Source organism: Paroedura picta, chromosome 10 (genome assembly GCF_049243985.1).
Source record: "Paroedura picta isolate Pp20150507F chromosome 10, Ppicta_v3.0, whole genome shotgun sequence".
In the NCBI taxonomy this organism is placed as follows: Eukaryota; Metazoa; Chordata; class Lepidosauria; order Squamata; family Gekkonidae; genus Paroedura; species Paroedura picta.
Window position 1 is genome coordinate 1,580,377 of NC_135378.1, and position 121,896 is coordinate 1,702,272.

The 121,896-nt window shown below is 49.4% G+C and overlaps 2 protein-coding genes across 5 annotated transcripts; both read left to right on the top strand.

Annotated features, from left to right (window-relative positions):
* Positions 1-35,913: 35,913 nt before the first annotated feature.
* FOXJ2 (forkhead box J2) lies at positions 35,914-87,061 on the top strand. 2 transcript variants are annotated; one of them, XM_077301936.1, is made up of 11 exons: positions 35,914-36,569; positions 56,839-57,194; positions 61,172-61,246; positions 61,829-61,897; positions 63,277-63,417; positions 64,479-64,683; positions 78,791-79,111; positions 79,698-79,799; positions 80,184-80,384; positions 82,071-82,169; positions 84,892-87,061. In XM_077301936.1, the coding sequence occupies exons 2-11, from the start codon at positions 56,862-56,864 to the stop codon at positions 84,969-84,971; spliced, it is 1,626 nt and encodes a 541-aa protein (XP_077158051.1). In that variant the 5' UTR covers positions 35,914-36,569; positions 56,839-56,861; the 3' UTR covers positions 84,972-87,061. The 2 variants fall into 2 exon arrangements, with proteins under 2 accessions (XP_077158051.1, XP_077158050.1); XM_077301935.1 differs by having other exon boundaries at positions 35,917-36,485.
* A 7,225-nt stretch (positions 87,062-94,286) lies between these two features.
* NECAP1 (NECAP endocytosis associated 1) lies at positions 94,287-119,892 on the top strand. Of its 3 annotated transcripts, none has more exons than XM_077300765.1 (8): positions 94,287-94,540; positions 96,518-96,618; positions 98,255-98,359; positions 99,981-100,062; positions 110,327-110,435; positions 110,588-110,774; positions 117,363-117,468; positions 118,284-119,892. In XM_077300765.1, the coding sequence occupies exons 1-8, from the start codon at positions 94,437-94,439 to the stop codon at positions 118,330-118,332; spliced, it is 843 nt and encodes a 280-aa protein (XP_077156880.1). In that variant the 5' UTR covers positions 94,287-94,436; the 3' UTR covers positions 118,333-119,892. The 3 variants fall into 3 exon arrangements, with proteins under 3 accessions (XP_077156880.1, XP_077156881.1, XP_077156882.1); XM_077300766.1 differs by having other exon boundaries at positions 118,287-119,892; XM_077300767.1 differs by lacking the exon at positions 94,287-94,540 and adding an exon at positions 94,810-94,913.
* The last annotated feature ends 2,004 nt before the right edge of the window (positions 119,893-121,896 follow it).

A 121,896-nucleotide genomic window follows, 5' to 3' on the forward strand; every position in this document is an offset into this window, starting at 1 on the left:
GAGGGTCGCTATAAGAGACAATGTTTTTGTGGGAATGGCAAAATTGATACAAGAGAGCATATATTGTTCCACTGCCCTGCTTATGTAGACATTCATAGCAACTTGATTAAACCACTCCTTAAAAAGCTGTCAGAACATCATGATCAAGCAAAGAGGCTGCTAAGTGATGAGTCCCCCCAGGTGACAACTCAGCTGGCTAAGTTTTGTGCTGTCGCCATAAAAATCCAATGCTTTAAAGTAGCATAATTTTAAGTTCTATTTTATGATCTGTTTTAAATTGTATTACCTTAAATGACCATATTCTTTTAGTCTTTCATGTATTGACTTCATATAACTTGGTCTGAGCGACTGTGATGAAGTTTGATTGATTGAACTTGGTTTGTTGGGCCACAAAGGGTGAAAAGTATGGATCTTGCTTGCCATTGGCACCCCCTCAATACCCAGCTGAGAATGCAGGAAAGGAGATGGTCCTTCGCACAGCAGGTGGAGCACAATGGCAGTTGCGGGAATGAGTAGCATAACAGGACCTCCAAGGCAGGGACAGGGTCCGGGTCAACTTGCAGCACTGGAAGGAGGCTGAGTACATCAGTGTGGCTTGATGCAGAAGTCGTATCCATGCAGGAAAATGGACTGGATTAGCATGCAGGGTGACAGGATCTGTAGTGTTGGGTGATCTAGGCTATCCCATTTGTGAGGTGATGGCCTCACTTGGAGCCCTGTGTTCAGTTTTGGGCACCCCAGTTGAAGAGGGATGTTGACAAACTGGAACGTGTCCAGAGGAGGGCAACAAAGATGGTGAGGGGTTTGGAGACCAAGACGTAGAAGGAAAGGTTGGGGAAGCTTGGTCTGTTTAGCCTAGAGAGGGGATGACTGAGAGGGGATCTGATAACCATCTTCAAGTATTTAAAAGGGTGCCATATGGAGGATGGAGCAGAATTGTTCTCTCTTGCCCCAGAGGGCAGACAGATCCAGTGGGATGAAATTAATTCACAAGAATTGTGTCTAAACATTCAGAAGAAGTTCCTGTCAGATAGAGTGGTTTCTCAGTGGAACAGGCTTCCTTGGGAGGTGGTGGGTTCTTTATCTTTGGAAATTTTAAAATAGAGGTTGAATAGCCATATGAATGAGTGTCTGTGAAGGTTCAAGGAGGTGGCAGGTTACAGTGGATGAGCAAGAGGGTTGTGAGTGTCCTGCCCAGTGCAGGGTGTGAGACTAGATGACCCAGGAGGTCCCTTCCAACTTTAATGTAGCGTTTAGGAGTGCGGACTCTAATCTGACAAGCCGGTTCAATTCTGCACTCTCCCACATGCATCCAGCTGGGTGACCTTGGGCTGATAAAGCTGTTCTGACCGAGCAGTAATCTCAAGGCTCTCTCAGCCTCACCCACCTCACAGGGTTTCTGTTATGGGGAGAGGAAAGGGAAGGCGACTGTAAGCCGCTTTGCATCTGCTTCGGGTAGAGAAAAGCAGCATCTAAGAACCAGCTCTTCTCCTTCTCCTTCTCCTTCTCCTTCTCCTTCTCCTCCTCCTCCTCCTCCTCCTCTTCCTCCTCCTCCTCCTCCTCCTCCTCCTCCTCCTCCTCCTCCTCCTCCTCCTCCTTCTTCTATGATTCTAAATTTTGTATCCAATTAGACAGGGGAGTTTTGAATATCTCAATGCTGCATCCTTACTTACTTTTGCATCCACAACGGGAAGCAGTATTACATCACAGTTATCCCAGGGGTGGGAGTGGGAGTGGGCTTCAGTGCATTATATACCATGTCCATGGGAAACGGCCCTCAGTTCTATCTCTACAAATGTCCTGGCTGTCTTCGTTCCTTAATAAAAAAAACTTTCTTCTATAGAAGTTTGGCTTACTGGGAAATTGAGCACTCTGACAGTTTGACAGAACTCAGTCTTTCTGTGGATTAACACCTGGTCTCACAATGTAGCCGGAGTCAACCACAAAGCCTATCACCAGCCCTATAATGGCCGTTGCCACCATGGAGTGCGAGAGGGAGGACACCTCTTGAGAAGCACCCAAGGAATGGCGCAAGTAGGAGACAATCTCAGGCTTGACAAAGTCTGGCACCGCAAAGGCCCTGAGGACCCCATCGTGGAGCAGAGCACAGACCTTGCGGTATGTAACAGAGAATAAGGGGCAGTGGCCCATGACTTGCTACAATGAAGAACTTCATGGCTGGTTGTTCAGAGGAGACTGCGGTCAAGTGGATGTAGAAACTGGAACAGCCCGAGACATAGCTGCCATGCAAGGTAAATTGGATACGGCTACTGACCTCTTGGCAGCTCTGATCATGAAGAAGGGCTAAAAGGTCCAGAAAGTGGCTTGTCGTTTTCTCAAGGAGATAGGAAAAACATTCCCTGATAAATGGGGTGACAACAAGTGTACAACTCGGGTACAACTCGGAGGTGATGAACTGGAGGTTCCAGAGATGGTGCCAAAGACTCCAGCATGCAAACCTAGGTCATCTACAGCACCAGTGGTACCAAGACATCTACAGCACCAGTGGTACCAAGACATCTACAGCACCAGTGGTACCAAGACATCTACAGCGCCAGTGGTACCAAGACATCCACAGCGCCAGTGGTACCAAGACATCCACAGTGCCAGTGGTATCACACAACGGGACAAGGAGTGTCCACCCATCCTGCCACCGGAATCAGGGCTGCAGAGAGGAACCTGAAAACTCCAGGCTAAGTTTGATAGGTCTGTGGACAAGTTGGACTACTTCCTAATACAGGTGCATAGATTTATGTTGGATTGCAGCCACTGGTTTGCTGACAGTGCTGTAAGGGTAAGGCATGTTGACAAATTCCTGGAAGGCGAGGCTGCAGAATGTTCACAGTGCAAGTAGATTCATCGGACGTGGCCATGGGGGTGGTAACTTTGCAGAAAGGGGACGACGGCCACCTGCACCCCCTAGCCTACACCTCTAAAGGGTTTTCAGAGCCAGAGAAGAATTGGGCTATTTGGGAAAAAGAGGCAGCGGCAGTAAAGCTAGCACTGGCAAACTGGCGGCATTAGTTGGAGGGCTCTGCTCTCCCCTTTGAAGTGTGGACCAATCATAAGAACCTGCAGACTTTGAAGCAACCCCACACACTCTCAGCAAAACAAATGTGTTGGTCTGAGTCTTTCTCTCACTTCAACTTGACCCTAAAGCATTTTCCTGGCAAAATGAATTTTCTGGCTCATGCACTGTCGCGCCTCCCCCAATACGAGTGCAAGAAAGAGCCATTGGTGGACACTGTATTCAGCCCCACCCTATTAGGGCTGGTGGCGGTGACACACAGCCAAGGGGCGGGTGGAGTGCCCTACCCCGGAGGGTGGGTCCAGAAGGACATCACACAGGACCCTGAGTTTGCCCGCCTCCGGTCAGAGCTCCAGGTGAAGAAGGGGCTGTTTTGCAAGGGGGACAAATTGTACGTGCCCGCTGCTGCCTGCAAAGTCATTTTGCTTTGCCATGATTCAAAAGTGGCAGGGCACTTTAAAGACTATGCATTTGATGTGCAGGCATTACTGGTGGCCTAACCTATGTAAGGAGGTAGAGGAATAAGTACAAGGGTGTCCTGTGTGCCTAACCTCAAAGCCAGCTGGGGGAAAGAAAAAGCATTTGTTGCAACTGTTGCCCACTCCCTCTGCTCCGTGGAAGGAAATCACCATGGACTTTATAATGTATCTACCACCGAGTCACGGGAAGACTGAAACCTGGGTGGTAGTGGACACTTTTCCCAAGCAAGCTCACTTCATCCCATGTGCGGGGTTGCCATCAGCACCCAAATGTGAATGAGACCTTGGGGTACCTTGGAGGACTTGTGGATTGTAAACTGAACATGAGCAGGCAGTGTGATGCAGCGGTAAAAAAGGCGAATGCCATTTGGGGCTGTATCAACAGGGGCATCACATCAAAATCACAAGATGTCATAGTCCCATTGTATACGGCACTGGTCAGACCACACCTGGAGTACTGTGTGCAGTTCTGGAGGCCTCCCTTCAAGAAGGACGTCGATAAAATTGAAAGGGTACAGAGGAGAGCGACACCATCTGTGTAACACCATATTGGTTTAATGTGTGTTGTTTTAAGGGTCTCTGTGTAACTCTGTTTATGTAACCCTGAGCTGCCTGTTTCAAGCTGTAATTTAGACTAGTAATTGCTGTCCTGCTCTGTGTTATCGGGAAGGGAGGAACTGTCTAACACCCAAGGCCGCGACAGCCTGGCTATTGTCTGGAGGGTAGCCCAGGATGGCACCTGTGGGAGGGAGGCTTTTGGTCTCTGGGAACTGGGCAACTTTGGGTGGGAAAGAACTGGTAAAATGTTTGCTGTCTGTGTATTGACCAGGTGACCAAGATGGTGCTGGTTGCCCTGCTGGACGACCTCTGTCGCCAGCTGGATAGAGGCTGGTCAGCCGTGCTGGTCCTCTTAGACCTGTCGGCGGCCTTTGACATCGTGGATCATGAGATATTGGTCCACCACCTCGCCGGCACGGGGATAGGGGGCACAGCCTTGCGCTGGATACGCTCCTTTCTCCAGAATCAGACCCAGAGGGTTGCAGTGGGAGATGAGTAGTGGGCACACTTGGTAGCAGTGACCATGTGATTCTGGAATTTACAATTGTGGGAAAGAGAAAACCTTTACGTACTCAGACGTACAGATTGCACTTCAGGAAAGCCGATTTTAACAGACTTAAAGGTATGTTGGGTAGAGTCCCATGGTCAGAAAAACTTTAAAAGATGGTAGGCAGCATAGGTTTGTCTTAAAACATCCCTGTCTGTTTTGCTGCGTAGGCTTCATTATGGAGAATCAGAACATCTGCCTGTGGGTGCAACTGTCCACAGCAAATGAATTTCATTCTGATTCCCCCTGATGAAGCCTACATAGCTAAATACATAGGAACTTTGTAAAATAAACCTATTAGTGATCATCTGGTATTTTTTCCTTTTTGTTTTTTTGACATATTGCTCCCCCCCCCCTTTATCTTCTCTTTCTGGAACAGAGGTACTCTGTTTAGTAATGCTTTGGAAACATCACTGTGGATTGCAAGGATCATTCAGTGCTCAATTCACTCCAAAAGACTTCTTCTTTCTAAATCTGTTTGTGTAAAAACTTCTTGGAGGTTTTTATTGAAATGACCATTCATTATTATTACTTATGTCATTCTGTCAAGTGGGCAAAAAACAGTCTTGCTTGCAGTAGCCTTATTTAAAAAAACACCTTTGGGGCAGAGGAGGGGGGCGAGGGAATGTGGAAGGAAGGGGCAGTATTGGGGGGAAGAGACACAGGGTCTGTGGGAGGGATAGACTACCTTTCCTATGGGAGGGGGAGAGATGGAGGAGGAGGGGGGATGGCCACACGGAAAGGGACATGCCAAAAGAAAAAGAAAAAGAAAAAGAAAGAGGTACCACAAAAAAGAAAAAGAAAAAAGAATGGAAGCAGTTCTGCACTGAACAGCCACAAAATAAATCTTATTAGACCCCACTTCAAAAACTGAAAAATGAATTCTTGGGGATTCCTTTCCTGTGGGGCAGTGAGGGGGCAATTTGGATCTGGATTTGAAAAGGTAAATTTCAGCGTGGGAATTAAAAACTTGACCCTTTAAAAATGCAAATCCGAATGATATCCCTTTTTCGGAAACAGTCTGGCTGGTCTTAGGTTGTCCCCTTGGCAAGCTGCAAAGAAGAAGATAAACTGCAAGCCATCCAGCTGAAAATATCACTATAATGAGCCATGTGTGTCAGGAATCAGGCAGAGGCTAGCGAGCAGAGTCTGTGATAAAGGAGCTTCCAAGGTCCAGGCAGAGTAAGGATCCAGAAGAAAAGCTTTATTGAACAGAGCTCCTACAGCAGCCAACGTGGGCCAAGACTCATTAAACAATCGTCTTGGCAGAGACAAATACACTGAACCTTGGGGTGTACTTATAGGGGGGACCAAACATGGGAGGGGGGGGGTGAGGGCTTGAAATACCAGGAAAGGTCCATTTGCAAAAAGTAACAAGGATTCCCATCTGAGCCAGATGGCCCAGAATTTGATCATAACTAACCGTCTGTTGAGACTCCAACGAGACAAGCAAGGTCACTAAAAGCAGAATAGATAAGGACACCCCGCTGAGGGCAGCTTTGGTATGCAAGTGTGGACAAGAACCAACTCAAGGATTTATGGATTTATGGCGCCCGGCCTGAAGGAGTCTGGGAGAATGCAGTTGGAGGAGGGGGCATGAATTGGGGTTCATGACAAAGTGCCCCTCTGCTGCCAAACAGAAGGCTAAGAGCAAGCCCAGGAGTCCTCATGTCAACAATATGTGAAATGAGGAATGTGGCTCCTCTGGCAGCTGCCAGGAGAGAAAAATACTAAAACTCACTGTAGACACAAAACCATAGCGCTTCCGGCCATTCTGGCAATTAGTTGAAAGGGCTGCAGCGGACCAAATATCGGCATTCCTGGAGGAAACTTCAGTCCTTGACCGATTTCAGTCAGGTTTCCAGCCTGGCCATTGGGTGGAAATGGTGCTAGTCGCCCTGATGGATGACCTTTGTCGCCAGCTAGACTGAGGTCGGTCAGCGCTGCTGATACTATTAGATCTGTTAGCGGCGTTTGACACAAGCTCCTAGCTCACCACCTTGCCGATGCCGGGATACAGGGGACAGCTCTCAAATGGCTGATCACCTTGCTCTGGGGTCACGGACAGAGGGTTGAAATAGGGGAGAGAGTGTCCAACCGTCATCAGCTCACATGTGGAGTCCCACAGGGAGCAGTCCTCTCTCTTATTTTATTTAACATCTTCATGTGCCCTCTTGCTCAGCTGGTACGGAGATTTGAGCTGGGTTGCCACCAATATGCAGATAACACCCAGCTCTTCCTCCCGATGGATGACTGCCCCGATTCCCCCTGGAAACCTTAGCCAGATGCCTGGAAGAAGTGATGAAATGGCTCGAGCAGAGTTGTCTGAAGGTCAACCAAAGATGGAGGTCCTGTGTCTGGGTAGGAAGGGACCAAGTGAGGGAGCATGCCTACCCAACCTGGACGGAGTGCATCTGTCAGAAAACTGGGGGTGATACTCGATGCCTCTCTTTCCATGGAGGCGCAGGTCACAAGAGTAGCGCAGCAGGCCTTCTGCCACCTACACCAAGCCAAGCTACTAGTGCCCTACTTGGTACCAGGACACCTGGCCACAGTGATCCATGCGACAGTCAGCTCTAGATTGGACTTGTACAACTCGCTCTACGCAGGCCTACCCGTATCCTTGATCTGGAAACTGCAATTGGTGCAGAACGCCGCAACTAGGATTCTCACCAATACACCGTGGAGATCCCACATCCGGCCTATACTTAAACAACTCAACTGGCTCCCAATTGAATTCCGGATCAGGCTTAAGGTTCTGGTTCTTACCTTCAAGGCCATACGTGGTCTGGGCCCCATGTACCTGAGAGACCGTCTCTCTGCCTATACTCCCAAAAGAGCATTACGCTCTGCCACTGACAACTGGCTGGTGATCCCTGGCCCCAAACAAGCACATCGGTCCTCAACGAGGGCCAGAGCTTTTTCTGTCCTGGCCCCCACCTGGTGGAACGAGCTCCCTGAAGAGATCAGGGCCCTACAAAAGGGAGCTTCTCCACCAGGCATTTGCCTGAGACCGACAACAGGTCCCCCCTCAGACAATCCTCTCCATGGCCGGAACCAGTCTGTCCTCTCTAAGGGCCTTAGCTAAGTTCCTGTTCCTGTTATATTGTTGTTTAAGATCACTGAAATTGTGTTATTTAGATTATTGTTCTTGTTGTATTGGTTTATGTTTTATATTAATTCATTCCATGTATCCCCCTATGTTGTCTATAAACCACCCCGAGCCATATGGAAGGGCAGTAAGTAAGTAAATAAATAAATAAATCACAGGGCAGTGTGCCATCACTTCTGGGTGTTCCCCAGAAGTGACGTGACCTCATGAGCTTGATGCCGCCTCACCCTCACCGACTTCCGCTGCTTCCAGCAGAGTGGCCTTCCACAGCTGGCAAATTCAGGGTAGGTGATGCACCGTGTGAGGCCCTCCTGTTGTGGTTTTACCTACCCAAATCCCCAAGGTTTGTTTTCCTCCAGTTAAAATGCTTAATTGTCTTTGCTATTTTTGGCAGGTCTTTATACAAGGCCTTGCATGTCTCCCCCACCCCCAGTTTTCTCCAGGCAAATCAGCCCTTTTCTGAGCTGCAAGGAGAACTGTGAGCGAATCTGGCCGTCTGAAAGCAATTCTGTTGACATGGAGGTGATCCCAGTGAAGGTGGAGACACCTGACAGAATGACCTAAGTCATAAATAATTACGAATTGCCATTACAGTAAAACCCTCTGAGAAGTTTTTATACAAACAGACTCAGAAGGGAGAGGTCTTTTGGAGTGAATTGACCTCTGAATGATCCTTCCAACCCACAGTGATGTTTCCAAAGCATTACTAAACAGAACCTCTGTTCCAGAAAGGGAAGATAAAGGGGGGAAAGCAATATATCACAAAACAAAAAGGAAAACATGCCAGGTGATCAGCAATAAATTGATTTTTACAAAGTTCCTCTACTTGTTTTGCTGTGTAGGCTTTCCCAGGGGAAATCAGAATGAAATTCATTTGCTGGGGGCAGAAATCCTTCCCTAGGTAGAGTTTTTGTAGGATCCAAGCTACTGTTGTGTCTCCCCAAACACAGCTCCATGGGGTATGCCAAGTCAAGCTGGATTTTGGGCAACATGCCTGACTCTGAGCTTTCCAACTTTTCTCAGCAGATCCCAGGACCTTGGGGGAGGGGCATAATAATCAATAATGGTCAAGTAAAGTATGTCTAGCAGCAGCTGCCACTCTTGCCTTTGGAGATCAGCTGTGGTGGCTTCTCTCCCCACTCCCACCACCTCAGGGGGCTCGCTATCCTGTGTGCCCCCCGCAGCAGCATGCAGGCCGGCCGGCAGCCCTTCCTCCAGATCCCAAAGAGAAAGCACCTGCTTCATTCACCTTGTTTTCCATTCCCAACACTTTATCAGGCCTCCTTCAAAGTCAAAGATAACTTTAAAAACCCAAAACAAACAAGTCTTTTAACCAAAACCCGGATAAGAGAAACTACCAGATCCGGGAGGAGAAATATTGCCCAATCTCGAGGGAAAACCTTGAGTAAAAGATGTCTATCAGCAAGGGCAAATAGAGAGAGGGAGGGGAAGGCTGGCTCTGGGCCAGTCCCTGCCAAAAGCTCCAATCCGTGGTAGAAGAACAAGCTAAAAACGGGGGGATTGGCCTCTGCCCCTCACACTCCAATCTCTTGGAGGACACGGGATCCTCTCAGGGCATGTGAGAAGGGCCACCAAGTCATAACCGATGGTTGGTGACCACCTCATGGGCTCTTGGAGAGGGGTTGCCATTGCCTGCCTCTGCGTTGCAACTCTGGCCGACCTGGCATCCTCCCAGCCAAATGCAGACCAGGGTGACTTTGCTTAGCTTCTGAGATCTGATGAGATCAGGCTCGCCAGGTAAGCTAATGCACTGGCCAGGCCCAGCAGACAGGGCATGGGAATCCTTAACTCTGGCTCTGCCTCCTGCTGGTGATCCTTGTAGTGAACAGCTTAGTCAAACGTGGTGCTCCTGCTGTCAAGCGCTAAAAGAACTCACAACAAAACTTCTATAATAAGAAAGCTTTAAGGGAAGTTTACTCTAGTCACTATAACTCAGGAAGTCAAATCTACCCCACAATAGAATTGCAAGCACTTTTCAATACAATTCTCCTGCCCAAAACTTGAATGTTCCCAAGGGGGGGGGTACCCCCTTCCCCAGGTGCCACCCCAGGCATCCTGCCAGAGGTGCTACAATTCGCACGTCCTTGGACTGGCCGGCGCCTATTGACAAGATACAATGTTGCTGTTTAAAAATGCAGAGCAAGCGGGCAGGGATCAAAGCACAAACAATTCAGAGCAGGCACTACAAAGCATGATAACATGGGAACAGAGAATAGGATTGGGTTACATGGAAAGCCAGGAAAAAGAATAGTGAAATACAGACAAGATGGGGTAACCCCTGTTCATGGACAATTCATGGCAGAGAGCAGGCACTGATCCTGACATTTGTCCAACCCCAAAACAACTTCCCCTCACCCGTTGTCCCTGGGCCTAGGGCACATAGGGAATTCCTGGTGGAACGCTTCCAGGAGTCTGGGGGCCTTGACATCAGAAGCCCCCACCCACTCCTTATCCCCCATAGGGAAATCTTTCCATTCAATCAGATAGTGCAGTTTGCCTTTATGCCAACGAGAGTCCAGAATCTTGTCGACCTCATAGTGGGTGTCCTTGTTGATGAATACAGGCACAGGCGCAGACAAGGGAGGGTGCCAGACATCCGGAGGCGGGCACATTTCAGCAAGCTGGAATGAAAAACGGGGTGTACATTTCTATAAGTCTTAGGCAAGGCAAGTTCCACCATTACTGCATTTATCAGTCTGGTTACCCAGAAAGGGCCCACAAACTTGGCCCCTAATTTGCGGGAGGGTTGCTGGCACCGCAGGTTTTTCGTGGATAAATAAGCCAGGTCCCCCACAGCCCAGGATGGGTTTGCCATCCGTTTCTTGTCAGCCTGAGCCTTGTAGGCCTGCTTGGCTTCCTCCAAGCACTTCACAATCTCTGGCCAGGCTTTGGAGATTTCACCAGCCCACTTCTGCACATCGGGGGCTTTGGGGGAAGAGCTAAGAGGTCTGCCCATAGACGGCTTTGAAAGGGGATACACCAGTTGAAGCATGCACCCCGTTGTTATAGGCAAACTCAGTCAACGGGAGTAGGGACACCCAGTCATTTTGTTGATGGTTGATAAAGCAGCGGAGGTACTGTTCAAGTATCTGGTTCACCCTTTCAGTTTGCCCATTTGTTTCAGGATGGTAACCAGAGGTGAGAGCTTGCTCTACTCCCAGCAGTCTCAAGAGCTCCCACCAGAACTTGGCAACGAAATGTGGGCCCCGATCCGTGAGCAGTCTACTAGGGATTCCATGTAGCCGATATACGTGGTTGATAAACAGGGAGGCCAGCTTCACAGCCGAGGGCATCCCCACACACGGGACGAAATGGGCTTGATTGGAAAAAGTGTCTACTACCACCCAAATCACACTTTTGCCGTGGCTAAGGGGCAAATCCGTGATAAAGTCCATGGTGACATCTGACCAGGGCCGAGAGGGGGTGGGCAGTGGCTGCAACAATCCATTCTTCTTACCCCCCATTGGCTTAGAAGTCAGGCAGACGGGGCACCCCTGAATGTAAGTCTCTACATCCCTCCGCAGAGAGGGCTACCAGTAATGCCGCAGAGCTAGGTGGAGCGTCTTTACGAAACCAAAATGACCAGCGGGCTTCGAGTCATGGCACAATTTCCAAACCTCTTTTCTGGCGCTCAAGGGAACGTACAAGCGGTTGTCTTTTAGCAACATGCCCCCCTTCTCTTCAAGAGAGGGGCGTAGCGTCAGAAATTCAGTGTCAGCTAGGACGTCCTTCTGGACCCAACTCCCTGTGAATTATTCGCCCCCCTTTGCTTTGCTGCGAGTCATGACCATCAGCCCGAGTTGGGAGGGCGTGAAAACCGTGTCCACCAATGGATCCGTCCTACTGTCATACTGGGGGAGGCACGACAGCGCGTTGGCCAAAAAATTCATTTTCCCTGGCAGATGTTTGAGAGTAAAGTTGAACCAGGAGAAAAACTCCGCTCACCGCATTTGCTTGGCGGAAAGCGAGTGGGGCTGCTTGAGTGCTTGCAAATTCTTATGGTCCATCCAGACAACGAAAGGAAGAGCTGCCCCTTCTAACCAATGTCTCCAGGTGGCCAGTGCCAGTTTGACAGCAACAGCCTCTTTTTCCCAAATCGCCCAGTTTTGTTCTGGGCCAGAGAATTTCATAGACAAATAAGCGATTGGGTGCAGCTTGCCATCCCCCCCCTCTTGGAGAATCACCGCCCCCATTGCTACATCCGAGGAATCTACTTGCACCGTGAATTGCTTCGAGGGGTCCGTGTGCACGAGCACTGGCTCTGAAGTAAACAGAGCTTTCAAGCTGTCAAATGCTGTTTGGCATGCCGGCGTCCACCTTAGGGGCGCGCCCGGCCGCGCTGCAGCTTTGCCACCCTCCTTGGTTTTTAACAGGTCGGTCAGGGGCAGGGCGACCTTAGCAAAATTGGGGATGAAGGTTCTGTAGAAATTGGGGAACCCTAAGAAACTCTGGAGCTGTTTGCGTGTCTTGGGGGGTTCCCACGCCAACAAGTCTCTGACCTTACCAGGGTCCATTTCAATCCCCCTGCCCGACACCCTGAACCCCAGGAATTCCACAGCATCCTGGTGGAATTCATACTTGGACAGTTTGGCAAACAACTGGTGCTTTCGAAGTCTTTGAAGCACCTCCCGTACCAACGACACGTGTTCAGTCAGTTTGTCTGAATACACCAAAATATCATCAATGTACACAAGGACCCCCCTGTACAATAAATCGCGCATAATTTCATTAATCATATTCATGAACACGCCCGGAGCTCCGGCGAGGCCGAACGGCATGCGTTTTATTCAAACTGTCCCAGGGGCGTGTTAATAGCAGTCAAATACTCGTGTCCCTTCTTTATGCGCACCCTATAATAGGCTTCACGTAAGTCCAGTTTGGTAAAAAACCTTGCCTTCCCCAAATGCCCTAGCAGGTCTTTGATCAAAGGCAATGGGTAGGCATTTACAGGTGGAGACTGCATTCAGCCCCCGATAGTCCGTGCAGAGACGCAACGAGCCGTCCTTTTTCACAAAAAGAACGGGCGCTGCCAAAGGGGAGCTAGCCGGCCGGATGAATCCGTGAGCCAAATTCTTGTCTAAAAAGGTCCGCAGCTCCTGCATCTCCCTTGGGCTCATGGAGTACAGTTTGGCCTTTGGGAGTGGCTCCCCAGGCTTGAGTTCAATTGCACAATCTGTTTTGCGGTGGGGGGGGGGCAGTTGATCACATTCAGTCTCTGCGAAAACGTCCTGAAATTCCCGATACTCGTGTGGTAAGCCATCACCCTCCGCCTCTACTACCGCCGCCGTGAAGGGTGGGGCGCAGCTTTCTGGCTCTGGAGGCTCGGCTCGCTGGTGCGACTCGCACCCAGGGTCTAGGAATTGGACCGAGCCCTTCTTCCATTTTACGGTGGGGTCGTGCTTGCACAGCCAGTCAAGACCCAGCACACACGGAAACGCAGAGTTGGGGGCTACCACTCCAGAGCTTCACACAGTACAAGTGGGGTCTGACCAATGTGGTATACAGTGGGACTATGACATCTTGCAATTTTGATGTGATATCTCTGTCGAGAAAGCCCCAAACTGCATTTGCCTTGTTTATCGCAGCACACTGTCTGCTCATATTTATCTTACAGTCCACAAGTACCCCGAGATCACAGGCACGCTCTCTGCTACCCAAAGGTATATCTCATAGAATCATCTGTAACAGCGGGAGCGTTAAATAATATTTTGCTAAGGGCTAAGTCGGCGGAGAGTGGGCATGGCAGAGGCAAGGCCCAATCAGGATGGGCTTCACGTGTCCCAATTGGGCTCTGCGTCAGTCAGGTCACGCCCACTCAGGACTTTGGCCCAATCATTTTCTTCTGTCGTATTTTGGGTCTTCCAAATATGATTAATCTTGCCACCCTTTGTAATGAGCTGGGTATTGGTCTGTTGTCATCTAGAGCAGCAGTCCCCAACCTTCTTCTGGTCGAGAACCGCCTCTGGGGGTGGGGGAGAGCCGGTGGCCCGGGTGCTGCACACGTGTGGCAGCTATGTGTAAACGTGCATGCACAGTTGCCACACATGTGTGTTTTCCCCACCAGGTGGCGCTAACGCGTATGCACAGAATTGCTGTGCATGCACGTTTTCGCCAGCAGGGGGCACAAACGCGCGCGTGCGGCAGCTCCGCACATGCATGTTTGCATTGCTGGCATGCCGGCGGCCGCGCCTGCCGCTTCTCCCCCTCTCTCAGCGAGCAACTAGCCGGGCCGCAAGCGAAGCAGCCGCTTTGCTCGCGGCCTAGCAAGCTTCTCGCTGCAGGGGGGAGGTAGGCGCGACCGCTGGCAGCCCGGTACTGTGGCCTTCACGGCCCGGTACCAGGCTGTGGACCGGAGGTTGAGGACCCCCAATCTAGAGCAGCTATCCCCAACCCCTGGTCTGGAGACCGGTACCAGTCCGTGGATCAGTCAATACCGGTCCATGGTTCCTCCTCATCTTCCTCACCAGCTGCTGCCTCAGGGGCTGCCCTGCCACTCTGCCGCCAGCTCACCTTTGGTGCTCTCCAGCGACAACCAAGGCTGGGACTCCCCCTCAGCGTGGCACTGTGCAGCTGCTGCTGGCAGCGCCCCCCAGTGAGCTGCGGGAAGTCAAGGTTGCACTGGCAGGAAAGCAAGTGGAGCTGGAGCTCAGGCAGCAGCGACGTCCCTCGGCAAAAGACTACCCCCCTCCCCGGGCCTCAGTAAAATGTATTTATTTATTTATTTATTTATTTATTTATTTATTTATCAATCATACTTCTATACCGCCCTCCCCGGAGGCTCAGGGCGGTTTACATTATAACAGAGAACCATACATAAAACAGTCTGTAGAATTGTCAAGCGTTGACCGGTCCCTGGTGATAAAAAGGTTGGGGACCTCTGAAATTGCATTATCGCTCCACCCCTAATAGTCTCTTGTATGATCTGCTAAGCGACCCCTTTGTTTCTAAATGGTACCTGCAGATCCAACATAATATTCACACTCTGGGTATCAACTTGAAGCCTCTGGCTAATTATGAGGAGTCTCAAATATTCAATATTATTAGACAGAGAAACTGTGATGTTGAGAGACAGACCATCAAAGTGGAAATCAATCGGACTTGTTCCCCCCGCTTTTTCAGCCTCACTTCCAATACAGGTCAGGGAGTTACTTATATGCAAACCCATAAAGTCATATTAACCCACTCCATCGTTGTGCTTTTATGCTTGCTAGATTAAACATCTTCACCTCAGCTGTTCTAGCGGGCAGATATAGCAATGTACCAATTGGGAATAGATTTTGTAAATAGATAATTTTTATTTGTATATAGGTATAGGCGTTTACAAAATATAAGATACAAATTTATAAACAGTAAAATAGAATAAAAGAACCGTATAAAAATATAAAATGTAAGACCAAAGAACTGAAGCAGCATCCATGACTACAGAAGTGCAAGAGTGTTAAGAGCCTGCCTTAACAGTGTTGGCCCTTGTTTTCCTCGCAGCCAAAGCAAACGGAGCGGTTTTATATGTGACATCATCAGCACGGTCAGAGAGAAGATAGATTGTCTTTTCAGCAACAGAGGGAAGGTTATGGCTTATCACATTCTATCCCTAGACAACGACTTATTGTTTCTATCATGGTGGACCTTTCTGGCCCTATGGACAGAATCATTAGACATTTGTTAGCTGATAGGTCCCCAGAGATAATAGCCGAATTCTTGGCTACTGTGATACAAAAGGACAGTCGGCTAGGCAAGAATCAGTTCTAGATCAGGGGCATCTACAGTTGGTGGAAATTACTGATTGCTGGGCATTCTGGAGGAATCCATTGTTGGTTGATGTTTATTTTATTTCACTTATTTGTTTTATTTAGACTATGTAATTTTTATCAATTAATTTTGAATTACCCCTATCTTCATGATGTTTTTATATGCCATTAAAGGTTTTTTTGAAATTTGACTACTGAACTCACTCTATGCGGTCTACGCTTGACCCTAATTCAGAAACTGCAACTGGTACATAATGCTGCATAATGGGTCCGAACCAGCTGAATTCCAGATTAAGTTTTGGTCCTAACCTCTAAGTCGACTCGTAGTCTGGGCCCAGCATATCTCACATGGCTGATGGTACCCCCTAAAGAGCACTCCACTCTATCAATTCTAACAGGCTGGTGATCCCTGGCTCTTAATATGCCTCAGAGGATGATGTCAGGTAATATTTGTCATATGATCAGTGTCATCCAGAAAGCATAACTTACCCAAGAGCATTCAGCTCTCCTTCTGTTTGATGCACCTTGACCTGGATAGCCCAATCTGGCCAGATCTTGGAAGCGAAGCAGGAATGCCAGGGCTGTGATGCAGAGGTAGGTCCTGGCCACCCACCGCCGAATGTCTCTTGCCTGGAAAACTCCATTGGGGTGGCCTGTGGGAATCATTCAGCGTACTGAACCAAAGTGGAGCCATTTTTGAGGGCTGAGTGACCAAAGAAGGATGTGCAGAGTATGGAAAAATACTGCCACGTTGACAGGAACAGAGCTATGTGTCCTAAAGTCCAGAAGACTGGAAAACTACTCCATATAGGAAGGGAAGTGCATGTTGAATGTATGTATTTAGGATTATGTATGGTATATATTAACCTTGTAGTAGAGATAAGCATACTCACAGAGTACAGGGGGATTAAGACTGTAACAATAAAGACGGGGTAGGAGAGGGGGAAAGAGAAAAAGAGAGAGAGAGCGCGCTCAATTCCCAGACGGGGAAACTCTGCTCGGACTCCCCTCAGCTCCTACCTAGATGAAAAGGCACACCGACTTTGAATCTTCTTTCAGGGGTTACCAATTGTTGGCTGGTTCCGACAAGTGGTGCCCCGTGTGAGGCTCGTCGCGACACGTCGTCGGATATTTCAACGCTCACCTCGCCCGGCAAGGGTTTCAGGCGCCATTCATCTTCGGATCCCGGTGAGCGTTCCCCGGTGTTTGCCTTCCGCTGCTTAGTGCTTTTTTCTCTCCACTATGGGCAGCTCCCTTTCCAGTCCGCAGAAGCGCTTTTTGAAAGACCTTCAATATATTCTTAAAGAGAACAGGCTGGAGGTCCCTGAGGAAGATTTGACGTCCCTCATTTTGGCAATAGCCACGCATTGTCCTTGGTTTCCTGAAGATGGCACAGGGGAAATAGGGCCCTGGGACAAGGTTGGGACCACTCTCCATAGAAATCCGCATGTTTCTCTGCCAGTTTTGAACGCGTGGTGCAAGGTTCGTGTGGCCTACGGCACTTTAACGCCGCCTAACATCAGCCTGACCACGCTTATGCCTCAGAGCCTGCCTGTTCCTGCTCTCGCTCTCCCGGCACCAGCCCTTCCGCAGCTTGCCGCACCTTTGCCGCCGTCATCTGCTCCGCCTGCCTCCCAGGCTCCGCTGCCGCCTGCACCCCCTTTTGCCCAAGGCCAGCCGCCGCCATCCCGGAAATCGGCTATCTTGGCAGCGACCTCTTGGTCTGCAGAGCCCGCCACTTTTCCAATTTTTGTTCCGCCTTTTGGTCCCCCTACCCATGTGCCCTTCGAGTTCCAGCTCATGAAGGAACCGAAGACGGCTGTGTCCACGTACGGCATTAGTTCTCCCTATGCTCAAGGATTAATGGACAATGTTTTTTCTCTTTGCCTCATTCCCGAAGACCTTAAGTTGCTGGCGCGCACTCTCCTCCCTCCCTCAGCTCTGGTCATTTTTGACAATGAATGGGAGCATGAGTGCCGCGAGCGGGTTCCTGTGTTCGTCCAGCAATATAATGCCCAGTTGCCCCCTGGAAGTGCTCGAGCGGATGAGGCCATCAGGCTAGACGGCTTGTTGGGGCGAAGCACCCAGGCAGCAATAACAACGCAGGTTGTCTTGCACAGCCCGATTCAAGAGGCCTCCGTGGCTGCTGCGCGAGCCGCCTTTCTTCGCACTCCCGACCCTACCGGGAAGCTGCAGAAATGGGGAGCGGTCCGCCAGGGTCCAGCGGAACCTTACGCTGAATTTATACATCGTCTCATGACCGCCGTTCAGCGACAAGTCACAAGTCCTGAAGCTCAGGAGCTGGTAGTCCGCCAGCTGGCTTTTCAGAATGCCAACGACGAATGTCAGGCAGCCCTCCGTCCCATTACCAACCTACCAGGGACTGATATTCATGCTATGCTGCAGGCCTGTCAATCGCAGGCCGCATACTCCTGCGGAGCGACATTTTCGTGCAGAGGAACCTCTGGCTCAACCACTGGTGGCCTACCGACGCCTCCCCAACCTGGAGTGGAAAGGATCTGTCCCGCTGACAACGTGGGGTCGGGGATACGCTGCAGTCGCCGTAGAAAGCACTCTGTTGTGGGTGCCAAGCCGCTGCGTTCGCCCATGGAAACCAGGAAAATGAGCTTTTGTATTTTTCTGTTCTGTTACATGCTTCTTTTTGTTGATTGTAATCTCTTTGTATGTTATGCTCACTATATGTTCGAGCAACATGGTAATGATTCTATCTTGTTGTATGAATCTCCTTTATCGGGGGAGAAAGGCAGGGTTTGTCCCTGGCTTATTGGCCTCGCCACAGTTGGTGATGGGATCCCTTAATGAGATGGGAAACAAACCGACTGTATTTTGGCCCCCTGAACAAGCTTGAAATTAGTTAGAAACAGGTTTTCGAATTAGATAGATGCGTGTGACCATGTATACTAAAGGATTGGGTTTTTGGTGTGGGGTAAATAATGTTATATATAACAAACACAATAGAGAAATTTAAAACTCTTACCCAGAAACAATATTTGGAAATTAAGGATCTTGATAAGAAAAACAAGGAATTCCAGGGTGAACTTTATAAAGTAAAAACACATTTGCAAAATGTCCTGGATTTCCAAAGCCACACAGATCATAAATTGAAAAGAAAATACAGCAGACCCAGTAACCCAGCTTCACCTCTTGTCTTTAAAGAAGAGGAAATATTCTCAGTTCCCCCATCACAGAGTCAGGAAGGAAATCTTGCCTCTGAACCTGTACAGAGCTCCAAAATCCAAGTTGACAACAATGGTTTTAATAGGGAAGAATTTGTTGCAAGGGCAACATTCCTTTTCAATTTTCTCTTAGCTTCCCTCCTCCCAGTAAATGTTGCAAGCAAAGATTCAATGATATACACAGGGAAAATAATGGTTCAACATGTGTGCTTCCATTTTTACTTTTAAATTTTCAAGTTTTAAATTTGGCTGCAATTGGTAGAGCCTCCAGCTATAGTTGCAGTCACACTGAAACAGCCACTATTTTGCAATCTTAAAACAGACTCTGTCTAACTGCCTTCCTAGGCACTAAGCCCCATGACTCATGCTTTGCTCTCCCCCATCCCAGCAACTAATCCACATAACAAAGGACTGAAAGTATTCCTTCTTCCCAAATCAGGAAGGGAAGAAGTTTTGTTTCTTTGAAGACTGACCCCTACCTCAGAGAGAATCTAAGGGGGGGGGGTAGAGTACAGTAAAATAGTTCTGTTCTAAAATATGTTTTATTTTAGTTTTTATTTTAAGACAATTTTGGCTGCTTTTAGTATTTGAAATATTTTCTCTTTGAGAAAAAGCATTCCCTCCATAGCTTTTCCCTCTGACATTTTTACTTCCTATTTCAAATTTTAATTGGCAGTTAACACTTTTTGTTCTTTTTTCATAAGACTATTTTGTTTAAAAATCTGTTTTTGCAATTTTGTTTTTGTTTTGAATATGTTTAGAAAGCTTCATACAGATCTTTCATTTGGGTACTCAGGCTTCCACAAAGCCTGACTCCTCTGGAAAGGCACTCTGTGTATGTACAGAGGAACAGTCTTTCCTCCTTAAAAACACAATTCTTTTGACACACTATTGTGTAATAGGACTCACATGCAGATTGGAAAGGACTGTCAATGCCACTGGACTGATTATTCGGGAATTACAAGGGGAAATTGAAGAATTATATCAAATGATGATGCAGCACCGTTTTGCCTTGGACTTTTTGCTTGCACGCCAGGGTGGATATTGTGAAATTGTAGGTCAGGCGGCATGTAAAGTGACTTTTCATAATAGTAGAGATAATGAGTACAGGTGGTGGGACTGGATCATTGGGTGGCTACCTTCAATAACCTGGCTGCGACAAGTGGTGGTGGGAATACTATGGGTGATTTGTGTATTAATAACAGGATGTTGTTGCTTACAATGTATTCCGTCTTTGATGACACAGTGCGCTGATTGGTTTCATGCAAACAAATCGGCCAAAGCCGTTTCTGGACACCATTTCACGGCGCCTGTATATCAGGCGGTGCCCACTAGAGATATGATTGGCTGTCAATTAAAAGAAAAGTGGGTATGTGGGAATCACTCAGCGTACTGAACCAAAGTGGAGCCATTTTTGAGAGCTGAGTGACCAAAGAAGGATGTGCAGAGTATGGAAAAATACTGCCACGTTGACAGGAACAGAGCTATGTGTCCTAAAGTCCAGAAGACTGGAAAACTACTCCATATAGGAAGGGAAGTGCATGTTGAATGTATGTATTTAGGATTATGTATGGTATATATTAACCTTGTAGTAGAGATAAGCATACTCACAGAGTACAGGGGGATTAAGACTGTAACAATAAAGACGGGGTAGGAGAGGGGGAAAGAGAAAGAGAGAGAGAGCGCGCGCTCAATTCCCAGACGGGGAAACTCTGCTCGGACTCCCCTCAGCTCCTACCTAGATGAAAAGGCACACCGACTTTGAATCTTCTTTCAGGGGTTACCAATTGTTGGCTGGTTCCGACAGTGGCCATAAGCCGCCGCCACTGAGTTAGATGCTGATACGTTCAACGGGGAAACCTTCAGGGTTGCCTAAGGATTTTGGCCTCAGCATTTTCCAGGGAGTCAGCACATTGCATTGTGCATCAGTGGCTCAATGGGTGTTCCTCCCAACATTTTCTAATTGGGTGCACGAAAGAGCGGGTAGGCGCCCAATTAGCTATCCTGTTTGCTCTGAAGACTGAGAGCCTTTTGCAGGGGCAGTCAAGGTGCAGGGTCTCTCCCTGGTTGGAAGGCTGACTGAGCATCTCATCAGCTGAACTTATTTGCAGGTGTTGCTATTTATGCTTTAAATCCTGAAACCTTCAACAGGTTATGGAAGAAATCTATAGATATAAGTAAGGATCAGGCTATACTGTCAGTTTTCCAACATCTGAGATAGAATCATAGAACCCTAGAGTTTGAAGGGGCCATAGAGACCATCTAGTTCAACCCTGCCCCCCTGCTGAATGCAGGATCAGCATAGTCGCCCCAGAATCGGTGCATTTGGATGCCTTCATGCAGGTCCTGCAGAGGAGATTCAAAGATCCCCCTCCAGGAGGAGTGGACCAAGGCAGAGCTGCAGCGTCTGAAGCATGGTTCCAGGCCCATGGTGCACATGGAATTCCACTGCCTCATGAGCAAGGTGTGTGACTGGACCGGAGCCACTAAGGAGTGCCTGAATCCTGAAGTCCTCCTGTGGACCCTGATGCAAGACAACCCGAAGACCCTGATGAGCAGGCAGGTGAGGTCAAAAACCATGCTCAACACGTGAAGCTAGCCAATCAGCGCCAAGGGTGGAGCCATCAGGGACCTGTCCTGGCGGTCTGTTGAAAGCCCAAGAATGCCTGGCAAGGGTGGTGGGGCACTCAGAATAAGAGCGGAGGTGACAGCAGGGGCTCTGCCTGCCTGGGCTGCAGAGCCCCAGGGCTAACTCCAAGGCTACAATTGCCTGCTTCACTGCTGCATCATACTGTCTGCTCATATTTAGCTTGCCCTGTTTGCCTATCATTCCAAAGTCTTATTTAGGTGTCCATAGACTCTTTGCTTTATAAGTGCTGTCAAGAGTTGTATGTGTTGTGTGCTGCCATCCGTGTCTGGGCTAAGCACTGCCAAGTGGTGACTCCATGCACAAATGACCTCCAGTACATCCTGTCACTGATGGCCTTGCCGGGTCAGTGGGCCATAAAACGTCGTGTCACATGCCAGAAATACAAACTGATAAACTCGTCACCTCTCAAAATCTAAGCAGGGTTAGCCCTGGCTCCTCAAGGAAGCCCCAGCCCAGGTTGTGAGGCAACACGAGGCGCCTGGGCTGCCTGTGGCCCATGGGCTTCTGCTGCCCTCCATGGCTCCACTGAGGCAAGAGAGTCTCAAGGAAGCCTTTGCGGGGAGTGAGTCAGGCTCCCACTTACGACTGGGGGAGAGGAAAGAAAACAGCATTTGGCTACTCTAACGCGTAGACAATTATGTTCTTTATAACACTTATCAGGCTGGGCTCAAAGACCACATCCATCATTGAGGGAAATCTGGCCAACTTTTAGGCAAATCTGCTTTAAATGGCACCGTTGCAGGTGGGCAGGTGCATAAAACATGAATGGCCGGACGATGCTGAAGCCGAAGCCGTGCTCTTCGTTAGACTGCCCCAGTGCTTTGCCCTGGAAGTCTTTGCGCTCGGATGTCAACTTGGGCCTAGGCAAGAAAACTTATCTTTGAAAGAAACTGTTCTCATCAAGCAAGTGTTTCACTATACTCAGACTCATTGAAACGCCATGAAATAAAAGTATTCCTATTATACATATAGCCTTTCCCATGACATCATCTAAAGCCTTTATGCAGAAGAGAAAAGGGGTAGAAAAATCAAACGTTTTGAATTCCAGAGGTCTTTGAACCATATTGTGGAAACCTAAGGACCCCTCCCTGGCTCTGTAGGAGAGGCAAGAGGCGGGACGGGTGGGGGGTGGCAGTAAAACAGTATTAAGCTTGGTTCCTACCCAAAGGTTGTGTGTAGACTCTACCCCGAGTACTCCTGGGCCTATAGTATAGTTTGCAGCATGTGGCTACAAGGGGCCTACAGCATAGTTTCCCCCTGTGGTGGCTGTTGTAATAGTTTTAGGTTCACCCCATTAGTACTTTCCCAGAGGGAAGGAAAGAGGAATTGTATTACTGTAGTATTACAACACCCACCACAGGGGGAAATTATGCTGTAGGCCCCTTGTCAGTCTAGAAATTCTTGCACTTCTCTACTGGATTTATTTGGTCCCGGTGAACTGGCAACTGATCTGGAGGAAAATGTTCTGTCCTTTTAATGGGGGCTTAAGGGGACGTTGAAGAAGAAGAAGAAGAGTTGGTTCTTATATGCCGCTTTTCCCTACCCAAAGGAGGCTCAAAGCGGCTTACAGTTGCCTTTCCTCTCCCCACAACAGAGACCCTGTGAGGTGGGTGAGGCTGAGAGAGCCCTGATATTAGTGAAGAAGAAGAAGAGCTGGTTCTTATATGCCACTTTTCCCTACCCAAAGGAGGCTCAAAGCGGCTTACAGTTGCCTTCCCATTCCTCTCCCCACAACAGACACCCTGTGGGGTGGGTGAGGCTGAGAGAGCCCTGATATTAGTGAAGAAGAAGAAGAGCTGGTTCTTATATGCCACTTTTCCCTACCCAAAGGAGGCTCAAAGCGGCTTACAGTTGCCTTCCCATTCCTCTCCCCACAACAGACACCCTGTGGGGTGGGTGAGGCTGAGAGAGCCCTGATATTAGTGAAGAAGAAGAAGAGCTGGTTCTTATATGCCACTTTTCCCTACCCAAAGGAGGCTCAAAGCGGCTTACAGTTGCCTTCCCATTCCTCTCCCCACAACAGACACCCTGTGGGGTGGGTGAGGCTGAGAGAGCCCTGATATTAGTGAAGAAGAAGAAGAGCTGGTTCTTATATGCCACTTTTCCCTACCCAAAGGAGGCTCAAAGCGGCTTACAGTCGCCTTCCCATTCCTCTCCCCACAACAGACACCCTGTGGGGTAGGTGAGGCTGAGAGAGCCCTGATATTCCTGCCTGGTCAGAACAGTTTTATCAGTGCCGTGGCGAGCCCAAGGTCACCCAGCTGGTTGCATGTGGGGGAGCGCAGAATCGAACCTGGCATGCCAGATTACAAGTCCGCACTCCTAACCACTACACCAAACTGGCTCTCTGCCTCCCTGCCGTGGCTCTCTGCCTCCCTGCTGTGGAAGCCAGTGTCTACCAGTTAAGCCTCTCCTAAGACGGCAGGGTGGTTGGGAACTCCAGGGAAGGCTGAGGGCTGGAGAAAGCAGGATGTGCAAAGCAAAAAGAATGTATTCAGCTTTGCCCTGAAATCTACCCAGCAACTGGCTGCAGAGTATGAGCTCCCCCTCCAGTGTTCAAAGGGAAATGGCTTATTATTGTATAAAGAAAAGCGGAGAGAAGATTTTAGCCATCACTACAGTGGACACCATAACAGAGCCTGTTTTGAGGAGATGGACGACTTCGACCTAAGCCAAGCCAGGAGCCCTGGGCCAGCTGTGGGGAACAGCCGTGGTTCCTAGAGACTAGACCAGTGGCTGGCGATGAAAGGAAGAGCTCTGCCTTAGGGCATTGCTGCTGCCTCCAAAGGGCCTGGGTAGAGCAAGGCATGCTGACATTTGAGAAGCAATGGCCAATCACTGTGGCCCACAGCCTTCTGCAACTGGGCAGTGTTTGAAACACGAGTGTTTGAAACATGTGAGGAGCAAACGTAAAGTGGAGGAGGCAATAGGCCCACTGTTGGGTGCGGATGGACAAACTCTAACGGAAGATGCAGAGAAAGCAGAAAGGCTTAGTGCCTATTTTACATCTGTTTTTTCCCACAGGTCAAAGTGTTTAGGCACATCTAGAGATGGCCATAGCCAAAGGATAGTGTCTGGGTGGCAGGTTAACATGGATAGAGAGGTGGTCGAGAGGCATTTAGCTGCACTGGATGAGTTCAAATCCCCTGGTCCGGATAACTACAGACCAGTCCGGGAAACTACAGACCAGTGAGTCTGACCTCTGTTGTGGGGAAGATAATGGAGCAGATATTAAAGGGAGCGATCTGCAAACATCTGGAGGACAATTTGGTGATCCAAGGAAGTCAGCATGGATTTGTCTCCAACAGGTCCTGTCAGACCAACCTGGTTTCCTTTTTTGACCAAGTAACAGGTTTGCTGGATCGGGGAAATTCGGTTGATGTCATTTACTTGGATTTTAGTAAAGCTTTTGACAAGGTTCCCCATGATGTTCTGATGGATAAGTTGAAGGACTGCAATCTGGATTTTCAGATAGTTAGGTGGATAGGGAATTGGTTAGAGAACCGCACTCAAAGAGTTGTTGTCAATGGTGTTTCATCAGACTGGAGGGAGGTGAGTAGCGGGGTACTTCAGGGCTCGGTGCTCGGCCCGGTACTTTTTAACATATTTATTAATGATCTAGATGAGGGGGTGGAGGGACTACTCATCAAGTTTGCAGATGACACCAAATTGGGAGGACTGGCAAATACTCCGGAAGATAGAGATAGAGTTCAACGAGATCTGAACACAATGGAAAAATGGGCAAATGAGAACAAGATGCAATTTAATAAAGATAAGTGTAAAGTTCTGCATCTGGGTCAGAAAAATGAAAAGCATGCCTACTGGATGGGGGATACGCTTCTAGGTAGCACTGTGTGTGAACGAGACCTTGGGGTACTTGTGGATTGTAAACTAAACATGAGCAGGCAGTGTGATGCAGCAGTAAAAAAGGCAAATGCCATTTTGGGCTGTATCAACAGAGGCATCACATCAAAATCACAAGATGTCATAGTCCCATTGTATACGGCACTGGTCAGACCACCCCTGGAGTACTGTGTGCAGTTCTGGAGGCCTCACTTCAAGAAGGACGTCGATAAAATTGAAAGGGTACAGAGGAGAGCGACGAAGATGATCTGGGGCCAAGGGACCAAGCCCTATGAAGATAGGTTGAGGGACTTGGGAATGTTCAGCCTGGAGAAAACGAGGTTGAGAGGGGACATGATAGCCCTTTTTAAGTATTTGAAAGGTTGTCACTTGGAGGAGGGCAGGATGCTGTTTCTGCTGGCTGCAGAGGAGAGGACACGCAGTAATGGGTTTAAACTACAAGTACAACGATATAGGCTAGATATCAGGAAAAAGTTTTTCACAGTCAGAGTAGTACAGCAGTGGAATAGGCTGCCTAAGGAGGTGGTGAGCGCCCCCTCACTGGAAGTCTTCAAGCAAAGGTTGGATACACACTTTTCTTGGATGCTTTAGGATGCTTAGGGCTAATCCTGCGTTGAGCAGGGGGTTGGATTAGATGGCCTGTATGGCCCCTTCCAACTCTATGATTCTATGATTCTAAGTCTGCCAGAACTGGGAACTATTCCACTGCTGAACTACTCTGACTGTGAAAGAATATCTAGCCTATATCATTGTACTTGTAGTTTAAACCCATTTCTGCACATCCTTTCCTCTGCAGCCCGTGGGGGGCGGGGGGCTTTCCACTAGCCCGGTTTGTGAGCCAAAGGGAGCCACAGCCACTCTCTCATGCCCTCCTGCCTGCCGCCCCTTTCAAAGCCCCTTTCTAAAATGGGCTTTGATACTAGTATATAATAAATAATGTCAGTTCTGGTAACACAGGAAGAAAGGAAGAAGTCTGGCAACATCACTTCCTATGTTGTGGGAGTGGTCTGGTGATGTCACATCTGGTGGGAGTGTCTGCATGATGTCACTTCCAGTGACATGTGACTTCTGGGGGTATGGCCAGCTGACATCATTTCTGGAGATCCTCCAAGCCTGAAGAATATTTCAGGAGGTCCTCCACCCTCAAAAGTTTGAAAAACACTGTTCTAGGTGCTAAGTTTTGATGATAAGGAGTTACATTCTTTACAATCACAGATTGTGGGGAAATGACTGGCATGAAGGGGACAGGTTGGGTTGCATAATTGCATCCGTGTGTGGTCAGTTTCAGCAATGAAGTGTTCTATGTAACCATTAGTATAATGGTCCAATAAACTACTGAAGATTTTTCCTCTCTTGGGGAGAATTGCCACAGGACAGGACAGTGGACAATGGTAGATGCAAAGTCAGGATGCTTGCGCAGTCCCTAATTCTGGGAGACTTTGGGAGGAATGTTAGGAGACTGCTGGATCTTGAAAGAAAAAGGAAGTTGATGGTAGAGGGTATGATGTATTTTAGAGTGCAGCTGAAACAGAAGGTGAGTGTTTGAGAGAATCTGACAAAGGCCAAGTGGAATCAGGGCAGCTGGAATGGCAGGACAGCTGGATTTGTGTGTTAAAGTGAGGATTTTCCTGCCTTTGCACCCTGACAAGCTGCTAACTGCTTCAGAAAGATTTCCTGTGGTAGTGGGTTGGCTAGGCAGTGGCAGATGTGCTATTTCTAAAGACAGATCAGGGGAAAGAACCCAGGGGGAGACAGGGAGAGGGTAGTACAAGAGGTGGCATGGAAGGAAGAATGGACTGTGGAGCCAGAGGGAAGCTTAATAGGTATTCTGGCTCACTTCCCTGATGCCCTCAAGTGGGAGAAGCTGGAATGGCTAGTGAGTTAGTCAGTCCAGGGCAGAGAGAGGATCTCGTCAGTTATACAGCAGTTGGAGGTGTGTTTTCAGAAGAAACCAGGGAAAACAGATTTGTGTTACCTTGAGTGTGATCTGTCAACCAGTTCCTAATCCACCTAATAGGATCCATGCTACATTTTAACAACTTGTCAACAAGAATATCGTGTGAAACTTTGCTTTACTGAAATTGAGACAAAATATATGCACAGAACGATCGTCTCAGACAACGGGGCCTAGTTCACTTCTGCATTATTCCGGGCATATTTGGAACAGCACCTGATATGCCAGGTAACATCGGCACCTTTCCATCCCTCGACAAATGCGCAGGCCGAGATCACACACGGGGACTGGCAGACACGCCTCACGCAATTCGTGGCCCGCCAGCATACCACACCATCCTCAGCAACCGGGAAGAACCTGGCAGAACTGCTGATGGGCCAGAGACTCCGAACCCTCCTGGATCGCCTACACCCCGATCACGACGAGACCCGGACAAGGAGCCCCAAGAGCCCCACCGCGCTGCGTCTTTGCACCAAACGACCCGGTCTACGCCCGGAATTATAGCGATGGGCCCAACTGGATTCCGGCAACCGTCACACACGCAACAGGACCGGTGTCCTACGGGATCCAGGGCGAGGACGGCCGGACCTTACAGCGACACGTGGACCAGGACAGCCCTTTTCCAGCCTGGCCATGACGCCATAGAACACTACGACAAAATCATTAGCTTGATCAAACCTCTGCTTATCAACAATAAACCTTTAAAGCCATTATCCTACCCTAATAACGGCTGGTCTGCCAAGAATGTAAAACCTTCAGGAAAAAGCTAGTCAAATGTATGAGGCTGACCCGTCATAGTAGAGAGGATGACAGGATGTTAGAGCTCAACAGATTAAGATCCCATTATAAGAGTCTCCTCAAAAGCAAGAAAGCTGACTGTGCTAAACAGATGTGGAACAAACTAAATCTGGCAGTAAAGGAGAAAAATGAGTCTCAATTCTGGAACCTTGTCTCTTTCGGGCTGGCAAAATCACCCCAACAGGTTGAAGCCCAAATATCTGGAAACACTTGGTTCACATATTTTTCAAAAAACATTTGGAGCCTGGCCACGTTCTCCACCATCCACAGAATCAAATACCCAGGCTATTTCCATTGATTCTCTAAATTTACCAGCTTGGCCCCCAGTCACAGAGGCTGAAGGCAGAGGCCTTATTACATCCCTAGCCTCCAATAAATCACCTGTAGACCTGATTCCACCCGATTTATTCATAGAATCATAGAGTTAGAAGGGGCCAGTTGTCAGAGCTCAGACAACTGAGAGCACGTGGAGAGAGCTACTGGGGAGAGTTGCTGCTGACCAGGTGAGGCTATTGTGCTGCCTGGGTGAGGTGATTGCTGGGTGACTGCTGGGAGGATTAAAAAGGGCTGCTCCTCACCAGAGGCGGGAGCTGAAGGGCGAGAGACAAAGGGCTCGGCCTGGGGTTCTTGGCCGAGCAATTAGAATCAGCAGATTATATTTCCCTAGTACTTCCACTGCCTAGTCATTCCAATGGACCTCCAGGACACTCATCCCATCATCTGCAGTGAGTGTGACATGATTGCCTTCCTCCCAGAAGACCAGATGGACTACAGCTGCCCCAAGTGTAAGCTGGTAAGACTTTCGGAGGAAAAGATTAGGGGATTAGAAAGCAGAATTATTACTCTGACCCAAAGTAAGGGAGGGGAGGAGTTCATAGACCAGAGCCCTGCAACTCGGAATAAAGACAATACAACTAGTCCTGAAGAGGATAAGGAGATTGACCACAATAGGGAGCCTCTGCAGACAGTTCGGAAAAAGACTCAACGGCGAAGAGCGAGACAGTTCTCGGGGCCTTTGGAGCTCCAGAATAGCTTTCAGGCCCTTGCAGAGGAGGTGCAAGGGTCAACAAGGGAAGAGGTCCCAAAACAAACTCTAAGACAAAGGGAAGAGGCCATGGGGACAGAAGGAAATGGAGTTGAGAAGAAAAGAAAAAGGAGAGTACTGGTAATTGGAGACTCCCTACTAGGAGGAATGGATCGCCATGTGGCTGGGCCCGACCCCCTAACCCGAGAGGTGTGTTGCTTGCCAGGGGCGAAAATTAAAGATGTTTCAGAAAGGCTGCCCAAACTCCTCAAATCTACGGATCGCTACTCATTTGTGATGGTCCATGTGGGAACGAATGACATGTCCCTGAATACCATCGCTCCTATTAAAAAAGACTATCAAGATCTGGGGAGGAATCTCAAGCAAATAGGGGCACAAGTGGTATTCTCTTCAATCTTGCCTGTCAAGGGAAGAGGAATGCGTCGGGAGAGGAAGATAATGGAGGTGAATCACTACCTGCGTAGTTGGTGCTGGCAGGAGAGATTTGGTTTCTGGGACCATGGGATAGGCTTTCTTGAGGAAGGCCTACTAGCACCTGATGGACTGCACTTATCGAAACTGGGGAAGAATGTGTTTGGCAGGAACCTGGGGAGATTCATCAGGAGAGCTTTAAACTAAAGCCACTAGGGGAAGGAGACGATCAACATAGGGAGTGTATGGAAGGAAAACGATCGGAGGCAGCCCAACCGGCAAGGCCAGCTCATAGGGAACCAAAAGTAAAAGGATTCAGATGTCTTTATACTAACGCCCGAAGCATGGGCAATAAAAAGGAAGAGCTGGAACTTCTCATGCTGATGGAAAGGTATGATCTAGTAGGCATCACAGAAACTTGGTGGAATGATTCTCATGACTGGAATGTAATGGTGGATGGATATGAACTGTTCAGAAAAAACAGAATAGATCGAAGAGGTGGAGGAGTGGCACTGTATGTGAGGAAAGGGCTTACCTGTCAGGAAATTCTAGTGAAGGAGAGCATATCTACAGTGGAAAGCATCTGGGTGAAAATAAGCGAGGGGAAAACAAACAGTGTGGTGGTTGGTGTTTGCTACCGACCGCCTGACCAATGAGAGGATGTGGATGCTGCACTTTGTGAGCAGCTTGAGAAAATATCCAAGTGGCAGGACCTTGTCATCATGGGTGACTTCAATTTCCCAGATGTGTGCTGGGAAACAAACTCTGCAAAACGTCCTCAGTCATGTAACTTTCTGACCTGCCTGGCTGACAATTTCATTTATCAAATGGTAGATGAACCCACAAGAGGTTCAGCCATACTGGACTTAATACTGACCAACAGGCAAGAGTTGGTGGATGAGGTGAAGGAGGTGGGGACCCTAGGGGGAAGTGACCATGTCCTCATAGAATTCCTTTTGAGATGGGGAGCCAAGGAAGCTTGTAGACAGACGCGGATGTTGGATTTTCGTAGGGCAAACTTTAATAAATTCAGAGACATGATGAGTGTCATACCATGGACGAGAATGCTGGAAGGGAAGGGAGCATGTGAAGGGTGGGCGCTACTCAAACAGGAGCTATTGCATGCTCAATCAATGACTATCCCAGAAAGACGAAAACACTGCAGGAGCTCTAAGAAGCCTATTTGGATGAACAGAGAACTTCAAGAGGAACTAAGAAAGAAAAGGAAAATGTTCAGGAAATGGAGGGAAGGACAGAGCTCTAAAGAAGAATACCTACAGGTTACTAGGCACTGTAGATCAATCATAAGAAAGGCCAAAGCTGAAGGTGAGCTAAGATTGGCCAGGGAAGCCCATTGTAACAAGATTTTTCAGCTATGTGAGGAGCAAACATAAAGTGGAGGAGGCAATAGGCCCACTGTTGGGTGCGGATGGACAAACTCTAACGGAAGATGCAGAGAAAGCAGAAAGGCTTAGTGCCTATTTTACATCTGTTTTTTCCCACAGGTCAAAGGACTGCAATCTGGATTTTCAGATAGTCAGGTGGATAGGGAATTGGTTAGAGAACCGCACTCAAAGAGTTGTTGTCAATGGTGTTTCATCAGACTGGAGTGAGGTGAGTAGCGGGGTACCTCAGGGCTCGGTGCTCGGCCTGGTACTTTTTAACATATTTATTAATGATCTAGATGAGGGGGTGGAGGGACTACTCATCAAGTTTGCAGATGACACCAAATTGGGAGGACTGGCAAATACTCCGGAAGATAGAGACAGAGTTCAACGAGATCTGAACACAATGGAAAAATGGGCAAATGAGAACAAGATGCAATTTAATAAAGATAAGTGTAAAGTTCTGCATCTGGGTCAGAAAAATGAAAAGCATGCCTAGTGGATGGGGGATACGCTTCTAGGTAGCACTGTGTGTGAACGAGACCTTGGGGTACTTGTGGACTGTAAACTAAACATGAGCAGGCAGTGTGATGCAGCGGTAAAAAAGGCAAATGCCATTTTGGGCTGTAACAACAGGGGCATCACATCAGAATCACAAGATGTCATAGTCCCATTGTATACGGCACTGGTCAGACCACCCCTGGAGTACTGTGTGCAGCTCTGGAGGCCTCACTTCAAGAAGGACGTCGATAAAATTGAAAGGGTACAGAGGAGAGCGACGAAGATGATCTGGGGCCAAGGGACCAAGCCCTATGAAGATAGGTTGAGGGACTTGGGAATGTTCAGCCTGGAGAAAAGGAGGTTGAGAGGGGACATGATAGTCCTCTTTAAGTATTTGAAAGGTTGTCACTTGGAGCAGTGGTCCCCAACCTGCGGGCCGCGGCCCGAAGGCCATGGCGCCGGGCCGCAGCTCCCTCTCCCCGCCCCACCCGCAGTAAAAAACTTCCCAGGCCGCACGCTTGCGGCCCGGGAAGCTACTTACTGCGGGAGGGTGGGAAGCGGGAATCAGGGCCGGGCTGCGCCCGCGCGGCCCGATCCGGGGGCGTGGCTTCCGGGCGCGGCCCGATCCGCGGCTCGCAGGCGCGGCCAGAAGCGTGGGCGTGGGCGTGGCCCGCGCGGGATGCGGTCCTCGCGGGCGCGGCCCGATGCCCTGCTTAGGGCTAGTCGTGCGTTGAGCAGGGGGTTGGACTAGATGGCCTGTATGGCCCCTTCCAACTCTATGATTCTATGATTTTATGATTCATACAGGCCATCTAGTCCAACCCCCTGCTCAACGCAGGATCAGCCCGAAGCATCCTAAAGCATCCAAGAAAAGTATGTATCCAACCTTTGCTTGAAGACTGCCAGTGAGGGGGAGCTCACCACCTCCTTAGGCAGCCTATTCCACTGCTGAACTACTCTGACTGTGAAAATGTTTTTCCTGATATCTAGCCTATGTCGTTGTACTTGAAGTTTAAATCCATTACTGCGTGTCCTCTGCTCTGCAGCCAACAGAAACAGCATCCTGCCCTCCTCCAAGTCATTTGAACTCATCCAGTGCAGCTAAATGCCTCTTGACAACCTCTCTGTCCATGTCAACCTGCCAGACACTATCTCTTGGCTACTGCCACCTCTAGATGTGCCTAAACCCTTTGACCTATGGGAAAAAACAGATGTAAAACAGGCGCTGAGCCTTTCTGCTTTCTCTGCATCCTCCGTTAGAGTTTGTCCATCCGCACCCAACAGTGGGCCTATTGCCTCCTTTACGTTTGCTCCTCACATAACTGAATTTTTTTTCTTGTTACCGTGGGCTTCCCTGGCCAATCTTAGCTCAGTCTCAGCTTTGGCCTTTCTGATGATTGATCTACAGCAGGGGTAATCAACCTGTGGTCCTCCAGATGTTCATGGACTACAATTTCCATCAGCCCCTGCCAGCAAATGCTGCCTGTCATAATTTCACTTTCTTTTCCTTGCAGCAGTGCTACGGTGTCCGTATTCTTTTTCTTGCTTGAAATATAACTGAAGCAGCCTTTTTTGTTATGTTTAGCATTTGCTACTAGCCTAAACTCATATTGAGCTGTAGCTTTTCTAACACTCCCCCTACAATGATTGGTTATTTGTTTATACTCATCCTTGGCAATAAGGCCTTCCTTCCATTCCTAAATTACTCTTTTTATTCCTCAATTTTTTTGACAACTGCTTATGGAGCCACCTTGGCTTCCTTAGGCTCCTTCCATCTCTTCTTCTCAAGGGAATTGTTTGTGATTGAGCCTTCAGGATTTCATTTTAAGAAGCTCCCAGCCCTCTTGGACTCCCATCTCTTTAAGTCTTTCTGACCACGGGACTCAACGCAAGATACCAAGGTCACCATGGAGGGCTCGCCACACATGGAGGGCTCGCCAAGCGCGGCCCACTTGTTTCTGTAGCATGGAACAGTAATTCCAGGAGTCCAGAGGTTAAAACTTACTGATTCCATAGAACCCTTCTCAGCCCATGTTGATTCTGTCCTTCTGAATACTAGAAAGCCCTCCACAAGGGCTTCGTATACCCAAAAGTGCGTGAGAATCGGCCCCCAATTCATGATTGTAAAATTAGTCTTCCTTATTAGGTAGCATTGGAGCAACCATGTGCCCACTCTGGTGTGAACTGTAGATGGGTCCTGCAGTTGTGCAGTCTATACTTCTTTAGAGGTCACCCCACCTCCTGCTCCTTCAGAACGCTTTGAGGCCTCCCGGGTGGACTACACAGGGCCACGAAGATGGCAAACAGGGTTGCAATGGCCTGCCCCTCTTGTTCAGCGAGTTGTCCTGTGTAGGCGTGTCTCTCTTCCTTCCCAGCAGTGACCTCTGTCTTATGAATAAAACGCTACTGTTCTTGAAACGTGTGTCTTTCTTATCCAGCTCACAGCCGTGGCTTTTGGAGAACTGAGGGAGAGGAGGGTGCACCGAAGCTAGTTAGAAAGCTTCTGGGGGCCGGCCTGTGCGCCTGTGCTGTGCCCCTGCCTGCTGGACGGGCAACATTGACCGGCCAGGGGAACCCTGTTTCTACGGCGCCCGGCCTGCCATACGGAGAGGCCGACCCGAAGTGTATCTGCCGATGGGGACCCCCCCCCGTCCCCTGCTATTGAGTCCTTTGGGAGCAACTGGGGGGGGGGCTGCAGGCAAACACTGCCAACTTTTACAATTCCCTGTAAGGGATTGGGGGGCTTCCCGTGTCTGTGGCTGCTCAGGGCCCCCAGAGGGCCAGTTTGGCTGGGCCGGTGGATCGAATAAAATACAGTCGTTTAAACGAAAGCGCAACAAGAGGAGACTTTTTAACATATTTATTAATGATCTAGATGAGGGGGTGGAGGGACTACTCATCAAGTTTGCAGATGACACCAAATTGGGAGGACTGGCAAATACTCTGGAAGATAGAGACAGAGTTCAACGAGATCTGAACACAATGGAAAAATGGGCAAATGAGAACAAGATGCAATTTAATAAAGATAAGTGTAAAGTTCTGCATCTGGGTCAGAAAAACAAAAAGCATGCCTACTGGATGGGGGATACGCTTCTAGGTAACACTGTGTGTGAACGAGACCTTGGGGTACTTGTGGATTGTAAACTAAACATGAGCAGGCAGTGTGATGCAGCGGTAAAAAAGGCAAATGCCATTTTGGGCTGTATCAACAGAGGCATCACATCAAAATCACAAGATGTCATAGTCCCATTGTATACGGCACTGGTCAGACCACACCTGGAGTACTGTGTGCAGTTCTGGAGGCCTCACTTCAAGAAGGACATCGATAAAATTGAAAGGGTACAGAGGAGAGCGACGAAGATGATCTGGGGCCAAGGGACCAAGCCCTATGAAGATAGGTTGAGGGACTTGGGAATGTTCAGCCTGGAGAAAAGGAGGTTGAGAGGGGACATGATAGCCCTCTTTAAGTATTTGAAAGGCTGTCACTTGGAGGAGGGCAGGATGCCGTTGGCTGCTGAGGAAAGGACGCGCAGTAATGAGTTTAAACTACAAGTTCAACGATATAGGCTAAATATCAATAAAAAAAATTTCACAGTTAAGAGTAGTTCAGCAGTGGAATAGGCTGCCTAAGGAGGTGGTGAGCTCCGCCTCACTGGCAGTCTTCAAGCAAAGGTTGGATACACACTTTTCTTGGATGCTTTAGGATGCTTAGGGCTGATCCTGTGTTGAGCAGGGGGTTGGACTAGATGGCCTGTATGGCCCCTTCCAACTCTATGATTCTATGATTCTATGATTCCCACGCCCGAAATCCTGAAATGGCCCTAAACATTCTCCCGCCAAGGGGTCTCTCCCTCCCGGGGGTGCCGCTCTCTGACGGGAGCCGGGCAGGGAGAGCCAGGCGGGCAGGGAGGCCCCAAGCCCCGGCGCTCAAAGTCCCCGCCACGCCCCGCCCCGCCCCCGGCCCCGCAGGCTCCCGGTGGCGGCGGCGGAGCACCATGCCCGGTCCGGGGGGGCCATTGGGAGGGGCTTTCCCTGCCGGCGGGGGTGGGCTGGATGGCCACGGAGGGCCCCTCCAGCGGGCTGCTTCGGCGGGGCCCGGCGCTCTCTCGCTCCAGCGCCCGCGCCGCCCCCTTGGAGCGGCCTCCGCGGCAGGGCCGGACCGGAGGGAGGGCGGGGAGGGCGGGCCGCCCTCGGCCCCGGAAGGCTCCCGGCGCCCACACGTTCCCGGCCCGGCCGCCACACGGGGCTGGGCGCGGCCCCTGCGCTCCCCGCCGCCTCTTAAGGTGGGCCGCCGCCTTGCGCGGGCCGGGACCCCGCGGGGACTCCGACGGGCAGGCCGCTCTGCGGGCCAAGGAGACACCCGCCCGCCTGCCCGTCTGCCTGCCTGCCTGCCTGCCTGCCCGGGCTGCGTCGGGGCGCGGAGGGCCTGGGCCTGGGCCTGGGCCTGGGCCTGGCGAGGCCGGAGCCGCCTTAAGGCGGGGGCGGTGCGCGGGAGAGGCGGAGCGGAGGCCGGGGAGGAGCCGCGGCCTGCCGTGGAGCCGCAGCCCAGAGCGCCCGCAGGAGCAGCAGGCCCGCCGCGCCTCCCCGCCGCCCGCCCGCCCGCCCGCCCCGGACCCCCGCCGCGCCCCCCGACCGCCCGCCCGCCCGCCTCCCTCCCTCCGTCCGTCCCTCCGGGCAGGCGCAGGCCCGGCGCTCGGCCCCTCTTGGCAGCCGCCCGGGCACGGAGCAGGCAGGCAGGCAGGCAGGCAGGCCCCGACTAGGCCGCCCTCGCTCCCCCTCTCCCCCCCGTGCCCCTGGGCGAGTGTCCGGCCGGCCGGGTGTGCCTGCCTGCCTGCCTGCGTGGGGCGTGGGGCGTGGGGCGGGCGGTCAAGGGCACGGGCGGCCGCTAGGCCCGGCTTGGGGGGCGGAAGGCCGCGCCGGGCGATGGGCTAAGAGGGAAGGAGGGAAGGAGGCAGCGCTGCGCCCGGCCTCCTTGGCACCTGCGCCCGGCCCGAGGCTCCGGCTTCCCCGGCGGGGAGGGAGGGCGGGCGCGCCGCAGAGGCCTCGCGGGGCCGAGCACAGACGGACGGACGGACGCGGCAGAGAGCGGCGCGCAGGCCCCGGGCGCCCCGTCGGACCATGGGCCCCGCGCGCGGCGGGTGACGGACGGAGGAGCCAGCGGCCCGCAGAGGCGGCGGGAGAGCGCGCGTGAGTAGGGCGGGCGGCGGGGGCGGGGGGGGCCCTGGCGCACCCCCCCCCTGCACCGAAGAAGCCCTTCCCCCTTTTTAAAAGGTGTGTGTGTGTGTGTGTGTGTGTGCGCGTGGGGGGGGGTCCGGCTCTTCCCTCCCTCCTCCCTCGGAGGCTTCCCGGTGCGTCGGGTCCGGCGTCCGTCGAGGCCCCGCGGGTGGGCCCGAGGCTGGCCAGGGCGGGCGGGCGGGCGGGCGGGGGGGCTGGCGCGGGGCGGAGACTTCAGCGGGCGCACAGGGCCCCCCCCGCCCCCCCCCCCCCCCCGTGCAGGGTCGCCGATCCAGTTCCAGGGCGGGGCGTCAACCTCCAAGGCCCCGATCCGAGGAACCCGCCAGCTGCCCCGGCCCGGCCGGGCCCCAGCAGGCCTGGCCCCGACCCCGCCGGACGGAGCTCCCGCCAGCCAGGCCTTGGGGAGGGGGGGAGGGAGGGAGGGAGGGGGGGGGGGCGGAGGGCAGCTGCCGGGTAGGAAGGCTTCCCCTGCTTTTTGGGTTTATGGTGGAGGAGGCGGCGGCGATTTTGGTGTGGGGTTTACGTCTGGCACCCAGCGGCACAAGATGGCCATCTTGCACGGGAGTGGTGGGTCCACAAAAACAAGACCCGTGAACATGACTGTTGCCCTCCGGAAGGGTCCGGGGTTGTGTGCAGCGCTGCGCGGGGAGGCAGACCCAGCTGGCTCTTAGCTGCCGCCGCCGCCGCTCAGGGAGAGAGGTGCAGAATACACGGAGGACAGCAGAAGGTGCGCGAGTGCCCACACAGTGCCCACAGAGCCCAGTTCACTGTGGGGTTGGGAGGTCTTCCGTGTAGGAGAACCACACGTAGGCCAGGGGGGTTGAAGCCAAAGGGGAAGAAGGCTGTGTTACGTTGCTGTCTTCGGCGCATGAGCTGCTTGTGAGGGAAACTTGGCTCTCTGCTGATGTCTGTAAGTTAATACAGGAACTGCGCTGAGGGGCAGATACAGAAAAATTGTGTGTTAAAGTTTAAGGTGAAAGGCCCAGTTGAAGAGATTAAGCGTTAGTCCTTCATTTGGGCTCTGGTTGTGGCCAGTTGTGTTTCTCGCTCTACTTGACATCAGTTTTAATAGACCTTTGTCCATTTTAATTGGCCGTCTTTTTGGCCTGGTTCTTTATCCTCTTACTGAGGCTCTGAACACAAGAAGCCTGCGCATTGCGCCTTTCCTTTCCCGTAGACGGCCGTGTCAGCCTTGTGCTGGTGCAACGCTCATGCCGTGGACTCCGCAATTGTTACTGTGGTCTAATGCCAGCTAAAACAACCCCCAGCTCAGTTGGGGATCAGTCTTGCATCCTGAGATGTGGGGAAAAGGAGCCTGGCCTTGCTGAAGATTGTGCAGGCCTGGGCTCACCTCTTTCCTCCTTCAAGCTCCACGTTAGGCCCAAGAGCATCGGACTCCACCACTTGAGGGCTCTCAGGCATTGGTAGAGAGTGCCGTACTCTGTATAGTGGCCGGAAGTGCTTGCAGATTGTCACATGCACAAATGTTCAGTGTGATTGTCCCCTGCCTGCCCACCCACCCAGAAGATTCTTTCATCTAGGCCCAAGAGATGCTGCTGAGGATGCAGGTGGGTAAGAGGTGCTTTGTTCCATCTGGCCCTTTATTTGAAGGACTCCGCAAAGATGTCACTAAATGCTAAATGCTAAATGCTTGTGTGGCTGTAATATGTAAAGAAGTGGATAAATGGTTACTTCTTTTCATTTCAGAGATTCTGTTTTCCTCAGTTTTGAGACTCTACTAGTATTTTCCTTACAACAGTTGTGGCTGTTCCTCAGACTTGTAAAGCTGGCTGGTTGGTGCAGCGTATTTCATCTCATTCCATCTTGTAATAAAACACACACATACACACACACGCTGCTGACATTTAGACAGGACCCTGCTTATACTTGCTCTAGTTGAACCATCTGGTATTTCTGTAGCAGGGGTGGGCAGCTTTGCTTGGTCCAGGTTCTGAAAAAACGTGCCACATTTACCTGGGAGGATGCTGGTGTTCTGACAAATAAAACAGCGGGATGAGTGCCATACTTGGCCCGAGATGCTTGAGGCAAGCATCTCCCCTTGGGCTCCCGAGTCCGGTATTAGAATGGATCCGGGATGCTGGTGATGGACTCCTGTTAGACCAGCTCCAATCTTGACGGGAACTTAGATTGGATGGAGGACTGGAAAAGTTGAGGAATGAGTTATTGTTATTACTGTCATGGAGTTTGTGGTTTTGAGGATAGGGGGGATTATATTTTACAATGTTTTATGATTGTATTGTGTTTTTATGGAATATCTTGTTGTGAACCGCCACAAGCTTGCTTGCTGGGAGCGGCAGTATATGTTGGGAACTGGTGAGCCAGTTTGGTGTAGTGGTTAGGAATGTGGACTTCTAATCTGGCATGCCGGGTTTTATTCCCCATTCCCCCACATGCAGCCAGCTGGGTGACCTTGGGCTTGCCCCAGTACTGAGAAACTGTTCTGACCGAGCAACAATATCAGGGCTCTCTCAGCCTTACCTACCTCACAGGTTGTCTGTTGTGGGGAGAGGAAAGGGAAGGCGACTGTAAGCTGCTTTGAGACTTCTTCTGGTAGAGAAAAGCAGCATATAAGAACCAACTCTTCTTCTTCAGTAGTCTCAGGGCTCTCTCAGCCTTACCTACCTCACAGGGTGTCTGTTGTGGGGAGAGGAAAGGGAAGGCGACTCTAAGCCGCTTTGAGATGCCTTTGGGTAGAGAAAAGCAGCCTATGAGAACCAACTCTTCTCCTTCTCCTCCTCCTCCTTCTAAATAAATAAGGATAAAGATCTCAGAGATTCGCCTGCTGGGCACAGAAGCTCCATCGGTTGTCCTGCCTGGTTGGCTCCATAGGGTTCTCAGGACCTCTGCTGCTGGGGTGGAGATCTGGGTCTAGTGTGTTGCTCTTGTTTGTGTGTGTGTGGGGGGGGGAGGGTTGCATACCTCTGCCCTGAAGTTATCTTGTCATCATGGGTGACTTCAATTTCCCAGATGTGTGCTGGGAAACAAACTTTGCAAAGCGTCCTCAGTCATGCAACTTTCTGACCTGCCTGGCTGACAATTTCATTTATCAAATGGTAGATGAACTCACAAGAGGTTCAGCCATACTGGACTTAATACTAACCAACAGGCAAGAGTTGGTGGATGAGGTGAAGGAGGTGGGGACCCTAGGGGAGGTGACCATGTCCTCATAGAATTCCTTTTGAGATGGGGAGCCAAGGAAGCTTGTAGACAGACGCGGATGTTGGATTTTCGTAGGGCAAACTTTAATAAATTCAGAGACATGATGAGTGTCATACCATGGACGAGAATGCTGGAAGGGAAGGGAGCATGTGAAGGGTGGGCGCTACTCAAACAGGAGCTATTGCATGCTCAATCAATGACTATCCCAGAAAGACGAAAACACTGCAGGAGCTCTAAGAAGCCTATTTGGATGAACAGAGAACTTCAAGAGGAACTAAAAAAGAAAAGGGAAATGTTCAGGAAATGGAGGGAAGGACAGAGTTCTAAAGAAGAGTACCTACAGGTTACTAGGCACTGTAGATCAATCATCAGAAAGGCCAAAGCTGAGAGTGATCTAAGATTGGCCAGGGAAGCTCACTGTAACAAGAAAAGATTTTTCAGTTATATGAGGAGCAAACGTAAAGTAAAGGAGGGAATAGGCCCACAGTTGTGTGCAGATGGACAAACTCTAACGGAGGATGCAAAGAAAGCAGAAATGTTCAGCGCCTATTTTACATCTGTTTTTTCCCACAGGTCAAAGGGTTTAGGCACATCTAGAGATGGCAGTAGCTAAGAGATAGTGTCTGGGTGGCAGGTTGACATGGACAGAGAGGTTGTTGAGAGGCATTTAGCTGCACTGGATGAGTTCAAATCCCCTGGGCCGGATGAAATGCACCCGAGAGTGCTCAAAGAACTTTCCAGAGAACTTGCACAACCCTTGTCTGATTTAGAATCATAGAATCATAGAGTTGGAAGGGGCCATACAGGCCATCTAGTCCAACCCCCTGCTCAACGCAGGATTAGCCCTAAGAATCCTAAAGCATCCAAGAAAAGTGTGTATCCAACCTTTGCTTGAAGACTTCCAGTGAGGGGGCGCTCACCACCTCCTTAGTTAGCCTATTCCACTGCTGAACTACTCTGACTGTGAAAAACTTTTTCCTGATATCTAGCCTACATCGTTGTACTTGAAGTTTAAACCCATTACTGCGTGTCCTCTCCTCTGCAGCCAGCAGAAACAGCATCCTGCCCTCCTCCAAGTGACAACCTTTCAAATACTTAAAGAGGGCTATCATGTCCCCTCTCAACCTCCTTTTCTCCAGGCTGAACATTCCCAAGTCCCTCAACCTATCTTCATAGGGCTTGGTCCCTTGGCCCCAGATCATCTTCGTCGCTCTCCTCTGTACCCTTTCAATTTTATCGATGTCCTTCTTGAAGTGAGGCCTCCAGAACTGCACACAGTACTCCAGGTGTGGTCTGACCAGTGCCGTATACAATGGGACTATGACATCTTGTGATTTTGATGTGATGCCTCTATTGATACAGCCCAAAATGTTATTTGCCTTTTTTACCGCTGCATCACACTGCCTGCTCATGTTTAGTTTACAATCCACAAGTACCCCAAGGTCTCGTTCACACACAGTGCTACCTAGAAGCGTATCCCCCATCCAGTAGGCATGCTTTTCATTTTTCTGACCCAGATGCAGAACTTTACACTTATCTTTATTAAATTGCATCTTGTTCTCATTTGCCCATTTTTCCATTGTGTTCAGATCTCGTTGAACTCTGTCTCTATCTTCCGGAGTATTTGCCAGTCCTCCCAATTTGGTGTCATCTGCAAACTTGATGAGTAGTCCCTCCACCCCCTCATCTAGATCATTAATAAATATGTTAAAAAGTACCGGTCCGAGCACCGAACCCTGAGGTACCCCGCTACTCACCTCTCTCCAGTCTGATGAAACACCATTGACAACAACTCTTTGAGTGCGGTTCTCTAACCAATTCCCTATCCACCTAACGATCTGAAAATCCAGATTGCAGTCCTTCAACTTATCCATCAGAACATCATGGGGAACCTTGTCAAAAGCTTTACTAAAATCCAAGTAAATGACATCAACCAAATTTCCCCGATCCAGCAAACCTGTTACTTGGTCAAAAAAGGAAACTAGGTTGGTCTGGCAGGACCTGTTGGAGACAAATCCATGCTGACTTCCTTGGATCACCAAATTGTCCTCCAGATGTTTGCAGATCGCTCCCTTTAATATCTGCTCCATTATCTTCCCCACAACAGAGGTCAGACTCACTGGTCTGTAGTTTCCCGGGTCATCCTTCCTCCCTTTTTTGAAGATCGGAATAACGTTTGCTCTTTTCCAGTCCTCCGGGACATCTCCAGTCCTTAAAAAGGTTCCGAAGATGATGGACAAGGGCTGTGCAAGTTCTCTGGAAAGTTCTTTGAGTACTCTCGGGTGCATTTCATCCGGACCAGGGGATTTGAACTCATCCAGTGCAGCTAAATGCCTCTCGACAACCTCTCTATCCATGTTAACCTGCCACCCAGACACTATCCTTTGGCTACAGCCATCTCTAGATGTGCCTAAACACTTTGACCTGTGGGAAAACACAGATGTAAAATAGGCACTAAGCCTTTCTGCTTTCTCTGCATCTTTCGTTAGAGTTTGTCCATCCGCAACTAACAGCGGGCCTATTGCCTCTTTTACTTTATGTTTGCTCCTCACGTAACTGAAAAATCTTTTCTTGTTACAATGGGCTTCCCTGGCCAATCTTACCTCACTCTCAGCTTTGGCCTTTCTGATGATTGATCTACAGTGCCTAGTAACCTGTAGGTACTCTTCTTTAGAGCTCTGTCCTTTCCTCCATTTCCTGAACATTTTCCTTTTCTTTCTTAGTTCCTCTTGAAGTTCTCTATTCATCCAAATAGGCTTCTTAGAGCTCCTGCAGTGTTTTCGTATTTCTGGAATAGTCATTGATTGAGCATGCAATAGCTCTTGTTTGAGTAGCGCCCACCCTTCACATGCTCCCCCTTCCCTTCCAGCATTCTCGTCCATGGTATGACACTCACCATGTCTCTGAGTTTATTAAAGTTTGCCCTACGAAAAAGTTTGTCCATCATCTTTGGGACCTCTTTAAGGACTGGAGATATCCTGGCAGACTGGAAAAGAGCAAATGTTATTCCGATCTTCAAAAAAGGGAGGAAGGATGACCCGGGAAACTACAGACCAGTGAGTCAGACCTCTGTCGTGGGTAAGATAATGGAGCAGATATTAAAGGGAGCGATCTGCAAACATCTGGAGGACAATTTGGTGATCCAAGGAAGTCAGCATGGATTTGTCTCCCAACAGGTCCTGTCAGACCAACCTGGTTTCCTTTTTTGACCAAGTAACAGGTTTGCTGGATCGTGGAAATTCGGTTGATGTCGCTTACTTGGATTTTAGTAAAGGTTTTGATAAGGTGATGTTCTGATGGATAAATTGAAGGACTGCAATCTGGATTTTCAGATAGTTAGGTGGATAGGGAATTGACTAGAGCAGGGGTAGTCAACCTGTGGTCCCCCAGATGTTCATGAACTACAGTTCCCCTGAGCTTTACAGGGGCTCATGGGAACTGTAGTCCATGGACATCTGGAGGACCACAGGTTGACTACCCCTGGGTTAGAGAACCCCTGGGTTACTAAAGCTTTTGACAAGGTTCCCCATGATGTTCTCATGGATAAGTTGAAGGACTGCAATCTGGATTTTCAGATAGTCAGGTGGATAGGGAATTGGTTAGAGAACCGCACTCAAAGAGTTGTTGTCAATGGTGTTTCATCAGACTGGAGTGAGGTGAGTTGCGGGGTACCTCAGGGCTCGGTGCTCGGCCTGGTACTTTTTAACATATTTATTCATGATCTAGATGAGGGGGTGGAGGGACTACTCATCAAGTTTGCAGATGACACCAAATTGGGAGGACTGGCAAATACTCCGGAAGATAGAGACAGAGTTCAACGAGATCTGAACACAATGGAAAAATGGGCAAATGAGAACAAGATGCAATTTAATAAAGATAAGTGTAAAGTTCTGCATCTGGGTCAGAAAAATGAAAAGCATGCCTACTGGATGGGGGATATGCTTCTAGGTAACACTGTGTGTGAACGAGACCTTCGAGTACTTGTGGATTGTAAGCTAAACATGAGCAGGCATTGTGATGCAGCGGTAAATAAGGCAAATGCCATTTTGGGCTGTATCAACAGGTGCATCACATCAAAATCACAAGATGTCATATTCCCATTGTGTACGGCACTGGTCAGACCACACCTGGAGTACTGTGTGCAGTTCTGGAGGCCTCAATTCAAGAAGGACGTAGATAAAATTGAAAGGGTACAGAGGAGAGCAATGAGGATGATCTGGGGCCAAGGGACCAAGCCCTATGAAGATAGGTTGAGGGACTTGGGAATGTTCAGCCTGGAGAAAAGGAGGTTGAGAGGGGACATGATAGCCCTCTTTAAGTATTTGAAAGGTTGTCACTTGGAGGAGGGCAGGATGCTGTTTCCGTTGGCTGCAGAGGAAAGGACACGCAGTAATGGGTTTAAACTACAAGTACAACGATATAGGCTAGATATCAGGAAAAAGTTTTTCACAGTCTGAGTCGTTCAGCAGTGGAATAGGCTGCCTAAGGAGGTGGTGAGCTCCCCCTCACTGGAAGTCTTCAAGCAAAGGTTGGATACACACTTTTCTTGGATGCTTTAGGATGCTTTGGGCTGATCCTGCGTTGAGCAGGGGGTTGGACTAGATGGCCTGTATGGCCCCTTCCAACTCTATGATTCTATCTGTTTTAACTGCTGTGGAGTTAACTTTCAAGTGCTGTTTTTGTCATCATCATCATCATCAGAACTAATTATCTCTAAGGAGGCGGGGCATTGGCAGTTATCTTTAAACTGTGACTAAATGTTACTGATATCAGTAGTTTCAGGAGTGAGTTGGTTCTGTGTGGGCTTCACCCGTGCAAGTGCCTGTTGCTAGATGTGCCTGGTTTTCCTCCTCGCGGCAGGATGTGACCTCCATCAAACTTCTAGTTCATGTGTTTGTTTGCAAGAAGCAGCCTCGGGAGGCTGAACTGTGCAGACATAATGGTGGGCAGGGGGCTTCTTGCCCCCGCACTGTTTTTCTCCTTGCAAGGCACCCGTCCAGCTCTGGGCAGGAGCACATCAGCAGGCAATATTTCTCAAGCTGCCATGCTGTGTAGCTGCTTCTGGTTCTTGTGTGGGTCCTTTTAATGTGCAGCTGCATGGGAGTCTTGATTGGCTCACTGTTTTCACTTTTTGTTTGTTGCGTTTGATGCTATGTTTGCTGCTCAATATGCCTGCAAACATCTGTCACGCTTCAAGAGTTTATTCGGGAGAGAGAGTAGATGGCCTATGCCACTGAGTCCTCGAGGTTAGGGGTAGGAGATACGAAAAGCTTATTACAGGAATGTATTGTGATTTAGTTCCTGGTTAACTTTAACCAGATGTTTTGCATAGGTCCAGTTAGGTGTTGAATATAGGTTGGTGTTGGGTCTTTCCAAAACCAAGCTGTAAATTGTATTTTCCCCCCACAAAGTAATTCCTGAAGTTGCTGAAGGTATATCTCCTGGCTGTAGAAGGCTGAAGTGGTCAGAGCAGGGGCAAAATAACATAGCCCAAGCCCTGACGAGTGACGACCTTAAATCCCCCACAAAGTAAATGGTATTTCTCCACAAAGTCTGTAGCAGTGGTACTTGCGCCGTGGCTTCTTATGGTGTGTGTCCTGCCCCTTCTTGAACTGGACAAATGAGGGTCTACAGACTGGCACTATAACTTCCCTTGCTGTCGGTTCTGCGGTCATAGAATCCTAGAATCCTAGAATCATAGAGTTGGAAGGGGTCATACAGGCCATCTAGTCCAACCCCCTGCTCAGCGCAGGATCAGCCCAGAGCATCCTAAAGCATCCAAGAAAAGTGTGCATCCAAGCTTTGCTTGAAGAGTCCTAGCAGTGCAGCCTAATAACACATTAGCCTTCTTAGCTGCCACCGTTGGCTCCTATTCAGCTTATTCCTATTTATGCATTGGAGCTGCTCTAACAGAAACAGGAACTGAGACAGCTGGAGCAAGATTGGCAGAGGCTGACTGACCAGGCTTCAGGAAGTTTGTTTGTTTGCTTATTATTGAATTTCTAACCCACCACTCCGGCAAGCAGCTTGTAGTGGGGAACAAAACATTTCCAATAAAATTCCCATTAATTCTCCCCATCTTACGCCATAAAACAACCAACCCTGGTGGAGATAAGAAACCTCTTCCCCTCCCAGACCCGGTGTTCCAATTTGGGGGGTGGGGTGGGGAGAACGATGACCCAATTAGCTTGGGGAGGAGCCGTTGATCTTGCCTGCCCTGGCCTCACCCAAATGCCTGACAGAAGAGCTCCATCTTGCAGGCCCTGCGGAACTGTGACAGCTGGGGCAGGGCCCTCGGCTCTCCCGGGAGCTCATTCCACCAGGTCGGGGCCAGGACTGAAAAGGGCCCTGTCCCTGGTAGAGGCCCATTGAATTTCCTGTGGCCCAGAGAACTTGGGCAGATGGTGAGTGGGTGGGCAGGAGGTGGTGTGCCAGTGTTTGTCTCTTGTGGCCGTTCAGGTCAGGCTAGGTTTGGGAGATTTTTAGTGGGGGGATCACTTGGGAATGAAACTGGGGTGACTGTGGGTGGGCAGGTAGATGTGAGTTCCTGCATTGTACAGGGGTGGTTGGACTAGATGACCCTGGAGGTCCCTTCCAACTCTGATTCTTGTATATTCTGAATGCTAATTTGCTGCTATTCACAGGTCTTACCAACTGCCTTAGTATAACCTCCAGTCTTAGCTATACTAATCACTCAGTTACTTATGTATCTTGACTCTAAGTAGCCCTTCTTGGCAACTAACACCTCTCCCTGCATAAGGAAGTCTGTTTTGATATATCTCAAGAAGTGTGTATCCACAGGAAACCATATGTGCAGAATTAAATTTTGTTGATCTTAAAGGTGCCACAGGACTCAAACTTTGCCCTACAGCTAGCAAATATCCAGTATGAAATGAGTGTTGAAAACTTTCTTGGAAATCTTTTTCTTATTCAAAGTAAGGAAAAGAATACAGATGTGGTAGGTCCACTGAGGTGACCAGAATGTGTCATTGTAGCAGGTGATGAAGAGAGGGCTCAACTGCTCCATTCCTGCTTCTCCTCAGTCTTCTCTTGAGAGGGGAATCCTGCTCAGCTGGCAAAAACATTTCACCTGATGAGGGAGGGGAGTTGTGGCCAAGGATCATGGTAGGGATAGTCCACGAACACCTAGTTTCTTTAAATGAAACCAGATCCCCTGGATCAGATTAATTGTATCCAAGGGGACTGAAATAACTTGCAGATGTCATCTCTGAACCTCCATTCTTTTTGACAATTCTTGGAGAACAATCTAGGCTTCTATGACAGGTTGACTCCTCAGCCCTCAAGCAGCTTGACCAACCAAACCTCCATTTCGTCCAGATTGAGCCTCCATTTACTGGCCTTCACCCACTCCACCACTTTCCCCACACAACTGCGTCACAACTTCCACGGACCCACCCAACTCCAGGGGAAACAGAGCTGGGTTTGATCTGCCTGTTGGTGGCCCTGCACTGCCATCCCCCGGTCAAGCCCTCTCAGCCGTTTCATGTAGATGTTGAACACCATGGGGGGAGCATAAATGCCAGTGGGCCAAGGAGCACTGCCTTCTCGAGTCTGCCAGCCAAGTAGGTGTGGCACTGGCACAGCAGGACGGCCCCCATTCCCAGCCCATCCTGACTCTCTAGAAGTACACCATGACTGAGGCATATCATGCTAGTCCCGAAGAATCCACAGGGAGACCGTCCCCTGGCCACTCTTGGAGGGAAGACTGCCAGGGCAACAAAAGCTTTTCCCATCTCAAACTGAAGTTGGATTGAAATCAGCCTAGATCTTCTGTTTCCTCCAAGATGGAACACGGAGAGCACTGGTGGCTGCCTGTCTGATGGTTTACATTTAAATAATTGTGTTGACTTCATTAGGCATAAGATTCACTCAGTCATATTGTTAGAGGTAGATAGATATAATTCACCTTTAATGACATAACATTGTTACAGGTAATATTGTGGCTGGCTGGATTAGGTTTTTCAACTGCCTAGTAGAAACGAACAGCTGGCTAACAAGTCACAATTTGGGGGCCTTTTTGTGGGCTGGTAGCTGCGGGAGGATGGAGGAGAAGGCTGGGCACGGCAGCATCAAGCCCTACCTGGACAAGCTCACCTTGGAGGTCATCCACATTTTAGAAGAACGGCTGCCAGAGGATTTGAAGAATTTCTACCTGATGATGGATGGCCTCCAGATGACTAGGACTGTCAAATGGACGATAATGTCATGCCCCGGGGCTCCATGATGATCCAACAGCATCTCCAAGCTCAACCGCATGGGTGCTGCAGCAGCTTACACGCTGTCCAATGCACCTAAAAAAAGTGATTCATACTTCTGACAATATGCTGAAGGTTCCGAAGCCTCCTATTGGTGGAATCTCTCCCCCCTCAGGGCCAATGGCTGCTCTTGCTCCGGATTCCACATCCCCCCTCCCTTCAGGCCTGCTGTGAAGGAGCCTCTGACAGCCCCTGACTGAGGAGAGGGAGGGGCCAGGCCAGGCACAGACAGGTTTTGGTTGCCCCAAAAGCACATGGTCACTACTACCACACACACCCACAATTTTACCTCTTCAACCAGTTCTTCCCTATTGGTGAGAATCAAGTCTAAACCAGCAGACCTCCTGGTTGCCTCTTCCGCTTTCTGGGAAATGAAGTTGTCAACAAGACATGTCAAGAATTTACTGGACTTTTCGTTTTTAGCAGAGTTGCTCTTCCAACAGATATCTGGGTAATCGAAATCTCTCATGACCACTAGGTCCCATCTCTCTGAGAACTTGGTAATCTGGTCTAAGAACATCTCATCCAAGTCCTCTGCCTAGCCTTGGTGGTCTACAGCAGGCCCCCCACCATAATATGCCTATTCTTTCCTACTCCTTCTATTTTTATCCAAAGACTTTCAGTTGAACTCTCATGCTCAGACACATATATTTCCTCACAAGTATATACATTCTTAACATCCAGAGCAGTGGTTCTCAACCTGGGAGCAGCAGAAAAGAGCAAGATCAGCATGGTGGGACAAGAGGCAGAGCTGAACTGAGAAACCTCGGGGGGGAAAAAAACTATAATCATGAACAATGGATCTTCACGCCATTAGTCAATTCCGGTTTAATTTCTGTGAAAGAACACTTGCCTAATTTCATGGTTGGGGATCACCACAACAGGAGGAACTGGATTAAAGGGTTGTGGCATTAAGAAGGTTGAGAACCACTGATATAGAGGTTCTCTTCCTCCCTTCTTTATTTGTCTGTCCCTTTTAAATGTTGTACTTCTCAATCCTAATATTCCAGTTGTGACTGTTATCCCACCATGTTTCTGTAATGCCTATTTGATCATAGTCCCTTTCCTTTATTAGGACTTCTAGTTCATCCTGCTTGTTTCCTATACTCTGTGCATTAGAGACATCGTAATCCTTCGTATGAGTATCCCAGGCTTTTATTCTTTGAACTTTCCCGTAAGTTAATGGTTCCCTGCAAGTGCCATTCCCTTTAAATCAGCAGTGTTCCCATCTACAGTTATCTTCATGGAACTGGGCTTTGAAAGTACTTCTCGCTCCCCTATTGAACTTAGTTTAAAGCCCTCCTCATCAGGTCTGCAAGACTCTTCGCAAAGACATCTCTCCCCACCTTCGTGAGTTGCAAACCATCTCCTGAGAGAAGAGTCTCATCACGGCAGTGTGATTCATGGTCCAAAACCCCAAACCTTTCCCTGAAACACCAGTGATGTAGCCAGTCATTTGGCTGCATTATTTTTCTTTTGGTTCCTAAGCCGGGCCATTAACAGGAAGAATTGATGAAAAGACAACCTGCGTTCCTCACTTTTCCCCCCCAAGGCCACGTAGTCTTGTTTCATAAGCTCCGCACTGCCCCAGGCAGTGTCATTTGTCCCCACCTGAATGAGCAGGAAGGGACATCTGTCCTTGGCCTTTACAAGAGTTTCCACCCTTTCCGTGACATCCTTGATTCTTGCTCCAGGTAGACACCTTGCCTCACAAGAGAACAAGTCTGGTTGACACACTTTGGCTTCTGCTCCTCTCAGTAGGGAATCCCCAAGGACCAGCACCCGTCTTCTAGTCCTAATACATTGGAGAGCAGGAGAGCTGGTCCTCTCATCCTCAGGGGCCGGTCAAACATGTTCTGAATCAATGAAATTTCCCACTCATATATTCAAAGGGTAGGGCTTTATAATTAACGAGGGTAAAAGATCTCCTGTTTTCGGAATTTGCAACCTTAATTACGTATAACATCAAGGTGTTCCTAATTAATAGATCTCTCCTAGATTTTGTTAAGATCATGTTGCCTCTCTACCTTTGCCACCCTTGTCTTAATAAGGTATATAGCCTCGGAGAGCCCCTCTGTTGATGTGGGATTTGGGAGTAGCTTCCATGGGATTAGGGAATTTAGTCCGTAAATTATGTAAGGGAGGGGGGAGGGCTTATTTAGGAAGGGGTGGTTTGGGAGGGAGGTGGTATAGATAGTACTGATAGAAAAGCTAGCGATAGATAGGGATAGAGAATCGCCTGTTCCTCATCTTGGCAGGTACTAGGCGAGGACGGCCTAAGTGAGGCCGGGGATCCCTGGGATTATGGGCCAAGAGAAATATTGTGTTGGGAGGGGGTTGGACAAGAGAAGAGCAGGGAGGTGTGATTAAGTTTTTTGCTCTTCTAACGTCCGTTCTGTCCCTGGAAATGTGAGGGTTGAGGCTAGGGGGGAGCTGACACTGAGGTAGACCTGGCATGCATGACCGAGCCCTGTGTTTGAGAAGGTAAGAAGGTCTCCCTGAAAGAACTGGCGTCACTTGGGGTCTTGGCCCCATGGTGGGCGAGTGGTGGCGATCCTTATCCGAGTCATATCCCTACAGGGCTCTCCTGGCGCCATTAATCCCTGGAGTGAATTGTGTCAGTGTAGGCTGGGAGTCAATCAATAACTTGGCTATCTGGTTGGTGTTCCGCCCACCCAACGCACCTCCTGCTGCCCTGTTGAGATTGCTGGAGGTGGCAACTGCCTGGGCATTGCAGTCCCCCGGGCGGGTGATGATCCTGGGGGACTCACTGTGTTCAGTGGCTCATACCTGGGGTGGCCATGGCTACACTGTGGTTCTCGCAATTTTTCCCCAGTCCCACCCCTCAGGCTGGCCACGCCCTCACTGTGATCTTTGGTGCTGGGGTAGGAGTGGGTCAGAAGGCAGTGGATGTTGTCCTGTGGTGGTCAAGTAACCTGAAGGTGTGGGCGGCAGGCTTAGTCTAGCCCGCTCACGGAGACTTCCTGGATGCTCTGCGGGCCCCGATGCTTCCCGGCCACTTGCTGGCAGCACTGGCAGAGGATGGCAGGCAGGCAGGCAGTAGGTCTTGCCACCAGGGAATGCTTTATGTGTGGAGTTTTATCTTTTATTCAGGCCACAAATCCAGTTAATATTAATAAATTATCATCATCATCCATGGCCAAAATCAGTTTATATGAGGCACAGTAGTAGCACAGCTTTTTTTGGAAGAGCAGTTCGCCAAGGCAAAAGGGTCTGTCAGAATTAAACTTGAAAGTCTGTGCTGTCGGAAAAACCCACCATTTTCGCCCGAATATAAGGTCCAAAGCCTGGACTGAACATGGATCACTCCAAACTCAATCCTGACTGCTGCATTTGAAATGTAATTTGGTACCAACAAACCTGACCTCAGATGTTTAGATGGGACCTTTTCTGGACTGTCCACTTGTGCTGATGGGTGCCCCGTAAGTCCAGTGAGCAAGCCTGAAAGATACTTATTGCAGTTCATGGGCGGCCACCTCCTTTCAGCCGAAAGGATTTTTAAATTGCAACCACACCTTTCTGTGCCCTGAAGGAGATGTTGTTGATATGGCAGATCTTGTATTCCAGTTGTCTGACACCCAGATAGTGATACTGTTAAGCCTGTTTCATCCAGGTCCCAGTACATTTCCAGATAGGATGATTGGGTCTGTTACCGCATGCCATAATCTTGATCTGATCACGATTAATTACCAGGCTGTTTGTTTGACACTAGGAATTTAAGACCCTTAAGGCTTTTCTTAAACCTATTGGATTCTGGAAAATAAAGCTCAGTCGCCATCCTATAATGAGCCCCCCCCCCCCGGGTTCTTCAGAATGCAGCCAATATCATCATCTGAACACCACCTGCGGCACCGCGGACTAAATAAAAGAGTAAGGGCTTTAGGGGCGGGATGTGTCCGGGATGAGGAAGGGTCCGGATTGGTCCCTCCGAATTCCACCCCAGAGCAATTGCTCCTTCGCCGGCGGCCTGATGCCCCCACCAGCCGCCCCCGCCAGCCGCCCTGCGCTCGCCCAAGGGCCCAGCAGCAGCGGCGGCGGCGACGGAGGCGAAGGCACCGGCAGCAGCGCCGCCAGCAGAGGCGGAGCCGGCACTCGCGCCGGAGCTGGCAGCGGCGGCACATGCCGTGTCAGAAGAGCTGCCATCACGGCCACGATCGGCGCCGGCGGCAGCCCAAGCCAGCAGAGCTGCGATCCGCCACGGTAGCGGCGCCGCGATTGCCGGCGGCGGAAGAGCCGCGATCAGCGGAGGAAGCGGGCCCATTCTCGGTGGCGGCAGCGCCAGAGCTGGCAGCGCCCCCCGCCCCGCCCACACACAGACCCGCTCCCTCTCTGTGGCGTCAGGTAGGCCGCGCCGACCGGGGAGGGGCCCGAGCTAACGGCTAGCGCCTGCTGTATTAACACTACAGCGGGCTTATTTTCTAGTCATTTATAAAGAGGTTCCAAAAGTGAGGAGCTCAAGCACAGCCCTATCTATAGACTGGAACCACCCCTGCTCCCCCCTCCCTCCGTCCCTTTCAGGAGCCAGCCTGATCTCTTAGTTGCCGTGAAGAGCTTGGCTCATGCCGGTGTCCACCAGTCCGTATGCCTCTGTATGAGGTCGGGGGGTGCCAAGTGAGAGCCAGGAGCTCTGCCCACGTGCAGGCTTCCTATCGGCCTCCTTATTTCTACAGGGTCAACTTGTGGCCAACGAGGCAGACTAGCCTCCTCTTCACTATCCATTGACTGAGTGCGGTCCATCTCCAGCAGAGAGTATAGCGGAGGCTTCCCACATTTCAGGTTGAGGCTAGAGAAGGTCTTTTTGTACAATCTGCCACCAACTTCCAAAATTGGGAGGAGTCCAGGCCAGGGAAGCTCACTATAGCAAGAAGACCTCTTTCAGCGATGTGAGGAGGAAACGTAAGGTAAACGAGGCAATAGGCCTGCTGCTGGGTGAAAATGCAGAGACTCTGACTCGGGACAGAGAGGAAGCAGAACGGCCCCGTGCCTGTTTTGCCTCTGTGCTTTCCCAGAGGAATATGGAGGCCTCCAGGGATGGGGGTAGGCGAGGGATAGGGCCTGAGTGGTGGGTGGCACCTGGCTTTTGACAGGGTTCCCCAGGAAGTTCTGGTGGGTAAAGTGGAGGACCGCAGACTGCATCTTCAGATAAGTGGGTAGGGAATTGGTTCGAAAACCATACCTAAAAAGTAGTATTCAGTGGTGTTTCATCAGATTGGAGGGAGGTGAGCCTGGTACTAGATCTGATACTTTTCAGCATTTTTATCAATGATCTGGCTGAGGGGGGTGGAGGGTCTCTTCATTCAATTTGTAGATTACGTCAAATTGGGAGGAAAAGCAAACAAGAAGAGGAGGCTGAGAGGGAACAGGAGGGCTTTCTTGAAGTATTTGAAAGGTTGTCACTTTGAGGAGGGCAGGGAAAAGTTCAACATGATGGAAACATGCCAGAAAAGAGGGCAAACGAGAACAGAATGCAGTTCAAGAAGGAGAAGTGCAGAGTTCCAGGATGGGTTACAAAAAGGATAAGCATCCATACTGGGTGGGAGAGGCACTTCTGGATCAGTCTTGGGCTGTATCAGCAGAGACATCAAAATCATAAGATGTCAGTGCCGAAGAATTGGTCAGACCCCAGCTGGAGTCCTGTGTGCAGTTCAGAGGCCTCACTTCAAAAAGGACGTGGACAAAATGCAGAGGGGGCAGAGGAGAGCAGAGAGGAGGATCCGGGGCAGCCTGGGGACCGAGCCCTGGGAGGAAAGGCTGAGGGGCTTGGGAAAGCTCGGCCTGGAGAAGAGGAGGCTGAGAGGGGAGGTGAATGCTGTACTTAAGTATTTGAAAGGTTGTCAGAGGAGGGCAGAGAAAGGTTCCTGTTGGCAGCAGAGGAGAGGACCCCCAGGAATGGCTTTAAGCGTCATGGAGAACAGTACTGGTTAGATGCCTAAGGAGGGGGGGGAGCTCCCCTCACTGGTGGTCTTCAGGCAGCGGCTGGACAGATCCTTATACTGGATGCTGGAGGCTGATCCTGCATTGAGCAGGGGGCTGGACTAGATGGCCTCTATGGCCCCTTCCCACTCTAGGATTCTAAGAGTCTTGTTCAGCCGTGGAAGGGGCTGCCTAAAGAGGTGGGGAGCTCCCCCTCACTGGCCGTCTTCAGGCAGCGGCTGGACAGATCCTTCTCCTGGATGCTGGAGGCTGATCCTGCCCTGAGCAGGGGGTGGACTAGATGGTCTGCATGGCCCCTTCCCACTCTAGGATTCTAGGAGTCTAGTTCAGCAGAAGAATGGGATGCCTAAGGGGGTGGGGAGCTCCCCCTCACTGGCCAAGCAGTGGCTGGACAGATCCTTCTCCTGGATGCTGGAGGCTGATCCTGCATTGAGCAGGGGGTTGGACTAGATGGCCTCCATGGCCCCTTCCCCCTCTAGGATTCTAGGAGTCTCATTCAGCCGTGGAAGGGGCTGCCTAAAGAGGTGGGGAGCTCCCCCTCACTAGCCAAGCAGTGGCTGGACAGATCCTTCTCCTGGATGCTTGAGGCTGATCCTGCACTGAGCAGGGGGCTGGACTAGATGGCCTGCATGGCCCCTTCCCACTCTAGGATTCTATGGTTCTGCTATCCTCCAACAGTCTTTTAGGGAGAAACCCAAATTGATCACCCAAAATCAGTTTTTGCAAAACAAACAAACAAAAAAACAATCTTTCAGGTAAAATAATTGTAAACAGCGTGTAGTCATCATTATTCAATAATGATACTAGTTTATAATTTCCTCTTTGGATATTAATGCTCTTTTGCCTCCCTGGCATTTCTCCTCTCTGCAGAACAGAATTCATTGTTTTTTGTGAATGTTGAGTTCATCCTCAAAGCACTTGTAATCCAACCCAGGGAATGCTGGTGCTCCTGGTCCCCTTCCCCAATTCATGGCTTCCACAGCTTCCCTTGTCATAATTTGTCCTTGTTCTTCAAAGACCCATAGACTCACTGCGTTCTGTAATTCTGGTTACATTCTGTTTTGAAGATATTCATCTACTTTCATCAATAGAACATTGTCCTTTATATAAATTAGAATAATAATTTTAGAATGTTTTATATGGCAAAATTATCCATTAATACAGGGACAGTCAACCTGTGGTCCTCCAGATATCAATGGACTACAATTCCCATGATCCCCTGCCAGCATTTGCTGGCAGGGGCTCATGGGAACTGTAGTCCATGAACATCTGGAAGAACACAGGTTGACTACCCCTGCATTAATTCGTCTGCCTTTTAAAATTTCAGTACCATTTTCTTTTCTTTCTTTTCCCAATTTATAAGTCAACTATTTCCCTATTTGATTTGCACATTCAATGTACCTTTGCTTTGCATACTGTCCTTCAATTTTATTTCTGTTTCTCTTACTGTTGCAAAATCCTGATTTGCTGGGAAATTTTTTATTCCTTTAAAAATTCTTTCTTTTCTTTTAGTTTCATCCCAAACAATTTGTGTTTTCTCTTGCCTCTTCTTCTTAAGCAGAGAATGTATTGTGCAAATTGAAGAGTGATGGTCAGCAGGTCCTCTTCTTAATTGTGGAATGCGGAGGAATTAATTGGGATCCTTTCATGTCCTCACAAGCATGAAGGTGACCTGGCAGCGGCCTCTTCTTTGAAGCGGGGCGTTGGCTGTCGAGTTATTCCTATCTACTATCCCAAATTACATTACAATCTACTACTTATCACATTATGTTGCAATCCACTATTCCAGATAAGAAATAAAGAGGATGTAGAACCTTTCTGGGGACTGTTGAGGATGCAGAAATCAATGCCCTGGCAGTCCTGGGGACTCCATCATTCTGAGTGTTGTAATAACTTGCAACTTGGCAATTTCTTAAAGTTCCTTTGCAGTAAAATAGCTACTTTGAGGTCACCTACTGGAAGGCTGAAGTGTTCCTTACAGGGGGATATTTGTGTTACTTGCACATCATGCACAGATCTCAGGGGAGCTTTCTTTATTGCTTGTTTGATTCTTGTTTGCTATATCCCACTGTGTTAAGGGCTGGGGAAGAAATGTCAAGGGAGGGGGCAGTGTCAGAAATGGTTACTAGTGGACAGAAAGGGTTGGCCAAAATTCCATAGGCCCTCCACCCCCCCCCCCACCCCCCACCCCAGTTCTGAATGCTTGCTGCTCCCCCGTAAGAATTGCTGCTCTTGGCTTGAATGCCGCCAGTAAACCTGGTTTCACCGTAGAATTAGTAAGCGGGGCCGTCTTTCTAGTTCTTCATTGGTAACTTGGGGCCTGCTGCTGGGGAGTCACCTGACCACTGCTGTCTTCTGCCCGGAACTGCAGACTCTGCCTTCAAGGTGGCCCCTCTCGGTGGCCCTTCATTTCGGCAGTGGTGCCATTTGAAGCCTGACTGTGTTGAGAGGAAGGCCTGAAAGAAGAGAAAAGGGAGCCAGCTTCTATTTCAAGGTTTCCTTTCCTTTTGCCCAGAGGGAATTCTGGGCTCTTCATAGGTGCTTCCTTTGAGTCCTGTGACGGCTTCTTGGACTGCCGCAACGACAACAGTTTATTGTTGTGGGACAAGACCGGAAATCAGATTACAATAAAATAGATACACTGGAAGTTAGAAGGGAAGAAAGATTCCAGACCATGAGAGTCAATAACATTTCAAATTAAAATTAAAATATATTGTAGCCTGTAATTAGCACTCTCTTTACCAGGGTCGCTCTGGATTCACTTCTTGGGCTAGCTTCGATGTGTGTGTGTGTGTGTGTGTGTTGGGGGGGGGCGGGATGTTTCCAGTGTTTGTAGACCTCCAAGGACATTGCATATGAGAAACCAACCACGTGGTCTCTTCCTTTTCCCACAGCATAGACCTTTTCCTCCAGCATCATGGCCTCTGACTTGGAAAGCAGCCTCACATCCATCGACTGGCTCCCACAGCTCACCCTTCGGGCCACAATTGAGAAATTAGGGGGGGCTTCACAAGCGGGCCCAGCTGGGGCTGCCCGGAAGTGCCCTCCCGGCTCCCCCACAGACCCCAATGCCACCCTGAGCAAGGACGATGCCGCGATCCACCAGGACGGGAAGCCGCGCTACAGCTATGCCACTCTGATCACTTATGCGATCAACTCGTCCCCTGCCAAGAAGATGACTCTCAGTGAGATCTATCGCTGGATTTGCGACAACTTTCCCTATTACAAGAATGCTGGGATTGGCTGGAAGGTGAGCATGCCCTCCCTGGGATAAGGCCGCCTCCCCTGGCAAGAAAGGCTCCAGGGTCACGTCAGGCACCAGAACTGACTTGTTCAAGATGGTGGTGATGAGGCCGCTCTTGAAGGGAGACATAAAAATACACTGACTCCTGTGTGGAAGAATTTACTTTCTAATTTTGACAGTCCTGTGTTTAAACTTGCCAGTCTGCTCAAACTTTATATCCTTGAAGTTGCTCCTGTACTAATTCACATGGCCAGTTGCCGGCCCGAATGCTTTTGTGCCGGTCTGCAGCAGGGCGAGGGGATGGTCACCCCCTGGGGAAGGGGGACAGGAGTCCTTGCCGCGGGCCTTGTGACTGTTGTCCAGGAGTGCCAGAAACACTCTTGCTCTGACCCCACTGGTGTCCCTTGCGGCTTTGGCTCTTCCTGCAGGGTAAAGGAGGCCCCTGAGCCTTCAGGTCTTTGCTAAACCTTCTGATGCTGTCCTGAGGTTAAAATTGTTGTTCTTCCCAGGACTATCTTACAATTGGGCACCCTCCCCCGGGTGTACCCATTTTCCTCTCTGCATTGATACAGTCATTATTTGATAGCTCACATCTAATAGAGAAGCATTCATCAAGCCCTGCTACAATTCCGGTCCCAGATGGCTCCTGTTATGCATATGCCTCTGCAGTCGTTCATTCAGCTGTCCAAAGCACCAACTATCGGCATGTCTCACAGCAAGTTATATATAGTTCAACACATGAGTCATGATGTTGACATCAGTTTGCTACTTCAGGTGCTCAATAGGCCCAAGTCATGTTTGCCTTATTGGGGGGGGGGGGAGGGCTGCCAAAAACCTGATGGGTGACTCTTGCAGGAGTGAGTCAGCGGGTGCAGAGCAACCATTTTCCGTGCCGAGCCTGCCTCTCGTCTCTTGCATGTGCCCTGGGAAAGTTTGGCCAGAAAAGAGTGGTGCTAAAGCAGAAAGAGATGCTGGATTTCGGCTCAGCAGCTGAGGCTTTCCTGCAGGCAACTATGAGGCCTGATCACTGCTTTCCAAGGCAAGGCCCCTCTTATGGGCGGAGTAGGGGTGGTTGCTGCTGGCCTCCAGTCCCCTCTCTTGCAGAGCATGCCTCCTCCTGCTTGAAATGGTAAACACTCGTATGAGAACTCTGGCTGAGGAAAATCAGCGCGGGGAAATTGACACCCGTCTTCAGCCTTTTGTCTTGAGAAGCAGGAGCTGAGCTACCTAGACGGAGAGTTTCCACAAAATGAGGATGATGCCACCACCATTGGGAAATAGGTTCTTGAATCAGGAGGGTCCTCCAACAAGTAGCTCATGAGCTTCTGGTAGGAGCTCATGACTCCTCTGCGAGATCACAAGAGGTCTTCTTTTTTAGAAGCTTTTATTTCATAGATGTTTCTCTGTGCTGCTTGGCTGATAGTTTCATTCTTGGTGCTCTTCCTGGTCCAGATTATTTCTGCTTTTTTTGGCATCAAGTTATAGCTGACATGGTGAGCCCTAAGCCTGCCTCTGCCTAGTGACCCTGCTGTTCCTCGGAGGTCCCCCATGCAAAGACTGGCTAGGGCTGACTCTGCTTAGCTAGCAAGATCAAGCATGCCTGGGCCCTCCATGTCGAGGCTGCTCCGTTTCTAGGACAGAGCGAAACAGGGCGAAATGCTGCTGGTGGAAGCGGGGAATAGCTTGGGCTGTTTCTGGAAACTCTTCTGATTTTATCCTTTAGGGGCCATTGGTGGGGCAGGTTGTCCTCTCAGCCAATACACTGCTGGAGCTGCCGCTGGATGTTTTTGCCTTGTTTCTAATACGTTTCCACTCTTGGCGATTGGTTGGGAGTACTTTTGGCCATATGGATGGTCAATCGCTGGTTTCTGAGGTCTTCCTCAATCTGTTTAAGCCACGTTTTCTTGGGCGATGGTCGTTGGATCTTCGGTCTTTCTCACCAGAGGAGTTTATGGGGTTGAGCAAGCTGGTGTCCATTCTGCAGACACGGCCAAACCATTGCAGTCTGTGCTTTTGGATCCTTTAATTTGCGGCAGGTTGTCACATTTTGTCCGAATTGTCGTCTCATTTTGATTATGATCACATAGAAAGACACCCAGAATCTGCGGCAGGCATCGCATTGGGGAGGTTAGTAAAGTCCATGTTTCTGGTCCATATAGGAGGATTGGAAGGATTAGTGTCGGGAAGAGACGAACTTTGGTCTTGTTTGTCTTCTTCCAGAGGTGCCACTTGAGTGAGGCAAGTGCTGATGTTGCTCGGCCAATCCCGTTGTGGGCTTCCGTGGTAGGTGACACTTTCTTCTCTTGCACCAGTGAGCCTAAGTATTCAAATTCTTCAGCTTGCTCAATTTGGGCTCCATTGAGGTATACATTTGTTCGTGATCCATCCGTGGTTATGATTTTGGTTTTGTCCACATTTATTTTTAAGCCGTAAGATTGCAGGCAATGTCCTAGAGCAGGGGTAGTCAAACTGCGGCCCTCCAGATGTCCATGGACTACAATTCCCAGGAGCCCCCTGCCAGCATTCGCTGGCAGGGGCTCCTGGGAATTGTAGTCCATGGACATCTGGAGGGCCGCAGTTTGACTACCCCTGTCCTAGAGGATGTCAGTAGCCTCTGCATCTGTATCGGCAGCTATCTGCAAACGTTAGATCTGTCAGGATGCTATTTTGGCCATATTGAACTCTATGTCTATTGTATGGTGTTAAAAACTAGGGGAGTGTCCACATCTCCTTGGCACACTCCAGTCTGAATGGTGAACTCCTCTGATGGCTCATTTCGAATTCGCACTTGGCTTCTTGAAACATCTTATGCTGTTTAGAGGAGTGTGATTATTGGGGGGGGGGCACATTTTCAGTTTCTAGTACCTTCCATAGAGAAGGCCAGTGGACACTGTCAAAAGCAGATTCTAAGTAAATAAAGACTATGACATTTCTCTTTCTGCACCTAATTCTTTCCTCTGCTGGTTGGCGGATGGTGAGCATTTGATCAGTACAGCCCCAATGTGGCCTGAATCCTGCTTGCTCTTCTCTCCTAGTCTGTTTGCGATGTTCCCAGAGCCTTGATTCTATGATCTTCATGAATACTTTGCTAATAACTCACAAGAGGTTGTCACCTTTCCTCAGGATTGGTACTATGATGGCTTTCTTCCATGTTGGTGGAATGTATTCTGAGCGCCATATAAGTGTTAAGAGGGTGTGGAGCTGCTGCAGCATAATGTCTCCCCCAGCTTTAATCATTTCAGCCGTAGCTTGGTCTGCTCCGGGTGCCTTTGGTGTAGTGGTTAGGAGTGTGGACTTCTAATCTGGCATGCCAGGTTTGATTCTGCGCTCCCCCACATGCAACCAGCTGGGTGACCTTGGCCTTGCCACAGCACTGATAAAACTGTTCTGACCGGGCAGGAATATCAGGGCTCTCTCAGCCTCACCCACCCCACAGGGTGTCTGTTGTGGGGAGAGGAAAGGGACGGCGACTGTAAGCCACTTTGAGACTCCTTTGGGTAGAGAAAAGTGGTATATAAGAACCAACTCTTCTTCTTCTTCTTCCTCTTTGATTTTATTGCGCTTTTTAGTTCACTGATAGTTGGCTCCCTGCTGTGGAGTATATTTTCTGGCAAGTCCATAAGTGGTGGTTCTGGTGGTAGTCCCTGAGGTGCATCATGGTTGTAGAGCTGGTTAAAGAATTCTTTCCATCGCTGCAGGTGTTCGGTGGTAGATCTCACAAAAGTAGCCTTTCTTAATATTATCATTTGTCGACCTCGTTTCGCCACTTGGTCGTTTGAGGGTCTGATGAAGGGCTCTGTGTTCATGCCTGGATGCGGCTTCTTCCAGGTCTGCTGCAAGATTGTTCCCGTCGGCTTCTCGCTCCTCTTTTTCTGGAAACTCAGGAGTAGATATGATAAAAGAAAAAGTTGCCAACTCTGGCTTTGCACATAAACCTCCAGTTGGTAATTTGTCTCTATGTAATTCTTTCCCTTTCTTCTTAGAACTCGATTCGTCACAATCTGTCTCTGAACAAATGCTTTCGGAAAGTGCCTCGGCCACGGGATGACCCTGGAAAGGTGAGGGAACCCAGCTTTGATTGGCCAGCCTGTGGAGAGGGCCTTCTGCCAGTGTTGTGTTGTGTTGTGAGCCGTACCCTCAGTCCAGCGCCTGACAAAGCATGGCAAAAGGGAATGAACAAACCAATAAAATAAAGACAAGTTCCTCCTGCCCTGAATTGGAGCATGTATTTGAACTGGTAGGCAAGTTTCTGGAAAGGCAAAAGCAGTTTTTTCACTGCTGAAGTAGAAGAAAAGAAAGCATTGGGGCTTTGTTTGTCTGCATCTGTAGCTGCGTGTATTTGTGGAGGCTCCAGGCTCTCCCAGATTGTGTCATGTGCTCGTGGCCCCAGAGGTGTCTCTGCATAGGGGCTTCTGCAGGGAGGCATTGCAGTTCATCAGAACTGCCCTTGTCCAGCCTGCGCTGCAGTCAGAGATGCCTTTGTAGGAAGGCCTGGAAGTGACCAACTGGCTGCTGGCAGCATGTCCTGGAGATGCGGCCTCTGTGCTTAGGAGTCTGCTGGGCTCTGCTTCTGTGACGGCTAACACTGATGCGAAACGTTGGTGATACATTCCTCTCAGCAGTGCAAATCTTCTTTCTAGGGTTCTTACTGGACAATAGATACCTGTCCTGACATCTCCCGGAAGAGGCGGCACCCGCCAGATGATGATGTGAGTGTGGCTCCCCCCCACCCCCACCCCCCAATAGGCTAAGGGAGGAGGAATGGACCTAGTTCCACCCAGGGGTAGCAGAAGGATAGCCATGGGGGATTGCATCCTCCCGAGAATCTCTGCTATCAGGTTCAAAGAAGGAAAGGTTTCTTCTTGCCTCAAGTGGTGTTCAGAGGAGAAACTGAATAATGATGCGGTGAGGGAGAGGCAAGATTCCAAGGCCTCCGCTAGTCTTCCTCATGGTTAGCAAAACCACAACTAATTGGGGGAAATTGTTTAAAAATACCCATCAAACAATGCACATTTGTTTCCTTTGCATGATCTCTAGTTGGCCCTTCCTTTCCTGCTGCCTTCGAACTTTCCCTGTTGTCTTTTCCAGTGACTCCTGCCTTCTCACGATGTTGCCACAGCACGATAGCCTCAATTCAGTCAGTCTAGTTTCTAGGGCGAGCTCAAGGACGATTTGGTCTAGAACCCCATTTTCTGTCTTTTTGGCGGCCCACGCTGTCCATCCAACTGCCACACCACATTTCAAATGAATCAACTCTTCCTCTTGGCTTCCTTCATTGTCCGTTATTCACACCCATACAACTTCAGCATTTAGAAACCCAAACACAGGTCCTGATTCACTTTACACAACTGGGAATGATTTTCCTGCACTTACAGTAGCAGGAGGGACACTAAAATATCTTGTTAAAAGGGTAGTTTTCAACCTGCTCAGACTCGAGGCCCCTTCTTAGTCCACATTTGGCATGTGAGGTTTCATGTTTGCTCCCCTTCCTTCAGGCTTTCTTTCTCCTCCTCTGCTTTGAGTGTCCTTAGATGGTTCAAGCTGCAGTTCTTCAGTCTCTCTAGGGAGCCTTGGAAATTCTTTTTCCGATGGAGTTGGTGGCAAATCCTTCGCTCCTTCCCCAGTGCTAATTCCCAGGATTCCTTGGGATAGTCATGTGCCGTGGAGAAAGTATTCAGGGGCACGCGGCCGTGCCGAAATGCTCTTCAGAAGCCCTTCATGCCCCCGAGTCGCAGAGTGGCGCACGCAGGCTGCTGTCTTCAGCCGTTGCATCGGGTCACACTCTGCCTGCGGCCAGGGTGGAAGGGCTGAGGCTTTCCAGGGACCGCCCCCGAGCTGGCTTGTTTAGCACGGCTCACCCGCCCCTGGAAGGAGGGCTGGCGTCTGTGGGAGGAAGCAAGGGTGGTGCCCGGCCCTCCGACGATGCTCTGGGCCCAGCGCAGAGGTTGCTGAGGCTTGGCGCCCTCCGCCCCTCTGTGTGTTTGTGTGTGTGCGCCCTGAGCCTGCGCCTGGCGACTTCTCTGTCCCTCTGTGTGCTGTACGGTTGTGTCTTACCCTGCACACCTCGTGCTTTTCCCTCTGCCCACAGTTATCACAGGACTCCCCAGAGCAAGAAGCCAGCAAGAGCCCTCGGGGGACTGTCCCGGTCAGCTCAGACACATCCCTGTCCCCTGAGTCCACGCCCCAGCTGTCTCTGCAGAGCACCTCTCCCATTGGCACCTACAGCCAGGTGAGTGTGGGAGCCGGGCAGGAGGGGCCGGAAGGGGGAGAGCAAAGGGCAGCTGAGATGGCGAACAGAGCTGGCCTCCTAGGCAAACTGTGACTTCCCCCCACACACACACACACACGGCCACTCACCGAAGAGTCAAGTGAGAAGTCTAGCCTGGGCCAGCTGCCATCTGTCAGAAGAACTTGCCTCACAGGACTGTTGTGAAGAGAAAATAGAGGCCCAGATGTCTGCTGATGTGAGCTGCTCAGAGAAGGAGGGAAGCAGAGAAGGCTGAGGCTGAATAGGTCTCCGGCAGACCAGATCTGCAGGGCCCTGTGCCCTCCGGCCTTTCCTCCTGGGGAACTTAACAACAGCAGGCGGAGCCTTGCCCTGGCCCGAATAGCCTGAGGACTTCCCGGCAGGGATGTTAAGGCCACCAAGGCTCCTTACGGACTAACAGCGATTCTTCCGGCAGAGTCTGGCCCTGGCCTCCACCAAGAGGCAGGCGGGCGCATACAGAGGCTGGCTGCAGAGGTCTGGAGGCTCTGGAGAGGGCATGCCTATGGGGGGGGGGGGCAACTGCAGCCGTCTGTCAGCACAGACAAGGCCGGCAGAGGGAAGGGTTTGCTCTGCTGCTTCTGCAGCAGTTGGAGGCTTGTGATTTTGAAGGTGTGCCTGCACAGGCTGAATGGATGAGAGAGAGGGAAGGGGGTAGAGTCCGGGCATGGTTGGGCTGCAGGGCTGTGTGAACCCCCTTCTGCACAGCCCAGCCATCTCTGTGCGTTCCCTACCTGGGGCCTTCGGGCACTGCCCAGGACGGCTGCTTAGAATCATAGAATCACAGAACCATAGAGTTGGCAGGGGCCACACAGGCCATCTAGTCCCACCCCCTGCTCAATGCAGGGTCAGCCCAGAGCATCCTACAGCTGCTTCTGCAGCTCCCACATGAGCAGCCTCCTCAGGGGCTGTCGCCAGGTCCGTGTGCTGGACGAAATGGAACGGGGGCTGGATGTGGCGCCCTGCCAAGGCTGGCGGCTGAGAGAGAACGGTGTGTGAAGCCCCTCCTCCTTTGTCCTTTGCAGAACGCGGGGCCTGTGGATGTGGCAGCCGCGGTGGCTGGAGGGCAAGGCCGTGAAGGAACGGATGTGCCACCCCCCCACTACAGCACCAGTCACGACTTGAAGTTCTCCTACTCTGAGATCAACTTCCAAGACCTCAGCTGGTCCTTCCGGAACCTGTACAAATCCATGCTCGAGAAGTCCTCCTCCTCCTCCTCCTCCCAGCACGGTAATTGTGCCAGGCGTGGTGGGGCTGGGCGGGAGGGGCAAGGAGGCCTATGAGGGCCTGGGCAGCACTGCTTGTGTTCTCCTTCTCCAAGCGCCCCTCGAGTCCTCCTAGTGCATCTGCTAGTGCACATGGATGGACGTCGTGTGCCCGCCCCCCTTCTGTTCACCTCTTTTTGTGCTGGGCAGGGGACCCTCAAGACGGTCCATAAAAGCCTCCGTGGAGTGTTGATGGAAGTGGCCCCTTGTGTGCACTGGGGCCTCTCTGGCGGACGAGTCGGTGCTTACATATTGTAGCATTCTTTAATTCATTAGTCCTAGTAAGGGTATCGTACGAAACAAAGATAGCAGGTGCCAAATATTTGCTACACAGAAAATGCTGTTATATTCTAGATTGTTGTTGTTAGGTGCAAAGTCGTGTCCGACCCATCACGACCCCATGGACAATGATCCTCCAGGCCTTCCTGTCCTCTAACATTCCCCGGAGTCCATTTAAGTTTGCACCTACTGCTTCAGTGGCTCCATCCAGCCACCTCATTCTCTGTCGTCCCCTTCTTCTTTTGCCCTCCATCGCTCCCAGCATTAGGCTCTTCTCCAGGGAGTCCTTCCTTCTCATGAGGTGACCAAAGTATTTAAGTCTCATCTTCAGGATCTGGCCTTCAAAGGAGCAGGCAGGGCTGATCTCCTCTAGGACTGACCGGTTTGTTCGCCTTGCAGTCCAAGGGACTCGCAAGAGTCTTCTCCAGCACCAGAGTTCAAAAGCCTCAATTCTTTGACACTCAGCCTTCCTTATGGTCCAACTTTCACAGCCATACATAGCCTTGACTAAATGCACTTTTGTTGGCAGGGTGATGTGTCTGCTTTTTTGGATGTTGTCTAGATTTACCGTAGCTTTCCTCCCAGGAGCAAGCGTCTTTTAATTTCTTTGCTGCAGTCCCCATCTGCAGTGATCTTGGAACGCAGGAAATCTGTCACTACCTCCATTTCTTCCCCATCTATTTGCCAGGAATTGTGAGGGCCGGATGCCATGATCTTTATTGTGCTCCAAACAATCAAAGGCTTTAGCATAGTGAATGAAGCAGAAGTAGATGTTCTTCTGGAACTCCCTAGCTGTCTCCATGATCCAGCGTATGTTGGCAATTTGATCTCTAGTTCCTCTGCCTCTTCGAAATCCTGCCTGTAGTTCTCAGTCCACATATTGCTGGAGCCTAGCTTGTAGGATTTTGAGCATAACTTTGCTAGCATGAGAAATGAGTGCAATGGTGCGGTAGTTGTGCCGCCATGCTGTGACATTTTAAAGTCTTTTAATGGGAGTTTTAATGGGGTTTTAAGACACTGTAACCCGCCACGAGCCATTTGGGAGTGGCGGGAAATAATAATAATAATAATAATAATAATAATAATAATAATAATAATAATAATAATAATAATAATAGTTTGAACATTCTTTGGCATTGCCCTTCTTTGGGATTGGAATGTAAACTGACCTTTTCCAATCCTGTGGCCGCTGTTGAGTTTTCCAAGTTTGCTGGCATATTGAGTGTAGCACTTTTATTGCATCGTCTCTTAAGATTTTGAATAGTTCAAATGGAATGCTGTCACAATTTTGCCATCTTTTTAAAATCTCTTCTGTTTCTGTTAGGTCCTTACCATTTTTGTCCTTTTTCATATCCATCTTTGAATGAAATGTTCTCTTCATATCTCCAATTTTTTTGAAGAGATCTCTGGTCCTCCCCATTCTATTGTTTTCTTCTATTTGTTTGCACTGTTCATTTAAGAAGGCATTCTTATCTCTTCTAGCTTTTCTCTGGAATTCTGCATTCAGTTGGGTGTATCTTTCTCTTTCTCCCTTGCCTTTCACTTCCCTTCTCTCCTTAGCTATTTGTAAAGCTTCCTCAGACAGCCATTTTGATTTCTTGCATTTCTTTTTCTTTGGGATGGTTTTAGTTGCTACCTCTTGTACAATGTTGCTAACCTACATCCATAGTTCTTCAGGCACTCTGTCTATCAGATCTAATTCCTTAAATCTATTTGTCACCTCTACTGTATATTCGTCGGGGATATGATTTAGTTCATACCTGAGTGGCCTAGTGCTTTTCCCTACTTTCTTCAATTTAAGCCTAAATTTTGCAACAAGAAGCTGATGATCTGAACCACAATTAGCTCCTGATCTTGTTTCTACTGACTGTATAGAACTTCTCCGACCTAAAAGCATCCGGTGGTTCCCCTCAAGTCAGACCCTCCACAGTCTGAATGATTCTGACCTCCCAGGGGTTCTGTTAAAGTTGGTCTATTGAAAAGTGTTCAGTGAATTAATTATGGTAATATGTTAATCTTATATTTACTGATAGAATTGTTACTGACATGTTGTGACTGGTATTTAATGTATGATGTTCTGTGTATTCCACGACATTCCATGTAATCTGCCCTGGGCCATATGGAAGAGCGGTATAAAAATCTAAGTAAGTAAATAAATGAATAATAAAGGGTGGCCCCAAGTACCTTATGGAGGGAGGGAGGGAGGGAGGGAGGGAGGCCCCAAGAGGAGTACAATGCAGTAGTCCAGCCCAGATGAAACAAAGGCGTGAATTACTGTGGCTAGATCTGGCTGAACTGGGAACTGGTGCAGAGTGGCCGCCCCCTGGTGTTCTAAGGCAGCTGCTGTGTCATGCAGCTCTCCCAAACTGAGCCTGGTTCTTCAGTGGGAGTCTCAACCCATCTGTGCCCTTCCCTGGATGGCCCAGACTAGCCCAATCTTGTCAGATCTCAGAGGTTAACTCAGATCAGCCCTGGCTAGTCTTTGGATGGGAGGCCTCCAAGGAATGTCATGACCTGGAGCAGGCCAGGGCCAACCCCCTCTGACTGTTCCTTGCCTTAAGAACTCTGCTGGCTCACCATAAGTCAGCTACAACCTGACATGACAGTGCTGCTCACCACCACAGCCCCACCCAAGACAGGAGAGACCGCCGGTCCCTGCACTACGAAGAGTGCAAAATCAGGGGGTGTCAGTCAGTCAAGGGTATTGTGCCTAGGCATGGGCCATCATGAGTCAGACAATAAAATAACAATGTATACAAATAAATATAGATAGAAACAATTTTTAAACATGTTAAAGGTACTATTAGAGTTATAGACTAAGCAGTTAATGACTTCAGTTGAATTTTGGATCTTTTAAAAAATAAGCACATGCGAGCTACGAAACTGTGACACTCAGGCACCAGCACCAGGCCTGGTGGAAATCCCTGAGACAGTGGCTCTCAACCTGGGGGTCGGAGGGGTCGCGGCAGGGCAAGCAGCTTGGCACCATCCACACAACAGCCTTGCGGGGTAGATCGAGATGGCGTGTTTGTCTGTCTGGAGCACAGGAAAAGAGTGAGATCGGCACAGTGGGGCAAGAGGCAGAACTGCACTGAGAAACCCCAGAAAAAAATCCAGTTTATATACAATCAGTTTCGGTTTAATTTCTGTGAAAGAACCCGTGCAGAATTTTATGGCTGGGGTCCCCAGAACATGAGGATCTGCATTAAAGTTCTCCAGTCCCTGCACTCCTTCGGCCCTCATCATGCAGCTGGAATCCCATTAGGAAGCATCAGAATGCACCTTAAGAAACTATGCTGTACTGTTTCCAAAGTAGCAACAATATCCTCATTCCATCCTCAGTTTCTACTCCTTGCTTTTAAATAATTTTATAATTGGGTCTATGAGGTGCCCACCGTTAGTGTAGAAAAAGATACTCCCCCCCCCTCCAGTGCGTTTTAATGCTGGAGTTCTTACTGTTGCTACATGGGTTTTGCACAACAGGCTCTCTCTATAAGTCACTGCAAGATACTCAAGAATAGACCAGTTTTGTAACTTAGCTCTTTTTCTAAAGACCATTATTTTGGTTTTATCAAAATTAATTTTGAGGGCTTCTTCCTTACAATGCTTACAACACTCTTTAAAAACCAGATCCAGAGGAGGATGCAATATAGGAGATTAAAATGGTTGGAACTATTAAATCCTAAGCTTTCACATACTCTGACCCGCAGGGAGCTGGCGTCATTACAAGCTGCCATCCTCCACTATCAGATGATGATGATGAGGAGGAGGATTTTTACTCCTTGCCTGCCTTTCTATATTCCTCAGGGCAGGTAACTGCAGTAAAACCAACATACTGGATTTTTTTTTAAATTACAATTATTACAAATAATAACCCCCAACTAAAATTCCCGACAGGGCAGTCCTTTGGCAAGGAGTCAATCTTCTGATCTCCTCCTCCCAGTGGTGAGGCCAGCCTCCCTGGTGGATGTTATTTTAGGCCTCAACCAGGTGCAAAAGCTCCATTTTGCAGGCCCTGTGGAACTGATCTAGGTCTTGCAGGGCCCTGATCTCTTCTGCCAGGCTGGGCCCAAAAAGCCTTGGTGCTGGTTGATGCCACTTTCACATCCTTTGGGCTGAGGACCCTGAGCAGATGTTGAACTGAAGATCTTACAGCTTTTGGGGAATTGTAAGGGAAGAGGCAGTCCCATAACAGAGACACCCTAGTTTTTTTCAATGATATCAATGCCCTTTATTTATAAAGGGTCATCATTACCCTCCATCCCCCAATGCCCTTGTTTGGGTGGGGGAGAGTGGTATTCTCCACCGTGTTGGGTATTTTTATAGTCTTTTAGCGGGGGTTTTAATGGGGGATTTTAAGACTACTGTTACCCGCCACGAGCCTGTAGGGAGTGGCGGGAAATAAATTTAATAATAACAATAACAATAATAATAAATAGGCCAAAAACCCCACCATGCCAATTATGAACAGACTAGATTCAACGCCCGTTTGTGCGAACGGGCTTTGAAAGGCCCCTCCCCCCGTGTGCTTCTAGGCCCAGGGGAAGGCCTCTTTTGTACTCAGGGTGTCCGGTCGCTTTCTGGCCTGTCCTGGTGAGGGCTTAGATTGTGCCCTCACCCGATTGGCTAGAACTGCTGTCTGTCCTGGTGAGGGGCCAATCGGAAGGCGTGATTGGCCCCTCACCCGGACTAGCCCCACCCACTTTCCGTCCACTTAGCCCTTAGCCAAATATGAATACAACGAAAGCTGTATAAAGATGGTATGACTATGAATGTAAAGCTTTAGTCCTTAACTATGAGGAAAGTGAGGCACGGGAATAAAGGCGAAATGTTGTATCTTTTGAAAAGTACAAAAGTTTGATTAAACGAAAGGACAGTGAGCCCGCCAAATCTCTCGGGAAGGAACTAGCATGAGCAGTGGCTGAAAAGAACGACCCACACTGTGGGGAACTGATCTCATGCTGTGTAAACAGCCCCCCTTGCCAGTCAGCAGGTCCGATTTTAGAGCAGAGGTTGGATTGTCCGTTTTCCTAAAGCCTTAGGATGCCTGCTTCATTTGCTCAGGTACTGCCAGGACATCAGCAGCAGCAGCAGCAGCACCCCAGTAATCGTGCGGGTCTTCCAGACTGGTCTCCAGTACAAGGAAGTAGAGGCTAGACAGTTAATTCATAGTAGAGGCCATCTAGCCTAACCCCCTGCTTAATGTAGGGTCCGCCAGAAGCATCCAGGAGAATATATCAGGAAATATCAGATATCAGGAAAAAAATGTTCACAGTCAGAGTAGTTCAGCAGTGGAATAGGCTACCTAAGGAGGTGGTGAGCTCCCCCTCACTGGCAGTCTTCAAGCAAAGGCTGGATACACACTTTTCTTGGATGCTTTAGGATGCTTAGGGCTGATCCTGCGTTGAGCAGGGGGTTGGACTAGATGGCCTGTAGGGCCCCTTCCAACTGTATGATTCTGTGATTCTATGATTCTATGAGAATGATCTCTCCAGCCAGTGACTGAAGTGTGCCAATGAGGGAGAGCTCACAAGCTCCTTTGTTTCCTGATATTTAGCTGATATCGTTCCGCATCTAGTTTAAACTCATTATTGTGGGTCCTATCCTTTTTTGCCAACAGGAACCTTTCCCTGCCCTCCCCTAAGTGACACCCGTTCAAATACTGAAAGACAGCAATCCTGACCTCTCCCAACTTCATCTTCTCCAGTCTGAACATTCCCAAGTCCCTCGGAGAGCCAGCTCAGACAGCCCACTTGGTGTAGTGGTTAGGAGTGCAGACTTCTAATCTGGCAAGCTGGGTTGGATTCCACGCTCTTCCTCCACATGCAGCCAGCTGGGTGACCTTGGGCTCATCACGGCACTATTAAAACCGTTCAGACCAAGCAGGAATCTCAGGGCTCTCTCAGCCTCATCTACCTCACAGGGTGTCTGTTGTGGGGAGAGGAAAAGGAAGGTGATTGTAAGCCACTCTGAGACTCCTTCGGGTAGAGAAAAGCGGCATATAAGTACCAACTCTTCTTCTTCAGTAATCTCAGGGCTCTCACTTTTGTCCACATCGTTTTTGAAGTGAGGCCTCCAGAACTGTACACCGTACTCCAGGTGGGGTCTGACCAATGCGATATACAATGGGCCAATGGCACCTTGTGATTTTGAGAGCCAGATTGGTGTTGAGAACCAGCTTGGTATAGTGGTTAGGAGTGCAAACATCTAATCTGGCAAGCTGGGTTTGAGTTCGTGCTCTCTCACATGCAGCCAGCTGGGTGACCTTGGGCTCGCCACGGCACTGAGAAAGCTGTTCTGACGAAGCAGGAATATCAGGGTTCTCTCAGCCTAACCCACCCCACAGGGTGTCTGTTGTGTCAACCCCTATATCTCATATAGGGTGGCACTTTTCACTGTGGCTGCCAGGAAAAGCCGAGCCAAAACATTTTTACAGGAGTCTACACCATGATAAACCATTTCTTCCCCTCTGATTGTAACTTAGTAGCCCATGTTTACAATTTTATGTACACAATATTGGAGAAATATTGTTTTATTGATATTTGTACCATATTGTTTTAATTGTGCTTTGTAATGGCCTTTAGCTATATACAATAAATGTTATCGTATCGTATCGCCTGTTGTGGGGAGAGGAAAGGGAAGGCTATTGGAAGCCACTATGAGACTCCTGGTAGAAGAAAGCGGCATCTAAGAACCAACTCTTCTTCTTCTTCAGTAATCTCAGGGCTTTCTCAGCCTCTCCTCCCTCACAGGGTGCCTGTTGTGGGGAGAGGAAGGGAAGGGGATTGGAAGCTGCTTAGAGACTCCTTCGGGTAGAGAAAAGTGGCATATAAGAACCAACTCTTCTTCTGATGGGATGCCTCTGCTGATACAGCTCAAGACTGCATTTGCCTTCTTTACCGCCACATCACACTGTCTGCTCATATTTAGCTTACAGTCCACAAGTGCCCCAAGACCACGATCACAGACACGGCTACCCAGGCGTATCTTCCATCCAGTATACATGCCTCTTTGGTATAATTGCCTCGGAAGTTCCTGGAGAAGCTCCTGGGGTAGATTTGATTCTTCCAAAGCTTATTCCAACTTGTAGTCTCCAGTTCTAGCAAGAGTATTTACACAAATAAATAAAGACGTATGAAGAAAGGTTGGGGGAGCTTGGTCTGTTTTGCCTCGAGAGGAGACGACTGAGAGGGGATCTGATAACCATCTTCAAGTCTTTAAAAGGGTGCCATATAGAGCAGTGGTCCCCAACCTGCGGGCCGCGGCCCGGTGCCGGGCCGAGAAGGCCATGGCGCCGGGCCGCGGCTCCCTCTCCCCGCCCCCCCCTGCAGTAAAAAACTTCCCAGGCCGCAAGCTTGTGGCCCGGGAAGCTTCTTACTGCGGGAGGGCGGGAAGCGGGAATCAGGGCCGGGCCACGCGGCCTGCGGGCACGGCCCGATGCGCGGGCGTGGCCCGATGAGCGGGCGTGGTCCGAAGCCCTGCCGGTCCCCAGCCTCAGGAAGGTTGGGGACCACTGATATAGAGGATGGAGCAGAGTTGTTCTCTCTTGCCCTGGAGGGACAGACCAGAACCTATGGGATGAAATTAATTCAAAAGAAATTCCATCTAAACATCCGGAAGACGTTCCTGACAGTTAGAGCGGTTTCTCAGTGGAGCAGGCTTCCTCGAGAGGTGGTGGGTTCTCCATCTTTGGTATTTTTAAACAGGCTGGAGAGCCATCTGATGGAGATGCTGATCCTGTGAAAGTTCAAGGAGATAGCAGGTTACAATGGTTGTGAGTGTCCTGCATTGTGCGCAGGGGTTGGACTAGATGACCCAGGAGGTACCTTCCAACTCTTTCATTCTATGATTCTGTTCTATTCTAGGTGATAGGAAGGATCCTCAGTACTGCTGCAAAATAAGGCTGTTAGATATTGTGTCTAAAATATGTAGCAGATTCTATTTAATCAAGCTTGAAGACTGGTCAGCTGAGATACATTGGTCCAAGCAGGTTTTAGAAAGAGCAATAATACCAGTGACCAACATAAAATCCTTTTTCAACTTGCCCATGCTGGTTTAAATGGTTCAACTAAAGTGCTTTACACTGTGTTTGTTGATCTGGTTACTGCCTTTCACTTTATTGATAGGTCCCGCTTATGGTCAAAGTTAATTGACCTGACTTCCATTTCTATGCTGCCAGTGCATATTCATACCCATGCACAGACCAGGGCTGGGACAACTGGATCTCTAACTAGAATCATAGAATAGAATCATAGAATCATAGAGTTGGAAGGGGCCATACAGGCCATCTAGTCCAACCCCCTGCTCAACGCAGGATCAGCCCAAAGCATCCTAAAGCATCCAAGAAAAGTGTGTATCCAACCTTTGCTTGAAGACTGCCAGTGAGGGGGAGCTCACCACCTCCTTAGAATCATAGAATCAGAGTTGGAAGGGGCCATACAGGCCATCTAGTCCAACCCCCTGCTCAACACAGGATCAGCCCTAAGCATCCTAAAGCAGGCAGCCTATTCCACTGCTGAACTACTCTGACTGTGAAAACTTTTTCCCTGATATCTAGCCTATAAACTACTTGTAGTTTAAACCCATTACTGCGTGTCCTTTCCTCTGCAGCCAACGGGAACAGCATCCTGCCCTCCTCCAAATGACAACCTTTCAAATACTTAGAGGACTATTATGTCCCCTCTCAACCTCCTTTTCTCCAGGCTGAACATTCCCAAGTCCCTCAACCTATCTTCATAGGGCTTGGTCCCTTGGCCCCAGATCATCCTCGTCGCTCTCCTCTGTACCGTTTCAGTTTTATCTACGTCCTTCTTGAAGTGAGGTCTCACAGTACTCCAGGTGTGGTCTGACCAGTGCCGTATACAATGGGACTATGACATCTTGTGATTTTGATGTGATGTCCCTGTTGATACAGCCCAAAATGGCATTTGCCTTTTTTACCACTGCATCTCACTGCCTGCTCATGTTTAGTTTACAATCCACAAGTACCCCAAGGTCTCGTTCACACACAGTGTTACCTAAAAGTGTATCCCCCATCCAGTAGGCATGCTTTTCATTTTTCTGACCCAGATGCAGAACTTTACAGTTATCTTTATTAAATTGCATCTTGTTCTCATTTGCCCATTTTTCCATTGTGTTCAGATCGCGTTGAACTCTGTCTCTATCTTCTGGAGTATTTGCCAGTCTTCCCAATTTGGTGTCGTCTGCAAACTTGATGAGTAGTCCTTCCACCCCCTCATCTAGATCATTAATAAATATGTTAAAAAGTACCGGGCCGAGCACCGAGCCCTGAGGTACCCCGCTACTCACCTCCCTCCAGTCTGATGAAACACCATTGACAACAACTCTTAGAGTGCGGTTCTCTAACCAATTGCCTATCCACCTAACTATCTGGAAATCCAGATTGCAATCCTTCAATTTATCCATCAGAACATCATGGGGAACCTTATCAAAAGCTTTACTAAAATCCAAGTAAACAACATCAACCGAATTTCCACAATCCAGCAAACCTGTCACTTGTCAGAAAAGGAAACCAGGACCTGTTGGAGACAAATCCATGCTTTCTTCCTTGGATCACCAAATTGTCCTCCAGATGTTTGCAGATTGCTCCCTTTAATATCTGCTCCATTATCTTACCCGCAACAGAGGTCAGACTCACTGGTCTATCGTTTCCCGGGTCATCCTTCCTCCCTTTCTTGAAGATCAGAACAACGTTTGCTCTCTTCCAGTCCTCCAGGACATCTCCAGTCCTTAAAGAGGTCCCGAAGATGATGGACAAGGGTTCTGCAAGTTCTCCGGAAAGTTCTTTGAGCACTCTTGGGTGCATTTCATCCGGCCCAGGGGATTTGAACTCATCCAGTGCAGCTAAATGCCTCTCAACAACCTCTCTATCCATGTTAACCTGCCACCCAGACACTATCCTTTGGCTACGGCCATCTCTAGATGTGCCTAAACACTTTGACCTGTGGGAAAAAACAGATGTAACATAGGCGCTGAGCCTTTCTGCTTTCTCTGCATCCTCCGTTAGAGTTTGTCCATCTGCACCCAACAGTGGGCCTATTCCCTCCTTTACTTTACGTTTTCTCCTCACATAACTGAAAAATCTTTTCTTGTTACAATGGGCTTCCCTGGCCAATCTTAGCTCACTCTCAGCTTCAGCCTTTCTGATGATTGATCTCTACGCAGGCCTACCCTTGTCCCTGATCCGGAAACTACAGCTGGTACAAAATGCAGCTGCCAGGGTCCTCACTGGAACATCTTGGAGGGCCCACATCCAGCCGGTGCTGAGGCAGCTGCATTGGCTGCCAATTGCTGCCCGGATCCGGTTCAAGGTTTTGGTTTTAACCTTCAAGGCCATACGCGGGTTGGGACCCACATACCTGAGGGACCGCCTACCGCTCTATGCCCCCCACAGGGCCTTACGCTCTGCGGGTGAGAACCTGTTGGTCGTCCCCGGCCCAAAGGAAGCGCACCTAGCCTCGACCAGGGCCAGGGCTTTTTCAGTCCTGGCCCCTACCTGGTGGAATGAGCTCCCGGGTGATCTGCGGGCCCTGCGGGATTTGTCAGCTTTCCGCAGGGCCTGTAAAACGGAGCTCTTCCACCAGGTCTATGGTTGAGGCTGGGGTCAGCAAATCAGGGACATCGCTCCCCCCCTAGGAGTTGGAGTGTACGCTACTCCCCTATCCTTACCTCTTCACCTCTTAATAATTGGGGGAGTGATGGGATTTTTAGCCGCCATGTTAGTAGAGTGATGTTTTAATGGGAATTTTAATGGGATTAGTTGTTGTGACCCGCCTCGAGCCTATCGGGAGAGGCGGGAAATAAATCTAATAATAATAATAATAATAATAATAATAATAATAATAATAATAATAATAATAATAATAATACAGTGCCTAGTAACCTGTAGGTACTCTTCTTTAGAGCTCTGCCCTTCCCTCCATTTCCTGAACATCTCCCTTTTCTTTCTTAGTTCCTCTTGAAGTTTTCTGTAAGATTCTGAGTAGTGGGGGTGTCGGGCTGGGCTGCTTACTGGCCCCACTGTTGTTTCACCTATATAAAATAATATTGTGGAAAAACTAGCAGGGACACAATTTGTTTCACTGTTGCTGGGCCAACAAAAAATTGCTATAGTCATAGAATCATAGAGTTGAAAGGGGCTAGAGGGGCCATCTAATTCAATCCTGTTCTCAATGTATGATCAGCCTAAAGCATCCATGTCCTCGTTTCTCAGTCCAAAATCGACCTTATTACTTAGTGAAATGTCCAGAAATGTCCAATGTGTTCCACCCGCAGGGCCAGGGGGATCTGCTCATCTTGCAGCCATTCTTCAGCACAGTAGCTCAGTTTGGAAGAATGGCTACAAGACAGACAGATTCCCATGGCAAAGCCTGTTGGCGAAACAAGTAGGGAATTTTAGAAATTTGTTTATTATTTGTTTGATATATCAACCACCACTCCTAGCAAGCTGGCTTGCAGCGGTTAACAATAAAACATATCAGTTTAAAATACCCCATAAAACAATAATAAAATCCCCAAAAATTACACTTACCTTTAAGATGGTGGTAATTAGATATAAAACCCTTCTCCCACCGACTCATAACTGCGGCCTCTAGAATGCTCTGGATGCAGGTTGTGTCCGTTGTTGTCATCTGGGTCTGGTCTAGTACCAAGCCCAGGAAGCCAGGGGGAGGGAAGACCCGATCGGATACCCCCCAGGGCTTCATCCCAGCCTCAACCAAATGCCTGGCCGAAGAGCTCCCAATTTGCAGGCCCTGTGGAACGTTGAGAGCTCCGTCAGGGCCTGCAGCTCTTCTGGGAGCTCCTTCCACCAGGTAGGGGCCAGGACTGTAAAAGCTCTGGCTCTGATCGAGGCCAGGTGCACTTCCCAGGGCCACAGGACCATCAGCAGATTTGTACCCATAGAGTGGGGTCCTGCGGGGGGCGTAAGGAGGTAAGTGCTCCCATAAGTAAGGAGGGCCTAAGCCACGTATAGCCTTAAAGGTCAAGACCAGTACCTTGAACTTGACCCGGTAGCAGACTGGCAACCAGAGTAGCTGTTTCAGCAAAGGCGACCCAGTGAGGACTCGTGCAGCCACATTCTGTATCAGCTGTAGTTTCTGGGTCAGGGACAAGGGTAGGCCCACGTAGAACAAATTGGAGAAGTCTAATCTGGAAGTGACAGTTGCATGGATCACAGTGGCTTGGCACAGATCAAAAACAGCTGTCCAGGCTACCTTAGTGATCTGAGCCTCCGTGGACAGTGAAACACCAAAGAGCACTGCCAAGTTCCTGGCTAGAGGACAGATGTCAGTTGCACCCCGTCCAGGCAGAGAAGACGCGCTTCCTGATCCTGCCCCCTTCGACCCAGCCACAGGGCCTCCCTTTTGGGTGGTTTCAGGCGGCTCCTCCTGATCTATCCAAATAGCTGGAGAATGACTCTGGGAGGACATCTGGCCGTCAGGCCATCCATCAGGACATAGACCTGGGTGTCATCTGCATATTGATGACAATCCAGCCCATAACTCCGGACCAGCCGGGCAAGAGGATGCATATAGATGTTAAGAAGTGTAGGGAAGGGTAATGCTCCCTGTGGCACCCCACAAGGAAGTGCAAAGGAGTCAGATAAACTCCCCCTTCACAACCCTCTGCAACCTGTTCTCAAGAAAGGAGATCAGCCACTTAAAGGCTGGTCCTCCCATCTCCGTGTCAGCAAGGCGGTGTGCCAAAATGTCATGATGAATCGCATAGATCTAATAAAATGAGAATGGCCGAACCGCCCCGGTCCAGCTGGCGCTGGAGATCATCTGTCAGGGCGACCAGCACGGTCTCCACCCCATGGCCAGGACAGAAGCCAGACTGGTATGGATCAAGGGCTGAAGTTTCCCCCCCAAAATGCCAGGAGCTGGTCCAGCTCAGCCCTCTCAACTACCTTACCCAGAAATGCAAGATGCAGTACCGGGCAGTAGCTGGCTGGGCTCTGTGGATCCAGTGATGGTTTCTTCAAAAGAGGGCAAACCACCTCTGCCTTGAGCCTCTGGGGAACTCTCCCAATAAGGGAGAGAGGTTGACAATCTCCCTCAGAGGCTCACCTATCCATTGGTCGCTTGACTTGAGCAGCCAAGATGAACAGGGATCAAGGGGACAAGCGGTTGACCTCACTGAGCCTACCCCTTTGTCCACTTTGGGCAGAGAGAGCCGCCTGAAGCCATCAACCCTAAACCCCTGCGATGGCCACAAAGCTTCCAGTTCACATTCTGCATCAACCGCGGCAGAGCAACAAGATCTTCTCTGCAAAACAGCTCGCCAAAGCCTCACCGCCAACTTCCAGTTCACTAGTATTTGGGCTCCCTTTCTCCAGGGCGGTCAGGGTCCGAACTGCCCTAAACAATTGGGCCGGGCGAGAGCTGGCCGACGCGATTTCCTCAGCAAAATAGTCACACTTAGCCGCTTGCACGACCATCTCATACGTCCTCATAAGCATGCAAGGATTACGTAGATTTTTACCTGATTTTGAACCATCAGCCTTGGCATTATTTCTTCTCACCTGTGAGTGGTGTGGCTCTTTATTATCTTTTTCTGCCTTTCAGTTAACCCAGAGAACTTCTGTCTTGTCATGATTAAGTTCCAGCTTGTTCACCCTCATCCAGCCAGTTACTGACTCCAGAACATTAACCGCATCCTTGGAATTATGTGGAAAGGAAGGGTAGCTCTGGCTAACCCGCTTCAGCCCAGAGCTCCCCTCTTCCAGCGGCTTCATCCTTTAACGCTTCCCTCTTGATTCTGCCCTCCAGATTTCTCCTCCCTCCTGGGTGACATGCAGCCCTCCAACCACCATTACTATATGTACCAGCAGCAGCAGCAGCAGCAGCAGCAGATGCCCTCTGCCGTGGGGGCTGTGCCTTCCCTCCACACGCCAGCCCCAGAAGGCTGCCCATCCCAGGGTGGCAAGCAGCAAGCAAGTGAGAGCTATGGCCCCCCGCCTGTGATGTCCCTCCACCCCTCTCCCATGCAGCATGCAGGGTACCCGCAGCACCATCCGCAGGCCCACTCGCAGCAGCAGCAGCAGCAGCAGCAGCAGCAGCAACAGGCGTCCCTCAGTAGTGCCGGCTTTGGTGCGTGAGTTGCCCCTGGGATTCTGATGCGGGGAGGGGAGGGAGGGGGGCAATCTCAGGAGGCGGAGCCCACAAAAACCAGGACGTGAGGTCATGAGTCACTTGGACAGTAACTAACCACTGAAATGAACATACTCAAAAATACTTCCTTGTAGACACAGTGCTGTAATGGCAACCGCTGCCAAAGCCACATTTTTAAAAATCTGCCCAGCCAATCAAAGGCCCTGCTAGGCAAAAGCTCCCCTTGGCCCCACCCACCTTCTAACAACTCTGGCCGGGTCCCAGCCAAGGGGTCAGTGCGCAGGGCGCCCGATACAAAAGGGTGACCAGGACACACCTGTGCTTGCCGGGGGCAGCAAGGAAGCATCACGTCCCAGAGCCAAGGCTGGCAGCTCTTCTCTGGGCAGCAGAAATGCCAAGGACTCCCAGAAGGACACCAGGGAGAGGAGCAGCATTTCAGTACAGGGCAAGGGTCATTCACAGTAGTCCTGAGACCGGGAATGCCTTATGCTTCGGGTCCTTCGATACAAGCATTAGGGGAAAGAGATGTTGTACTTTTAACTGACTTCTGTACCCTCTTCTGTAGCATTTCCCCCTGACTGGTGCTCCAACATTGATTCCCTGAAAGAAAGTTTCAAGATGGTGAACCGATTGAATTGGTCAAGCATTGAACACTCTCAGTTCTCAGGTAGGTGGTAGGTTGTGTTATGTTGCCTGCATTCTTCATCCTGTGTCTTTCTGCACCTTAGTAGGAAGGAGAACAGGTGGATGATATAGAGCTTCAAAAGGGGACTAGGCAGATTCATGGGTGGCTGCTAGCCAGGGTGACTAAAGGGATTTGCCTTTAGTCAACCTCTGAATCCCAGAGCCAGGAGAAAACATGCAGGGAAGGCCTCGGCCTCTCTGCCCTGTGTGAGAAAACAGGAGGCTGGACTGGATGGACCTTCTCCCTAGTCTGACCCAGCTCTTCTTGCATTCTTCGCTGTAGGAGTGAAGACAGGAACGTAAGGGAAGAGAGCAGAGAGCAGCACCAACCATAGCTTCTGACTTGTCTTTCTCTGGCCCCCTGCAGAGTTGATGGAGAGTCTGCGCCAAGCTGAGCGTAAGAACTGGACCCTCGATCAGCATCACATTGCCAACCTCTGTGACTCCCTCAATCACTTCCTGACCCAGACCGGCCAGCTCCCTCACCTGGGAGGCCCCCCGCAGCCTCCACGCATCTCTGAGTCCTGTGCCATGAACAGTGGCAAGCAAGAGCAGCCCATGAACCAAGGTATTGAGTGAGGAGGGGGCCGGGGAAATATCTGGGGTGCCCGAGCTCAGGGTGGACGCAGCCCGCTCAAAAGCAGAGGCGCAGAGGCATGGCTTCCCAGGGCCTCGTTGCCTCCGCAGTCGTAAACCGAACTCGGTGTGCTGCTGTGGTAAAATTCCCATTGCCACCTTGGACATGCTCGGATTTGAGGGAGATGGGCTCTGCAGTGTGTCCAACCATGTCCTGCCTGGAAGAGGCCTGCCTGCCCAGCCCCAGCTCAGCAGGAGACGTGCCTCTGCCTGGCCCAGCTAAGATGGAGGAAAGGGGGGAAAGGCAAGGCCAGAGCTGCTGACCGGTTTACTATACAGTTAATAAGCAACATATTTATGCAGTGAGAAGAAGCTGCTCTGCCAGGAGCCTCATTAGGAGTCCCGCAAAAAACTCAGGAAGTCATCAAAGCACTATTTTGGCTGTGAAAGATTGAAAAAAATTAATGTCTTATTGAAATTCAGCAGTTGATCTAAGCCTTTCAGGTTTCTGAGCGTCCCAGACTGACCCCGTGCCCCTTCGTGTTTAAAATGACATTTGTTGTTCCTTCCATCGGGTCTCGGACACTGGAGGGCAAAGGCTGATACAAGAGCTGAGTTTAGTTACAGAAGAGGCGGACGTGTTGCAAAGGGGGCCCTCTTGTTTCCTGCCGCCGCTTTAGAGGCGAGGAGGAGGAGCCATGGGTTCAAATTGTGGGGAAGGAGGTTCCACTGAAATATTAGAGAGCATCTCCTGACTGTGAGGGCTCTTTGTAGGTGGAATCTGCGGCCTCGGAGGAAGCTGGAATCTCCTCCATTGGAAGACTTTAGGAGGAGATTGGAGGAGCCCCTGTCAGGAGGGAGGCCCTGGGAAGAGGGGAGGCGGTGGGGCTGGTTGATTCTGGACTGTGCTTCCTGCCCATTGTGGGCTAGCCCCGCCAACACATCTGGACAGGTCACTGTTGTCCTGACTGACAGGCTCCAGGCTAGCCCGGTCTCGTCAGATGTTGGAAGCTCAGCAGGGTCAGCCCTTGCTAGTATTTGGATCATGGGAGACCTCCAAGGAATCCCAGGGCCATGATGGCAGGCCACCTCTGAGCGTCTCTTGCCTTGAAGACCCCATGGACTTTACTTTCAGGCAGAAATAACTGTGTGTGTGTGATTTGGCAAAAGAGGTCAAATTTCTCCAGATTTCTTGGCAAGAATGGACTAGCAGTCTTTCAAAAGGCTAGTAAGGGAAGCATGGGTGAAGGTCAGTGTTGTCCTGGAAGGAGGTGCTCATCAGTGTAGGCCGGGAGTGAAATGAGTCCACCTCCAGAAAGGAAAGTCCCGCCACCCGAAACAGGCTAGTCTTTACTGACGTCTAGTCTTTACAGTTCTTCTCTGTGCCTGGGGAAGGAGCCGCTGGCCAGAGGTCCTTATTCCGGTAGGAAATCCTCCTGGTTTCATGGAGGGGACCACAGGATTATTGTGGGTGTTACTTTTGACTGTGTTATGTGTTTAGGTCGTTCCATGTATCACTCAGTGACGTTATAGGTAAAGTGCTCTGAGCCATAAGGGAGGGCAGTATGGAAATCTAATAAATGAATAAATAATAGGTAGGCATTGAGAGTAGCCTTCGCTCCTTGCTGCAAGCAAGTCCCCGGGGCTCTTGACCCTGATTTCCCCCCTTCTCTGCCAGTGAACTCCTATGGCCAGCCTCATCCTCCACATCTCTATTCTGGACCATCGCCAATGTACCAGATGCCCACCCAGGACTCTCCAGCATACAACCGCCCAGGTAAGGAGGCAGGGGGGGTAAGGAGGCAGGGGGCCTTAGCTGACCCGTGTCCTGCCTCCTCTGGGGTGACAGTGGTGCAGATAAGAGGGCCGTGTGGGGCCCAGGGTCTGGCCAAGAGATCTGAAGGCTTGGGGAAAGTACATAGCACTTTTCCCCTGAGGACTTTGGGCAGAAACATTGGATCAACCCCGCAAGGCTGTTGTGCGGATGAAATGGAAGAGGAATGATGTCAGGCATTTTGGGACCCCCTTGGAGAGACAGCCTTATCGCCCTGCCGTAACCCCCCCTGTGAAAGGGTCGTTCGACCCCACAGGTTGACTACCCGTGGCCTAGAGCATTATTGTCCAGTGTCCTTCCCTTCTTAGTGACACTTGATGTACTCTCCTTGCAGGTACAATAATCTTTTCAATAGCAACACATTTCAGCTGTTGTTGGGAGTATTCTGATGTTCAAAAACTGCATTGGCAGTCTTTCCCACTTGATGCAAGATCTGCATTCTGGTCTTAATGGTTATGCTGGTTTTTCGCTCAAGGCCAAAGAACTAACTCCACTGACCAGAGCCCCCAGAGGCCCCTCCCACCACAATCTGCATCCTGCAGATGAGGATCCAAACTGTGTTGCAATAACATAACAACACAGTTACAGGGTTGTACAGTTGCAGTGTCCTGCTGTTAAATGTTGAATGTCCTGTTGTTGCAGGTTGAAGTGTTATATGTTCACAGGCATGATGTTATCCTTGTATTGTATCACAAACTTCCCTGTAAACTGCCCTGAGCCACAAGGGAGGGTGGTATATAAATCTAATAAAACAAATAAATAATTCCCATGTACATGAGATTACGAAGACATTTCACAACCTATGTCAGGCCTTTGGAGTGAACAGATAACGAATGTTTTAGTACAGTTATTCCCAGCCTTCCATGAATCCTAAAGTGTATCAGTTGTAGTACTTTCATTGCAAACTCACAGGTAATAGGGTTAGTACGGATAACATTTTAGGAATGGTTCTGCCTAAAGGAGGTTCAACCAAATGTTATTTTCCCACTTTACCATACATAAGAAGAGTTGGTCCTTATGTGCCGCTTTTCTCTACCCAAAGGAGTCTTGAAGCGGCTTGTAGTCGCCTTCCCTTTCCTCTCCCCACCACAGACACCCTGTGGTAGAGAAATGCGGCACATAAGAACCAGCTCTTCTTCTTCTTCTTCTTCTTCTTCTTCTTCTTCTTCTTCAGTAATCTCAGGGCTCTGTTGGGGGGAGAGGAAAGGGAAGGCGAATGGAAACCGCTTGGAGACCCCTTTGGGTAGAGAAAAGCAGCATCTAAGAACCAACTCGTCTTCAAAATTCATTTCCAATTCTATACTATCTTGAGTGGTATTTACAAATTGTCCAAATTATAAAGATACTAGTAATATAGCCCGCCGTATGAGGAATACAGCAGGCGCTAGGAACGAACCTTTGTGAGTGTCCCCCGGCGGCGGTCCTGTGTGTCGGCTCTCTTTGAGGGGGCGGCCTGACGCGGCGAGAGGTGCAAAGTGCCTCTCGCGTCAGGCCGGGAGCAACTGCGAGCCTCGCTGTGCGTGGCTCGCAGTTGCTGGGGCTGGGAATCGGAGGGACCAATCAGCAGGCGCTTTGCGCCTGCCGATTGGTCCCTCCGATTGTCTGTCCAGAGGAGGGGCCAATCCAGACCCTTCCTCATCACGGACACATCCCGCCCCAGAAGCCCTTAACGAATTATTTAGTCCGCAGCGCCGCGGGTGGTGTTTAGATTGTCCAGAAAGCATTTATGTATACTGATATTTTGTCACCAAGTGAAATGTATCTCTCTTCAAAGTTATTCCTAGACAGATTAGCAAGTACAGGGGTGAATTATCACACCATTGCTAAACCTGAGAGAGGATGCTCCTGCCGCCACCCCGGATGTCCCCACAGCCCCGCCTCAATAGGCAGCCAGTTTTAACTCTTCTCGCAGCTGTGTGTTGTTGTCTCTGTGAGCCCCCCCCCCCCCCCAGCTCTAGATTGGCCAAAGCTCCATTGCTCATCTTTAGAACATTTTGCCACAGTGCTCTTTAGTGCTTGCCGGTAGAGAAAGTAAAGATCTGTGCCTCTTTCCCTCCAGAAAGTGGAGTCCAAATATCCCTGCTTTCCCCTGACATTTTTCTTAATAAAATACAGGTTTCCTTCCTGAAACAGCAGAAAGGGTTTATAGCTCTTTGTTCATTCATTTGTTTGTTTGTTCTCTCTCTTTCACACACACACACTCACACTCACTCATTCACTCTGTGTGTGTTTTGACTGTCTCTCTGAGCAGGTGAAATGAACCATGTTTTGGGCAGTAGATGTACAGTCCGGCTGTGATGAATGCTTTTGTGTTCAACCTGCAGATGGGTGCTGAGTTTGCTCTCACCCTATGGACCCCCTGAGGGCACAACTGGTTTCTTCCCTCCCATTATTCAGATAATAATCTGTGCATCCAGGAGTTTTGAGAATGTGCACAGCTAGAGAAACTAGCATGCAGTAACTGATAGGAGTGAAGTCTTGTTTGAATAGTTTTCGGACCGGTTCAGCTGATACATAATGGGAAAGGGTTTGGGGATCCAAGAACGCTGTCCTCCAGACTCTGAGCAGAGCATGGCACACAGTAGTTCCAATTATTAACCGCTTTTCAACACGGCAGTTTAATTCCCATTTTCTTCTCTCCCTCCCCCCCCCCCCATGTATCCAGGTCATCATCTGGTTTCACGGCCACCTCCCGGCGCCAACGAGGAAATCCCTGATGATTTCAATTGGGATCTGATCACCTAGCAAGTTACGGACTTGACTGCATGTCCCTTGCATAGGGTGTGGGAAAGGGAGTTTGGGGCGGGGGCTCAATCCCAGGGCCTGCCCCCTCAGCCTCTGCCTGACCTGTATATAGGTATATATTTTCTCCTTTCGCCAGAGAAGCTGCTGCAAGATGCTGCCGAAGATAATCCTTCCTAATGCCGTTTTGCCCTTTTTTCTTTCGTTTGTTGTTGTTATTATTATTATTATTATTATTATTACCCATAATTGTGCACAGTCCCTCCGCTCCATCTCCTGGCCTCAACCTTGACAGGCTGCCTCGCAGTATGTGGGGGGGGGGGGGGGCTGGAGGACTGATTTTGTGGTGCCGTGAGCCAACTCCTGCCTGGAGGGCCGTCGTCCCCTTCCTCCGTCACTTGTGTCCCTTCCGGGTGGTCAGTGACTCTGTTGTCTCGGCTGCAAGAATGAGAGAGCCCTTGTGGGTCTTGAAAGTGTGTAATAATTATGTTCTTTCTTAAATAAATGTTGTAACGGTGCGGAGGGAGGGGGGAGGGGTGCTGAAAGGCGATCTGAAGTCTGTGAGCTTCCCCCCGCCGGCTGAGGCAGCCACGCCTGGGCAGGAAGGAGCCCCGAATGGTGCCTGGCCAGAAAGGGGGGCAGCGGAGAACTTTCCTAGCTGCCGCGCTGGGGGGGTGGGGTGGGGTGGGGTGGGGTGGGGGGAGTGTGCTGCCATTAGCGGCTGAGGGTCTGGGGGAGATGAGGGGGGTGGGGCTTGCCCTGTTTTGTACACTGCCCTTTTCCAGCCCCTGCCCTGGGCGGACGAGGAAAGCGCTGCCGTGCGGCTTGTATCCCTGGAATACGGGTTGGACACCTTCAGGGAAGCTGGCCCCTCAGGGCTTGCCTTTCCTTCTTTGTTGCCTTCTCTAACAATGCAGCAGGGCTCCCTCCCCATTGGAATATGCAGATAAAAATGCAAATCAAGAAGTGCCCCTTTTTACCTGCAAGCTTTTTTTCTTTTAATTAAAGTTCTAAATTTTACGCCCCCCTCTGTTCTGCAGAATGGTGGTTTGTGATGGGAGGGTGGAAACGGAGGGGGGTCCAGCCAGCCTGCCTTTGTCCAGGTAAGCCAGCCACCCTTCCTAGGTGGTGTCTGTGCGGAGGAGAAAAGAGGAATGCCATGCTGTGTGGCATGTGGGGGGGGGGGGGGGCTGGAAGTGGCTGCCAGATGGCGGCAGGAAGGATGGAAGCTCAGCTGCATGGCAGCCATGTCCAGGTCAGGCTGGATTCTGGAGGTGGTTCTGTCCGGAGGGCCCTTCTCTGCGCATGGCGTTCTGCTTCCATCATTCCCCCCCCACACACACACACACCACCACCACCTCCACCTTTTCTTCATAATCTTCCAGCAGCAAGCCTGTTTTGTGTGGTGGGGAAACCAAGCTGAAAATAAAGGCATTGTGGGAACAATACCAGGCCCAGGTGGGGAATTCTGGAGCGTTGCTTTTCACTTGCCGTCTCCTTGGATTGGGGGGGGGGGGGGGCGGGCATCGCTATGTGCTCTGAGAGGAGAATACCCCAGCCAGATCTGCAGAGGAGTTCTAATGGCGACATGCCCTGCCCAGAGGAGGGAGATGGGGTCGGAGTTGGAGAAGCCAACTTGGGGAAGGAGAGCTTCTCTGTGGGAGACTCCGTGGTGCTTTCTGGAAGGGTGGCTTGCCTGGCGTAGGAGGGGGGGGGGGAGAGTAATGCAAGGTCACTCCATGTCTTCAGAGGCTCCTCCTTGGCAGAGTCAGTTGTGCTTTGTCTGTATATGTAAATATACGCAGGTCAGGGTGCAACTTAGCCAGACCCTCTCCATGCTTCTGAACGGACGGAATTGTTCTGAGTGGGCTAACCGGGCAGGCGTGGACTCAGCAGCACCGTGAGCAGCTGGCGCAACCTGGGCCAGGCCAAGTGGGAGCCCACAGTGCCCGCCTGTCTCCCGGAGAGGGCCCCCTCGCCCGCCCACCTCTGGCAGGGCCACCCACAGTGCGTCATGTCAAGGAAATAGGAGAGAGGTGGCCTCACAAATTTATTTTTGTGCATGCTTTCTTAATAAAAAAGTGAATGTTTAATCCTTTGGGACCACAGTTTGATTTGTTTGGTGCACCTTGTGGGGTCAGTCTTCATTTATTGGGCTTGGATTCTTGGGAAACATTTTCTCTTCATTCTCTCAGACCTCCAGGAAGAGAAGGGCCAGCTGTTCTGCCAGAGCTCCCGCCATGTGCTTTTGTGGGCATGGTGGGGGTCTTGGGCCCAGCCAGCATGCAGGGCTCTGCAGACAGGCAATCTGGCAGAATGCAGTGGTGCTGAGTACACAACTCCCCTTTCAGAGCATCTTTTTTTCCTTGCACTGCGATAACTCCAGAGAAAGGATGTGAGCACGGGCAGGAGAAAATCTCAACCACAAAAGGTGCCTGCCTGGAAAGGCAGCTATTGATATTCCGGGCGGGGGGGGGGGGGGGTTCTTGACCAGCAAAAAATCAGTATAAAATTATGCACAGTTAAAAGAAGTTAGTGCAACAGCTGTTGAATAAAGTGTGCAAAATGAGAAAAAACACCATTTTGAGTACAGACCTTGCTTCCCTGAAGAAGACGAAAAAGAAGGTTCTTATATGCCGCTTTTCCCTATCCGAAGGAGGCTCAAAGCGGCTTCCAATCGCCCTGCCTTTCCTCTCCCCACAACAGACACCCTGTGGGGTGGGTGAGGCTGAGAGAGCCCTGATATTCCTGCTCGGTCAGAACAGCTTTATCAGTGCCGTGGTGAGCCCAAGGTCACCCAGCTGGCTGCATGTGGGGGAGTGCAGATTCGAACCCGGCATGCGAGATTAAAAGTCCGCACTCCTAACCACTCCACCAAAGTGGCTCTGAACACAGAGGGCTGCGGCTGTCTGTGTCAAGCCAGCCTTCTAACTTGGGAGGTGGGGGGGGGGGGGGCGGGCTGGTGTTGCTGTCCTCTGTCAAAATGCTTCTGCTTCACTGAGAATGGTGGGCTGCAGTATGGATATGCCTCAGGTTCAGTTCTTTCCCCCGTGAGCCGTAGAATCATAGAGTTAGGAGGTACCTCCAGGAGTATCTAGTCCAATGCCCTACAGTGGCCCCCAAACCCCAGTTCGGGGACCGGTACCAGTCCATATATCAGTCGGTACCGGCTTGCGGCTCCTCCTCCTCCTCCCCGGCTGCTGCCTCAGGGGCTGCCCTGCTCTGCCGCCAGCTCACCTTTGGTGCTCTCCAGTGGCCGCCCTGGCTGGGGCTCCCCCTGGGCGTGGCACTGTGCAGATACTGCTGGCAGCGCTCCCCAGCAGATTGCAGGAAGTCAGGGGTACCGGCGGGAAAGCAAGTGGAGCAGGGGCTCAGGCGGCAGCAATGTCTCTCGACAAAAGACTACCTCCTCCCGGACCTCAGTAAAATTGTCAAGCGTTGACCGGTGATAAAAAGGTTGGGGACCACTGCATTACACAATACAGGAACTCACAACTACCTGTGAACCCGCAGTGACCCCAGTCTCATGCCCAAGGGATCCCTCAAACAAAATCCTCCAAAATCTGAACACAATGGAAAAATGGGCAAATGAGAACAAGATGCAATTTAATAAAGATAAGTGTAAAGTTCTGCATCTGGGTCAGAAAAATGAAAAGCATGCCTACTGGATGGGGGATACGCTTCTAGGTAACACTGTGTGTGAACGAGACCTTGGGGTACTTGTGGATTGTAAACTAAACATGAGCAGGCAGTGTGATGCAGCGGTAAAAAAGGCAAATGCCATTTTGGGCTATATCAATAGGGGCATCACATCAAAATCACAAGATGTCATAGTCCCATTGTATACGGCACTGGTCAGACCACACCTGGAGTACTGTGTGCAGTTCTGGAGGCCTCACTTCAAGAAGGACGTAGATAAAATTGAAAGGGTACAGAGGAGAGCGACGAGGATGATCTGGGGCCAAGGGACCAAGCCCTATGAAGATAGGTTGAGGGACTTGGGAATGTTCAGCCTGGAGAAAAGGAGGTTGAGAGGGGACATGATAGCCCTCTTTAAGTATTTGAAAGGTTGTCACTTGGAGGAGGGCAGGATGCTGTTTCTGCTGGCTGCAGAGGAGAGGACACGCAGTAATGGGTTTAAACTTCAAGTACAACGATATAGGCTAGATATCAGGAAAAAATGTTCACAGAGTAGTTCAGCAGTGGAATAGGCTGCCTAAGGAGGTGGTGAGCTCCCCCTCACTGGCAGTCTTCAAGCAAAGGTTGGATACACACTTTTCTTGGATGCTTTAGGATGCTTAGGGCTGATCCTGCGTTGAGCAGGGGGTTGGACTAGATGGCCTGCATGGCCCCTTCCAACTCTATGACTCTAGGAGTCTAATCCAGCCTGGCCTGGAGGGAATCCACCTCCCATCCCAAAGTGGCAATCTGCTATTCCCTCGGCAGGCAAGGAAGGGCCACAAGAGACAAACACTAGGACATTTCTTCCTGCCCACCTACTCACCATCTGCCTAAATTAATAAAATCAGCATTTCTGTCAGATGACTATCTTGCCTCTGCTTATAAACTTCCAAAGGTGGAGAACCCACCACCTCCCAAGGAAGCCTGTTCTGCTGAGGAACCGCTCTAACTTTCAGGGACTTCTTCCAGATGTTTAGCTGAAAATTCTTTTTAATTAATTTCAAACTATTGCTCCTGGTCTAACCCTCTGGGGCAACAGAAAACCAGTCTGCTACATCTTCTACATGAGAACCAAGTATTTGAAGATAGCTATCATCTCACCACTTAGTCATCTTCTCTCCCGGCTAAACTGACCAAGCTCCCTCAACCTTTCCTCATAGGACTTGGTCTCCAAACCCCTCACCATCTACGTAGTCCTCCTCTGGACTCGCTCCAGTTTCTCTACCTCTTTCTTCAGTTGTGAGGCCCAAAACTGAACACAGGACTCCAAGTCAGGTCTTACCAGAGCAGCGTAAAGCGGGAATATTACCTCATATGATCGGGGAAACTATACTTCTTTGAATACAGCCCAAAACCCCATTTGCCTTTTTAGCTACCGAGTAACACTGCTGACTCATGTTCAGTGTCTGGTCTACTAAGACCCACAGATCCTTCTCATATGTACTACTGCCAAGACAAGTCTCACTGATCTGATAGTGATGCATACGATTTTTTCTACCTACATGCAAAATGTTAAATTTATCACTATTGAAATCCCTGAAGTTCTCCACTTTCCCCTCCTCTCCAAGATGTCAAACCACTTCCACGCACCCTTTGGGTGTGATCTGTCACCGATTTCTTGATCCAACTAACAGTAATAGGACCCATACCTCCTTTTACCAATTTACCAATAAGAATATAATGCAGAACATTATCAAGAGCCTTATTGAAATGTCCACAGCATTCCCCTGATCCAGCAAGGTAGTAACGTTCTCAAAATAAGAGATCGTAGCCAAAGGGTACTTGTTAATGGTACAGCATCCTCTTGGGGAAAAAGTGACAAGTGGAGTGCCCCAGGGATCTGTCCTGGGGCCTGCGTTGTTCAACATATTTGTTGAACAATGCCCCTCTGTTCTCTGCATAGGGCAAACAGGTCAAACCCTCCGCCAAAGGATAAATGGACACAGGTCTCACATCAAAAACCACAAAACTGAAAAACCTGTCAGGGAACACTTCACCCTTCCAGGGCACTCAATAAGGGACCTCAACGTAGCTGTTTGATTGCAAAGGAACTTCAAGAACAGGCTAGAAAGGGAGATTGCAGAAATGCAAGTTATTACAACACAAAACAATGACAGAGGTTTTTTTTATCTCACCATGCATGCTAACCTTGTTTAACTCATGTGTCCACATTCCTCACTATTTTAATTGGGATGAAGTGACTGTTAGTAATATATAATGTAATTTTGAATTAAACTTTCTTGTCCCAGGACAAGATAGCTGCCAGCTTAGCTTCTACTTGTAGGAATGTTTTACACTTGTATGAAGACAGATGGGGCCAGCAGCAAATGGTGGGGTGGAAGCCGTTGATCACTGGCATAGATGGTTTTATTTCTCCTATGTTTTTGTGAACTACAACTGAATTTGAGGGGTCTGATTGGCTGGTTTAACAAAGAATTATCATATGGCTGTATTTGGATGCTGTGACACAGTTTACTAATGTAACAGGATTAACTTTTGCTTATAGATTCCCACTGTCATGATGGTCAGTTCATTGAGGAAGAGTGCTTGCACTCGAAAGCTCACGCCTGGAATAAATCTTTGTTGGTCTTAAAGGACCACTGGACTCTGATTTTGCTTTGTTATATTTATAAAAGATTTGGATGAGCAATTAGAGGGGGAACTTATTCAATTTGCAGATCATAGAATCATAGTTGGAAGGGGTCATACAGGCCATCTAGTCCAACCCCCTGCTCAACGCAGGATTAGCCCTAAGCATCCTAAAGCATCCAAGAAAAATGTGTATCCAACCTTTGCTTGAAGACTGCCAGTGAGGGGGAGCTCACCACCTCCTTAGGCAGCCTATTCCACTGCTGAACTAGAATAATAGAATCCTAGAGTTGGAAGGGGCCATACAGGCTATCTAGTCCAACCCCCTGCTCAACGCAGGACTAGCCCTAAGCATCCTAAAGCATCCAAGAAAAATGTGTATCCAACCTTTGCTTGAAGACTGCCAGTGAGGGGGAGCTCACCGCCTCCTTAGGCAGCCTATTCCACTGCTGAACTACTCTGACTGTGAAAAACTTTTTCCTGATATCTAGCCTATATCGTTGTACTTGAAGTTTAAACCCATTACTGCGTGTCCTCACAGATGATACGAAACTGGGAGGGGTAGCAAGCACAACGGAAGACATACAGGATGATCTTGATAAGGCTTGAGAACTGGTCTAAACTGAATGAAATTCAATAGGGACAAATGTAAAGTTCTGAATTTAGGTAGGGAAAAACATGGTCACCAATATTGGATGGGGACCCCCTTCAAGGATCGCTGCCTTGCCGTGGTAAGGGGGCTTGCGTAGCTCAGTGAAGCTATGAGCTATGCCGTGCAGGGCCACCCAAGACGGACAGGTCATAGCTGAGAGCTCTGACAAAAGGTGATCCACTGGAGAAGGAAATGGCAAACCACTCCAGTATCTTTGCCATGAAAACTCTATGGACAGTTCCAAAAGGCATAACGATATGACGCCGGAAGATGAGCCCCTCAGGTTGGAAGGTGTCCAATATGCTACTGGGGATGAGCAGACGGCTAGTACGAGTAGCGCCAGAATGAATGAAGCGGCTGGGCCAAAGCTGAAAGGACGCTCAGTTGTGGAAGTAACTGGTGGCGAAAAGACAGTCCGATGCTGTAAAGATTTTTATTCCATAGGAACCTGGAACGTCAGATCCATGAATCAAGGCAAGCTGGACGTGGTTAAACAAGAGATGACAAGACTGAACATCGACATTTTAGGAATCAGTGAACTCAAATGGACAGGAATGGGTGAATTTAATTCAGATGACCATCAGGTATACTACTGTGGAAAAGAATCTCGCAGAAGAAATGGAGTAGCCTTCATAATCAATAAGAGAGTAGGAAAAGCAGTCTTGGGATACAATCCCCAAAATGACAGAATGATCTCAGTTCGAATCCAAGGCAAACCATTCAACATCACAGTGATCCAGGTCTATGCCCCAACCACTGCTGCTGAAGAGGATGAAGTTGACCAGTTCTATGAAGCCCTACAACACCTTCTAGAAGCAACGCCCAAAAATGATGTGCTTATCATCATGGGGGATTGGAATGCTAAAGTAGGAAGCCAAAAGATAACCGGGATAACAGGCAAGTTTGGCCTTGGAGTACAAAATGAAGCAGGGCACAGGCTGGTAGAATTTTGTCAAGAGAATACAATGGTCATAGCAAACACTCTTTTCCAACAACCCAAGAGATGACTCTACACATGGACATCACCAGACGGTCAACACAGAAATCAGATTGACTATGTGCTCTGCAGCCAAAGATGGAGAACTTCTATACAGTCAGTAAAAACAAGACCAGGAGGTGATTGTGGTTCAGATCATGAGCTTCTTGTTGCAAAATTTAGGCTTAAATTGAAGAAAGTAGGGAAAGCACTAGGCCACTCAGGTATGAACTAAATCATATCCCTGACAAATACACAGTAAAAGGTAAAGGTAAAGGTATCCCCTGTGCAAGCACCGGGTCATGTCTGACCCTTGGGGTGACGCCCTCTAGCGTTTTCATGGCAGACTCAATACGGGGTGGTTTGCCATTCCCTTCTCCAGTCATTACCGTTTACCCCCCAGCAAGCTGGGTACTCATTTTACCGACCTCGGAAGGATGGAAGGCTGAGTCAACCTTGAGCCGGCTGCTGGGATCGAACTCCCAGCCTTATGGGCAGAGCTTCAGACTGCATGTCCGGCTGCCTTACCACTCTGTGCCACAAGAGGCTCTAAATACACAGTAGAGGTGTCAAACAGATTGAAAGAATTAGATCTGATAGACAGAGTGCCTGAAGAACTATGGACGGAGGTTCGCAACATTGTACAAGAGGTAGCAACTAAAACCATCCCAAAGAAAAAGAAATGCAAGAAATCAAAATGGCTGTCTGAGGAAGCTTTACAAATAGCTAAGGAGAGAAGGGAAGTGAAAGGCAAGGGAGAAAGAGAAAGATACACCCAACTGAATGCAGAATTCCAGAGAAAAGCTAGAAGAGATAAGAATGCCTTCTTAAATGAACAGTGCAAACAAATAGAAGAAAACAATAGAAAGGGGAGGACCAGAGATCTTTTCAAGAAAATTGGAGATATGAAGAGAACGTTTCATGCAAAGAAGGGAATGATAAGGGACCAAGATGGTGGGGACCTCACAGAAGCAGAAGAGCTTAAGCAAAGGGGGCATAATTCTACAGAGGGGCTCATCAAGAGCGAGCTTAGGGTCCCTGAGGGCCCCGGGGGGGGGGAGGGAGGGGGGGGTCGGTGTCCTGCAGCCGGGCCCCCTGGGGTGGGAAGTCAAACGGGCCTTGGGGCGCCCTCCCGCTCTGCGATCCTGTGAACGGAGCCGCCCAGCCGTCCCTTCCCCGTCCCTGTTCCGAACAAGCCAGAAGTCCCGCCGCATCCGGGGGGGCCGGGGGGGGGCGGTTGGGGCCGGCCGGGGGGGAGGGGGCGTGGCGGGGGGGCCAAGGGGGCGGCAGCAGCGCAGCCTGGGTGGGCGGGGCGTCGGGGGCGGCCGGAGGGGGCGGGGCCGGGGCATGGGCCCGCCTGGAAGGGCCGTGGGCACAAGGGGGCGGGGCCCGGGCGGCGGCGCAGGCGCGTGACGTCAGAGGCCGCCCGCACCCAAGATGGCGCCCGCGCGCCGCGCCCGCACCCCGAGCAAGATGGCGGCGTCCAGCGCGGCTGGCCCGTAGGCGGCCCGGCGGTGCTCCGCGTCCGCTCGCAGGGAAGGAAGGCAGCGAGGGCCGGGCCGGGGCGGCGATGGCGGCGCCGGGCGCCGAGGGCGAGTACGAGTCCGTGCTCTGCGTCAAGCCCGACGTCAGCGTCTTCCGCATCCCGCCGCGCGCCTCCAACCGCGGCTACAGGTGGGCCCGGGCGGGGGGCCCGAGGGAGCAGCTCCCGGGCGGGAGGCCGCGGGAGGGCGGGAGCAGCAGGGCCCCTCCTGTGGGTCCCCGCGAGGGAAGGGCCCCCGGCTGCCCCCCCCCCCCCGAGGCGTGGCGGTCCGGGCGGGAAGGCTCTTTCGGCCTCCTGGCCGGTCTTCGCGCGCTGACGAGAAGGGGCCGCCTCTTTCCCTGCGCGGCTTCTGGGGGCTCCTGGGCCGGCGACACGACACGCCGCACCCGCCCGCCCGCCCCCCCCGGCGGCATGGATGTGCCCGGAAGGGGCCCCGGGAGGCCGCGAGGTCCCCTTTGCCAGGCGGAAGGCCTCGGCGCTTGCAGGCGCCCGTCCCTATGGAAGGCAGGCACGGGGGGGGGCGGGGGGGGGGCAGAGCTCCTCGGGTGCGTCGGGCCCCCACAGTCCAGGTCGGTGCCAGAACTTTGCGTTTTCCCAGCGCACCAGCGGTAAGCAGCGCAGGGGGGTCTCCAGGATGCTTCAGTGGTCAGCCCAGCAGCCGCCTCTCGCCAGGGCCAGCCTGCATGGAGCAAACGACCATCACGAGGATCACTCTGGCAGCCTGTTCTTGGAATAGAGTGGAGAGGATGAACAACATGGGGGTCTCCCTGCAGATTCTGGAGTTTGGAGCTTGAAATGCTTCCATCAACTGATGGTCCCTGTGGCTTCTGCTAGGCAACGACCACAGTTCGACCAGCACTCCGGCCTTGGTTGTTTTGGCCATAAAGGCAGGCGGAGGAGGATTCCTTGGACCAGGGCAGGCGACAGCCACTGGGCACCTGAACTGCGTGACTTCCCTAAGCCTTGCTAGTGTTTTGCAGAAGCTCCCAACAGAGTTTCAGACAGGGTCTTCAAATCCTCAGTCTCTTGTGGACACCCGCTGGGTGACTTTCAGCCTAGCCAACCTCACAGGGTGGTTCTGATGGGCCCATATCAGGCAGGAAAAGGCAGGATTGGTGGATGGGTGTGAAAGCTAGAAAGAAACTGGATCAAAACCATAGTGCTTTTGCCATCTGTTCTTCTGCTCTGTTTTCTGTCTTGTATAATTGATTTTCTTAGGTGTGAGTTGGGCAGTTCAGCTAGCTCTGATCTCTTGGAAAGTGCTATCATCCACCTTGGCCTTGGGGTCAGAGGCTCCAGTTGTATCTTCTGGAGTGTTTCTGTGCCCAAAAGGGTAGGTGGGGGGGACAGGGATTGGGGGTTAGAGTAACAGCCTCAGGGGAGGGAGGTATATAAATGTAATGAAGGAATGAACAAACAAACTCTCACACAGGAAGGTGAAGACATGGGAGGTACTAGGATGAGGGAAAGAGGAAACAGTGTGCAGAAGAGGGTTCAGGACGAAGTGAGGTAAATCCAGAACTGGTGGGCAGAAAGGAGAGAAGAAAGAGAGGACAGGCTAATGAGGGCTTTCAGGGAAGGGACAGAAGATGTAGTGTGGGAAAGGAAAATGAGAGCCCCCCCAACAAGTCTCTGTGGGTCCTGCGCTTTTGTATTCTAATTTGCTACCTGGCTAGAATCTGAGGATACAAAGCCAGATACTGGAACTGTAAATGGACAAGACAGATCTTTGTAGAAAACTGAAAAGCACATCAGGGTTTCAGAAAAATCTGGAATCTTTAAAAGAAAAAGTACATCAGACAAAAAGCCACCCAGACAATAAAAGGAGAGCCTGTAGCTTTAATAAATATTACTTCATTGGCTTTTGCTAGGCAAACAGAACAGTTTTCTCAGCATTTTAGGCTTGGTTTCTGTCAGTGAAAGGCAGATGGAGGAGGCAGGGTCCATTCCACAGCTGTTTTGGTCCTCCCTAAGCACAATGTCTAAGACTCAGGCTGATTGTGGTGAATCAGCAGGATTCTTTGGAAATCCTGCAGCCGGCCAGGACAGCAAGCTGAAGAGGGGCTTTCTTAAACCAACAATTTATGTCCCTTTGTTTACATTTGCAGAGCCTCTGACTGGAAACTGGATCAGCCAGATTGGACTGGACGGCTCCGCATAACCTCGAAGGGCAAAATTGCATATATAAAACTGGAGGACAGAGTTTCAGGTGAGGCCCTGCAGGATGGCACCCTATAGCAAGAGTGTGGCCCTTTACATTCAGATCTTGGGGGTGCAGCCAAATGTAGTGGAACTCTTCTGGTCATTCCAACAGTAAAAGCCTTGCTTCATTTCTGACAGGACCTTGTATCTAGTTTATGATGCTCTTTTCGTGTGCTTGGATATAATCCTATCCTTATTGCTGTACCAGGATTCCCACTTGATGATGCTACCTTCGATTACTGGCAACGTTGTGTGTACGCTGTCCAGTAATATGTAGTCACAGGCAGGAAGGCATTTGCGTTGTGCTCAGTTCTGGTCTTTGAAAGAGCAGATGGAGTTATGCCAAGTGCAGAACGATATACGGAAATAACGGACCAAGGATGAGTAGTTCCCCTCTTCCACCTTGGCAGCAAGTGCTGGAAGCTGGTAGTGTGCTCAGGGTAGAAATTTTGTATGAAAGGTACTCATGAAACTAAAGTTCAAGATGTGTCCACAAGAAATTTGCCCGAACTAAGAAAGTGCTGCAATAGTCATGTTTTAGAGCAGGGGTAGTCAAACTGCGGCCCTCCAGATGTCCATGGACTACAGTTCCCAGGAGCCCCCTGCCAGCGAACGCTGGCAGGGGGCTCCTGGGAATTGTAGTCCATGGACATCTGGAGGGCCGCAGTTTGACTACCCCTGTTTTAGAGCCTATGTGCTTTGTGTAGTACATGAACGTGTGGCAGATTCATATGCATTTATGTACAATAACTAAATAAAATGTGCCGCAGTGTGGTAACTGTAACATTCTAACTCTGTTGTGGAATCTTACGCTAGGCTCCTTTTGTCTGTTGAAGGAGAAAATTGGCACATACTTGAAACCCTCAACCAGAAGGATATTGTGCTAAGGTCTCCTTCCCTGTCCTGCCTGTCCCCGGCCTTTGCTGTCTTTTTAGTGTCCAGATTGCCCCAGCTGGAGGTGTCACAGTCTGTCTCCTGATAGATTCCTTGTGGGAGGGGTCTTGCTGCTGTTGCTGTGGCCTATGGAAATATGCTGCATGATGCCCAGTCAGGTGGGAAGCTGTGTGTGTGTGTGCACCTATGCCCCCTCCCCCCCCCCACGCGCTGGAGAGATGAGGCCCCTCCTGAAGAGCACGGGGAGCATCTCCCCTGCCTCTCATTTTGCTCAGCAGAGGGATCTTTCCTGCCGGTGCTCTGCAGCATTTGACTGAGAAGAAAGCCTGCACTTTGTGCCGGAAAAGTCTGGGGCGAGCGCTGTAGCCGTTTGCTAACTGCTTGGCAATATTCCGTATTGTTATTGTGAACGCTGTATTGAACTGAGGTTTAGCAATGGGAGTTAGCATCACTGGCTAGATAATTCACATTCATGATAACTGAAGCTGGGTCCTCACAGCCCCCAGAAGAAGAAACCGACTCATGGAATAACTTTCATTGAGGCCAAACCAAATTACACAAAGGATTTCTTAATGTAATTTGGGTGACTCCAATAGAAAGGATCACCTGATTTTCTGAAATTGTGCTTCTGCTTCCGTGTTACGGAAATGTGGTGACCCCAGTGGCTGCTTCCGCACAGTGGCCGCCGCGTGTGCCGCCTCCGCCCTCTGTGGGGAAGTGCTTGTTGAGGCATTCTCATGTCTCCTCAGGGGAGCTGTTTGCGCAGGCCCCGATCGATCAGTATCCTGGCATTGCTGTGGAGACGGTGACGGATTCCAGCCGCTACTTTGTCATCCGGATCCAGGACGGGAATGGTGAGGAGGAAGGGTTTTTTCTCATCCCCCGAAATGGAGTGGGGCTGCTCTCTCGCCCCCTTCCCAAGAATGAGGCTGGCGAGAGTTGGTTCAAAGTCGGACCAGGAAGGACTGCGCACTCATTCTCAGAATGAATTTTCCACTAGCCGACACCCCAGACACCATCACCGAGTGTAGGGCAGGGCTCTTCAGCATCCTTTTGTTATGGGGCTGAGCTCAACAGCGGTAAAAGACTCTAGCACAGGATTTTTCAACTAGGGCTTTGTGACATCCTGGGATTTCCCAAATTGGTGGGTGTCAGCCATTTATTTACTTACTTACTTACTTACTGATATACTGCCCTCCCGTGAAGGCTTGGGACAGTGTACAGGACTGACAGCACCATTATACTAATTAACATTAAAATGTTAACTTAAAAATGTTAAGAATCTTTTTCAAAATTTGCATCTTCCATTTAATTTCCGTGCAGTCCCCATTGTCACTGACAGAGGAACATAATTGCTGTTTTCAGTGGAGGTGTCCTATTGGGGGGCAATTTGATGTTGTTATATCGCTGCCCCCAATCAAAAGCCCTTTGGAGCTCATTCAGGCCCTTTGGAGCTCATTCCACCAGGTAGGGGCCAGGACGGGGAAAGCCCTTGTCCTGGTTGAGGCCAGGGACCACTAGCTGGTCGATATTGGCCAAGCACAATACTCTACAGGGGACATAGGCAGAGTGGTGGCAAAGGCAATCATGATCTGGAATTCAACCAGAAGCCAGCACAACTGCCAAAGAACAGGTCAAATATGGACCCTCCAGGGTGTTCCTGTGAGGACCCAGGCAGCTGTGTTCTGGACTAGTTGCAATTTCTTGGTCAAAGATAAGGGAAAGTCCATGCAGAGTGAGTTCCAGAAGTCCAGCCTTGAGGCGACCATTGCAGGGATCGCTATGGCTAGGTGCTCTGGAGCCAGTTAGGGCACTAGTAGCTTGGCTTGGTGAACATGGAAGAACACCAGCTGTGCTACTTTTGTCCCCTAAAATGTGTGAAATATTTATCAGGTAACCTTATATACTTATATACTTATGTTAACCTGCCCCCCCCCCCCAATATCCAGGGATGGGCCTGGAGGGGTGGGAAGGGGCCCCTTGAGGGCATGTACACAGCTTTGCTTACCAACCATATTCGGCATGACTGTGCCACTTCCTGAAGAATGTTTCAGGGGTTTCTCAATGGTGAAAAAGTTGAGAAAAGCTGCTCTGGCCTTGGTTGCCACTGCGTAGCCCTGTGGTGCAGAAGAGATGCCAAACGTTCTCGAGGAAGACAATGTTTAACTGTGGCGAGTAGGGCAAATTGCCACAGTCACATGAATGCAGCCTTTCTTTAACCAGCCACCTTTCTCCCGCTATTGATGGACAGTTTCTGCTGCTATGGGAGAGATAAAGCTAAGAGATAAAGGTTTGGAATAAAAAGGCTGCAAACTGAGGCTTCCTCTTGAAGGCATAGCTTTGTGCATGGGTGCAGATGCTGGCAGGGTTTTCTAGTCACCTTACCAGGCCATGGGGTAGCAAGCCTGGGTCAGCTGTTAAAGTCTTGGCCACTCCCAGGAGTGAACTGAATGGCTGTTCCTCTGACCTTTCCAGGGCGTAGTGCATTCATTGGCATAGGCTTTGGAGACCGGGGTGATGCCTTTGACTTCAACGTTTCTCTGCAGGATCATTTCAAGTAAGTTTCCTTCTCCGCTTCTATACTTGCCTGAAATTTGTTTCCTCTCTTGTGTAATGTCCTCAGAGGGCTTTCTGCAGAGTCAGACCACAGATCCCTCTGGCTCAGCAATGTTCTGACCCTGCTGTGTTTGGGAGTGCCTGTTGAAATATGCCGGCAGCGTCTCTTTTCCAGAACTGCCGAGGGCATGGCACACATTTACTCCTCCCCTGTGACCATGAAAGGTAGGAGGTGAGGGGGGGTGTTGCTGAAGCGTCTGGGGGAGGAGAGCACATCCCTTTTTCAGTCAAAAGAGGCTTACTATACAGTGTCTATTTCAGTGATTTTATTTTGGTGCTGATGTTGTGTTCATATTAACCCTGGTACTGTTGATCTACCCAGGGTTTCTGGAGTATACAAATACAATGACAACAAGTAAAAAATCCACAGGAGCAAGGTCTGCAAACCAGCCTGGAGTCCAGTAGTCCAGTCCAAGGGTCAAGGATCCAGGGGTCCAGTTCCAAGGCACGACAACAGGTTTAGGATACAGCAGTAGGGGCCCAAGATTTGAGGAGCAAGCACAGATTACCAGAAAAAGAAACAAGGCAGCTGGTCAGGGTCGAGCATTCGTTGCTGAACACACCAGCACCCACAAGAGTGGCAAGCAACGTGGTTCCCCGCCCACATTTGCTCAGTATGTTCCTTTTATCTGCATCTTTTCCCGACTCATCCCCTGAGGGAGGGAGGGAGGGCCGGCCAGGGGATGTTGCTCCTTAGCCAGGTTCATCTTCCTAGAAGACTCTCAGGCCTGGCCATGTGAGGACTGTGCTCCTGGAACGAAACTGGACCGTTGCTGAGCAGCTAAGTGGGCACATCTTTGTCTCTCCCGGGTCACCAAGCGGCCTCTTCATCCTTATCTGCACTGTTGGTTCAGGAGAAGCTGGCAGGGAACCTGGCCTCTGTGCTGCCTCTCTGGAAGACCCAGCAGCCTGGCTGTGACTGGGAAGTGTGGGTCTGCTGCTCAGGTGGGGGTTCTGCAGTTGTGTGGCCCAGTTCTTCAGATTCCTCAGAAGAGGAGGAGCTGGCTGGCCCATGGCAGCGGAGTATTTTTTCTGGTTGTCTGAAATGAATCTTCCATAGCTTCTCCTTCCGTCTCCTCCTATGGAAAATCGACGATTCTCAAGAAGTGTAACACATCTTGCCTTCAGGTGGGTTGCCATATTAATCTGAAACAGCAAAGAAAGCTTGGAGCCCAGGGGCACCTTTGAGACCCATCAAGCTTAATTCTGGGTAGAAGCTTTTCTGTGAACACAGGCTTCAGATACATTGAAGCAGAAATCACCAGCCATGACAGATGGATAGGGAGTGGGAAGAATGTTGCCAGGAAGAGCTCATGAAAGTCTGACGTTCTCTCAACCTCCGGCCTCAACTGGCCCCCCTGGTACAACAGGGAGCGGTGTGAAAAGAGGGGCGAGCTGAGAGGGCAGGAGTGAGTCTGAAGGAAGACTCAGGATGAAGCAGGAAGGACGTAGCCATCAAGGATGCTTATGGAAGCTGATGAGATGGCAATGAAATTCACAAAGAGAATAGTACGCTATGCAACTTGGACAATTGTTCAGAGTAATTTGGTCTCTTATGGCCCTTAAAGAAGAGTGCAAAAATGAATCAGGGTTGGAAGGGACCACCAGGGTCATCTAGTCCAACCCCCTGCAGAATGCAGGAAATTCACAACTACCTGCCCACCCACAGTGACCCCAATTCCATATCCAGATGATTACCCCCCCCAACCCCCCAGAATCCCTGGTCAGTCTGGCCTGAAGGAAATTCACCTTCTAACCCTAAAGTGGCAATCAGAATTTCCCTGGGCCTGCAAGAAAGGGCCACTGGAGCCAGGCTCAGACACAATCCCCTTCAGCCCACCCACTGACAATCTGCCTAAGTTCACAGAATCAGCATTTCTGCCAGATGGCTCTCCAGCCTCTGCTTAGAAACTTCCAAAGAAGGAGAACCCACCACCTCCTGAGGAAGCCTGTTCCACTGAGGAACTGATAAAAGTTCAGGAACTTCTTCTGGATGTTTAGCTGAAAGTTCTTTTGAATTAGTTTCATCCCACTGCTTCTGGTCTGACCCTCTGGGGCAACAGAAAACATCTCTGCTCCATCTATGTGACAGCTCTTCAAGTACTCACAGGTTGAGAACCACTGTTCTAGAAGGTGAAGAAGAAGAAGAGTTGGTTCTTATATACTGCTTTTCTCTACTTGACGGAGTCTCAAAGGGGTTTCCAGTCGCCTTCCATTTCCCTTCCCCACAACAGACACCCTGTGAGGTGGGTGAGGCTGAGAGAGCCCTGAGATTCCTGGAGAAGAAGAAGAGTTGGTTCTTAGTTGCTGCTTTTCTCTACCCGAAGAAGTCTCCCTGCCTGCCTGGCTGCTTTCCATCCCTTTCCCCCCCTCCCTCCCTCCCTTCCTTCCTTCCTTCCCCCTCCCTCCCTCCACCCCCCACCAAGACTTCAGACCATTACACTCTGCCCTCCTACCATGCTAGCGCCTGTTTCAACTACAACGGGCTTCAGCTACTAGTTCATCCATAGAAGTGATTTCTATTTACTTGGAAATCAAGCTGGAAGAAGGAGGAATGTGAGAAGAAGCTAGGTGAAGAAGACTGGGAAGAAGCACTAGAAGCCAGAGGGAGGCAGTGTAAGATCACAAGAGGGGAGGCAGCAGAGGACTCAGATAAGATGAACCTAGGAGAAAATGGCGCATATAAGACTCAGGGAAAGTGAACGGGGCTATGGGAGGTGTAGGATGGGACCACGGGAGGGATCTCAAAAAATCCAAGATGGCGGGAATGTGAAAGGAACCCCCCCCCCCCCCAAATCAAGGCTGGGTCTTCTCTGTCAAGTTCACAAGACTACACAGGAAAAGCCAGGCAGGAAAATATTGGCTCGTGTGAGAAAAAACAGAGTGCCACACCCAAATCCAGGAACAACAACACCAAAACTGACAATCGCAACACCACCAAAATCTCCTCCCAAACCAATTCAGACTCTGATCAATTCAATTCAAACAATTAACTAACCCCGAGACAACCAACTCAGAGTAATTAATTCAAGGAAGTGAGGGTCCTGGGGAGGCATGATCAAGTCCTCCTAGAATTTCTTGTCAGAAGTGGGGCCAAGAAAGTTTGTAGTCAGATGTGACTTTCAGAGGGCAGACTTTAATAAACCCAGAGACATGATGAGAATCATTCCATGGACTAGAATGTTGGAAGAGAAAGGAGCAAGTGACGGGTGGGCTCTGTTCAAACAAGGGTTATTGCGTGCTCAAGCCATGACTATTCCAGCAAGGTGGAAATATGGTAAGGGATCCAAGAAGCCTATTTGGATGAACAGAGAACTTCAGGAGGAGCTAAGGAAAATACTATTCAAGAAGAAGCGGAAGGAAGGACAGACCTCTAAGGGAGAGTCTCCGCAGTTTACTGGGCACTGTAGGTCAGCCAGCAGAGAAGCTGAAGCTGGGAGTGAGCCGAGACTGGTCGGGAAAGCCGCCTATAACAAGAAAAACTTTTTCAGATATTTGAGGAGCAAACGGAAGGTAAACAAGGCAAATAGGCCTGCTGTTGGGTGAAGATGGAGAAACTCTGACTCAGGACAGAGAAAAAGCAGAAAGGCTCACTACCTATTTTGCCTCTGTGCTTTCCCAGAAAAATATGGATAATCTAGGGATGGTAGTAGGCAAGGTATTTTTCTTGGTGGCAGGTTGACATGGACAGAGAGGTTGTTGGGAGGCATCTGGCTGCACTGGATGAATTCAAATCCCCTGGGCCGGATGAAATGCACCCAAGAATGCTCAAATGGCTTTCTGGAGAGCTTGTGGAACCCATGTCCCTCATTGTTAGGACCTTTTGGAGGTCCAACCTGGTTTCCTTCTTTGACTGAGTGATGGGCTTATTAGATTATAGAAACTTAGATGATATTGTTTACCTAGATTTCAGTAAGGCTTTTGACAAAGTTCCCCATAATGTTCTGATGAGTAAACTGTAGGACTATAGATTGGATTTTCGGATGGTTAGGTAGATAAGAGAACTAGCTAGAAAAACATGCCCAAAGAGTGGTCATCAGTGGTATTTTATCTGAGTGGAGAGCAGCGTAGTGCCACAAGGTTTGGTACTAGGTCCAGTACTTTTCAGCAATTTTATCAATGATCTGGAGGATGGGGTAGAGGAACTTTGTGTGAATGACACCAAGATGGGAGGAGTAGTGAACACCCCAGAAGATAGAGTTCAACAGGATCTGAACACACTGAAAAAGTGGGCAAACGAGAACACGATGCAGTTCATTAAGGAGACTTGCAGAGTTCTACATCTTCTTGGTCATAAAAATGAGAAGCATAAATACTGGATGGGATATGCACTTCTGGGTAACAGTGTGTGTGAACATGATCTTGGGGTACTTGTGGACTGTGTACGCTAAATAGGAGCAGACAAGGTGATGTGGTGGAAAAGAAGGCAATGCCATCTTGGGCTGTAGCAACAGAGGCATCACATCAAAATCACGTTGTCATGGTTCCAATGTATACTGCATTGGTCAGACCCTACCTAGAGTACTGTGTGCAGTTCTGGAGGCCTCACTTCAAGAAGGATTTGGACAAAATTGAAAGAGTTCAGAGGAGAGCGATTAAAATGATCCAGGGCCCAAGGACCATGCCCTATAAAAAAAGGCTGAGGAACTTGGGAATGTTCAGCCTGGAGAAGAGGAGGTTAAGAGGCAACATGATTGCTGTCTTTCAGTATTTGAAAGGTTGTAGAGGTGAGTCAGTAGAAAAAGGAAACCAGGCCAACAAAGGACAAAGTAGTTGGATGCAATTGATATGGACACCGGCCAGAACATTGCATGGCTGAGCAAGGCAGTGCGGGATCGTGGATCATGGCAACAGCTGTCCCATGGGACTGCCAAGAGTCCGCTCTACTGAAACCCTGACAACAAGAGGAGGGCAAGGAAACGTTCCTATGAGCAGCAAAGGATTGGGCATGCAGTCATGGGTTTAAACTACAAGGACAACGATACAGGCTAGAGGTCAGGAAACAATTTCCCATAGAGTAGTTCAGCAGTGGAATCGACTGCTCAAGGCAGCCTTTCTCAGCTTTTTTAGTGTTGAGAAACCCCTGAAATATTCTTCAGATTTCTAGAAGTGCTGCAATGGTGAAAAATCTGGTTGGGAAGCATAGTTATGCAGATGTCCACCTTGGGCCTCTGGCTCGCTCTGTCCAGCCAGGCCCAGCATTGGCCATTTTGGGGGGTTGGCGGGTCGACATGACAATATGGTCATGTCACTTCATATACGTTAAACAATTAAAAAAAAAAGTAATTAACTCTCACCCATTCAGGAAACCCTTCCAGGGTTGTCAAGAAACTCCAGGGTTTCATGAACCCTGATTGAAAAAGCCTGGCTTCAGGAGATGGTGAGCTCACCTTTGCTGGCCGTCTTCAAGCAGCAGCTGGACAGATACTTTTCCTGGATTCGTTAGGTTGATTCTGCATTGAGCAGGGGCTTGGACTAGGTGGTCTGTCTGGCCCCTTCCAACTCTATGATTCTGGAAGGAAAGGAGGGAGGAAGGAAGGAAGATGAAAGAAAGGGAGGGATAAAGGAAGGAGGAAAGGAAAGAACAAAAGGAGTCAGAAAAAGGCAGGTAGGAAGAGAGAAAGGTGGAGAGAGGGAGGGAGAAAGAAAAGGGGAGGAAGGAGGAAAGAATTAGGAAGGGAGACGGAGGGGAAATGGAAAACAGAAAAAAGGAAGAGGGATAAAGGAAGGAAAGAAGGAAGTAGAAAGAAAAAGGAAGAAAGGAGGAGGAAGAAGAAGAAGAGTTGGTTCTTATATGCTGCTTTTCCCTACCCGAAGGAGGCTCAAAGCGGCCTTCCCATTCCTCTCCCCACAACAGACACCCTGTGGAGTGGGTGAGGCTGAGAGAGCGCTGATATCACTGCCCGGTCAGAACAGCTTTATCAGTGCTGTGGAGAGCCCAAGGTCACCCAGCTGGCTGCATGTGGGGAAGTGCAGAATCGAACCTGGCATGCCAGATTAAAAGTCTGCACTCCTAACAACTACACCAAGAAAAGGCAATGAAGGATGCGGAAGGAAGGTAGACAAAAAACAGGAAGGGAGAGGAACGAAGGAAAGAGGACAAAGGATATATGTAAAGAGAGGAAAGAAGACTCCCCCCCCCCGACTTAGGAGGACGCAAGGGCCATGTATGGTCCCACTGCCTAGATTTCAGGCGGGTGTAGAGGCTGCACTCGGTGTCCTGGGGCTCGATGGCAGGCCTAACCTCTTCCTCCCTCCCAGCCACTCCACTCTGGCTTGAAGAATGGAGAGAAACAGGTTTCTTCCCTGAGGGGGCCATGTTACACATTAAAGAGGCAGCAGTCAAATAAGTCAAATAAAGGGTGCCATATGGAGGATGGAGCAGAATTGCCCTAGAGGGACAGACCAGAATGAATGGGATGAAATTAATTCAAACGGAATTCCATCTAAACATCCGGAAGAAGTTCCTGACAGAGCGGTTTCTCAGTGGAACAGGCTTCCTCGGGAGGTGGTGGGTTCTCCATCTCTGGAGATTTTTAAACAGAGGCTGGAGAGCCATCTGACGGAGAGGCTGATTCTGGGAAGGTTCAAAGGGGTGGCAGGTGACAGTGAATAAGCAATAGGGATGTGAGTGTCCTGCATAATGCAAGGGATTGGACTAGATTAGCTATCCCCAACAAGTGGGCCGTGGACCACATGTGGTCTGTCGACTAATTGGAGGTGGGCTGCGAAGGACGTCCCGTCCCCCCCCCGGCCCTTTACAACACACTTCGGGTGCCATTGTCTCCCATCACTCCCAGATGGGACTATCTCGTTGCAGAGAAACAAGCTCAGGGTTCCCATTGATTTGTCATGAGTTAAAATTTCTATGAAAATAAAATGTTCCTTATGTTCATTGTTGTGATGTGTCTGTATCTTATTTTGAAGGGATGTTTAAACATTACCATAGTGATCAGAGAGCGTTAGAGCAGTGGTTGAGAGTAGAGGAGTAAACTACCCCCCCCCAACCAGGCCTCAGTAAAATTGTCAAGCGTTGAGTGGTCCCCGGTGATAACAAGGTTGGGGACCACTGGACTAGATGACCCATGAGGCCCCTTCCAACTCTATTATTCCATGATTCTATGTCTTTCTCTTGGATGTAGCTTACCTCAGTGGTCCCCAACCACTGGGCCGTGGCCCGGCAAGCTTCTTTCTGGGGGAGAGGGGAGCGCGGCCGCCGATGCAAACACACATGTGCAGCAGCTCAAAAAGTGCTGCACATGCCTGTTTGCGGCAGCGCATGGCTCAAATGCGCATGCGCTGATCTGCCACGCATGCGCACATGCACACAATTGCGGTGCATGCGTGTTTGCAGTCGCGCATGCCACAAACGCGCATGCCACAAACGCGCATGCCACAAACGCGCATGTGCGGCGCCCGGATCACCCTCCCCACACACCGGTCCGCAGCCTGAAAAGGGTTGCAGACCACTGGCTTACTTGGTGTAAGTGCTGGGTTGGCTTCTTCTATTCTCAGGCACTTTATTCTTGTTCATTTGCTCTTGGGAGCTGAGAAAACTTCCATCTTCTCTTTGTATTTTAATGCCTAAGTAGTGTGCAAGGCTGCCTAGTCATTTTGAGTTCTGCTTGGTGGTGGCAGATGGCCTACTATTTCTTTGCTGTCATCTGGACCTTAATATGCCAAAAGCAAGTCAACATAAGCTAGTCCGTTACGCATTTCTGTTATTGATCTACAGGCAGGAATTACATTTGATTTTCTTGACATCTCCTTGATGGAGTGTTTCATTAGGTTTGGAGTTTCACACTCCTGCAGCTTGTTGCAGTCCATAAAGACTTTTCTGAAATTGCAAATTGAGTCCCCCTTACCCTTTTTGTATGACTCCTGGTGGCTACTGTATTTAGGATGGCAGTTTTCACCTCTGGCTTGCATTCTCTTGCTTGCTGCAGTGCTCAGCAGTTAATAATTGGGGCAAATGTTTCATCATAATCCTCACCAAATTTCTGTGTGTATCCCTTGGCAACAAGTCTGGTGATATGGCATTGTACCTCGTCTTCAGTGTTATGTTTCAGTTGAAAACCCATTTGCATCAAATAGCTTTTCTCTCTGGCAGCAGCTTTGTAAGTGTCCATGTGGGTGTAAAAATCAAAGGGAGGGGAGTCAGTTGTGTCCTAGTATGGGGGGTCTGGACGGTCTTCTCAGCTTCTCCCCTTTTTCCCCGTCTACATGAAGCGAGCTGCCATAGTGGCAGTAAAGGCAGGGAGAGGGGGCAAAAGGAAGGCTGTGTGGGTGATGATGTCATTTTAAGTGAAATGTCACTTCCAGAGCATGATTAGCTGACATCACTTCCCAGAGTCCTCAAAGCCTGAAAATTTATTTCAGGGGCTTCTCCTTGGTCAAAAGGTTGAAAAAGGCTGGACTTTTGGGATCTGTTGCTTTTAGGATTTGAAACTCCATCTGAATGATATCAGCAATTATATATAGACTAGAAAATAAGCCTGCTGTAATCGGAATACAGCGGGGTCTAGCGAGGCTGTCAAGGTTGGGGTCGCAACGGGGCAAGAGAACGTACCGGAGGGCGGGTGGCGGGCATCCTGTGAGGCGGCGGTGAGTCGCCGCCACCCGCCCCGCGGCCTACCGTATTTTGGGGCCGCGAGGCAGGAACTCTCGGCGGGCGGCCTGTAGGCAGGAGACTGCTGTTGGCTGGAGGCTGGAGGCTGGGTCGGCTCGGTGCGGCTCCTGGGGCGCAGCTGGGTGAGCTTCAGGCGTCGGATGTGCGGGGTGGGCGGTGGCAGTGCCGCAGCACAGAGCCTGTGCCAATGTGCGGGCTGCAGGGTGCTCCTGGCTGTGGGTTCTGACGGCGAGCTTCGGGCGTCGGGTGGGGGGGTGGACGGCGCCGCCGCTCCAGCACAGGGCTCAGCCAGCCACTCGTGGCAGCTTGGACCAGCGGGCGAGCTCAGCTGTGTGCGGGCGGGGCGGGTGGCGGCCGCGGCAGTTTGCGCCGCGGCCCGGCCCCAGCTGTGTGGGCCGGCGGTGAGCCATTCCGTGTGGTGGTGCAGCTGCAGGCGGAGCCGGCGCGACGGCGGCAGCGGCTGGGCCCTCGTTGTGTGGCGGGCAGGTGGCAACGTTCCCTGGCGATGGCGGGCAGGTAATGGCGGCGGGCAGCGGCATTCGAGCAAAGTCAGAGGGGGGCGGATCGGGAGGCGCTTCGCTTCACGCCTCCCGCTTGGTCAGTCCGGCGGCAAGGGACCAATTGGTCCCTTGCCGCAGGACTGACAATTGGAGGGCCGACTGGGCCCTCCGATTGTCCGTCGGGGGGAAGGGGCCTATCGGCACCCTTCCTCATCCCGGACAGGGCCCACCGATGGAGCCCTTGCTGCTTTATTTTATCCGCTCCGCGAGGAGTGGTTAAAGATCATTGTTCAGTGCATAGCGGTTATGAAGTAAAGTTTGCAGATAGGTGCATGGGAGGAGCCCTAGATAATAATGAGATCGCCAAGCTGTTCTCTTTGCAAAAAGTTGTGTGGCCATCTCATTGGCCTGGAATTATGCTAAATTCCTGGGCTTGAACATACATGTCATATGCATCAGCTCCTGCAGTTCATAAGTGATGTGGGATTTATTTGGTTTGGTTTGATAATTAATTATCAGGTGATATGACCATGTATGATCATAACCTAACCAACTCTCCCAAAATGGTCATTGATGAACCTGGAGGGGATGGGGGTTTCTTGAAGTATGTTTCAGGGGTTTCTCAGTGGTAAAGAAGTTGAGAAAGGCTGACCTAAACTATGATATTTTTTGTAGCTATTCTGGATATGTTAGAATTAAAGGAGGAGGAGTAGCTGACAAGGGTAGCAACCTAATTTACCAATGTCAACCTAGGTAATTGCTGTGCCAAATCAGACAAGGGATCAGACTAATCAGCAGTGCGGAATTCTGCATAGAGCACCAATTTCTTGTTCAAGGAGACTTCAAGTCAGCATCCTTTGCATTTCTTGGAATGGCAGGATGCAAAACTGAGTGGTGTATTAATAAGTGATATATTTTCTCATCTCCACTATCATGGAAAGAAAGCCAGATTATCCGAGTGCTTGCTAGAAATCCCTGTTGAACTCCTTCTTGTATCCTTCCTGTCTTTTGCAGTTAGTCTTGCTGCTGCCTTTTGCATGTCTTGGCATGTTTCTCTTTCCTCTCTCCCAATCTAGGTGGGTGAAACAAGAGACTGAAATCTCCAAGGAGTCCCAGGAAATTGACAGTCGTCCCAAGTTGGATCTTGGATTTAAGGAAGGACAGACCATTAAATTGAACATTGGGGTAAGAATCTAATTGTTCTCGACTCCTGACTTGCTGAGTGTGTTCTGTTGAGATATGTACTTTGAGAGTCAGCGGATTCCCCACACACACATGCACACATTTGTTTCCCTTTTTTAGGAGGATTCCCTTTGATTCTCTGTTTCTCTTTGCAGAACATGCCAACAAAGAAAAGTGGAGCGACCAAGCTACGTCCAGCTGGATCAGGAGGGCCTAGCCTGCTCCCACCACCTCCTGGGGGCAAAACTGCCCTCCCTTCTGTCCCACCTCCTCCCCTGACTGCCATTTCCAATCACGTCACACCACCCACGGTGCAGACATCCAGCCACACGGGCAACACAGGTAGTCCATCAGGAGGGCAGGGTCATTTCAGGGCCTTTGGGCGGAGGGCTGTGGCAGGCTTGGCGGGGTAGTGGGCTGCCTGCCACTTTCTACTATACTACAAAGGAAATAAAGAATCTGTCCAAATGGCTTCATTAAAGATCAAAAGAGTCTCTTAAACAAATCAGGTTCTTTAGTATTCTCATACTACATGCATAAAAAATATTATTAGAAATCAAAATTTCACAATTAAATCTTTCATTGACTATTCATAATTATAATATATATCCTTAATTAAAATAATAATGAAATACATATTTACATCTAATAAATCTTCTCTTTAGAATACATTTTACTCTCTTCTTTCTGATAAAGATATACTCCATCCTTGTCTTAACTAATTTATTCAACATAAATCAGGTCAAGAAGCAACAGTGAGAACCGGGCATGGAATTACTGATTGGTTCAAAATTGAGAAAGGAGTTCAGCAAGGCTATATACTGTCGCCTTGCCTATTTAACTTGTATGCGGAGCACATCATGAGAAAGGTGGGGTTAGATGAGTCACAAATTGGGATCAAGATTGCAGGGAGAAATATCAACAGCCTCAGATATGCAGATGATACCACTCTAATGGCAGAAAGCGAAGAGGAACTAAATAGCCTCTTGATGCAGGTGAAGGAGGAGAGTGCAAAAGTTGAATTTAAACTCAACATCAAGAAAACGAAGATCATGGCATCTGTCCCTCTCAATTCCTGGCAAATAGATGGGGAAGGAATGGAGGTAGTGACAGATTTTATTTTCCTGGGCTCCAAGATCACTGCAGATGGGGACTGCAGCAAAGAAATTAAAAGACACTTGCTCCAGGGGAGGAAAGCTATGGCAAATCTAGAAAGCATCCTAAAAAGCAGAGACTGATGTCAACAAAAGTGCGTCTAGTCAAGGCTATGGTATTCCCAGTTGCAATGTATGGCTGTGAAAGTTGGACCATAAGGAAGGCCGAGCGTCAAAGAATTGAGGCTTTTGAACTCTGGTGCTGGAGAAGACTCTTGCGAGTCCCTTGGACTGCAAGGCGAACAAACTGGTCAGTCCTAGAGGAGATCAGCCCTGCCTGCTCCTTAGAAGGCCAGATCCTGAAGATGAAACTCAAATACTTTGGCCACCTCATGAGAAGGAAGGACTCCCTGGAGAAGAGCCTAATGCTGGGAGCGATCGAGGGCAAAAGAAGAAGGGGACAACAGAGAATGAGGTGGCTGGATGGAGTCACTGAAGCAGTCGGTACAAACTTAAATGGACTCCGGGGAAGGGTAGAGGACAGGAAGGCCTGGAGGGACATTGTCCATGGGGTCGCGATGGGTTGGACACGACTTTGCACCTAACAACAACAACAATGGACATTACATTGTGTTGACTTAAATAACCTTCAATTATTTTTTTCATCTATTTTCTGATCCCTGTACAAATTTGAAAAAAATTGTACAGATCTTTCTTGAATATTTTTCCCTCCTGTTAATACTGCTTGTCCATCTTTTAGTTTTATTATTCTTTTTGTTTTTTCTTGTCTCAGTTTAGTAGCTAGCCATCTACTTGGTTTGTTAGCGAATTCAAAGTTATTTCTTTTTATAAATTGCATTGTTTTTCTCCATATCAGAAACCATTAACATAGAGAATTACCTTTGAAGATTTTGCCTTAAATGATCATTAAAGGGATCTGCTTTAATTTCTTCTTCAATTTTTTTCAGTTCACCTAATAATTTTTTCTTCTTTTCTCGCTGTTTCCTTTTTAATTTTGCACAACTCCATTATTTAAATTAAATTTGAAAAATTCTTTTATTTGCTTTTTACCTTGTTCTACCATACCATTGTTTTTAAATATTTTTGTTTGTTTGTTTGTTTATTTATTTATATATTTATTTCCTGCCACTCCTGAGGCCGGCTCGTGTTGGGTCACGAAGTCCATAAAACCATTTAAAACCCCCATAAAAGGACATAAAACCCCATACAATCATAACAATACACATGGTGAAAAATATAACCCCCCCCCTCCACGCTAACTACTCAAGGGGATGGCAAGAAGGAGGTCTGAATAGTTAAGTGTAAATTAGTACCAGATGTTAGTAGCACTGAGCAATAAGATGGAATAAAGACATAAATAAAATACCGTGGCATAAAAAGGTTGAGCTTCAGCACCGACCCCGGCCTCAACCAGGGACCTGGCGGAAGAGCTCCGTCTTGCAGGCCCTGAAAGAATGCTGAAAGATCCCGCAGGGCCCGCAGCTCTCCCTGGGGCGCATTCTACCAGGACGGGGCCAGGACCGAAAGGCCCTGGCCCTGGTTGAGGCCAGGCGTGCTTCCCTGGGGCCGGGAACGACCAATAGATTATCACCCGCAGAGCGTAGAGCCCTGAAGGGTGCATAGGACAATAGGCAGTCCCACAGATGTGTGGGTCCCAAACTGCGTAGGGCCTTAAAGGTCAGAACCAAAACCTTGAACCTGATCTGGACAGCAACTGGCAACCAATGCAACTGCCTCAGCACCGGCTGGATATGGGCCCTCCATGATGTTCCTGTGAGGACCCCAGCAACTGCGTTTTGTACCAGCTGGAGTCTCCGGATCAAGGGGAACGGTAGGCCCGCATAGAGTGAGTTACAGAAATCTATTCTGGAGTTGACCATTGCATGGATCATTGTGGCCAGATGTTCAGGGGGCAGATAGGGCGCTAGTAGCCAAGCTTGGCGAAGGTGGAAAAATGACTGGCTAGCTACCTTCTTGACCTGTGCCTCCATAGTTAATGAGGCATGTCACGCCCAAATTCCTGGCCTGGGACGCGATCGTAAGTTGCGTCCCTGCCAAGGTGGGTAATCACACTTCCTGGTCTGTCCCCCTACCCTGCAGCCACAGGACCTCCGTCTTGGAGGAGCTGAGTTTCAGACAACTCTGCTCAAGGCATTCAGTCACTGCTTACAAATCTGGCAAATGGTTCCGGGCGGGGGGGGGGGGGGAGTCCGGTTGGCCGTCTACGAGGAGATAGAGCTGGGTGCCATCTGCATATTGATGACAGCCCAGCTCAAAACTCTGTACCAGCTGTCCCAGTGGGCGCATAAAGATGTTGAGTAACGTGGGGGAGAGGACTGCGCCCTGTGGGACCCCGCAAGGGAGTCTGTAAAAACGAGTCTTTAAGGGAGTCTGTAAGAATTGCTTCATTTACTCTCCACATTGTACTCCCACTGTTTGTATCTTTGAGTACCATTGTTATAGCACCATGATCTGAGAATACTTTAGGTTCAATATCTACTTTTAATATTTTCAAAACTAAATCCCCTGAAACCCAGATCATATCAATTCTAGAGAATGACTTATATCCATCAGAATAAAATCGAATTCCCATTTTTCAATCTCCATATATCCATCAGATTCAAATCTTCTGTCATATTAAAGAAAGGCTTAGGAAGTTTTCCTTTTGGATTCTTAGCCAATTTACATACTATTTTATTTGGTTCTAAATTTACATCCCCATTGAAATTTCCCATTAAACACCAACTTTCATATTCCAAAGATGATCTTTTTTGTTAAATCATGGTAAAATTTATGTTTTCTCCCATTTAGTGCATATATTGGCACATCATATTCTTGCAAAGCCAGATAATTTCCACCCCTAAATATTACAATGCCATTCTTTTTAACATTATTTGAAGCTATAAATTCATTACCCAACAATTTATTAATTAACAAGTTACTATTTTTCCTAATATGTGTCTCTAACAAACAAGCTACATCTATCTTTTGGTTCTTTAATGAAAAACTTTTTTCCTTTTCTGTGATATATTTAAACCATTAATGTTCCAAGACCAAATTTTATAACTCATCATTCAAAATTTAAGATAAACAAAAGTACAAGTTTTGAGTCTTATCCTCTTTTTATATAGATTTTTATATTTCATTTATAGAAGAAACAGAGTGTGTGTGTGTGTGTGTGTGTATATATATAAAGAATAAGTTGTTATACATTGTACAGATTATACTCTTATAACATACTAGTAATCAAGCCCATTGCAGTTCTAAATGCAATGGGCGCTAGCAGTGAGTGTGGGTTTGGGGGGGGGGACTACCTGCAGTCTTTGGTCGGGGTTTGAAAGGGGAGAAGGGGGAAGGGTAAGGGACACGCTCTCAGCCACCCACCCACCCCCTCTCTCAGAACCCCCCCCCCCCGAGAAGCGGCGGCGCGGTCCTCCCTCCCAAGGCCAGTCAGAACCCCAGGTCCACTTACTGCCCTTGCGCTGGTCCTGGCTGCTCTCTGCTGGTCTTCGGCCATCGCAGTTCCCAGGAGAAGGCCGGCCGGGCCACCCTCCCACCCGAGGCTCTCTGGAGCCTTCCCCTGGCCGGCGAAGCCGCTCCGGCGGCCAGGAGAAGGCCGGCCGGCGCACCCCCCCACCCGAGGCTCTCTGGAGCCTTCCCCTGGCCTGACGCGGCTTCAGGCCAGCGGCAAAGGAGCAACTGCGAAGAGGGAGCTGCGGCCCGGCACCAGGCCGTGGCCCGCGGGTTGGGGACCACTGTTCCAGAAAATCTCCTTCTATCTTTCCCTTAACAATGTCAGTTTAGCCATTTTGGCCAGGTCTGCCAGCTTGGTCAGCCAGTCCTCTATCGAAGGTAGATCTTGCACCTTCCATTTTCTAGCCAAGACTAGCCTTGCCACTGTCGTGGCATGGAAGAATAGGCTTCTACTTTGCGTTGGGAGGCACTGCGGTGGTATACTTAATAGCATGTTCTCAGGTTTCAAAGGAAATCTTAAACCCCACATTTTCTGAATTATAGTGTGAATAATCCCAAAGAAGGGCAATGCCAAAGAATGTTCAAACTACCGCACCATTGCACTCATTTCTCATGCTAGCAAAGTTATGCTCAAAATCCTACAAGCTAGGCTCCAGCAATATGTGGACCGAGAACTTCCAGAAGTACAGGCAGGATTTCGACGAGGCAGAGGAACTAGAGATCAAATTGCCAACATACCCTGGATCATAGAGAAAGCTAGGGAGTTCCAGAAGAACATTTACTTCTGCTTCATTGACTATGCTAAAGCCTTTGATTGTGTGGAGCACAACAAATTGTGGCAAGTTCTTAAAGAGATGGGAATACCAGAGCATCTTATCTGTCTGTTGAGAAACCTATATGCAGGTCAAGAAGCAGCAGTGAGAACCGGGCATGGAATCATGGATTGGTTCAAAATTGAGAAAGGAGTTCTATGTATTCTGTATACTGTAGCCTTGCCTATTTAAAATATGCAGAGGACATAAGAAAAGCGGGGTTAGACTAATCACAAATTGGGATCAAGATTGCAGGGAGAAATATCAACAACCTCAGATATGCAGATAATTTTAATTTGTGTAATGCCATGCACACTGTTAATGTGACATCTGGGGACATGACAGAGGTGTGGCCAGCTGGCATCATTTCCAGGGTAATATGAAGTCTGAAGAATATTTCAGGGGTTACTCCACAATCAAAAGGTTGAGAAAGGTTACAGACTATGTCTGTATTTCATATCTCCAGTTTCCTTCTATTAGTAGTTTCGTATAGATGTTAAATTATGCGGAATGATGAAGCCTCTGGCAAACAGTTAGTGCTCTAACATGAGTTTGAAGGCATTGAGCAAGACTACTTTAAGCCATTGGAGCTCAGGAATAGATTCCAGACCCTTACCTGGAAGATGGAAGTAGCAACAAGGGCAGAGTAGGAAAACAGTCAGAGTAGGTCAGCAGTGGAATTGGGTGAGCTCCCCCTTACGCATGGCTGGACAGATACTTAACCTGGATGCTTGAGGCTGATCCTGCATTCAGCAGGTGGCTTGTAGGACCACTTTATGATTCTGTCATCCATATGCAGCCAGTCACAGTTTTCAGAGCGCTCTCAGCTTCACTTCCCTCACAGGTGTCTCTTGTGGGGAGAGGAAGCATAGGCAATTGTAAGTTGGTTTGAGAGCCCTTTGAGCAGAAAAAAACAGGGTACAAAAACAGCTGTCTTCTACAATAGTCTTTTCTTATATCTTTCCTGAATCGACTGCCCATCTGCTTCACAGAATGCCCTTGATTTCTAGAACTTTGGGAGATGAAGAAAGACTTTGTCAGCTCTCTCCATCCCATGCTTCATTTTATAAACTTCTCTCATCCCCTTCCCTTTGTTTTTGGTTTGCCAATGTGCTTCGACCCAAACAATTAGGGACCTAATAGCTCTTAGGCATTTCAGAGGGAGAGCATGCTGTTTTTTTCTAGGCATTCCCTCTGTCTGACTCTGTGATGGCATTTCTAGGAAGACTAATGAGGGGAGATCAGGTGTAAACCCTGTGGAAATATTAAGTAGACCCTGTCATTCCTACGAATGCCTCCACTTTGCATACATGTCCTTATCCCAATGCAGGTAGGAAACCTGTTTTGCTGCAGAACGTCTAGTTCAGCCCTCAGTGAATCCCTCTTGCCTGTGAGTGGTTTAGTGGTACTGGCTGAAAAGTCAGTGTTGAAATTAAGCAGGTGCTAAAGGCCCATCTAAGGTGCTGTGACAGGAAGTGTTGGGTAGAGACAGATGTGACCAAATAGACTTGTGCCTCTCTTCTTTGCAGATGTCTTGCTTGACTTGGATCTGCCGCCTCCTGCCCCAAAGGCTCCTGCCCCTGCAGCAGTTCCAGCCACCACAGATCTCTGGGGAGACTTCAATGCTGCCTCCAGGTAGCCAGCTCTGAAAAGGGTGGGGCAGGCTGTAAGCAGAAGGTCCTCCAGGGCCATGGGAGCATATGGGACACAGCCCCAAACTCTGTTTTAGAAGTTGGAGAGAAAGCTGATGCTTACCACAGCTGCCCCCCAAATCCAAATAAACTCTGGCAGTCTTCTTAAAACAATACAGCACTATATCCTCTAGTACAGTCATTCTTAGCGGGTGGCATATGGCCCCCTGGAGAGCCCTGGCACATTTGAAGGGGGCCACAGACTGGTAAATGTCAGAAGAGGAGCCTAAAGGGTTTGTGGGGGGCCTGGAAGCTGAACCAATTAAATACCCCTTTTGTCATTACTAGAAAGTCCTTTGTCAGGGGAAAGTAAAAGAATCCATGTCATCCATTCCTTGGTGTATGCTTGAATTAATGTCTTCAAGGGAAACAATGAACACGTGCTTCTCTTGGTCAAATGCGTAATACAAAGTACTTTGAGTACAGTTCACTCTTGTCTTAGGCCTTTTTTAGCCTAGCTCGAGCAAGTGGCCAACCTACTGCAGGGGGCCCTAGAGCCTGAGAAGAGCTCCTAAAATGGCCACGACACACACAAAAAGTTAAGTAAACCATTTCAGAGCCTTAGAAAGGTCTGTTTCTTTCTGCCTCTTTCAGTGTTGGGGTTCCCAGCACTTATCAGATTGATGGTCTTAAGGGGAGGAGACATACTCTGAGATTGATTGAGGTTCCAAAGGGAATATAAGTTTCTGTGAAAGCACACTGAGTGGGCATCAGAGACTGCCCCTTCTCCCACTGATATTCTTCTTTCCTTTCTTGCAGCAGCGTTTCCAGCCAGTCTCCCCAGCCCTCCAACTGGGTGCAGTTCTGAAGGGGACTATGAAGTCTTTAAATGGGAACGGACTGGAGGCCAAGGCCCTTGGTAGCTCCACAGGTGACAGGAGGGAACTGATGCCATTCGGTCTTGGGTGAAAAAGTAGTTTTAGATTATCCTGCTTTTGTCAACATTTCCATTTCACAATGATAGTTTTGATCATCCGGTGAACTTGTGACCAGCTGTAGAGAAGGCTTGGGAATTCTGCCCGGTGTTCCCCATGAGAAACAACCTTGCACCAACTGGTTATAACTTTTCCCTGGGGCTTTCTCAGAATATGTTCATACGACTTTCTCCAAACGTGTTCTCCTTTCAGTCCTGTGGTAGGAGGAGAATACAGTTCTGGACTTAGACTGCCTGTTCCCCTTATTTTGTATCTTCCTCCTGAAAATGGAAAATGCTTTGGAGAAGTGGACCTCTGTGAGTAGCGTTAACACGGTGTAAGATGCTGTCCTGCTTTCATCCTTGCGAGTTGTAACAGCAGGGCCACCTGTCTGTCAGGCTGCTATCCCTGATGTTGGGGGGGGGGGGGGAAACCCTGTGTCATGACTAGACTAGACGAGTTAGATGCCCAAGGCCCTAAGCAATATTAGTGGATCACAGAGTAATTTTAAGTAGTCTGTCGCTCACACCATGCTCTGCAATGGTCTTTACCTCCAGTACGTTTATAGTTTCTGTATCGTTTTCTCCCAGCAGGTGGCTGTGAAGGTAGGAATTTGTACCCATTCCTTACACTCTAAAAGTGGAGTTACAAAAAGAACCAGCTTTGTTTGATGTTCTCACAAACAGACCCCTCCTTTTTTTTTGGCTGAGTTCTAGGTATATAAGCTGTACAGCGTTTTTTTGTGATGCTACTAGGCAGTGATTATTAACTTATCATATCAGCTGGATCCCCTGTGATCCATGGCTTAAGTGTTTTTTTAAAAGGGGGATAGTTGATTTTGGAACATGTGCAAAATCTGCCAGCAGTCACAGAGGGGAGACTTGGCCCCTTTTGTCAGGGAGGAAAGTAAATGTTCTGTCAAGTTGTAGGCTCACTTCTAGTATCTTTGTGGAAAACAGGGACCAGTTTCTGCTTTCTAAGGAAGCTGAGGCTTTACATGCCCAGCTTCCTCCAATCCAACTGCATTCCATGGCTTACCTGCTGCTACCTGTGTCTTTAAATCATGTTTGTTTCCCTGCTGGTTGCAAGTGGTTACCTGTCCTCCTCGGCTCCTTGCCGGGTGATAATGGGCAAGCCAGGATGACTAAGCTGGAATCTTCCTGACTCTTCCGTGTTGGCAGCAGATCCTGTCATTTCAGCCGCTTTGGGTCCCAAACCCAAGAAATCTGATTGTGTCCCTACAAAAATCAAACGAGAGACTCTCCTTCTGTGTTCTTTTTTCTTAGCTAGAATTAAGAAGATAATATATAATATATTGATGGATACTAAAAATAATGTTTCATCTATCTTCTATCTATTCCATATTCTATGTATGTATATAAAGTGTAAGATGTACTTGTTCAGTGATGGTCATTAAAATCAATATAAAACTGGAAAAAAAGCAGTGTCATGAATCTTGATGCATATTTATCTGCTTCATTTATTGCTTATCTTTTTCACTGAGAGTCAAGGTGGGTTACAAAATTAAGATAATTCAATTAGAAAGCAAAATACACCCACAAAGTGAAATAGGACCAGGACTACACTATTAGAAAACCACAAGTAGGGATGGGCAAAGAGCATGTGGAGAGGAGACATTCCCCCCCCCGGTATTTCCTCTCCTTTCCCCCTTCCTCTTCCTTCATCCTGTGCCCCCTTGTCTTACTCTCCCCCCCCATCCCTGTCGCCCTCTCCACCTTCACTGGATCTCTTTCTTCCCTCTGCCCCAGTCAGTCTCTTTCTCTCTGCCCCCTGCCCATTTACTTTTGTTTTCTCTGTCTTCATCCCTCCCCCCACACACACTCGGAACAGAAAGCATTAAAAAGTCTGAGGATATTTCTACATATTTCTTTGAATCTGTGAAGATTAACATCTTGTTCAAAATGTGGACTATGTAAACTTTTTTATGTAAGGCAAACTATAGCATTACATAATGGCATGTATGTTTGTATATAGGACTTGCTGCTCCCAGCAAGCTGGCTCATGGTGAATTACAGTAGACCATTCCACAATAAAATATAAAAACGTACCCATTAAAATATTCCCTCCAGAAGATGACAAAATAAAAGTCCTCATCCCCCTGCTCAACCTCCCTAAGTGCCTCAGGGGGGAAGTCTGGGGGGGGCAGGGAGGGTCTCCACCTCAGGATCTATGAGAGGTCCATCCTTTAATGTTTGTGGGCCATTGTGGTGCTGTAAGTTGATCAACGCATAACTTCTGTGTTGCAATCTGTGACCACAGATGTGATGACAAATTTGATGGTGAGTTAGGGATGACCCTAAGTAAAATCATGATGGAACCACACAAAAGTGTGGATTGGAACCACACTTTTCCATCATGGGAGCAGCAATATAATCCATGTGTGAGAATCATTTTATTTTTAATTTGTACATAATTTATATCCCGCTACTCCTGTAACCGGCTCGTGGTGCATAGCAATAAGTATTATTATTATTATTATTATTATTATTATTATTAATAGTTAATTTTTAGACCACCCTTCTCCAAATAGGTCTCAGGGCGGTTTACAACATAAACAGTTAAAACACAATAAAATCCCCATAAAAACCCCAATTAACATCAACAAGTCACATATAACGAGAACTGAAGATGGCGCCATAAAGAAAGCTGGACTTCTGTTCAGCTCTTAAGCCATGCCAAGGGTCAGGGGCTTCTGCACCTGGCTGACCTGAACAGATACGCAAATCTGCTCACCGGTCGCCCCAGGAACCGGGAACGGTGACCTGAGGGTCCTACAGATCCGTAGGGAGATAGCAAGACCTCCCTGGATTAATAGCGGCTTGTGCTCAAGGTCACGATGGCGTCTTTGTCGCAAACAACTTTACAAGCTTGAAACGACCAGCCGACCTCACATTCTTCCCAGACCATCATTTACCAGATCGACAGGAGCAGAAGCTGACAGAAGCTGGAACCTACAACAGTAAGAATTGAAAGCTTTCTGGCTTTTCTCTCTCTTCTCCCACAAGCTCTTCCCTCCCCCCCCCAACCAATTCACAAGCGAATTCCTTCTTTCCCCGAGTGAGAGACTCCCAGCTAATTATACCCATTAACCAAACAAAGAGAGTGCTTTGAAGATTTATGGGGGAAGGTTCAGTGGGGGAATTTGACTTGATACGGAGATCGACAAACTGATAATTTGGGATCGCTCGTGCTCCCGCGAGACCTTACGAGACTTTCTGTTTACAGTTTGTGACTGCCTAGAACTATGGAAGAATTAACTAAGGCACAGCTTTTCCATTTGTTATGCAAAGGAAACTCAGAGATACTGAAAGCAGTCAATAAGCTGGAAAAGGACATTCGTGGGACTAAGGGGGAGCTTTTGGATGGAGCCCAAGGTCTGGAGAGACCAGCTGATGACGCAGCTCAGCTAACAGTAAATCAAGTGAAACTTCAATGTC

Excerpts from the sequence above, each read along its gene's own strand:
- FOXJ2 (XM_077301936.1), top strand. The coding sequence starts at position 56,862 with ATGGCCTCTGACTTGGAAAGCAGCCTCACATCCATCGACTGGCTCCCA. Across the intron at positions 57,195-61,171 it reads ATGCTGGGATTGGCTGGAAG|AACTCGATTCGTCACAATCT; the intron begins GTGAGCATGCCC and ends CTTTCTTCTTAG. Across the intron at positions 80,385-82,070 it reads AGAGCAGCCCATGAACCAAG|TGAACTCCTATGGCCAGCCT; the intron begins GTATTGAGTGAG and ends CTTCTCTGCCAG.
- NECAP1 (XM_077300765.1), top strand. The coding sequence starts at position 94,437 with ATGGCGGCGCCGGGCGCCGAGGGCGAGTACGAGTCCGTGCTCTGCGTC. Across the intron at positions 98,360-99,980 it reads CCGGATCCAGGACGGGAATG|GGCGTAGTGCATTCATTGGC; the intron begins GTGAGGAGGAAG and ends TGACCTTTCCAG. Across the intron at positions 110,775-117,362 it reads CAGCCACACGGGCAACACAG|ATGTCTTGCTTGACTTGGAT; the intron begins GTAGTCCATCAG and ends TCTTCTTTGCAG.